Source organism: Coffea arabica, chromosome 8e, assembly GCF_036785885.1.
Source record: "Coffea arabica cultivar ET-39 chromosome 8e, Coffea Arabica ET-39 HiFi, whole genome shotgun sequence".
NCBI lineage: Eukaryota > Viridiplantae > Streptophyta > Magnoliopsida > Gentianales > Rubiaceae > Coffea > Coffea arabica.
Window position 1 is genome coordinate 4,766,913 of NC_092324.1, and position 144,179 is coordinate 4,911,091.

Genomic DNA, 144,179 nt, shown 5'->3' on the forward strand with positions numbered 1-144,179 from the left:
CAGGAACATGGAGGTCTATGTGAACGACATGATCGTCAAAAGCCGAGCAGGACCACAGCTCGTCCCCGACCTGAAGGAGATCTTGAGCATCCTCTGGGAGAGTCGGATGCGGTTGAATCCAAAGAAGTGCACCTTCGGAATTAGGTCGGGCCGGTTCCTCGGTTTCTTGGTCTCCCGAGAAGGGATCCGGGCCAACCCCGAAAAACTCCAGGCCATCATGGACATGGCCCCTCCCCGGAATGTGAAGGAGGTCCAGCGACTCACGGGAAGAATGGCCGCCCTGAATAGGTTCCTCTCACGGTCCGCGGTGAGGGGGCTCCCCTTCTTCCGGATCCTGAAAGCCCCCAAAGACTTCCAGTGGATTGAGGAATGCCAGAAAGCCTTCGCAGACCTGAAGGCCTATCTGGCCGAGTTGCCTACCCTGACCGCCCCGGAACAGGGGGAAACCATGTTCCTATACTTATCTGCTTGCAACGAGACCATTAGCACGGTCTTGGTGCGAGGAGACAGGGGGGCTCAGAGGCCTATATATTACGTCAGCCGTGCTCTACAGGGACCAGAGACGCGGTACATGCCGGCTGAAAAGCTAGTCCTGGCCTTGGTGCATGCTGCTCGAAAGCTCCGACCTTACTTCCAGACCCACAGCATCGTGGTCTTGACCGATCAGCCCCTGCGACAGATCCTCACAAAACCTGAGGTCTCGGGTAGGATGACCAAGTGGGCCGTCGAGCTTGCCGAGCACGACATCGGCTACCAGCCTTGCACCGCAATCAAGGCTCAGGCCCTAGCGGACTTCCTCGCCGAAGGAGCCAGCCTGTCCCCAACTGAGACGAGCTCTCTGCCCGAGGAGGCCGAGCCAGAAGAGCCTTGGGTGCTACTCGTGGACGGGATTTCGAGCAAGGAGGGAAGCGGGGCTGGCCTGCTACTCACCTCGCCCACAGGGGAAGAGCTGACCTACGCATTCAGGTTCGACTTTCCGACATCCAACAACGAGACTGAGTACGAGACCCTACTGACAGGATTGCGGATAGCCCACCAGATGGGTGTGACCGCGATCAGGGTCCGGAGCGACTCCCAGCTCGTAGTCTACCAAGTCCGCGGGGAGTACGAAGCCAAGGAGGACGTCATGAAAAAGTATTTGGCTAAGGTGCAGGAGGCGATAAAGCTTTTCAGCCTCTTTGAGATCGAGCGGGTGCCACGGTCACAGAACAAGCGGGCGGACGCCCTGTCGAAACTGGCGTCTTCCTCGTTTGCCCACCTGAGCAAGGAAGTTTTGGTGGAGGTGGTCAAACAAAAAAGCTTCAACCAGATCCAGGTCTCGGCTATAGACAGCCCAGCAACTTGGATGACTCCTCTAGTGGATCTTCTCAGCTCGGGTGCCCTACCCGAGGACAAAAATGAGGCTCGCAGTCTCCAGCTCCGAACTGCCAAATACGTCTACGCCGGGGGGACCCTCTACAGGAGGTCGTACTTGTCTCCCTGGCTAAAGTGCGTAACTCCCGAGGAGGGCGACTATGTCCTCCGAGAAGTGCACGAAGGCTTGTGCGCGGCACACGTAGGGTCCCGAGCTTTAGCCAAAAAGTGCCTGCTCTTAGGCTACTATTGGCCCTCGGTGTTTCGTGATGCTGTAGCTCTGGTTCAGAAGTGCCGAGCCTGTCAGGTGCACGCCCCGCTGCGCCTCCAACCCACCAGGGAGATGGTCCCTATCCACAGTCCTTGCCCTTTCGTCCAGTGGGGGATAGACCTCCTGGGTCCCTTCCCGCGAGCTCTGGGCAGGTACGAACACCTCGTGGTAGCCATCGACTATTTCACAAAGTGGATGGAAGCCGAACCCCTGGCCACTATCTCCGGTAGAGCAATTCAGAAGTTCTTCTGAAAAAACATAGTCTGCCGCTTTGGCATCCCGCATATCCTAATATCCGACAACGGGCGACAGTTTGCTGAAAATCCCTTCAAAAGTTGGTGCGCCGAGCTCGGAATTAACCAGCACTTCACCTCGGTTGGACACCCCCAGGCCAACGGTCAGGTGGAGAATGTCAACCGAACCATTCTGCAGGGGCTGAAGACTAGACTGGAGCTAGCCCAGTCTAACTGGCTGGATGAACTTCCTAGTGTCCTCTGGGCTTACCGCACTATGTCCACGGCGGCCACCCACGAGACCCCGTTCTCTCTGACTTACGGAGTAGAGGCGGTGGTACCCGCGGAGATTGGTCTCCCCTCGCCTCGGACACAGAATTTCGTTGCGACAACCAACGAGGAAGAGTTGAAGTACAACTTGGACATGCTGGAGGCTAGGCGTGAGGAAGCGGCGGTCCGGATGTCTAAGTACAAAAGCCAGCTCGCCCGCTATCATAACGCCAAAGTGAGGACCATACAGTACCAGCCAGGAGACCTTGTCCTGAGGAAGAATTCGGTCAGCCGGGCACATGGCTCCAACAAGCTCGACCCTAACTGGGAAGGCCCATATCTGGTCCTAGAAGCAAGCCGAACTGGCTACTGCAAGCTCGCGAAAATAGATGGATCAGAGGTACCCCGCACTTGGCACTTCTCCAATCTGCGACTGTTTGTAGCGTAGGTTAGACCAGGGTGTTCAGTTATCTGTTCTTTGGGATCCGAATTTCAGTTTCATCATTCAATAAAAGCTCGACTGCCAAGTTGTGATTTTATTTGTACTTGTTTGCTTTTTAAGTTTGAATCTCACACTAGCACACTCAGCGTTCCCTCACTAAATGTTCTAGTGGGGGGTTAAGGGTTAGTAATGTGTGCGGCAGTGCTCGACCCCAGGAGGTCGGCACGACTGGAAAACTTTGAAGGATCCTGAAAATTCCACGCTCGACCCAGGAGGTCGGCGGGCGCCATGGCGAGATGCGATGCTCGACCCGAGAGGTCGACGCTGATTAAAACTTCCATGTGAATGCTCGACCCCAAGAGGTCGGCAAGGGTTAAAACTGAGGAGTCTGAGAGCACGACGCTCGGCCACGAGAGGTCGGCATGGAGCGGACTATGTTTGGTCTGATGGGATTCAAGGTTCGACGCTCGACCCAGGAGGTCGGCGGGAAAGATCCTTAAGGATTCAGTGTTCAGCCCCAAGAGGTTGGCACGTTGCCCTGGTAGGACGGCGTGGTGCTCGACCCGGGAGGTCGGCACAGGGTTTCGACAGTCTGGTTCCCTCTAATGATTTAGTTGTTAGGTTAACGGGGGTATGCATTTGGTGCTCGACCCAGGAGGTTGGCACTTGGCTTTGGTTGTTGCAGTGGGATGCAGGAAAGAATTGCAAGGAAGTATCCTTCGAATTTCGTACATGCATTCAAAGCCTATCTATTACAAAACTTCCAGCCTATCTATTACAAAGCCTACCGAGCTATACAAGGACCTAACTACGCCTTCTTTTTGCTGGCGATCTGCTTGAAGTGGGAGTTGAAGGTACACCTTAAGCATGTTGAGAGGTAGGAGCTGAAGGTACACCTTAAGCATGTTGAGAGATAGGAGCTGAAGGTGCATCTTAAGCATGTTGGGGGTCGGGTGGAGAAGGCTATTAAAAAGGATTTGGGGAGCCTTTCCGTCTCAGATGGACCTTCAAGAGCATTTTCAACTGGAGCATGGTCACATCCTTATAAGAAGACGGAAAGGCTTTCTGGAGTGGCCGCTGCCCTAGGCCACAGGCTCCTTCCCGGAAGCCCTGCCAGGAGTCTCCTCCTCCAACAGGGGAAGCTCCGCCAGCTCGGCCCCCACGTCGCTCCTCCCCATCAGATCCTTCAGGGCATGCCCCTTGCGGTACCCGTCGAAGAGCCAATCCAGCTTCTCCTCGGCCGCAGGATTATAGTTCTTGAAATCCGCCAAGTTGAAACCGAGTGGGTTGAGGCCCTTCACCTTGTCCAGGGTCCGCGTGGCGCCGATCTGGAAGATGGGCTGGTTGAGGCAGGCCAGGTCCTCGGCGAACTGATCGGATGAGATGAAGTCCCGGACAGCCTTCTTGCGCTCCCGGCTGACGGTGCCGGAGAGCTCAATGGCGTGCTCCTCCCTCAGTATCGCCACGCCCTTCTTCTCCTGGTCTAGCTCGGACCGAGTGGAGGCGAGCTGGACCTGGGAGTCCTCCAGCCCCTTCTCAGCCTTGCCCAGCTTGGCCTTAAGGGAGTCTACCTCCTCAAGGGCCTTGGCCAGTTTCTGCTCGGTCTCCCGATTCTTCTTTTGCATCTTATCCAAGTCGGGAGACAGCTCCGAAAAGCGGGTCACCAGGGCAGTACCGGCGGCGTTGGCCTGGAGAGGTGAGAGTAAGAGTTAGCATATTGCTAGCCACATTCGGAGAAAAGAAACAGGGACCCAAGGGATCTAAAAGGGGGAGAGTTTACTTGGGTTTGGGCGGTGTAATACATGTCCTGGAGCTCAGACGGGCTGGCCAGCTCCATCCACTTCTTGTCGCGTGGAAGGACTGAGCCCGTGACCAGCTCGCGAGTCACCTCGGGGAACTGGGCCCGGTCATTGATGGAGAGCTCCCAGGACGGGCAGAAGCGCCGGGGATCATGCATCGTAGGGGCCTGACTCGGCTTCGTGGGGGCCACGTGGCGGAAGTGCCACAAGCTCGGGGGCGCTATCTTGGGCGTGCTCCTCCGCGGAGCCCACCACCAGGTGGACAGGGCCCCCAGATGTCAGCTGGAGAGGGCGCTGTGCTGGGCCCTGCGCAGGTTTCTTCGCAGGCTGGGAAGGCTCGTCGTCTCGCCCCCTCTTCTGCCCCGTGATCTTCTTTTTGCCGGGGACCTGCTTGGAGGGGGACTGAGTTTGGGAGGCCTCCTTCTGGGGGGCCGAACTGCCCCCAGGAGTCGCGGAGGCCTCAGGGGCCTTCTTTGCCGCCTCAGGCTGTGTGGTGGAGGCGACCTCCTCAGTCGGCGCGCCCAATAGCCTGGAGAGCTTCTTCACTACAGAGAACATCACCGGATTAGTGCTACAAGTCAGAGAAATATAGGAAAAAAGACAGCAGATAACAAAAGAACAGGAGCAGCATTACAGGTATCTCGGTTGGCGGGGGAGAACTCCACCCTTCCGTGGGACCCGGACAGCTTCCCCAACAGCCCGACTGCGGAAATCTGCTCAGTGGAGAACTTGGCTGCGTACAGCTTCGCCGCAGAGTCCAGCAGCTGGCCGAAGGGCTCAGGGTCCAGATCCTCCGGGCAGGGGTCGTCCCCGACCCCCCCAACCTTCCACGCAGTGGGAGGAAATTGCGTGATTTTAACAAAAAAGAAGTCCCCCTTCCAATTCTTCACGGAAGAGGGGACCCCGTAGAGGAGATCCTGGGCGCCCTTCCCACCGCGATTGCTGGCGGAGCGGCGGCAGAAGTAGTACCACCCAGGGAGAGAAGCCTTGAGGGCGTAGGTAGCACGAAAGAGAGAGATAGAATAGGGGATGGAGCAGATCTGGCAGTAGATCAGGAACCCGATGATGATCCTGATCGAGTTATGGTGGACTTGGGTGATCCTGAGCCTCCAGAAGCTCAGGATCTCGGTCAGGGCCGGAGGAATGGGGAGTCGAAACCCCGCGACCAGTTGCACTTTATAGATGGTTACAAAGCCTGAGGGAAGTCGGAAAGTCCGGTCGGTGGGCCCAGCAGCTTGTGGCTCGAAGGCCGGAGGAATGGAGAACGACGCGGCCAGCTCGGCCACCGCCCCGGGCGAGAGGGTGGTCTCCTCCCGGTCGGGGTAACCGTAGTTGAACTCAGGATCATCCCCCTGCTCGGCATCAGGGGTCCCCTCTGAGGAGTTCCTGTTCTCCCCAGCTCCCCCCCGGGCTCCGCCAGGGGAGTCATGTGGGGACTCGGGGGATGGAACAGAAGCGGCTTGCTGCCGGATGTAGGCATCAAGCTCGGCCGCCTCCTCCAGGAGTCGAGCGGAAGGAGAATGAGCAGACGGAGACCTCATGATGTCGATAGGCTCAAGCAAGTCAGGAATGGAAAAATTGGGGTTGGAAGCAGAGGATGAAGAAGGAGGAGGAGGGGGAGATGATGAAGATGAAGATGAAAATGAAGACGAGGACGAAGAGGAGATGAAGATTCTGATGGCTCTACGACGGACCGGAGTCTGGGATGCGGTGGAAGTGACGTCGGAGTGACCCGACATAAAATGCAAAGGATGGCAAAAGGAGGAAAGGAAATGCGAAAGAAGAGAGGAAAGGACTTACTGGTGACTGGAGTGAAGAAAGGGATGGAGAAGTCGCCGGAATCTGGGTGCTGTTGGCCGGAAATGCGTCACTGAGAATTGGAAATGCACGAGGAAAGGAGAAAATGGCAAATAGAGTCAACCGGAATTTGGCAGCCCCTATTTATAGGAAACGAAATGGGGGGAAAACGATTGCTTGAATTTGAACCGTCCCATGTGAACACATTTAATAGAGGTACGGAGACCGCAGGGACGCGACAACTTAAAGGACGCGGACGCCACTTCCCAATGTCAGCACTGCACCGGAGATGACCGCGGCAGAGCGGTGTGATGATGGGCTTCCACGTGACAAGGGGATAGATCAGGTCTGCCTGGGAGCCTGACCTAATCTAGGGGGATAGTGCAGAGGCCCCGTCCTGGGCCTGTACATGTGGCAGCCCAGGGTTGATCCGAGTTGGGCTTGCCCCCCGGGCCCATGGGGAACCAGCCCAGGGCGCACGGCGACTAGGGCTCCGGGAGGCTCCCGAGAGCTACCCCGCAGAGGGCGGGGAGAATCCCCCTCAGCGCGGGATTGGGAGCTATCCAGGGCAAGTTCCGGAACGTACGGAGGTCGGACTCCTAAACAGGTATAAATGGTAACCCATACCAACTGTACAAGGTACGCTCACTATTGGCAGATTACCCTCACAGTACATTACTCTTAAAAACTCCGTCCACCGGCAAGCTAACTTGGCCGTCGGAGTGCCCTCGGGGACAATCTCGGGGCTCCTGCCAGTTCACTCTCCTGTTTATCTTGCAGGCTTGGAACCAACTCTTCCATCAGCACCCCGAGCTCATCAGGTCAGCTCGGTCCGGGGAAGTTCCGTGCTTCGTCAGGCTACGTCATAGCAAGTTAGGATTGTGAAATAATTTTTTTTTCTTTTTTTGGTAATCCATTGTACAAGAGTTGCAAGTTCATCAATTAGCTTTATCCTTTTCTTACTACTAAGTTAGAATTTTTTTTTTTGGGGTTCTTGATCTTTTCTTGTGAAAAACACAATCTCAATCTTCTTAGAATTTTGAATCATTAGTTTCTCATTTGATTAGAGGGAATTGAAAGGAGAGTGCAACTCGGTGTCGACAACGATTATTCATTGTTAAAATTAAGTGTCTGGCACACCAGTATATACTTAACGAATAGTTTAATTTGGGTGGATTAAATATAACTAGAATTTTGCTTGTGCCTTAGCACAGTCTTCAATTAGATATGACACATAGGAGTAAAAAATAATTCTGATTAAAATAGCTACTTTCATACATATATATATATATATATATGTCGTGCCCCATTTTTGTGAAAAAAATAAAATTACGGTTGTAAAAATAAATTTTAATTAATTTTGATTTTACGGGTTTATAAAAATGAATTTTGATTAATTTGATTGAAAAATGAGTTTTTTAATTTTTAGAGAATAAAGAAAGAAATGGGTCTAAATGGGACTTAAAAAATACGACGATTTTGACCCAAAAATAAAAGTCTAAAAAGGGTTTTTAAGAAAAAATAGGAGTCGCCGCTTGATATTGAGTTAAGATGTACCAAGTCACCCAAAAATGTATTTCTAATAAAAAGTAGAGAAAACCCCTTTTAAACGACTCCAAATCTTCGAAAATCAAGAGCAATGGGCTCGGGAGTCACAATTGAAAAAAGGGAAGGCAAGGATGAAATCCAATGCACCCTTTCAACCTAACCAAAGCTAGTTGTGAGATTTAGTCGAAAATTTTCTTAATTTAACCTAAAAACCTATCACATTTGGACGTTACTATATGAATGCAAACCTAGGCCTAATGTATTGGGGCCAGAATATCTCTTCGAAGTTTAATTGGTACAAATCACATTAATTGTGATGCCCAATGAGTGACTTTTTGAAGAAGTCACGAATATACAAAATATGATACTCGAAGGAAAGAAAAGAAAATAATGATATACAAATATATATGACCTAAATGAATGCTTCATAACGGGTGCGGGGAGCTAAGATTCGTGACTAGATTTTCTTTTTTATCAAGGATATACGATGGTGCTAAGGCTAAAAGTCATACTCGTCCATGTCCCATATTTGAAGGGTTAATTCTCCTAATTTTGGTCAAGCAAATGGTCTAACCTATTTCTAATTTTTTTCTAAATGAGATACAAATTTAAATGTTATATTTTATACATAGGGATAAGGAGTATTTATTAGGGGCAATATCATGCAAAAATGATAAGTATCCTAAAAAAGTAGAAAATACGCATGAAATGTAATGATTTGTCACACAAACATGATTTAATGCGTGATTGGTCCTTAAGGGTTTAGCGTTGGACTAACCCATATCTATAAGTTCTCACTAGCGTTGGACTAGTGAAAAATCGAAACAAAGGGTCACAACTAGCGTTGAATTAGTGTGTTGACGTAATCAGGAAAAAGGGCCACAACTAGCGTTGGACTAGAGTGGTGATGTCATGCATTTATTATAATTAGATAAATCATATAAACATAATAAAAGCAAGTAAATACATAAATCACATATAGCACATAGCACATAAGTATGATATCTAGATGCAAAAATCCTAAGAAAGTGAGTAAACACGTAAACACACAAGCAAATAGAGACCTAACTATTACATTTAGGAGCCCTAACTACAATCTAAGAGGGGGAAAGAATAAAATAATAAAATAACTATCTAACTATTACATATTCTATCTAAATACATGTCTTGAACCCCCCCTAACTATTACAATTTGGCATTTAAATGCCTCTCAAATAATAAAAAATTAAATTAAAATAAATATACAAAATTAAAAACAAATAAAGTGAATAAATAAATAAAAAAAACATTCAAAAATCATCCAATTACACACATAGGAGCACATATGAGGATTTAAAATAACACAAGAAGATACCTACCTTGACGTAGTAGCTAAGTGGGGTGTGGATTTGTCCTATTTAACTCCAAAATTAACATAAATCATCAAGGCACCAATTTAATTAAAAACAATAATATGTAAAGAAATGGAAATAATCATGAATTTTATCAATTAGAGTATTTAAATGAAGCATAATTACTAATTAAGGAAGATAATCAACATATATTTAAGAAATTAAAACAAGTAAGGACCAAATTAGAAAATAAGAAAATTATAGAGGTCAATTGTAATTATTATAAAATTTAGGGGTCAAAATGGAATAAAAATAAAGTTCAGGGACCAACATTAGAGCCATGTTCATGGAATAACCAACTTTTGGTTATTCCATTCCCAAGCAAAATAGACCAGATTTTTACACCAAAACCCAACCAAACAAACCTCAGTCCAAATCTTCAACTATTTTTACTAAACTCAACAAGATAAAAATCTACTAAAATTCATTAAAGACTGATTATACTCTAAATCCCAGAAATAATCTGCTAGAAAATGTATTTAAAATGTGAAAAAGAGGATTGGAACTTAATAAGGGTAGAAATGATTCGATTGCAGAAGTTTTCAGGCCAGAGTAGCATTATGTAGAACTTCAGGGGCTAAAGTGAAATTGTTTTTAAAAAACAACGTGCAGCCTTCGACGACTTCTTCTTCACTGCAACCGAAAGCTCATCAAACCCAGGCAACCAACATTAGAGCCATGTTCATGCAGTTTCAGACGATATCTTTTAACCCAATCATTAATCATCAAATATCTCTTTCAAATACAAGGACAAACAGCAAAATATGCACTAAATCTCCAACTGAAGGACTACCATAAGAGGAAGAAAACCGCAAAGGACAAAACGCACCAAGGAAAATTTTAGCATTCTTGACACAGATCCGATGATATGTGGGCAAAAAAGATGGAAAGAGGTTACCTTTTGCACTTTAGAAGGCAGAAAAAAGCATGAAACCCGCACGAGAAGTAAACCCAGATGTGAGCAATTGCAGGGGGGGAACCAATTCCTTTGTTGCAGGAATTCTTCAAGGGCTGATGACGGGCAATTTTTGAGCCGAAATTTGGGTCAACTAGAGATGTTTTTTGGAGACGTTTTCTAACAAAGATTACACTACTACAAGTGTAGATAGTGCAGATGACAAAAAACTACCTAAAAGACTTAGATTCGGGATCGGATTTTGGTAGCAAAATCGACAACTCTCCAACCCTGGCTCAAGTTCCTCACCAGAATTTTCTACCCTCTTTTTCTCTTCTTTTTTCTCAAATTTCTCTCCTTTCTTGCTGTTCTTTTCTTTATCCGCGCCTCTACTCTCTCTGCTCTCTCTTGTTGCATTTTGTGGCCTTTTATAGGCACCAAACACCCCTCTTAACCTAGCAACAGTGGTGTAGATGAAAACTGAGGTTTTTTGTGGGTTTTTTGGAGCTATTGGATGGCTTAAATCTGGAACCTTCTTGTCAATTAGGATTGGGGCTACGTGGCTTGGTACTGAAGAGTTTAAAGGGAAATAAAAATGCCCAAAAATGGGTGGGAAATGGGATGAAAAATGGCAACTGGGGTTTTGTACTGTAGCCTCGTCAATGTACTGCATAGGGTCCTTTATAGCAATCCACAAAGCTGAAATTGCATGAGCACATGGTATTCCTGTCAAATCTCATTTCCTGCATGAGTAAGACCTATCCTCAATGTTGACTGCCCATTTTTCACCATAAGGACAGGCAACTTCAAAACTGACATCGTTTGATTTGTAAGGCACATAGTAAGTTGCCTTGTCAATATTGACACTCATCCTTTTTCTAATTTTTGGACAGAAATCAAATTTACTCCACTTTTTCCTAACTCTATCTCTGTTTTCTTGTATTTTTTTCATGACAAAATGCCTTAATGCCTCCATCATGACAACAATAGACCCTTCCCTGGCATCTAATATTTTGCTGTTAAATGATTCACATATGTTATTCAACAACATATCACATTTAGGGAATGTTCTGAAGTGTGATCTACTCCACTCTGCTGGATTCTTGTCCTCTAACCACTTGATTGCATCAACATCCAATTCTGCTATGGCTTTCATTCTTCTTATGAATTGTGTATGAGTAGTTGTCTTAGCTGCTTTCCATAGAGCTTGCCTCATGGCTATCCCTTTGAATCCAGCAGCTACCATATTGCTATGCATATGCTTCACACAAAATCTATGATCAGCCCCTGGAAAAACTGTTTCACATGCCTGAATTATGCCCTTCTGCTTGTCACTCATGAGGGTCCATTCATAGTTTTTTTCAATTTTTAGATCCTCCTTAAGTAAAGTAAGAAACCAAATCTAGAAATCCTTAGCTTCTCCCTCAGTTGTTGCATAAGCAATTGGATACAAACCATTATTTGGATCAACTCCAATTGCTGTCAGTAATACTCCACCAGCCGCATCTTTGAGAAAAGTCCCATCTAACCCAAACACAAGCCTGCAAGCTTCTAAAAATCCTTTTTTCACCCCAGCAAAGCACATGTACAATCTTTGAAATTTTCCTTATTTGGTGACTGAATCACAGTAGTCTTCTGCCACCTTCATTACTACAGTACTACCTGGGTTACTTCTCAAGATTTCATTGATATACTTCGATAACTTATTGTACTGGTCCATATCACTACCTTGGGCTAACTCCTTGCCAATTTTTTTAGCTCTATAGCCTTGATATCTACTCAAATAACACATGTTCTCTTTTATTACCAGGTTTTTGAAACTAGCATAATCCAGCTTGGGATTCTCCCTAAACGCGTTAACATATTTTCTGCCCACCCACCCAGATTTGACACTCTTGTTATGATATAAAAACCCACACTTGAACTTCTGCTGGAATTCTAACTTCCAATCTATCATCACCTTTCATCTTCTTAGCATATATGCACCAATCACATCCTTTTTTAGGACAAATTGCCCTAAATCTGATGGTGTCACTCTCGATAAATTTAAATGGTCTACCCCGCTTGATATTCCAGATTCTAACTGCCTCTTTAAACTCCTTGAATGTGGTAAATATCTGCCTAAGTTCAAGTTTGGGGTTATCTGCATCCTTGGGATCATACATAGGGGGGCCTTGAATGACCCTCTTTATCATAACCTTGGAGACTATCAATGTCTGAACCTAAATCTGGTGCAACATCTATGTTGGAGTTGTCATCATCAGAATCAGAATTACTCACCGTTTGTCCCCTAGTTTCCTCCACACATTCCTTTTTTTCATTCCTCTTAAGCTGCTCTTTCCTGTGATTTCTACCCCTAACCATTCTAAATTCTGATCAACATTTTCTTCATAGTCATTGTCATCAGAATTTTGCTCATAATCTGAATCTTTTCCTGAGAATTCTCCAGAATCAGAACCCCCTATATATTCACTATCAGATTCATCATCTTTATCTTCTAATACAAAATCTTCATCATCAACATCAGACCCCCACTGTGATGCTAATAACTCACTAAAAGAAACCTCTATGTACAAATCAACTATCCTTCCATAGTCAAATTGATCAACATAATAGGGATGCAATTCTCTATCATGCTTTAACAAATGGAAGCCATGTTCCTCTATCAAAATGTGGTACTTTTTGTCACCTATAGCCCAATCTGACTTTCTAACATTCTATCCATTTCATAAAGGCTTATACCTGTGACTTCTACATGATCAAACACCCTTAATTCACCTCCCTCATAATGAACATCAGGTTCAGTTTCACATTTTCCCCATAAGTGACACTTCATAGTCACTTCCGTGCTATTACTGCCTATATTTAAAAAATAAAAAGAAACAAAACCAACAAACAAACAACACAGGCCATAATTTAGATGACAGAAATAGTAAACCTAGCAAACCGACAATATGAAAAGCATACTTTAGCAAAGATTCAAAGACAAGGACCATCAATTCCAGAAAAATAAGTCCCACTACACTAAATATGGACTAGCATGATAACTGACAATATAGACACGGGACCACATCACAAATGACAAATTTTTGTAGGGCTTTTTGCCAGAATGAGGAATAAAGACTTAATATAGATTTTTTGTCCCCCAAAGTACAAATAGCATTGGCGAGGGAACCCCCGAAAGAGAAGGCAAAATCACATATGATAATTAGGTGCTACCAGTTTGTTCATTTCCTTAGATCTCGCTGCCATTTCTGCTTCGTAAAGCCACCAGGAGCTTCAGCTTGACTGAATTCTACCAGATTTTTCCTTATTTTTTCACGTTTTGATTCTTGATTTTGGCTCTTAGGGTTCGTTGTTCTTTTTGCTGAAGAGACCAAGGTTGAGAGATACGAGAGCAAATGTTTCTTTTTTCTGATTTTCAACCTTTTTGGTGGGCTCCACTACTTGATTAGTGAAATTTAGCTTTTTCATGTCTTTGTTTAATAAGGCAAAAGGCAAGAGAAAGCTGAAAATATTAAAAAACGTGTTTCAGAAATTAAAAAATTGGAAAAGAGGTTTTAGGTGCTGGCACGTGATCTCACATAACTTGGTTTCGGTTGAAATTGAAGAAATTCCGTCAATTGTCCATTTTTAGTGCAAAATTGAATAAATTGGGGACCAAAATTGATTTTCGAAATAGATTGGGGACTAATTACTCGCATACACTATGGATTGGGGATCAAAATTACAATTCTCCCTTCACTTTTAATACTTCACCACTCTTGGATACATTTTTAAAAGAAAAAAAATTTTGGCGACCAACTTTTTTCTTGTGTATGATATCTGCGTAAATTTTATTTTTTTTCTTTGTGGAAGACTAATCTACCGTAGCAAAAGTATGTGTGTATATATATATCTGAAATCTTGGTATACGGTCTATCAAAACTATACCTGACAATTGGGCGGGTTGATATTACGTTCTCATTTAAATGGATTACACCCACCGCCCAACTTTAGATTGAGTTAATTTTGGGTTGGGTTATATTGGGTCATCTCAAACCCATGACCCAAATATGACCTAATATATTAATTAATAGATTTTGACATATAAACTCTTTCAAATACATTTTCACATACAAAAAAAAAAAAATTCACACATATAAATACATTTTCACATAGATAGACATATTTTCACAGACTAAAACACTCACAGACACAAACATACACTCACTTCTTAAGCTCTTTCGAAATACGTTACTTTTACACATACAAACACATTACAATACACACTAATATACTTTCACAAATACACACACATACTAACTATTTAAACTATTTGGATGAACTTACTATTTTTTATATAAGTAAGGACTTTCAAACTGGGTATAGCTTTGGTCCAAACTAAGAGACCAAAGCAACAATTTTGGTCCAAGTTGGATATAACATGAAAATTGACATACCAATATACAATTTTCTAAGTCTTGTTACTTGATTTAGCATTAGCTATTCCGGACACATTTCTAGTCTAATAAAAGTTCCAATCACGATTTAAAGAAAGTTATAAACTAAAATTTTGACCCAAAAAATAAACACAAAAGAAACGAATAGATACATTCACAGAACAAGAAACAAAATATAATATTCGACTAGTTGTATTGTCAAAACTCAAAAAGTTCTCATCCTCTCAGAGCTACTAGGCTCAATGCTTTCAAAGAACTTGCAGACATCTCTTGCACTTGCCTTCAAAGAAATCTGCCAACTTCATGAACCCAATGTTAGAAGAAATGTTGTTATAAACCAGTAAATGGTTCCACAGATTCCTAATGCACAAGGGTTGAGTAAAGAACTAAAATTCTACCGGTGCTTGTGTTGCAGGGTTTTTTAGCTAATCTGGTTTGGCTTCAATATAGTTTAGGATGCACATTAGGATGCCACCATGATAATTAAAGTAGTACGCCTGAAAAAATGTTTAAAAAAAAATCTAATTTCTAATATGATATGATATGATGTCTGCAATTATTACTTAGCAACAATTCACAAATTGCAAATACTACTCTGCTAATGTGTATATATTATAGAAAAGCTCAAGCCACCGAATAGGAAGCCAACTATAGATAAGACTTGGACAAGTCTGTTGAATAAAACTTGGCCGGGGAATGTTTTGCTTGATCTAACATTTGGCTTCATTACATAGTCGCTGGTCTTTTTTTGTTTCTTGATTTTAATTTGTTTTTTGATTTTTTTAACTTAAGTTGGGTAATGGGTGTCCAACACAAATACTCAAACCGTCCAAAATATATGTGAATTTTTATTATTCAATACCCAACTTATCCAACCCAACCTCTCAAATTAGTGGGTGGGTTAGATGGGTTATTGGGTATAATTGTCAGCTCCAATCAAAACACAAGATTTCTTTTTCCACACTAATATAAATGGGCAGTGTTTTGTTTTCTCCGTATGCCGCCGTGCATCTCGTCTATGGAAGACTTGAGAGTCCCTCTTTTCCTGGATGATCTTAAGACGTAAGGGGAAATGTTTTGTCGGTTACATACCATAGCACATCCGTACATAAGCACAAAATGGGAGAGGGATTAAGGCCCAAACTTATTAAGCGTTGATTCTAAACAGCTTTTATACAGGGAAGAAGAACAAGGGATGGGGAGGAAAGCAGCATTAGCTATGGCGTTCAATCTGCTGTGGATTGTCATTATTCTCTTTTGATTTGAGATTTCAACTGCTCGAAAATTGTTGTCAAAACGTCCCGACGAGTGAGTAAATTTCTTTTTGAATCTCCGATGTCTTCCTTTTGTTTTGATCAGAAATGAAAAGATTAAAAAAAAAGTGAATTTTATAACTCGTATTTTCAGTTACGATTATGAAGCAAAGTTTAAAAATGAATTTGAAATCTTTTTTTTTTTAAGCCCAAAAAAACAAAGAATCTTCATTGACGAAAACAGATAGTAGTTTGTAGAAATCGGGCAAGAATCCTTCTGAGAACCACGAAAAGAATCCACCACCATCTAACTACTCAGTAGTCACTACTCATTAAAATTACAAATTCAAATATCTAAAAACCATCAAATTACTGATACCGCATTATGCTTTTTTTTTTCTTTTTTTTTATGAAGAGTTCTTTATTATTGTTTTTCTTCTTGTTGTTTTCATTTTTCAAACTACAGAGTAACGATAGGCGGCTCCCCTGAAGGCCTCATCGTTAGGTCCAAATGCTATTTCTGAATTCCGAATTTCCGATGAAGGCAAATCGTTAGGTCCAAACGATCGCCGGAAGGAGAAAGTAGAACAATCAGAATGGGCTACGTCATAGCAAGTTAGGATTGTGAAATAATTTTTTTTTTTTTTTTGTAATCCATTGTACAAGAGTTGCAAGTTCATCAATTAGCTTTTTCCTTTTCTTATTACTAAGTTAGAATTTATTTCTTTTGGGTTTCTTGATCTTTTCTTGTGAAAAACACAATCTCAATCTTCTTAGAATTTTGAATCATTAGTTTCTCATTTGATTAGAGGGAATTGATAGGAGAGTGCAACTCGGCGTTGACAATGATTATTAATTGTTAAAATTAAGCGTCCGGCACTGCAGTACATACTTAACGAATAGTTTAATTTGGGTGGATTAAATATAACTAGAATTTTGCCTATACCTTAGCACGGTCTTTTTATTTATTTATTGTGAATTTATACAAATATAAATAATTTAAATACAAAAATTAACAATAATCCTACATATTCATCTATATTAACTTTAAAAAATTAATCTATTTTAAACGTTCAATTATTTATTAATTTTTAAAAATTTGTTTACATACTTTCACTATAGTATAACAGTATACATCAAATCATGCACCCCATATCAAAAACTTGGTAGATATTCTTTCCTTTTATAAATATTCTTTTAGATAATTAAAATTTTTATAATGACCGCAAATCTAGAACTATATATTCATATTTAATTAAGCAGAAAAAAATCCAGCAATTCATTTTTCTTTATTAATAAATATTCAGTTTCTAACAATATTGGTAAATCTGTCGGTGTAATAGTTAATTCTCTTTTTTATACTAAGTTAATTCAAAATTTAGGAGAGAAATGATGAACAATTTGAATACTAATTAACGGTATGGTGGTAAAAGGAAGTAATTTGGGATATGTAAAATTTCAATAATTTTGATTAAGGAGGTAATTTGGGATATGTAAGATTCTAATAATTGTGATTTGAAAAAGGTTTTACTATAGTTCTATATGTAATAATTTGATAGAAAAAAATCATTAAGATAAGATTAGTTGTTTTTTCCAAAAGCAATATCATTAAGATAAGATTAGTTATTTTTTAAAGTTATTTTAAAATTAGAGATAATTTTTAAACATATAATATAATCCAAATAGGATTTAAGATGGGTAAAATCCAAGTGACCCATAAGCCATTAATTCTCTTCAATTAGACATGTCACAGAGGAGTAAGAAACACTTCTGATTAAAATAGCAACTTTCATATATATATATATATATATATATATATATATATATATATATATATACACACGCGCGTGCTAATTAAAGTAATTAGGAATACTTCATCCGAAATGACTTATGCCTAACGCAACCATTAACATATCCAAATCTTTTTGATAATTGGCAATTAGAAATTCTTGTTTAGAACTTGTAGTGAAAAGAAACGTACTCAATGGAAATCACATTAAACCACTTGCTCCATAATTTACTTTTTCAACGTTAACTTTCAAGTTCTTATTTCTCTGGTAGAAGCTTTTATCAAAGATGTCATAATGAAGTATTTCAATTTTATCAGCGCCTTCTGCATTTCAGGGTACTACTCTCTGGGTCGAAACGTTGAGCCCATGCCGTGGCTACTGCTCCTATTCCGGGAAGATTTGCATCACTTGAGGGGGTAAGCAACCTGTCTCCATGAATTTGTAGAAGCACATGCGTAACCGCAATCGGGAGCTATTGTCTTGTTAAAAACATCAAACACCATTTCTTCTCCACAAGCACGAAACCTGCAAAAATATTTTCCCTGAACGTCCATCTGAAATGCTGATTACTTATATATTAGAGTTTTCCATCCAAAATCAGTAGTATCTTAGATTTGCAATGCACCGCCAAGGGCCGATCTTTGATACTATAATTGAATATAACTACTGTATATTGACTAAGCCAGGCATCAGCCAAGGAAAGAATCAGAATTATGACCCAAGGTGCAGTCCCACAATACATACGGCACTAAAACTCATCTTTGATTCTTGTCAAGGAATTTTGTGCTCTATATTTACACACCAGCCACAGTCATGGATCAATATTAATTGAGCCCATCTTAGCAATATTAATTGTTTTTGGTTTGCCAATATGGATAACAATGGATAGATTGGCTGAGTTTCAATTTTCGGCCGTTTCAATACACTCAAGCAATTAAATTTTTGATAAACTTGAATTCCTTCCAGGTTACGGATAATCCTGATGCTAAATTAATTTGAAAAAGAAATTCAAATTAATTTTTCTTGCGCTATTAGTGTAAATTTTACAATTCTCTTATGGGTACACATGACGTGCCTACATCATCAATCTAATAGTAGTAAAAACTAATTTTACTATAGAGTACCGACAGAACGCCCTCAGGGGTTAGTGCGACCGGTCCAGTAGCCTCTTCTTCAGGAGCAAGGTCCCGTGTTCGACTCTCTCCCCGTACCGTGCTGGAATCCTTGGGGCGGGCTCTTCCAGCCTGAGGGGATTAGTCTGGTCAATTGACCAGGATACCCCCAGTCGACAAAAAAAAAAAAAAGAGTACCGACAGAACACCGATGAAGGCCAAAACAACGCCGAAAGGAGCAAGTAGAACAATAAAAAAAGAAAGGATCAGTACGTTATAGCAAGTTAGGATTGTGAGAAAAAAAAAAGGTTGGGCTGAATTCACACCCCCACAATCTAAATATAATCTACGTTCCTAATATATTAATGACTTGTACTACGATCATTGATAATTTGTAGTATTAGTATTAAAAGTTATACCAATTGTGGATTTAGTATTGAAAAAAAGTTGAAGAAGAAGAAGAAGAAGAAATTAAGATCGTAAAATAAAATTTAGCTTTTGTAATCCATTGTTCAAGGTTGCAAGTTCATCACTTTATTCCTTACTATCTTACCAGTTAAAATTACTTGGGTTCATGATCATTTCTAGTGTAGTCAATCTCAAATTCTCAATCTTCTCAAAATTAATTTTGACTCTTCATTTCTCGTTTGGTTAGAAGGAATTGAAACAAGAATGCAACACAGTTCGAATAAGATATTAAGATTCTTAAATATTTCTTCGGTTAATATTGACAAAGGCAAAAAAACTAAATAAAGATTGCATGAAGCAATTCGCTTCAAGTTCTTATATATTTTTTCCCCTCAACACTAATTCTTCGGTTTTATACGTTTTCTTTTTTTCCTCTATGCATGAAATCTTTCCAAAATCCCTTTTTTTTAAAAAAAAAAAAATTTTTGGCTACTGTGGTGGAAAACCAAAATGTCTATATTAATCTTACTGTATATGAGGTGAAAGTTTTATTAATCCTGTTTCTTGTATAACAGATTTTTCATACAAATTAAGATTCTTCATAATTATTATTGAAGTAATTTGGCGAAAATGAAAACACATAATATAGCAGTGTTATTTTACTTGTTTCATGGACCCCTTCTGCATTTTAGGATACTTCGTCCTGAGATGCTGTAGAGGCAGACGCGAGTTTTAGGGCACCGGACATCAGCTATGCGCTTGTTAAAAACATCCAACGCCTTTTCGCCTCCACAAGCACGAAACCTGCAGAAATATAGAGTGCTTCGAAAAATATTCTCCTTGAACGTCCAGCTGAAGTTTTGTCCAGGTCCCAAAGTTTTCCATCCAAAATCAGTATCTTTAGATTGGCAATGATGCTCTAAGTTCCCATTACTCATAGAATTGTATAAAACGACTTTATATTGATCGAACCAAGCATAAACGTGGGCTGTCTGAACCAAGTAAAAAATCAAAATAATGGCCAAAGAATTCCTCATCTTTGATTCTTAATTAAGGGATTTTGTGCTCCGTTAGTGCTGTGTATAATATATATAATTATATATATAGACACATCAGACACAGTCATGCATCAATATTAATTGAGCCCATCTTAGCTTATATTAATTGTTTTTTTTTGTTTTGCTAATAAATAACCATTTATTTAAGATTGGGTGAGTTTCAATTTTCGTCCGGTTCCATTCACTGAAGCAATAAATTTTTAAGAAACTTGAATTCTTTCTAAGATGCGATATAATGCTGCTAATAAAATTCCGTTATGTGTTGTTGCGTACTTGATATCAACGGTACCAGTTTTCCAAAATCAATGAAAAAATGGACTGGAATGATGGATACGGAATCAAATTCTACTCCTCAAATTGCTCATACGTTTTTTTTTTATAAAAAAATAAAAAAAAATATTAGGAGAGTTTGTTGATCTATGCATAGATGATCATAAATGGTGATATAAATTACAAAATTTAGTATCAACGACTAACGATGAGAATGAAGCTTCAAACAAACAAATCTCAAGGACTTACATTTAACTATATGACAAATTGAACTAAGTAGTAATTAACCACGTCATTTTTTGTTGCCAAACGGATCAGACTACTTGAGAGGGCTTTTTAATCAGTTCAGGGGAAGTCTAAATGGAGACCAAATAGTTAAAAATTAGCTCAAAGACAAGAAACATGAAAAGAAATAAGAGAATGAAAAAGAGATTTTAAAGTAACTTTTCTTAAGCTGTTAGTGTAAAATTTTTTTTTTTAATTCTCTTACATATGTAACATATTGCGCTACGATTGTTCACACTATCAATGTAATAAAAATTAACCCAGAATAGTTAAATTATCGAACGTCAAAGAGTACAGAATTCCATTTAAAGAGCGAGCTTCTTATGCAGATTGAGATTGAATATTAAAAGATTTCAAAGTTACTTTTGATCTTGGCAAAATCTCATCAAATACACCGCATCATAAATAAAAAGTTTACACGTGCTTTGCTTACTATAAGGAGTTCTTTATTTATTTGTTTTTCCATTTTTTTGAAATTATAGAGTGCCTCATCCTGAGGTCCATATGCTCTCTCTCTCCTCATTGCCAATTTTCGATGAAGACCAAAACACCGACAAGAGGAGAAAGTAGTACAATCAGAAAGGCCTATGTTACAATCAGATGAAATCATGTCCAGTTTTCTTAGCCCCGTTCAGACGTGACTAACTTCAATTCTGATTCTCTCAGATATCTTACTCAATAGAAAAGAATTTTCCCCTGTCTAAGCAAAAAAGGCTATGGCGATTGAAGTTAGTGTATCACAAACTTATTAAGCAATTGAAACAAATACAGCGATTTGAATGAGTTTCAAATTCTTTATGAAATCTCTCAATCCAGATGCAGTCTTAAAATATATAGTTTTTAAAAATAGTAACCCAATATGTGCCGCCACTCCCAATTTCCCACTTATCTAGTTGCATTATTATTTTTTTTGTTATATGCAAATGAGAGTTTATGATTTGTCTTGTGACTGCCGGAGACTGAAGTGTCTAACAGACAAAAGTAGTAAACTCTGAACTTCACTCGTAGCTTCAGCGCCGGCGATGCAATTCGCGTATCGGGCGCATTAATTTAATTCCCGGGAAGTTATGCTTCTGCCTCTAGGAGCAGAGTTAGCAGGAGAACTTACGCCCAGTTGCCCTGGAAGCAGCAGGCGAAGGACTTGAATGCACTCCAATCATTCTATCTCAGCCCCATCCATGCAAGCAAGAAACATTGAAGGAAAATACATAAAAATGATGAACCATGTCCCTGTTAATATATCTAACGAAAAAATCCTGTTAAATTTACTCACCATCATATATGCAGGCATTAAAATCAAAACCTTCTCGAGCCATAGCTGTCAAATACGTACGATGATTGACAGAAAAAGCTGTAACAAGGCATCCCTAATCAATTCTAGAATAGTTAAATCAGCTAATAAACAATTTTTCTTAGCTGCAGGCTTGCAGCATGGATGGCGCCCCGCATAAGATATACAAAAATTCGTAAGTGTTTCGGCTCCATTTATCAACGCCCCCCGCCCAGAAAACGATCCGAGCATGCTACCAAAACTCTCTTTTTCTTGATAAAAGAAGATCATTATATTAATTGGTGAATACTTTCTGGGCACAGCTGTTTGTCTTATGATGCACTATTATTAATCTAGCAGTACTGGAAGTTATAAGAAATGCGACGAAATTTATAATGGCTTGATCACAGCTAAAATGTTGTTGGTTCAATCTGGAGATTTGCATGTCGTTGAAGTTAACGATCGATGAAGTAACTATGATGTTTTTACTTCCTGCCAGGGTAAAATGGAGTAAATTGAGATGATCCTAGTAAGGCAGAATTGGCTCAATGACTGAAGGAAACAATTGTCTGACTAACTTTTATGAAAGATAAGTAATTAAAATTGTCACATAAGTGATTTTCCACCAGCTTGAGGTGTTTCTTGCTACAAGCTCTAAAAATTGAGAGTCGCCTTTTACAAATAGCATTCAAAAAATCTCTTTTCTTCCCCTTCAGTTCGTCGAAAACAAAAAGGAAATTTTTTTTTCGACACGGTGGATCCTGGGATCAATGAAAAACTCGAAGAGAATTGAATCGTTACCAGACCAGATGAGTGCCTTTGCACCTGCTAGTGAATTTTTCTAGAAAATCCTGAAGAAGAATGCAGGTCAAGAAATTTGATCCCTTATCTATTCAAGGAGACATTTAAGCCTCTCCCCTGATGGCCAACTACTCTAGAGGTAGTTGATTAAAAAAAAGGAAATTAGTATTCGGGCAAAGCATATGATACACAGGAAGTTGCTATCATTGTCCCAAGAAGGTTGCTATAGCTAGTTCCGTTCATCCTCGTACTAAGGTAAGCAAGGGACTCAGCAAACAGCACGGCCCGCCATAGAAAGACAAACATCCATAACAAAAATGAGTTAGGTGGAATAGATACATTCTTGCAACTTAAACAAATTCCATCCAGATCCACGAATCCATTTGGATGCTTTGGAGACATTCTTGCAACTTAAACAAGTCCTGTTTCCAGAAGTTGGAATATTGCTTCCATCATAATACATTTACTAAGCATGATAGAACCCCCAGAAGAATCCTTTTAAAAATAGATGGAATACTATAGTAGCTAATCAATAGAATACTATAGAGAATCAAATTAAATCATTTAGTCAGTGAAACTTCTATAAATCGGAGGCTCTAGTGTGCTACTGTCTTACCTATGCAAGTGTCACATCTCGTTATCTTTTTTGGCTATCATGAATAGATACAGCTAATGAAACTCCATTTTAAACTCGATGAGCTTTCGAACTTTATGTATTAAACTAGAACTCGTAAACCAGTTTAAACTACTCAAACACGAGCTTGAACTTAAATTTTGACAAAGAAACTTGTAGTTTGAACTTAAATTTTGACTAAAATCGATTGATTTGCACGCTTAAGATAATATATTGATGTATATGTCCATAAATCATCTCTCATTTTCCTAAACTCCCTAAACAACTTTCTCTTGTCTCTCCTAAACTCAAGACAAGGTTCAAGTCTTCTTCTTCGAAAAAAAGGGTCAAGTCATACAGGCATGGTTCGAAATACAGGGACCAGAACCCTGCCTTCTAACTACAGTACCAGTAAGTGCCTTCTGAAAAGAAACCTGAGAAATCCACAATTTTACGTGTCTTATTGTCACAATGTATTTTTTTTCTCATAATCATTCACAAAATTAACGATCACTAACCCATTTTCATTTTTTATCCACGCCAACCAAATATAGTAAGAAAAAAAAAAAGACTACGTATCATATTCTCATCATTGAATGAATCCCACCTACAAACATTTCAATTAGCGATGGAAGCTAGATTTTTTTTCTCTGGAGGGTCAAAATTTTTCCTAACAAAATTATCATATATATTATGTTCAGAATAACTTTCATCTATAAAGGTATGAAAAAATAATTTTTTGGAGAAAAAATTAATTCAAAGGTGGTTTATATATATATATATATATATATATATATATAGACTCTCATAAATATAAACTAAAATTGTAAAAAATTTGGGGGGCAAAATTTATTTTACACATATATTTACACAAATTAAAATTTTCAAAACTTTGGGGGAGGCCATGACCCCCATCAGCCCCTCTTGGCTCCGTCATTGATTTCAATAGCACCTTAATTCCAAACTTGTTAGATTGCAAAGGAGAAAACAACTGATTACAAAACGAAGTTTACACACATTGATTCCACTGAAATACTTCAAAAAGTTCAACAAGTTCACTTTTAAGAAAGATAAGTCTCACTCAACATTTTTTTTTTAGTATGAATTCCACGAAATTCAACAAAGTCAATTAAGCCACCAATAATGGCTTTCGTAATAAATGTTGATTCGTGAAAAGTGTTCACATTTTTGTACAAAGATAATCAAATCGAATGCATAATGTTCGTAAGTATTTCATTTTGAAATCAAATAAAATATGCGATTATAGTCATTTTTATCCATATATCATTCATTTTATAATATAAATTTCTATTATTATTTTAATATCCATCTTCTATGAAAAACATTGTTCTTGAATGATGTACACGTACACATTTCATTATATTTTGAACTATTGCTAGACAAATCTTAGATTTTAGTTGATACAATTCTTTTTTACCTTTTTTTTAATTCACCCTCTCTTTTAATCATCTCTCATTTTCCTAAACTCCCCCAGACAACTTTCTCTTATCTCTCCTAAACTCAAGACAGGGTTCAAGTCTTCTTCTTCTTCCAAACAAAAAAAGGGTCAAGTCATACAGGCGTGGTTCGAAATACAGGGACCAGAACCACGCCTTCTAACTGCAGTACTAGTAAGCACCTTCTGAAGAGAAGCCTGAGAAATCCACACAGCATAAACCCCAAACCCCCCAACACTACTCCCCCAAACCCATCCCTGCTCATTTGCAGAAAGCTTTCGATGTTGTTGCAGAGACGCCTTCTCTGCACCCAAGTTCCAAAACGTTCAATCCACCCAACCCACCATCAAAACTCTAATCTCAACAACAAGAAATGGGCGATAAAGCAAGTAACAAAATCCAACTTCGCAGAGGCGTTAGAGGAGATCAAAACCCACATCTTTAATTCTGATTTTATTGCTGTTTCTTTGCAAAAGACTGGTGCTTTTTCATCTCCTTGGCAAAAAGTTTTGCCCTTTGATACTGCTGAGGTTGCTTACCTTAAGGCTAAGTATGCAGCCGAGAGGTATCAGGTCCTTCAGTTTGCTGTTTGCCCTTTGTCTGTTAAATCTTCCAAGATTATTGCTCACCCGTAAGACCCTCCTTGTTTTCTTTATAGCATTTGTAGTTTGATTTTTTCTTTTGGGCAGTTTATTGATTCAGTTTGTTTGTCGCATTTGACAAATTTTGGTAGTTCATACTTGAAAGTGGGGGAGCCAATTTTCAAGATTGTTGGTTGAAATTGATATCTTTCACAAACAAGATTGCATTCAAGATGATTTCATAATGGTATATGGAGTAAACCCTTATAAAAAGTTGGTGTAACTTGGATATTTGTGAAGGTTTCTGCCTATAAAGGGAAACATGTGTAGCTTATCTTTAGAACCATCAATAGCTTGGTCTTTTTGGTGTTGTAGAGCTTTGAGGTTATATTAGGTGCTCTAATGTATCTAATGGTATGGTCGATAGGCATGGTAAAAGGAGTTCATCCTGTTATAAAGACTGTTCTTTATATCCCTACGTTGGGTGTAAATGTTATGGTTTCGATGCTTTGGTCTAGCTCTGATTTCTTGAAGTGGAAAAGTCAAGTGATGTTTGATTAGGTTCGATAATCTTTTTGTCTGAAGGGGATCAAGTGAAGAGGTCATGATCATGTATTAACTAATAGGAAATACTCCAGCCATGCCCAAGTAATCCGAGCAAATGACAATATGACAAAGAAAGCCTCACATAATGCCATGTTTCGTGTGGTTCTTGTCATTCTGATTAATTTGTTTATTGGTGCAAAAGAGAAGGATAGATTGTTTGATTTTACTTATTCTTCTTTTATTTTTTGTGGCTCTCTGTGACATTTAGCTTCCTAATAAGTTCTTATTTAGGTTCAAAATTTTGTCAACTGTGTCTTCTTGAGGATAACTCTTCAGTAAATACAAGCTTGAGCTCTGCTTGCATATCTGCATGAGCATGCCTTCAGCCTATTTCTTTGGTTGCTTGCCAGACTTAGTTGTTGCTTACGGCTAGCCAAAAAATGATAATGTTTGGCCATATAGCTCATAAATCTTGAGACAGTAAAATTACAGTGGTTCATCCAATCTTGGTCACTTGGTGTAGGTACAATTTTCATTTGTTCCCCAGGGATGAGTTAAAAATGGGGATGCCTTCTTACAGCTTTTTCTGTCAATCATCGTACTTAACCGCTATGGCTCGAGAAGGTTTTGATTTTAATGCCTGCATATATGATGGTAAGTAAATTTAGCACGAATTTTTTTTAGACAATTTAACAGGGACATGATTTATCATTTTTATGTATTTTCCCTCAATGTTTCTTGCTTGCATGGATGGGGCTGAGGGGATATCTGCTGAGATTCCGCCTCCCCCCCTCCCCGGCGCCAACAAAAAAAAAAAAGAGATAAATACAACTGTTCATTTAATTTATGCATAGCTATCCACTATGCATACTTTTTTACTTTGAATTTCTGAACTTAACCATAATAATCTTCTGTCTATCAGTAAATTAAAACCAAACTCTCCCCGTCTAGATAACGTTTAACAGCCCCCATCCCTCCTCTGCAAAGAAAATAAACCATGGGTGGAATAGAAGTTCCTAATTCTACCTTCCGAGCTTTTGTTAACATTCTTGTTGTACTAGTTGTGTCTATACTGAGGATCATTCTTGATTGCAAAGTTACTCCTTGGTTCTTTATCTTGGAACAGGCATATCATACTTATCGAGAGCTCAAGAATTAGCTGCAAAAGATAGGACTGGAAACCCATTGCCTAGAAGCTATATGAAACCGTCTCAATCTCCTACAGTATATTCTGTTGCTGATTCTATGTTTGTAGACAGGATTAAATCTCGAATTAAAATCTGGAAAAGTACATGTCAAGATTCAGAAAAGAAGACTGAAGGTGAGCAGTATGTCAGTCATTGCATTTGATGTTTTTCAAAACAATATATTTTGAACTACTTATGTACAAATTTATTGTTTCATCTGCTTTTGCAGATGACTTGATTAGTACTTTGAGAAAAATAGTCTCAGGAGGTGAAGTGTTTGGCTCAAGACCAAGCTTGAGCATAGATATCTGCAGTGAACGTCAAGTGCAGCTTATACTGGAGGTGAATAAGCTTGAACAGATTGAGTTTATGTGTTATTAGGTGCCTAGTTATTCAATCTCTGTTGCAATTAGATGAGTTTATAATATTTGTGCTCATGCTTATTCAATATAGCTTGTGGTCTGCAGATGTTACATGAGTTTACTGATCTTGTGCCATTATTGGTTCCAGCAAAGGGAGGTGGTAGCCAGGCTATTCGGGTTGTTTTGACCAGTTCAAACGAGGACAAAAACGTTTTTGAGGTATCCAGGAAGAGTCAATTGTCACTTCAAGAAAATTTAAGCGTTGCTTGAAGCTTAGTATTATAATAGTCAAGAATCCTAGATCTTCAAGGAGATTTTAGTCCCAAATGGTGTGGTGATGTTCCACCAGCTTTACTGAGTTTTGATTTTCAATTTGCAGAAGGAACTACAACTCATGGAAGAGGAACATAATATGCAGGTTCGTGGGTTCAGGGAGGTTGTCGATTTGATTTCCACTTCTCAGAAGCCAGTCGTAGCCCATAATGCTATCAATGGTTTGTGTCTCTATGTGGTAATGTTTCTTTCATTTCAGCTTCCACTGTTATTTGACACCTTCTTTTGCTGATTTCATGCAGAATTTGCATTTATCCATTCAAAGTTCATAGCTCCATTGCCTTCAACAGTAGATGAATTTAGGAGTTCCTTGTGTTCAGTGTTTTCTCATATAGTTGATGTCAACCATCTTATGAGGGAAATTGGTCCTCTGAATAAAGTAAACAACCTACCTGCAGCAATTTTATATTTGAAAAGAAGGTTCACTAGGCCGCTACACATGGAGATTCCTCAACATAGTGAGTATTCTTTTGGTTTTTGTCACTTATCAAATTTAGTCTGACCGGTAGTGGTTCGCAATGCATATTACTTCTCTGATGCTTGGCCTCTAGAATCGGTCAAGGTATCTGAAATTGCTAAAGGAATCTTCATAATGGATTTTTGTGCTTGCACTTGACCTGGCGCTATTATTTTCTGCATGGCTTGCTGTCATCGCATGGTTTCTACAAATCCTGACTTGTCACATTTTGTTCTTTTAGTTGATGGAGATGAAGTCAGGGTTCATGGGCGTGATGTTCTAAGGATAAGTGAGTTATTTGCCAAGCTCTGTTTAATATTGAGAATTGTTCCAGAATCTCCGGAAGCTGATTATTCCACTTCCTCCTCCACCCTTGAATGCTATGCAAATGTCTTCAATCCTTGCTTCATCAGTTCATCAGATCTTTTAGATGATGATGTAAACATTTCAACTGAAAAAACTAGAAGAATTAGTGTTGCAAATTTGGTGTTCTTGTGGGGATTTAGAGGTATGATGTCAGCTCGCAAGCTGAAGAGCCTGCTTAAAGGTTCTCATGAAGTGTTCTCTGGAGAAATTGATGTTCGACTAGCCGATAGGAATTGTGCAATTGTTGTTTTCTGGGCTCCTGGCTTTGCTGAGAGATTTTTGGAGGTAATGAATTCTGGTGGAACAAACTGCGAGCCTATCAAGGACATGATCTCAGAAGGTCTCAGAGCTGCATGCTATAGAACTTATAAAAGAGTCTGTGAACTCAGTATATGGGAACCTTCTTTGGCAGATGCTCTAGAAAAAGCCTTGGAAGAAGCTTCAGATCTTCCAGAAGCTAACTCAGAAGAAGAGCTACCAGCAATCTGCTGGGACAATGATGAGTTGACCAACCTTGATGACCTTTGAGATGGCCCATATTACAAGACTCGTGGCTATCTAATTCTCAACTGTACTGGACCAGCAGGATATTTTCGTAATTTGGCCTGAAACATGAATGTGGATTAAACTTGAAGTTTCTAAATCAGATGATTGCATGAACTTCAAGGTATAATAAGTCTAAGCAGACCCCTAGGACAGCTTTTTCTCGGACTAGCATGGCATTTGCGATTTTGACTAGGGTTGCAAACGAAACGATCTGCTCGCGAGTGGCTTGAGTTTGAGCTCGACTCGAGTTCGATGTTTAACTCGAGCGCAGTTAACATTAAGCTCGAGTCGGGATCAAGCTGATCAAGTCAAACTCGAGTTCAAAAATACTAAATTCGTTTTTTAAAAATAAAATAATTATTTTTTTTAAGTTCGATCTCGAGTTTGATGCAAATTTGAGTCGAGTTTGAATCTTATATTTTGCACTTGTCGAGCTCAAACTCGAATCTGAGCTTCATAAACTTAGGTTGAGTTTCAGCTTGATTATGTCAAAGTTTGACTCGTCTCGTCTTGATTCGTCTGCACCTTAGTTTTGACAAGGCTGACAGGATACTTGGAGCCTTCATCTGTAACTTAGCGGTGAATCCACATCTATAGGCCCCCTAGGCTAGGGTGGTGGGGGTGCAATGCTTGCAAAATGAGCTCAAAGAAAGGACCATGAATGGAATCATTTGATGAGCTGAACAACTGTAGATGGAAGAGGGTTCTCTCTTTTACATTTTTTCTTCTCTTTATGTGGTAAATGTATCTGTCATCCTATGGGGTGTTTTTGCACTTGGTTGCCGACAGAAGGCACCTCGCATTTGCATATTAGTTTTGCATTTTACAGTACGTGAAGCTAGGTGACTAATCTAATTGTTTATGGATTAATCTTTCTTGATTGGTGAAATTGAATACTTGCAACTTTTCTTTGTCTTTTTTATTTTTTCCCAAGTCAAACCAGGCTGTAAGTTTAAGCTCATTTTATCCAAGAAATCTGCAACATATTTCCTTCTCTCTATACAGACACCAGCTGGCACACCCAAGATCCAAAACAGATGAAAAGGACATTCATGTTTGATAAATTTTGTTTAAATCGACCATGATTCAGTGTTTTTTTACGCAATATATTTATTTTTCAATTATATTATGGAGGAGAAGTTTGATAGATTCGTCCAACCATGACGCAATTTTCTTCCACAACCTGATTGGGCTGTGTTTGGACTACATTTTTCTAGATTTTTTGTAGAAAAAATACTGTAGCAATTTGATATATACGAGGTAAAAATGTGATTAAAAAATGTGTTCACTGAAAACGTAATAATTTTTCTTTGGAAAATGGCTGTCCAAACAAGGCCTAAGATGACATAAATTTCTCTCTTTTTTCTTTTCTTTTCTTTTCTTTTGTTGGATGACAAATTTAAGGTTGCACTTATCACTTACTAGTTACCACGAAATGTTGGCTATAAAAATAATGTCATTCCAATTATGGAATATGAAAAAGAGTTTTTTTGGGGGGAGGGGGAAGGGAGGAGAAAGAAAGAAAGGAAAAAAAAAAAAGAAAATAGAGGAGTAACCGACAATAGACGTCATGGTGGGGAGGAAAACAAAAAAGGAAACAAGGGAAATTTTTTGTGTGTGTATTTTTAGGTATTTTAATATATGTATTTCAAAAACTTTGGAGAATTTATTGAGATTTCTGTAGTTATAAGTTTTTCAAAAATTTTTTGGAAGAGATACTCAAATTTGTTTGGATTGTGATTTTCTACAGAAAATTTTTTACGTTTTTCGTAAACATATTTTTCAAATATTTTTTACTTTATATACATTAAATTACTACTATAAGCTTTTCCTCATTGTGAAATGTACTCTTAATAATTTTATTTTTTTGGTGGTAGAAGTACAACAACAAAATGGCCGGTCACATTTACGTCGATTGGGAAAAAAAAAAAATCACTCATTGACGACACCTCACCGACTTTTCCCTTGAGGAACTCCCTGCTTTCTTACCTGAATTGCTTGCGTCACCTTAACAGTCTTTGGCAGTGCTTTACACGTCAGCAACGCAGTAGACATAATCTTCTACGCAACACAAAACAACCCTAACCTCCAATCAACCAATAAAACCACCCACCTCATAGCCTCAGAATGACACATCATTATAAACCCACGTGTCCACAATTAGTCACGAGACACTCTCACAATTGACAGAATCCCATCACACCATAGCAAAACTTCACCGAAAAAGATCACCCACACGGGCCACACCCCGTAATTCAGATCATCTTCCAGGGTTAATAATGTAAATCTACCTCAGTTACATTCTTAGTTGATGCTCCCGCGTTATACACAAGCAAACAGAGAGATGCATCGGATTTGCGTCACTAATCACTCTGAGTAGTTTTAAGTGCTCCGTACTCGCTTCCTCACTCTCTCTCTCTCTACCAATACATATATCTACATTTCCCTTTCTCATTCTGTATAGATTCATTTTCCTGTTTTTTTGTGGTTGATTTTTGCCGGAAATATTTTGAATTCACTTAGGACGATGAATCGGAGTAGCGATCCAAATCCATTTGATGAAGAAGAGCAAGAAGTCAATCCGTTTTCGGTAACCGCCACTGTATTTTTCGGAATTCCAATGTTACCCTTCTTAGATCTGCCTATTTTTAGAGTTTTTCAATTGTTAAGTATTTCAAATCTGGCCGTGAATTGTGGGATTGTTTTTACTAATTTTGGCTTAGATTTGGGAATTGGAAAAATTCAGGATGGGGTTGTTGGTGCGGTAATTTTGGAATTGAAATGAAAAATTGATGGGCATTGTTGTCATGGGATTTTGTTTGTTGCAAGGTAGGTGAGGGGTTATTGTGTTGTATATAGTCTGGAATTGGCAGAATTTTCGCGAAATCTGAACCGGTGTTGAAATTTGATTTATGTGGGATTAGTTTAATGCAATGGGGAATGATATGAAAGTGATTTCCCCCCCCCCCCCCTAAATAATAGGAAGTTGAATTTTGAATGTTCATTTTTGCAATTTATTATTGAGGAATGGTGATGATGGGTAAAAACTGTCCATTCCACGGGGAGGGAGCCAAAAAAAAAAATTAAAGCAATCTAAAATACATAGGAGTTGAAATAAATGATTTTTGGGATTTTTTTTTGGCTTTGGGGGGGAGGGGGCTGTTAACTAATAATTTTATAAGATATAAAATAAGAATTAAATTATGTTAGCAACATAAGGTTTCAATTAAATTTGAAAGTATTATTGTTGCTCTTAATTTTTTTATTTGGTATATAATTAATGAATATGCTAAAGTGGGTTTTTGATCATTTTGTTGTTGGATTTGAATGAATGGTCCTGTAATATGTGTGGAGAAGATTTTTATCCTAGTATCTTTTGTGTGGTGGAAATTTTTTGTATTTTTTCCAAATATATATGTATGTATTACGGTATATTTCTATACTGGTGTGATTTATGTGCCATGGTGACATTGAAGTACATTAGGCATCATACTTGGGAAAAACCACCTCTCTTATGCGTAAAAGTTACTTCTCTCGTGACCTGGTCTTGGCATTATGTGATAGATTCTTCTGACTGCTAACCAGTATATACAGCAAGAAGTGTTTTGATCCTAGTATCTTTTGTGCAGTAGAACATTTTTTTTTTCCAAAATGGATATATTAAGATATGGTTCTATCTTTCTTATGGCATTTTATGATATAGTTGTTTCATTTTAAAAACATTTTGTATTTCCAAAATGGATATACTAAGATTGGTTCATTACAAAGTGCCTGTCCTTGTATATTGGGTGATTAAAGCTCAACAAAGTAATATTCTAGCTCTTCCGATTGGAAATTCAGAAACCTTATTCGAGTAAGAAGTGCTCAATAGGGATGTTGTATGCTTCAGAATTGGTCTAATAAAGGTCTTTTGGCTACTGCCATGCTTCGTGTGGTGTGGGAGTTGGAAGGCAATTGAGTATGCAATTAAATTTCTGTTTGTATGCGTGTGATTTTCACTCTTTTACCCATGTACTCAACTGCAATATGTTGTCTTATCATGCCATTTGGTTTTGTTAATTGCAGAAGGGTAATGCTGCTCCTGGATCAAAGTCGCGTGTTCCTCAATTTGTCAGCAATACTCTGGGTTTTGGCCCAAAACATGACGCGACTGTTGATATACCCTTGGACTCAATGAATGTAATGAAGTGAATATATTTTATACAATTTTATCTTCTTTGTCGCTACCAAAAGTCAAGCATTTGCATCATTTGGTTAAATCCGGCAGGATTCAAAGAAAAAACAGAAGGAGCTTGCTGATTGGGAAGCAGATATTAAAAGGAGGGAAAGGGTGCGTTTCTAGTTTATTTAATCATGGCTGTTCTTGGGAAAATATTTTATCAGTGCTGTTTTTCTTTGCCTTTGTTGTACTTGAAAGCTAAACTCAGTCAAGCTTGAAAAAAATTGAGTCAATTTGAGATGATGTTAACTTGGTTAGTAGAATCATTTTAACTATACTTGGTTACTGCTTGTAAACTTGGCATTCAGCATGTTACTTGTGCATGGTACTCATTAGCTTGTCCTTGTAGGATATCAAACGCAGAGAAGATGCTGTTGCCAGTGGTAAGCTGTCTGACAATGGAGTATGATTTATCTGTGTTTCTGTTTTCCATTTACTAAGATTTTGAATTTGTTCCAATGTTCAAATTCAGCTGGTGTCCCCGCTGATGACAGAAATTGGCCTCCCTTTTTTCCTATTATTCATCATGATATAGCCAATGAAATCCCTGTTCATGCTCAGAGGTTGCAGTATTTAGCTTTTGCTAGTTGGTTAGGTATGTTCTTTTTATTGTTTGATAGTTGTTGCACAATGATTTTTTCTGATCTTTGATTGCATGATTTACACTTCTGGTTGGTTTTAATCCTTGTCTAGCCAAATAGGTGGAACACAAAAGTTCTTAAAGTGAAGGAGCATAAATATTGCAGATTTTCTTTTCTATTATTTGGATAAGACAGAAATCAAACAAGTACAATCATGTTGGTTTAAGAAATGTTGTCAAGAGGGGAAGAAAAACAGGATGAGGTGTAAACAAAAGTTATAAATATTGGTTACATCCCTCGACATTTGTTCACAAGATGCTTGGGGAAAAATAACCACTTGCAAGCTCTATGGCAGATCAACAGGCATAGCTTGATATCTCTATTTGTTTTTTTAGTTTATGCTTTTGGTCTTCACTTTCCACAGGAAGGGGAAAAATTGGCTCCTTTGTTTTTCATAAAGTTTATGAATCCCTTACTTTTTGAATGTTTAGTTATAGTTTCACTTCAGCTCCAACATGTTCTGATTGCAATTGGTCTATTATGACAATAGCATTTCTTTAGCAATTATACAAATATTTCAGTCTCACATATGAATGCTGTAATTAAGGTCAATACTTTACCCTAAACCAAATTTTATTAAGTAGATGAGTTTGAGTATGGATTTTGAAAACATCTTTCTGCATTATCAGTTGTATTTCTTGTTACTTTGTCATATATTCTAAAACCATGCAGGCTTTGGCAAGGATTTGATTAGCCATGTATTTTGTTGTTTACAGGCAGGCACACAATAAAAGCAAGCACACACACCCAATACATCATGCACACATCACACACACACTCAATTATCTTAGTGGTTTCACATGGATAATGATTTTTTTCCTCCTCCTCCTATTTCTTCATTTTTTTTCCTTTGGTATCTCAAAGGATCTACAGGATTATTAAAACTATTTTGATAATCTTGGAACGGGTAGGAGATTGTGCATGTTTGCTTGGCTGACGTGCTTAGAGTTTCAATTATTCTCCTTTTGTATCAAATCAAATTTACATATATGATTTTTAGAGAATTTTGGTTTGGTGCATGTTGTGGATATTTAGGAAAGAAAGGAGAATACTTTTCAGCGTATAACAATTCCTTTCATTGGTTATCAGTTTCTTGTCTCCGGAAAACCAAGTAAAATGTGGCTTCAGTTTTTGTTTTCCCCTGTAAATGTGATGCATCTTGATATTGATCACCTATTGATATCATGTGATGCCCTTTCCCTGTTCAAGTTCATCACTTTCGTGCTAAATGCAATGTAATTGTGTCTCTCCAAATAAAGCAACAAAAATCTCTAAGTTATGCTTTCCTTGGTAAACTTTGCTTAAGTTGTCTTTGTTGTCTAACTGTCAAATTTGGATCCAGGAATCGTTCTTTGCCTCGTGTTTAATGTTATCGCAGTGACTGTTTGTTGGATAAGGGGTGGTGGTATGTTTGCTTCTTCCCATCTCAATACTCTTTTTGTTTTTGATTGTTACTGGTTTCTAATATGGTTTACCATTTCTAGGTGTCAAAATTTTCTTCCTTTCTATAATCTATGCCTTGATTGGTTGTCCCCTATCATATGTTCTTTGGTACAGGCCTCTGTATCGGGCAATGAGGTATTTAGCTTGAACTCAGTGTTTTTTTTATTTGCTTTGTTAATATGACTCTTGCTACGCAATGATGCTTGTGTCTTTCTCCAACTTTCAGGACTGATAGTGCTTTCAAGTTTGGTTGGTTTTTCCTGTGTTACTTGGTATATTCTGCTTTTAAACAGAGTTTTCTGATTTTAGGTTTGTCATCTGTATGTTCTCTTATCTTTTATGTGCTTTGATGTGTATCATGCAGATCCACATTGGCTTTTGCATATTGGCAGCTATTGCTCCTCCAATTGTTTTCCATGGGAGATCACTAACGTGAGTTTGTCTATGTTCTGTTGCTCTTTGATTTCTTGACGTAAATGTGATTTTCCAAATGCCAAAGATTTTTTTTTCCCCTTTAAAATTATGATTCCAGTATCTTCTTTTCTTCTCTTTTCCACTATAATTTCTGTCTTTCAACCTCAGGGGCATCCTTGCAGCAATTGATGTCTTTTCTGACCATGTATTGGTGGGGGTAAGCTATACTGCCATGAGCTTATATACATCCTCTGTGATCACTTCATGTTTGTCCTATAGTTGCATCACTTGTTTTGGTTGTTGTATCAATCATGCAAGTCCTATAATTTCTCAAAAAGCTAGTGCCAGAATACATGTAATGCCACCGAAAATTGGGAAAAGTACTCAGGAGTAATTTTTCATTTTTTTACTGGATATCTACCGTAGACAGTTTTTTGACCTCAAGGTCCAGTTTGTAAAATGCATATTTAATCCATATGAATGATGGAGTTCAGGACTGCGCTCTTTCACTAGGCAAGGACAAGTGAATTGTTAGGTGCCACAAGAAATCTTTAGCGGTTATATCAAAATTGTAGGTTCAATTCTTGGATTGAGTAACTTTGACGGGATTATTATTCTGAAGTTTTGATGATTAGAGTACTTAAAATGATGTGGTTCCCAGTTGCAAAAAAGTCTTTAAGCACAATAAATGGCTCAAGCGCTTTTTTTTCCCAAGGCTTTGCTTGGATTTATGAAGCATAGCTTTTAATAGTTTCACATTTTTTTGCACTTAGCCACAGGTAAATTTGAAACCTTTTAATGGTCAAAGACTTTCTAGTTAGGAATGAAAGCGAATTCCACCGTTAATTGTTTAATATAAAAGCTTAATATTTGTCAAGGTCTCCATGAAATGGTGGATGAGTTGAAGATACAAACTATAATTCTAGATATTATGGAAAAGGCAATTTAGGTGGTATGGTAAGTTATCATGTGTAATAGCTCAAGATGTATGACATGTAATCGATGTTGTTCTATTTTGTGATTGAGTATTTTATGTTTCGAAATGCATTAAGAAGTTTATTTATCTTGTTGCAGATTTTCTACCTGGTCGGCTTTGGCTTGTTTTGCTTAGAATCATTGCTAAGCTTGTGGGTAGTTCAGGTTAGCAAATTTGAGCTTTTAACAAAGTTGGTTCTTTTCCAAGCTTTGCGCTATTCTTTTTTGTGTTTGTTTTGCTTCTTTGCTATCATCGATCAACTTAATGCTTTCTTCATTCTTGTTCATTTATATTATTGATTTTTACATGGACTGGTCTTGATTTGGTTGTCTAATATACTTCGGGAGCTGCATACTCAGCTAAGGATGGTAGAATTGGTTTCGATCTTTTCGAATTTAATTTTTGACTTGGTGTTTGTTCAAGGCTGCCACACTTGGCAGCAGCGTGAGGAGTGCTAATTGGATGGGAAGAGATGGATGCCCGGTGGTTTGCATGTTAAAAATATCAACTCCAGTCTGACAGTTAAATTGTTTATGAAGCATTGCATGACTTGCTTATAACTAGTTATACCACTTATTTATGTTCATCAGCTAGACTTGTTTGAAAGATAACTTGAAGTTAGATAAAGAACTTTTGACAAAACTAGATTGATCTGCCATAGCAAATACACGAACTGCCAACTTCTATGAACTCATGGTATTTGAGAAAGTACTCTAGTGAAAATACACGTCAGCTCATTGTAGTTATTACTCCCTCCGTCCCGTTTTGTTAGTCTTGGTGTTTTTTTCACACAGATTAAGAAAGTGTAATTAATTTGGTTGGAAACATAAATTTAGATTAATAATTTCCTAAAATACCCTTATGCTAATCACGAAGAGTGCCAATTAATATCAGTTACAGCTAATGGTGCCAATAAATATCAGTTACAGCCAATTACCGCCAATAGTGCCAATAAATAACAAAGATAGACTTTTCATTTATCAATGTATTGGAAAAGCTCAATGTATTCAATGTAGTGGGTTAGTATTTAATAACAATGTATTAATAACAAGATATTTAATAAGGGTATTTTAGATAATTTGAAAGATTACTACATTCCTTAATGAGAAAGTGGACTACAATTTGGGACAGACGAAAAAGGAAAACAAGACTAACAAAACGGGACGGAGGGAGTATCTTAATTGCTGTACAAATATATGATATCTGTTAGTTTGAACATTATAGTACTTGTAGAACAAAGTGGTATTGTTATGTACCATGCCAAATTATGTATACTCCTAGAACAAATTTTCGTTCAAATTAACTTTGTCTTCCTCATATTATCTAGTCGTGATAAATAATAATTCTGATCTATAACCTACTGGAGATACTTTAGCAGTTTGCAGTTGAACTGTATCCTATGGTTCAGTGAGTTTGTCTGCTCACCGAATGTGCCATAAATAGTATGTGTTGCTTAACAGCTGTGTCAAATGTCTATGTTAGCCCTTTATTTTTCATGTTCATGCAATGTTTCTGTGGTGTTAAAATTTAGCGGCCTAAAATATATAATAAGGAGCAGTCTCTGTTTCTACGTGTGGTTGTCAGTTAATTTTTTTTTCTTTTTTTCTGCAGAAAGTTTATATGTACTTCCGAGGGCACAAGTGATCTATGACATTGGATTAGTTTCTTGTGTTCGAGGTCCCTTGGTAGATGTTTCATCCGTCAGTTCTTACCAGCACTCATTTAGAGGTGGTTAATTGAGTTGTGAGATGTGATGATCGGTCTGAGCGACGTTCTTTTGCTTTTTTTTTATCTGTTGAGCTCATAGTTGATTTTCTGCCATAGTTGAAGATGATCTTGTAATTTTTCATATTGACAATCCCCTACAGGTGAGTATACGCATTCTATCCTACAGTGATTTAATAGTGACTGCTGTTATGGCTTTGCATTGCAGATGATACTGCGATGTGCAATGCTTCTGAGCCAGTTATTGACACTACACGTGCGCGCGCGCACACACAACGCAGGCTCCCTCTCTTTCTCTATATATATATATATGTATATATATATCACAAATGTGTTGTCGTGATGAGAGAGAGCCCTTGCATACTGCACATATCATTTGGATTGTTACCATGAACACGAAAAATAGGTCTACTTCTTTTCTCTACTTTGGAGTTGTAAGAGGAGGAAGGAGAAAAAGAAAAATTTCGAATGAAGAGCTTTTTCTCCCCAAGCGCCGGGGGGGGGTGTTGAAATGGCGATAGGACGGTAAAGCCATTAACTGGAACCGGTGTGGAATGAATGCCAAGCCATTTCTTTAAAAAAATACCACTGCCAGTATAATGAGACAAAGGTTAATGCTAACATATAATGAACTCCGAGGCACGGGTCCGGCTCTTTTGTCTTGCAATACGAGTTTTAAATCCTTTTGAAATAGGGATTAAGTAGTCCAACAATGAAAGAAAAATCTCATGGAAAGTGTTCCCCTTCCCTTCCTATTGCTAGTATTCCAGAGACCACGCACAACAAAGTAACTCAACATTGATTTGTAGTAATACTCCAACCGCTAGTCCTACTTTTTAGCTTCCAACCGTGAAATAGAAAATCAAGGGAAACCCTCAGAAAAAAATGTTCAATTTTTCATTGGATTAATCCTTTCTATACTATCAGATGGTTATGTAACATTTGAATTTGAAATTCAAGTTTTACATATATCATGAATTTAATAGTAGTGAAATCTATGCTATCAATGTGTATAAAATTTACTCTTTTTTATTCGGGATTTTGTTCTTGCTATACATTTGTGAAAAGAAATTAGAGGGTGCTAATGCGCACTGAACTAGCGTCCAGAGTTCAACAAATACATTTGGTTGCTTGACGGTATCCATTTGGCCTCCAATCCACACTTTCTTCCCCCCTCATCTTCAACATACCATCACCTTGATGCCACGTGGTAGAGGAAATATCCAAATTGAATAAATGACCACCATACTTCTCCATGCCCATATTTATCACAAATACTTCTATCTCCTCATCATCATCTATCAACGCATCAACATTCCACGTCCTGGATCTACGCTATGAGCAAGGGATAAATCAGAAAATGTGTACCCTTCACTTGGAACAGGTACAAAATGCAGTTACATTAACATCCCTAGAACACTTTCAAAACCCATTTATGTCCCCTCCATTTTGACCTCAATATCCCAAGGGGTAGTCACACAAACCCATAAAACACTAGCCACATCAGCAGCCATCCCTCATCAAAACCGAACTCTTTCCTATCCAAACAAAACAAAACGGCCATCTGCGTCCTCCAACCATGGCCTCTTCTTTCATTGTGTGTCTCGAACCTTTTTTTTATCGTTTCTTAACAAAGGGTACCAAACCAACTAAAATGTTCACTTCATATACAACCGCATAATATTAACACCTTGCTCTCTCCCAAAATTCTCTGAGTAAAGAGAGAGAGAGAGAGAGGGGGCCAAGAAGAAGAAGGAAAAGAAAAAAAATGGCTGTTTCAACAGTCTATACAATTCAACCCCTCAACTCTTCATGCTCAATCTCCACACCAACAAAATCCCACTTGGGATTTAGCCAAAAACAGCAAGTCTTATTCTTCAGCAAGAGAATAAACACCAGCAGCAGCAGCAATAGCAGGAGAAGCAGCAGTGAGATAGCGTGCTCAGCTGAGAAAACAGTTGTTATAGGCTTAGCAGCAGACTCAGGATGTGGGAAGAGTACTTTCATGAGAAGATTAACAAGCGTTTTTGGAGGTGCGGCTGAGCCACCAAGGGGCGGCAACCCTGATTCCAACACACTCATCAGTGACACGACCACCGTCATATGCTTAGATGATTACCATTCTCTTGATAGAACTGGAAGGAAAGAAAAGGGTGTCACTGCACTTGACCCCAGAGCCAATAACTTTGATCTTATGTATGAACAAGTTAAGGCCATTAAAGATGGTGTTGCTGTTGATAAGCCTATTTATAACCATGTTACTGGTCTTCTTGACCCTCCTGAGCTCATCAAGCCTCCCAAGATCCTTGTCATTGAAGGATTACATCCAATGTAAGTTTTCATCATATTTTTTTTTTCCTTCTTCTGATTAACAGAATGAGTACTGAATTCTGTCTATAACTTCAGTCACTCGAACTTGGAACTTATAGATAACAAGTTAAGCAACTTATCATTTAAGCTGCACTTCATGCACATTACAAGCAATGTTATCATTTTTTCTTTTTGTTTTCATTTAGCCCATCATTTTTTTCTCTATGGGGCTTGAGTGTACAATTGTACAAAGAAATAGAGCAGCACAATCCACTGTTTTTTTTTTTCAAAAAAAAAAGTGAAAAAAAAGAGAAAACCAAATAGATTTTTTTCTTTTTTCTTTTTTTGGCCGAAAGTTAGTTTTGGTACGTTGGAATAAGATAAAATTGGAAAATTAGTGATCAGTGAGCATGTGATGGTTTAATGCGATAACGCTATCTTCAGCTAAGGATGTTAATTCCATTGTATGGTCGAGGAAGTTAGATAGTTTCATCGTTTTCTTTTCTTGTTGGGCCCATATCCTTTAGTGGGGGCCCGTACAGATTATACAGTCACGTATACTATTTATTTTCTATTGTTTTATAAACATTCTACTTTTTCTTTTTCAAGAATTTAAATATTCTTTAGTATCTTTTTTAAATATTTTTATCCTATTTTATTCTTTTTTAAACTACTATTACATTAGGAATTTGAATTTTTTTAATATATACAGTGATGACGTATACACGATTGAATATACGATACATATGCAAAATTTGAGTTTCAAATTCAAATTCGAATTATATATCGTGCATGGTGAAAGTGTATATACTGTCAATGTATATAAAATTAATCCTTCTAAGTCATAATATCTCAACTTTACAACTAGTGACATTCTCCTACTTGCATCCTAGTAAATTTTCAATTTTCAGAAGATAATTTTATGCAAATAAAATTGGCTGTTTGCAAGTGGCCAGAGAACATAACCCATGATTTTAACAACTTAGTGGTGGCATAGGAATTTTTTTTTTTTTTTTTTTTTGTTCAGACAGCATAAGACAATTGAAATTGACTTGAAGATACTTGGATGAAGGAGATTATTAAACTTTTCAGAAATTTCAATTAATGGTCAAAAAATCCAAAACAGTTGTTTCAGTATCCAGATTCTGACCTTGATGTAAAACATAGGTATGATCAGCGTGTAAGAGACATATTGGATTTCAGTATCTACCTGGATATTAGTAACGAGGTCAAATTTGCATGGAAAATCCAGGTAAATAACTTTTTTTTTCTTCTGATGTTTCAATAATGGTATATATATACTTCCAATTGTCTCCTTTGATCTGATCATATTCTATGACAAATGCAGAGGGACATGGCCGAGAGAGGACACAGCCTTGAAAGTATTAAGGCCAGTATTGAAGCCCGGAAGCCAGATTTTGATGCCTACATTGGTAAGTTTCTTATTTTCTCCTTTATCATCAGCTCATAATACTACCTCATTTGCTAGTATTACTTTTACCTCTTCGGCAACAAAATGCTAGTTCATCCAAGCAATAGATATAAAAAAAAGTCTTCTTGGTTTTGTGATTATGAACTCCCTGAAGTTTGGAAACCTATAATTGAATTCCTAATTTCTCATTAGATTAAATAGTCAAACTATTTATTTGAAGTAATGACGAGATTATCAAATTGCCTCTAAAACAAAGTTAATGTGAAAATAAATCTGGGGTCAAAATAAAAATTATATCTTTTTTCCCTCTTCTTCAAGCTTTCTACAACATAAAGTTTCAAGACTTGGTTTGACAAATGCTTACCTAAACTGTGCCATAGTCAAACAGATGTTATGTTAGAAACTCAAAGGCTATACTTACACAGAATTGAATTATGATATGTGTTATGTTGTGGTGGATCAGACCCACAGAAGCAGTATGCTGATGTTGTCATTGAAGTTTTGCCAACACAACTCATTCCTGATGATAATGAGGGGAAGGTTTTGAGAGTAAAGTTGATACAAAAAGAAGGGGTGAATCATTTCAGCCCAGTTTACCTGTTTGATGAAGGCTCTACAATTTCTTGGATTCCATGTGGGAGGAAGTTAACATGCTCTTACCCTGGCATCAAGTTTGCCTATGGTCCTGATACTTACTTTGGCAATGAGGTACACTAAATCCATTTCCCATAATCAACTTAAACTAGATTCATGAGTTCAATGTTGATTCTTGGATGAAGAAAGTTGCAGGCATATTTAAACAGCAGGTCACATGCTAGATTAGAGTCACATTAGCTATTTAAGGTTAAAGACCCTATTTTTGGTTAAGAACTAGGTTTTCCTGATAATCAGAGTAATTAAAGATGAAAGTTTAGCAATTGGATTATCAAAATGAAAGTTCAGGGTGCAAAGTGACAAACGAGTAATATGGCGATAGTGGAAACTCGAATTAGTGCTTGAGATTAAAAGAAGTTTCTATGCAGCAGATGCTTTCTAGGAGGAGATTAGAAAACGGAATTTTGTGGATAACCATTTCCTTGCTCATCAATCTGCTATTGTTTCTGACAGGTTTCTGTAGCGGAAATGGATGGCCAATTTGACAGACTGGATGAGCTGATTTATGTAGAAAGCCACCTGAGCAACATCTCCAGCAAGTTCTATGGTGAAGTCACTCAACAGATGTTGAAACATGCCGACTTCCCTGGCAGCAGTAACGGAACAGGGCTCTTCCAGACCATAGTGGGGTTGAAGATCAGAGATCTCTACGAGCAAATTGTTGCTTGCAGGGTTGAAGCATTGCAAACAGCAAAGGCCTAAAAACTTCCTAGATGCATGGAAACCCTTGTTCTTCGCAACTTTTTCGCTAATTTTCCCATCAGTTTTCCTCCGCTCCATGTATCAGTCGACATTAAATGATAAACTCTCCAAACGTGTGTGTTTGAAGCACAAATCTGTGAGACTTGTACCATAAAGAAACAAAAGAAGAAATGAAATGGAAAAGATAAAGGCAACTGCAGCCTTTGGCAGATTGCAATTATATTTCGTTAAATGCGAAAACTTCTACTGTAATACAACCCTATTGGTTTAGTGATTAAGTTTACAAAGTTCATCAACAGCATGTAAGTTTTTGTGAAGTCATAAATCAGTTTCTGATGTTCATCAGCGTTTTATTTGGTTAATGATATTTTACACTTTTTAACTCCACTCGGCCGTAAGAGAGGAAGTAAAATGATGACAGCAACCTGTCTACTAAACACTACAAAGGAAAATTTAGAAAGTAATAAGCTCCAAAAGAGACCAACATAAAAGGGACATCTAGCAGATCATGACTAGCGCAAAGAACAAACAGAACTAAAGGGCAATATTCGAACATTGACACAACCAAAGCATGGCTGTCAATTGCCATGTACCTAGGATACTTAGAGCTGAAAGAGCATCTAGAAAGAAAACTTGCCGCTATACAAAGAAGGTGATGCATGATTGGTAGTCAAAACAGTTGCATCTTTTTACTTGATTGTAACAAACTTGTTTGTTCCATGTTTAGCCCAGTGGTTCTTCAAATCGATTGGTTGTGAAAGATCGCGACCCTCGGTTGCAAATCTACAAAGAAGTTTTGTGTATGCTCCATGGCTCATTTTCCTTCCAGGCACACGAGCACCTGGCCTTGAAGGACTCATTGGCAGAGGATACTGACATAAGTTTGTATTGCAGCAGGAAGACTGCCAGCTTCCAGATCCCCATTTGTAGCATGCTCTAGCAACTCCAGTACAAGAGCAAAATGGCTGTGGCACCCGTGAAAAGTCAAACTTGGCTTCATCATATACCAAATCTGGATTCTTCCTTTCAATGTTTACTCCAATCTTAGGCGGTCTCTTAGTCTTCTTAGTAGTTGAAGGCTTCTTTTTTGGCTGTTTGGGCCTTGACTTATTGGAAGGACACGCATCATTGGACGGAGGCCAGTCTTTCTTGATCTTGACAGGCTTTGTTACAAATCTGTTTTTTGTTGGTCCATGTAAAGGTGGAACAGATCGAATAGGCACTGCAGCAATGCCAGCCTTTGAGTCCATTTGAGTAGCTTGAGAAGGATGAAAAGCAAATCCGCTAGAGGAAAAGGAAGCCCCTGGATATGCCCCTGGAAATTGTGGAAATGGTGGCTCTGTGTGATTAACTTCAGATGCCATAGAGCATCTCTTGGAAAAGGCAACCATGTGTGTTTTGGTAGAACCCCACAGCTTTGATGTGCAAACTCTCACAGAATTCTGAGTAGTTATTTTCCCATCTACTGTTGGTACAGAACACTGGCCCCTTTGTGAATGGAAGTTCTATACATCAAAACTGATATGAAGCATCAACATCTAAATCCATTAGCATTGCACAGCAAGATGAAGTACCTTAATATCGGACCAAAAACAACATGTAACAAAGTGAAATGATAAGAGGACATAATATTCAAGTTGGTCCGAAGATAACGAGTAACAAAGCTTCAAATTTGCATCATCTTCCCAAATTTTCGATTCAATAAACAATACCAGATTGCTTCATATTCAGTATTATCATCATGCCAGTAGGTCGGAAATTATAACATCCCTCAGCATCTAAAATCATTGCCACATGATAATTGAGTTGATATGGAGCATTTATATTAGCTACCTATAATTCCAGATCACAAGTGTGCTAAGAAGATCTATAAGACCCAACTATCAACTTAACTAGTAAAAACATGATAGAGTACAATTGGCAACACAATCAGAAAGCATTCAGCAAGAAAGATCAGATTTACAAATAATGTTACTGGAAACCACTTTTTGAAACTACAGATTTCATATGTTGCAGAACTTAATAGATATTGTCAATGCTGAACTTGCATGGGATTCAGATGCTAGAAAATACACCGAGAAATAAAATCAACCTTAACAAACCTCATTACTGAATTAGCTGCAAAAGTTTATCTTTTTCTACTATTTTCTCATATACATCCCTGTTGCATGCATCATTAGTTCTCAGTTTTCTTCCAGAGTTGTACTAGTATATTATTTTTTTTTTTGGGGGTAAACTTAAGCAGTTGAAATTGGGAAATGGGTTACCATCTAAGCTTAATGCAACTTAAATCAGTCTTACTGGTCATCATTCCTAAGTTTCTTTCTTCTTTCTTTTTTTAAAGGTGCCATTTTTTACAAAAAAGACTTAACTAGAGTAAAAAAGGGGAACAAAAAAAAAAAAAGAGTTCAAGTTCATCCATATTGCTTTCTTTTTTCTTCATTTCAATAGTTCAAAGCATCTGCACAGAAGAAACAAGATGATAATTATGAAAAACAACTGCATCAAATCAATGCAGTGTTATTTTGTAAATGCATAACAAATAAAGAAAACTCCAGACTTTCACAAGATAATCCCATAGCTCCTATTAGACTAGTCATAACCATTAAAAGCATTCAGGGTAAAAAAACGCAGTAACCCCAAATTTTATGGATGCAAGAACAAAATTATGAACCATATTCTTGGGTGAAAAGTAGAACTTACACATGCAGAAAACTGAGCAATTTGATTAGCATGTGTGACTGACTCACACCCTTCTTTTGTCAACTATTTTCCACATCAGGGAGGAAGAATGGACGAATTTTTCGGTATATTTCTGAGTAGTTATAATCTCAAAAGGAACTCTTTTTGGTATCAGTCATTTAAGTGTCCCAAATCTCAATGCTGCTGTCCTCAAAGTGGGGTGACATGCACAGTGCTGTTAAAAGGGTAGAGAAAATTGTACAAATGTTTGGTCCCGGAATTTTTTACTCTGTTTTATTCTAGTACTTAATATTTCTAAAAGTTCTATATAGAACCCTGAAGTTTTATTTTTCTGATACCACAAGCAGATAAACACCTGCTTGTCAACAAAACAAATGAAAATATAGAATATTATATTTCTTTACTAAAACAAAGGTGAATTGGCCTTTCATATCATAATATATTCATGTAAGTTGGTTTAACGCTTAAGATTTTTGTTTACTTCTAGTATTATTGTTTTTATTTGGATTTGCAAGTGAATTGTTTTTTTTTTCTTATACGAGTCATTACTTATTAAAGAACCTAACATACTAAAGTTTATATAATAAAATTATAACAATGCTACGTCAATTTAAAATATTCAATTAGATCGATGAAGAATTGAATAAGTATTAAAGATTATAGTATAAGTTCTTTTGTTTAGAGATATACATCTATTTAACATCTAATATCGGTGATCCATGATCATAGAAAAATTTCAATAGACGTATAATTCTTAGAACATTTTGTTTTTTTTTTTACTCTACTAAATTATCAATGTGCCCTCAATGGCTAAAGTAAATTATACATTTAAGGTATTGAAATGGATAGAAATTCTTTTTTTTTTTAATATAAATGAGAGGTTTCGAATTCGAAATCTATCACTTTGTACTTCCTCTTCTGCCGCAGAACCCAACACTCCTGAGTAGAAATTCTATAGTATTATATGCCAACAAGTAATTTAATAACAATTTTCAGTGGCAAAACAATGGACTATAGGCACAAATTCAACCGTTTAGAGAATATTTTTTGTATTCTATATAACAAAAAAAGAGGGTGTTTTAATGGGTTTCGGAGCATTATATGATTCTTTACATTCTCTTATTTTATTTATTGATTGTTTATGTCGCTAATTGTTAAACTTATGATGCAAATATTATTATTACATACCATAAAACAAGAATAACTCCAATCCTTTTGCTCTCCGACCAAAATATTTTCTGGGCTCCCGCACTATCTGATATATCAAGTAGTATGTACTACCAAATTTCCGACTAAAACGCCTCCACTTGTGATTCATGGCAGATGCACCGTGTGATAAATCAAATATGCGCTGCCACATTTGCAGCTAAATCATCCTTAGTTGCAGTTCTTGGCAGATGTCACATGACAAATTATGCTAACTCATCTACTCAATTTAGCTAGTACTGTATTAAGCCAATGCAGCAGAAATGTGCCCTTTAGAACTTATGTTGAAGAAAAAGCAGATAGGATTATGGATTTCCATTAAAACATTGCCAAATTTTTAGCCAGTCTTCAGAATTTTCTAATTGTCTCAAGGTGATAAGCAGATCATGTATAGCAATGCCCTGCTCACATATTCCACTAGCAGCTGGATGTTTTAGCCAACTACTGCTAACAAGCTTTGTCTGACTGCTGGAATGGAGCAAAATAGAGAACCAAATATGCCAGTAAGTCCATATGCAATGGCACAAAATGGAAGAGCCTCAGGTTCCTTTGCTGACAATGCTGCTGTTCCCAAGCCATGCGCACTGTTCATAGTATGATAAAGGAAAAAGAGAAGAAAGAAAGGCTCAATGAGTTCTCAATTACGATTAGTTGATAAAGGAGATTTTGGATGTGGCAACTGGAACTATGCACATAAAAACTGTCACATTGGTGCTCCTGGCAAGTAAGGTGATCTGCTTAAGTTTTGAATCAGGACAAGGGCAAACTGCAAGTACATTTAGCAACCGGAATTGAGACAAAGTTTACATGTCCACGGAACATAACTGACTTCAGATCAGTTTCTAATCAGTATGGCTATTTGCAGTTAGACAGAAATCCAGTTATATACCATCCAAAACTTCATTAACTATTTCTTATTTTAATCATATTAAGCCTTGAAAAGATTGCCTGAGATTCACAAAATCAAATTGTGCTCCAAGAAGTGCTAAGTTTATCAAGAGAAATTCCAGATAAACATATTTTGGGGGAAATTTTGAAGAGAGATTAAAGAGGAGGTTGGAGAGAGATTCTGCAGGAGCTTTGTTCTATAGAACTTGACTGATAATAATGAGGTGAGAAAGTGTTACTAGACACAATATTAAGTGTTTCTTGTATTCCATTTTTTCCTCTCTTGCAGGATCAGGTCCATATTATTATCTGATAATTCCAATAACATTTCTTGTCGAATTGGGTACAAGACAAATTAGTCAGTTACGAGTGCAAGTATGCCTTAGCATGTTACTCATAGAAACTTCATAAGAAAGCACATTTTGCAAGAATGCAAGAAACAACTTTGAGAAATGACGCCAGCATAATATTGGGCTTTTCAGATTGTTCCCTTGAGTTGTCAACCCCCCCCCCTTCCCCCCCCAAAAAAAAATTCACACAACTCTTCAGAAAATATATCAAAAAACCTAAATTGCAACAAAGGCTTAAATCTACAATTTGTTGAGCATACATGCATGATGATATTCCTAGCAGTATCTGAAAGGAATGACACTTTATATATCATGGACACCGTTTTCGTAGCAGTTTTTTACTTTGACCGCTTTTAAGATTTTGAGTTTACCTACTCGGTGACACTTATAGATACCAACTCATCCCACAGCAGAAAGCTTGGTATGCTGCTAATAATTCAACTAGTTGAAGCAACTAAAAACACTAAAGCTTTATGCTATCCTAATAACCATTGTAGGGAAAGCCAGAAAAAGACAATTGATTGGACAAGGATCTATAATGTAGTGAAATTGTTCATACCTAGATGCAGTTGCAATTCCTCGAGCAATAGGATCACGGAAGCGAAGGTTATCAAGCACTGTCTGAACAAAATTCGCTCCAATGAGCCCAGTAACTACAACAGCTGCAGCTGTGAGAGATGAATTGGCACCTGTAACCATCCAGGACAGGTAATTATCACATTTCAGCATTTGGACTCCATGCGTTTCTGCACTCTCACTGCCAATGGAAGACTAAGAGATATAGTCAGAAGTAACTGACCTTCAAAGAAAGATACAATGCTGAGAGCCAATGCCACAGTAATGCATCTGGGAAGTATTGATATAGTTAAACTTGGTTCCAATGCAAGAAGTCGTCCAATCAGAGCCGTTGAGTACAAAGAAAACAAAGTTGAGATAATGACTGAGGTGAAAATCTCAGCTGCATGCCTCTTAACAAGCTGAAAAGTGAAAAGGAGACAATTTAGGAAGAACGTGGCCAAATTAAAGGTCACAATGAGCGTAAACTTTATTTTTACTGTTGGTAAAAAAAGAAACAGCAAACACCAATAAGACTAATTGCAGGGAATTACGAATATGTTCATGGTCTGTCAGTAATCTGCAATCCCTCCATCTTCTGATTTAAGAGTTCCCTTGTTTCTCTGAGGTCTATGGATTCCTTTTCCATTCTTCATGTGCTGAAAATCTAACATCCATTCTCTTAATCTAATGAATCAGTACGCACTCGTCTAATGTTTTGACACGCCTCAGCCAAATTCCTAATGATCTTTTTCTGTGCTTTAGAAGAATAAAGTTATCTGATATATCCTATGAACCAATATAATGAGCATAATTTAAAACTTAAGACAAATAGAATAGAGAGGCACAGCCAACTAAAATGGGTAAATAAATGCAGATGATAATAAAAACTCTTTTCTTAGGGACAAGATAAGTAAATCTATCCATAGATTGGGCTAAAAATGTTCATAAACCTTTCACATGCCTAGTGTAAAGCAACGTCAAGATCTAAGCGACCCAAACTAGAAGAATTACTTGTATTTTAAATCCTGGATCTCTGAATCAGAAAATCCTGTACCTTCCTCTGTTTGAACATTGAGAAGGCAAAGGAAAGGATAACCGATCCTAGAAATCCCATAAGAATATCACCAGCTCCAGGATTAGAGGATGCCTTTGTGAGATAATATCCTGTATAAGATACAAGATAGATAATTTTGTCATGTCCAATCAACATGCTAAAAAACTGCAAATCTCGAACATCATTAATTTGAAAGAGAAACACTAATGAGTGTTCTAAATCCATAAAGTCAATGAATCTACAACATAAATCATAGATGTTGAGAACACAGGAAGGTGGAAGAGGAAGAGCTAGCCACGTGAAGCATGTTTTCCTTCGAACAAGTTTTGCATTTGAGTGATCTTAAGTAGGAACACTTTATTCATAACCTACTATAATAAACTTATTTAATAAATGAGGTCATTGGGACTTTGATGACAATTGGAGACAAACTTGCGTTTTTATATCTTATGCAGTAATAAACTTTACCCATATCAAGGTTTTCTTATAAAGTTTAATATGTATTCAGTTTCCCTCAATTACCTTTCTTTTTTTTTCCCCAATATCTACTTTCCCCCTTGACACCACATGCTCTATATCTATACGTTGTGGTGGAAGAATTTGAAATATTACCAATGAGGTGAATTATCTGATTCTGGATGGCTAATGTACTAGAAGCTACTCAATTTCAAGGATATTTATGATTATCTACTTCTTTTGACTTTGTTGAAAAGCTTACTTTAATGAGACAATTTCTACTCACACTTTGTGTTGATTTTTTTTCTAGGCCGACTGAAGGGGAATAGAATTGAAAATGCCAGTGATTAATGTCTCTCTTTGCTTGTTTGCTCATCAGCATGCTCTTTTTATGAAACCATATCCCTTTTACTAAAGAAGGACCTCCTCATTTTTTCTGACCAATTAAACTCTATTTTTTCCCAGGATATAAGGCTACTTTTTACTTATGTATTGTTCTTGCCAACACATTCATATGACACAACTGCATTTGCCACAGGAGCAGACCTATTTGCCTAATCCCACACTTAACTGTCAAACAAATTTCAATCATAAAATGTACCATACCCCAATTGACAACGATATTTATCTCAGAAGAGAGCCCTTTTAGTGTTTTGTGCAGTATCATCTCCATGCTAGGTGAATTGGTTCACTAATTCACCCCTAAGCGATCATGAGCATAATTAACAGTTTGCAGATGCTAAAATGTAGTTATATAAAAAGATGTGCATAAGTAAGTAGAAGCTTTTGCTTGTCTACTGTAAGACGATCCGCTTTAAGGTCCAAAAGCTTATCTGCACAAAAGGTATGACAAATTGTGATCTCCTATTATTCCTTTATCATTTTGCAACTACTATTTTATTGCAAATCCAGAATTAGATGTGGTTAAGAATTAGCAATGGCAGATTTTAATTGCTATGGGTTATATGTTTTATTTCTAAATGGTCATACATTCTAAAAGACATTCGTTTGGAAAATCCGGATGTCTTTATCCTTTTATTACCATTTAATTTAATATTTAACAAGTTATCTGATCTAGTACCTAGAACTGGATTAAGTCCACTTCGAGTAAAGTATCCAAAAGCAAATGCTGCCAAATCTGCAGAAAGAGCACAGCAAATAACTGGATGGAAAACTTTCTTGAGCCCAGATGGAAGCCTGCAGAACAAGTTGAACAAGCAATTAACTATCCAGATTAAAAAAATGAGTTCAATTGCAAAGCTTATTAATGCAGAAACAAAAGTGTGGCATGAAAAACTGACATTAAAATCCAAAAAAAAAAAAATTACCCAGAACCAACCATATAGCCTAATACAGTTGATGCCAGTAGAAAAGGAAGGCATGTTCTTGCACTTGTGCCAAGCACCGTTGGATACCAAAAAGCTGCAATAAACGATATAACAAAAATCCCACTCCAAGCCCAAATCTCCAGTTGAGAAAAAGGAGAAGGCTTTGACATTGGTTCAGCAGGTATCATTTCTGTATTTACCATTTTTCTTACAGCGATTGCAGTGTAACCTGCAACTGCAAGTGAAGCTAACCATCCACCAACTGCCAATATAAAAGTGATTGAAATTATTCCAAATGATTATGTTTAAGACTGCAAAAAGAAAATGTAGAACCTCTGAACAAGGTGGAGGCAGTTGGAAAACAAGAGATATTTGCACACCTGTTTAGTGCCCTTTTACCTAATGTTTCTTTATTTAAAGTCATGCTTTTACTATATTGCTATAACATAATGCTAAGAGAAATTAAAGCCCAGTTTTGACAACAACTAAACCCAAGATTCCGGATTCAAGGATCATGATATCAAATTAAACAATTTTGATGTGGTCTGAATGGTTCAAAAAGTGTTGCCAGGAAATTGCTTGTCATAGAATGAATTACTTCTTACCTTAGAAGATGTAATTCTTCTTACAAGATTTGTAGAAAGTAGTGGAACAAATTTCTATCATTTAACGACAAGGATAGGCTTTCATTCAGAAACTCTTAGCTTCAAAATCAAGGTCGTTCCATAAATTTCTTCAAGGAAAAGTCTAACAGACAAACCAGATAAAAAGGCATTTTAATTTCAATTTAAAAAAGGCTAATCACAACCAAAGAAGCGGATTCTGCAGCAGAGCCTGCCTTTGTTGAAGTTATTATATATGGTGCCCCAACTTTCACATTCTGACAGACTACATAGTAGTTTGAATGTCATAGGATGCAGCATCAAGCCGTAATAACACCCACCACATTTCTGTATATCAAAGAAGAGGTGTATAATCCAACAAAAGATAATCCAAATTTTGTTGTATGGAGTCATGTTATGAAAAGCAATTTTGCCACCGAAAAGAAAAAAAATCCTTTTACAAATGCTTTGCTCTTTGGCGGGCTAACTTTAAAGAAAACTGCATAGCACTTTGCGTCTGACATTCATTAAATTGAATCAGATCTTAATTGTGGCTCCAGGTGGAACTTCAAAATCACATCTTTTTAGCTATTAATGTGTAGAAAAAGAATAATATGAACATCATGAAGGAAGGTGCAAAAAGAAACTCAGCTTGTTAGAAGACATGTTCAGAAAAGAACCCATGCCAACTGTTTCATTTCTACAGTTGACTCACTGACATTGTACAAAATTACTGCAGCGATGGTATGCATCCAAGAGGGGAAAAAAAAAACACATATAGAAGCTTATTTTAAACTACAGGTTATCATAACAACATAAACCAGACTTGTGTGAAAATCAGTAAAGACGGCCTTAAAAACACTAAAATTGAAAAAAAAATGACTGAAAAAGAGATGATGACAGCAGTATGCAAAGACCCATGTCAGGATCCCAGGCATTGGAGCACTTGCAGCATAACAAGTACGAGAACCATAATTAGCTATGTGTAAAATGTAGCTCTTAACAACTTTCAGAATGCAACACAAGAAATAACATAACACTTAACAGATGAATTAGAACATCCAACTTCTTAACTTTTTCTGTGGAATTTCTGCTTCAATAATAATTATTGCTGAAGTGCTAGAATATTGTACCTATGATTATACAAATCTTAACCCCTGAAGTTGCGGGAATGTCTTTAACGGCAAGAGGCAAAACCACCAAAGAAGGAACATAAAACAAGGGCAGCCACCTCTGAATAAACAAAAGAGCAGGCTCAAAGAAGTTCATCAATCCTGTTGCTGCAGCAGGAACTGTAGAATCAAGAGCCATTAGAATGGTAAATATACAAAACATTCCAAACAAAGGACTTGGAAATTTGATAGCAGCAGCCACAAATGCCTTCTTCAACAACTTGTCCATTGCTAGTATAATCCCAAGTGACACCAACAAATGCAGCAGCCCAATCACCTAAAAAAATTCAAGGAATCCAATTAAACGAAATTGAAGGGCTTAAAACTAAGAGAATACAGAAGTCTCACCTTGTTCTGCAGGCTTGTTGAGGTGACACCACTATTTGAACTCAAGGATTGCACAGTAATTCTCCTAGTGGGGTGCAAGAACTTGGAATGGGGTCCAAGAACTGTAAAGGGTTGTGAAGCTTTACTGAAATTGTTCTCCCTATTATATCTGATTGGAACTCCATTGTTGTCTAATACTGAAAGCTTTGAACGAATTCCTTTGACAAGAAATCTTATGGGCTTAAAATGTTTTGTAGTGAAAGCTTTGGAATAATATTGATTGGGATGGAAAAGGGATAAATTTTGTGGGATTGCTGTAGCCGTAGCCATTGGAATAGTGGAGAGATGTAAAAATGTGTAGTTGGGGAAGTGCAGGCATTTTTTGAAGAATTGTGTGGCCCTGAAAAGGCGTTGTAAGCTAGAGATGAGTCTTTTGCCCCAGTCACATTTCACACACAAACGTCCTAGGACACATGAAGGGGAACAGCTGCCCGGGAATTCTTTAGTTAGTTTTGTTCGTTGGTCTCTTGCTTCTTATCAGCACTTCATTTTTTTTTATTTTTTCAATTTCTTTTGTAGGGGTATCAATGGGTCGGGTTCAAGTTCGGATCGAAATTGAAAATTCCTAATCCAGACCCATTTTTTAGGTAATAGATTCGGACCCGATCCATATATCCGACGGGTATTGACCTTAAAGTTCCAGAACCAGATCCGACGTCGGGTTCGGATCTACTCGGAAATAAAAGCTCCAAATGTAAACATTCCAAAATTAAATTCAAAAACCAATCACAAATCCAATTTCCAAACTTAACAAATCAAATTACAAAACTAAATCACAAATAACTCGTAATAGTCAATTTAAAACTAACCACAAATCAATTTATAAAGTTATTACTATATTGTTAATTTGGTAAAAAAATGTATTTAAAAATATTTATATTTTATAATTATTAATATATTATTCAGGTCCGGATCAAATACGGGTCGAAATCCTAGATTTCGTATCCGACCCTTTTTTTGATAGAGTAAACGGATACGGGTCCATGTCCGGATATTAGAATTATTTTTCAATCCAAACCCAGAAAAATTTATCGAATTTGGTCCAGATTCGGGTCCAAACTCGACCCGTTAACACCCATACTTTTTTGTGCATTTTGCATTGCATTGCGTTCAACCAAGCAAAAGTACAAAAAAAGAATGACCTAAAATTGTTTTCAAAACATGACAGTGAGTACATTTACCCACTACTCTAAGATATTCAGCTTGAGCCGTAGCTATTGATCTGGCAAATTAAAAGTTCCCTTGGTTTTCTTGAAGGAAGATATGGAAGAAGGATTTAGCTTACTCTTTAAAGAAATTTGAAGTTTTATTTATTTGTTTATTTTTTTTCATGTAAAAGTTAAGTTAATTTAGAAAAAAAATATAAATATAGTGGTGCAATAAAATGTTGATTTGTGCATTTACATGGTAAATAAAGTGTAAGTTATATGTATTAACGAATGCGTACATCAAACCTATAAGGTTTTAAGGATTAAAGTATCAAAGTTTGCTACTAATCATTTGACCTAAATTTGAATAGGCGTTAAAATCTTGGAAAAATTATCTTATCAATTCAATATTTTTGACTCCTAAGATGGAATTAGAATAGTATACAAATATTTTTATTTTTTCATTAATGATTTGTATTATTAATGCCAATATATTTTGTTACCTATATGGTATATAATTTTTATATAATTATGTAATAATAAATCATTATGTATTCATTGAGAGTTTAGACTTTATGAATCGAATATGAACTTCATAATGTGAGTCTGAAGTCCGAACCCAAATGTCTAGCGAATTCACTGAAGTCATATATTATTAAGTTGGGACCGATAAAGTAATATGCTAGGTAAACAAATGGAAGTGTTGAGCAAGTTTTCTGAAAACTTAAAAATGACTTGTAAAATTTTTTGTTTAAAGCAAAATAACCTTGCAAGTTGCTCGATTTAAAGTAAGAATTCTTCTTCTTTCAGTCAAAGGCAAGAATTCAATTGCATGGCATAAGTTTTTTGGGTTGGCTCAAAAGATCTAACATAACATGGATCGTGGGCTTTTGAAACTTAGTTGTTTCTCACAATGCTTTGTTTTATTAGCAATAATTGGAAAAGTTGCTACAGCCCATTGTAAGAGCCCATCATATTCATCCCTTTAGGACCCAAAAGCACATTGAGGTCACAGAGCTGCCCAATTTGTCTAGATATTGAATGGTAGATTATTTGGAATAATTTTTTGAAAAAAAAAAATTCTGTAGCATTTTTTTTTATATGATTTATACAAGATGAAAAAAGTAACTAAAAAAATGTGTTGACGTTACAAACAAATAAAATAATCGCCATTGAAATCTTTTTTCACTATCTGACTGTCATTGAAATTTTGTCATAATTACAGATACCTTAATCCCTGAGCTTAAGATTACAGACACCTTCACATATAAGATGAAGTGGGGGAAGACTGTAATCTTCCCCACTATGAGAGAAAAACTATTAACATGAAATGACCGCCAAAATCCAATGAATGGAGCTACAAATTTCTTGAACTAACTATTGACTTTTTTGACATTCCAGGGAGTATGTCCCTGTGAAAAGTCCATTGAAATTTCATTCTTGAAGGTTACAGCCTAGCTATTGACACTTTGGAAAAAGGACTAAACTCTGGAAAGTAACAAGGGTCTTAAGGTCCTCCTAAGAATCTTTCCAGCTGCAGATCTTGGTACTGAAGCTATGAAATTCACCTTTCTGATCTTCTTGTATGGTGTAACCTGCCAAAAATGAAGTCAGATCGATGATCGATAGAAACTCTTTTGCTCTTCTGAAGCATTCTTGAAGAAAATTCATTACCTGCTTTGCAACGAATTCTATCACAGCTGCTTCAGAAAGTGTACTTCCTTCCTTCCTGACTACAAATGCCACTGGAATCTCTCCAGCTTCTTCATCCCTTGCCCTACATGATTGAAACGAAAAAAAAAAAATTTCAAAACAAGGATTTCTTTGGAGAAGCACATATACCAATGAGGAATCAGGACTACTAAGATCAGCAAACTTGAGGCTATTTGTAATTAGAGCTACTGAACTTATTGCCAATTTTCTTGAACATGAACATCATGATAAACACAATTCAACAATTTAAAGAAGATCACTGGTGGGCATGCAATTTGATAGGAGAAGTTCAAGGAATTAGCGGTCAAACAAACTCACCCTGTGACAGCGGCATCAACAATTTCTGGATGAGACATCAACACAGACTCAAGGTCAGCTGGCGCAATCTGCAAAACATGAGAAGCCACACAACCTTACACACAAGCACTGAAGAAAAGGAAAAAGGACAAATTTTGCAACTACATATGGATTTGAAACAATTTCTCAACAGACTCTATAGGCATGGGAGAAAAACTAAAGCCGGTTATAGTGTAAGATATGGTTCAAAATTTACAAATATCGAGCAATACACAGATATCCCTAGCCGAGGAACTTGAAATCTTTCATCAAAACTGAAAAAAGGATGAGAATCAATATACAAGCATACCTGGAAGCCTTTGTATTTGATAACTTCTTTCAATCTATCTACAACATACAAGTATCCATCTTCATCAAAATAAACAATGTCTCCTGTATGCAGCCATCCATCTTTCTCAATTGTAGACTTAGTCGCTCCATCATTGTTCAAGTACCCTACATGTCAAGTGCAATTATTTAATATTGTCAGTCACTAAGGCAGCAAAAAAAGCCATGATATAGGCTGCTTTGAGGTATTTCCATTGACTAGAATAGTAGCAGTAAGTATTAGTCCTTTATCATGACATAACAGCACAATAGACGCTATGCTGTATACAAGCTGTGTGAAACGACAAAAAATAATGGCATAACCAATAAAGCAAGCTAAGAAAGCATGGACATGATGAACTTTAAACAAGTCATTACGTTGGAAAAACAGTAAATGCAATTCTCAACTGAAGTTAAATAACATGGTATTAAAGTCAAGCTCGTAACTGAAGACTCAAATTTCATGACAGACTCCAATTTAACAGTAAATGCAGTTCCAAAAAACAGGAATTTACAATACCAATACAATATAGTACATAGTGAGATGATACAAAATACTGCAGCCAAAGCTACAATCTCGTAAATGTAGATACAAAAAACAATTTCAGAAACTAATTAGTACCTTTCATCGTGCCAGGGGAACGTAGCCAGAGCTCGCCAGTGCTGCCAGGAGGTAAGGAGCAACCAGTAGTCCAATTCACCACCCGAGCTTGTGCATTTGGAGCAAGAAGTCCTACAGAACTGTACTTGTAAAAGTTTTCTGTGTTGTACCCGCGGCTTCCCACTGCAGTTGACTCAGTCATGCCATAGCCCTGAGAAAGACTATTCATATGAACAACATTTCTAAACTTACTTGAAACACAGATTACTAGGATATGTACAGAGCAATAAGGGACAAGCTGAATTTATTAAACTTAAAAATCTGTAATATCCCATAACTGATTGTCTCTTTTTATAAGATAAAGAGAAATTTTAGGAAAATTCAGATTCATTTGCTTTTGTTTTTGAGCCTCACGCCAAACGTTTTTCAAGGTTGCCCAAAAACCACATGATGGTTCTTTTATCGTACACCCCATCTCCTTTTACCCAATGCGTCTGAACAAAAACCAAATTCAAAGGTACGGCCTGTGAGTACTGTTAATGGTAGAATAAGAATCAAACACTAGCAAATACTACCTGAATAAAATCTACATGAGGAAGCGTCTGAACAAAGTCCTCAATGCATTTTGCACTCACAGGGGCAGCTCCACATGAAACCTGTCTTAAGCTCTTCAAACTACCGTCAGAAGCATCCTTTGCTCTACTTGTCAATTTCATCAATACAGGAGGAACCGTTGGAAAATGAGTAACACCATATTTGTCAATCACTCTAACCAATTGATCAGCATCAAAATTTCTCATAACAACAATAGTAGTCCCCAGTGATAACAATCCCATAACAAAAAGTGAAAGTCCATAAATGTGGAACATTGGCGAAGTAGCCAAATATACATTCTCCGAAGGCAAATCGCAGTAAGTGGAGGCCTCAAATCTAACAAAAAGAACAACCATGGCTATAAAATTACCATGAGTTAACATAGTTCCTTTACAAGTACCAGTGGTCCCTGATGAATACAATATTGCTGCAGTATCTTGCTGATTAATTTTAGGCCTTGGAGCCAATTTTGGATCACTGGAAATCAGCTTATAAAAATCAGAATTTCGACAGACCTTTGAATTTGGCATCAAAGATTCAGTATGTGGCACCCCAATTACAGGAAAGCCAAATGCACTCAATTCATCAACTTTCTCAGGCAGGCAAAGGCCAAAAGATGGTTTACAATCAATAACTTGTTTTTTAACCTCTGACAGACTACTCAAAGGATTGATAGCAGTGACAATTGCTCCAAGGGACAAAATCCCAAGAAAAACAATGGGGAAATGAATCGAATTCGGAAGCGAAATCAGGACAACATCCCCTTGAGATACTCCCATTTGGTGTAATCCACTGGCGACGGAGTTCACCAAAGGGAAGATTTTCGAGTACGATAAAGAAAACCCTGATGAAGAATCAATCAGGGCTGTTTGGCCACTGTGTTCATGTGAAAAGATGAAGGAAACAACATCAAGAAAAGGGTCTGAAGGAAGGGTGACGGAAGGGTGTTTGCTATGGTAAATTCCAGTTTCTGGTGAATACCATGAAGGGTACGAGAGTTTTGGGATTGAGGATTTGAATTTTGTGTTGAAGATGGCTTCTTGATCAGTTGAGATATGGGTAGATTTCAAGAATGTAGCCATTGATTTTGCTTGGCGTGAAGAGAAAGAGAGAAAAGTGCCGCAGCAGCAGAAGCAGAAAAGCCAATTGAGTGTTGTGGCATGACTCTGTATTCTATGCATTCCCCCACGAGGAATATATATACGAGGAGGATCAGGCGGCTTTGGAAATGAATTGAAAAGATTTCTTTCTGTTTCGAAGTAGTTCAGTGTTTAATTGGCTTTGACTGCAGGAATCTTCACGCAAAAAAAAGAAGAAATTAACAAAGTAGGTCCAGTGCTGCTTCTACTACTTTCATCGCGTGGGTCGGAAGGGGATATAAAAGGGCTTTTCTTGAACTTTTCACTCCTCCTTTGAATAAAGTTCATCTTTGTATATATCTTGTTTTGCACCCTTCAAATATACTCTAATTTCCATTTTAGTATTTAAATTTTAGTTTAGAATATTTTACTTGATTCTCTAAAATCTTAAAATCATTTCACATTACCCGCATCGTTACTGAAACGCTGTAAAAGTCAACAATTATGAAATGCAATAAAAGCTAATGGAATTGTTGCTAATCGCAATTGTCTTATTTACGAAAACTAGAATATTCTGTTAATAGAGTATGAACTATACTGTGATGAGTTTAGAATTTTACAAAATAAAATAGAATTAATTTTTTTTTACACTGACGGCGTATATACAAAATAAAGTATTATAAACTTTAGTATAGAAACCAAAGTAAAATAAGAGTATAATTCAAGGTTGCAAAATAAAATTGACCCATGTACTATAGAGATGAAAAGAAAATGTATTTAGGTAGATCCCTCATGCCATAGTGTGTATTCTATATGGTTAAGAATGAAGCAAACCACTCAACTAAGAAGGAATGAACACTATGGCTGGTTTCGTGCACCCACCGTTTGGATTGAGGGATTCAGAGAGAAGAGAAAAGAGAGGAATGGGAGGGATTTTGATTTTTCTTGTTTGGATTGATTTTTGAAGAGAAAAAGAAAGGATAGGAAGGGAAATGATTTAATTATTTTATTAAGTTATGATTTTGTTTAAAAGTATACAGAAACTAAGGGAAAGAGAATCAAATCTATTAAAATATTTAAAGTTTTTTTTTTTCAAAAAATCATCTTTTTTTCATCCCTCACAGTTAAATACACTTAATAATTTTCCTTTCTTTTCTTTTCCTTCCTCAATCCAAACAAAATTTGAACATCTTCTCTCTTTTCCTTTCATATTCAATCCAAACGAAATGGATGGAAATTATTTTCTTCTGTTGTTTTTTCTTTTTTCCATTGATGTCCTTTCCTTTATTTTTTCTTCCCTTTTTATTCCTTCAATCCAATCCAAACGATATGCTATCTTGACCACATGATGTATATTATTGGCAAGGAAAAAAAAAAGCCATACACAATAAAAGGTTTTTGACATATATAAATACATGTGACAAGAGGAGTAAAATAAACTCAACAAAATAAATACTCAACAAATTTAACTCAGAATTCTAAAACAATAAACTCAAAGTTCTCAGTTTTGGAAGCTTTCTCTAAATTTCTTGCTTTATTCTTCACTCTTCCAATTTCAAATCGAAGCCCCAGTGACATATTTAACATATTTGTACAAGTAATGAGGACTGGAGTTTTTCTACACAAAGAAAAAAATGTACAAGTACTAAACGGTCAGGGCAGAAAACCTTATATATGACTTGACTTCAAGGAAATTGACCGACTCACTAGTCACTAGTCCAAAATGGGACACAATTGACATGAAGAAACTAGAAATTTATATTGCCAGTAAACTTCGGCAACATGGCTTTCATTGCCCGTAAACTAGTTACGATGTCAATTTAATGCTTGCAATCGAATGTCAATGTATAAAACTTTGACACATAAGCAAAATACATTATATAAATTTGGTTTAATTGTTGCAATTTTGATCTTATAATTAGCTTTCATCTTTATCTTTACACGTAGTAATGAATGGAATTTGCATTTTTCGTGCAATTTTACTTGTTTACTGTTGTTAAAAATATTAAATATGTTCACCTATTCTTCATCAAATACTCCACAAAATATTGCACGTAAACAATTAACCCGAGCTTAGATAATCCATTTTGGTTATGTGTCAAAGTTTTATACGTTTATTCATTTTTTATTGCAAAATTTAAACTGATGTAGCTTGGATAGGATCATAATGAAGTGTTTTGGTAGTCCAGTTTCAAGTTTCTTTATGTCAATTGTGTCAAATATGTGCATTATAGCAAGTCAGGGTTGTCACTTTCCGATGTGGCGGTCAATTTCCCATAAGGAAGTCTAGTCATTTGCCAGGTATCCGTGTTTGGGGGATTTAGTGCTAGTACAAGAATAATTATGATATTGGGGTTGCTATGTAAAATTTGAATAGTGGAAAGTAAAGGGTGAAATTTAGAGATAGCCTCCAAAAATTGAGAATTGTGATATTAGTAGGTTTGTTTAAACAGGAGATTATTTGAAAATATCCTTTAAAAATAATATTATAGTATTTTTTATGATATAATAATGTTAATCATTTATTTGTGAGTTTATTTTACTTCTATTCTCACATATATTTATATGTTTTTGAAATGCTTCCACCTTGTGGCACTAATATCATTTGGTTGGGTAGCTCATTAACTAATTTTTTTCATTATATCACGAATACATTTTTCAATCATTTTTTTATGTCACATATATATCACATCATAAAAAGCGTTAGAACTATGTCCAATCGAAACATATCTGTTTTGATGTTATATCACCACATAACATTAGCCAGTAAGTAGATTGGATCTATTTAAATAATACTTCAATAAAGATGGATTTTGGTTATTGTGATCCCAAATATATCACATGCTTATGGAATGAAATAGGCCTACTTAAAGCATATTTAATATGAATATAATTTCAGTAATTGTGGTTAAATTTTCCCATATATGAATTGAGTAGATTAGGTACGTAATAGCAAGCACATCTCCTATAAAAGAGAATTTCAGAAACCTCCTCTGCCCTATGGGTATGTGTTTTGCAACCACAAACGCCAGCTAAACACCTATTGGATATCCTTTAATACCTGTCATGAAACTTTGTTAACGTAAATTAAATTAAAGCTTGATTTTCTCATTAGTCAACCAAAATCTGGATGCACCTCTGATTGCATTCTGTTTTTTCTCTTTTCATTTCTTTGCTTATCTCCATTTTTTGAAAGTATTATGTGGAAAATTTTCTCAAATTGGAAATCTTTTCTGGCGGTTCTTTTTTTTTTGGAGCAAAATTGATAGCTGAGATAATAATTCTTTTGCAAGTTTGGAAAGAAATTAACTTGTGTAAAGAATAAAAAGCAAGTCATTTCACAAATTTATCCTCTGAAGATCTCCATCCGAAATCTCCAATGTACATTGTCTCAATTAGTCATTGTAATGTTCAAAATTAGTGAATATTTAATGTGGATTAGTGTGATTTGACATAGAGATAATAAACGAAGTTTTAATATCTACACTATATATAACGTGAGAGGTTCCTTATGCTTTTTTTTTAAATTTTTTAAAGTGTAAGTGAGAGGTCTTGAATTTGGGACTTCACACTTACACTCTCTTCTCCCGTACCGTCTCATCCATCCCTCTCATCTAGAGGTTTCTTATGGTGTTATGTCATTTTATGTTTTATCATTTTAGCTTTACCATAAAGGATAAAATGGTTTCATTCTCTAACCAAAAAATTTGTTATTGCTGACACTCTTTAGAATTCCATATATTAGCCACTATATTTTTTTCTCTTTCCTTTTTACCTTTTTTTTTCCAGTTTTTACCTCAACTGCATGCAATTTCTTTCTCTTTTAATACCTCAATTGTGAAGAAAATAAGTTTTACGAATATACTTAATTTTATTAATTGCACACATGTGTTGTGTTGATCACTAATTTAATTAGTTGAATAAGTGTAATTTGTCAGTCTGTTACTATGTTTCGTCATGTGGCTAAGACCACTAAGTCATCTAGATTATAAATTAACTTTTAGATTTCTGTGAATTTGTGCAGAACCACTTGTATTGGATACATGAGATTGAAAGCTATATGAAATACAAAAAAATTGATTGTTGCCTCTCAAAGTCCTTGGACCGTTTCTTTGAGTTTGCTTGACGCCAATTTGCTTTTATTAATTTCCATATTTTGAGATTCTTTTTTTTTTTTTGTGTTATTTGAGTGGATTTCATTCCTACATTGAATCATTTAATCGTTCCTGTCTATTGAAAAATGTTATATATCTTAAAAAGTTAAATGTCTTTCTCTTATTGGAAAAAAAAGGTAATATAATTCTCTGTTTTTATCTTTCACACGTTGATAAACACACACATATATATATATCCATACACCTCAATTGAAATCAGGTGGGGACGAAGTTTTGACTTGTTTTCGATTGATTATTTTAATTAATTATACATCTAATTATAGATAATTAATTTTTGTGATATTCTCATTTATTTTTGTGTTTAGATTATAGATTTTTTTAATAGTCAAAAAAATAAGATTCATATAATCAACCAAATAATAGCTTTTGATTATTCTAATTATTTTTTATAATTGAGTAAAAATAGTTTTGCTTCTACCATTTGCTTAAAACCGGCAATCATGGTTGATTGATAAAAAAAGATAATTTATTTTAAAAAAATTAATAGCAATCTAGAAGTTATCCTGTTAGTATAGCAATTAATGATACCTTACATCATTGAAATGTTAGCAAGTTGGCATTTTTCTTTTCCTAGTAACTCTACAAGTCACTTACAACAAAGTCAAGTAGATACAAGTTCTAAGATTCTGTTTTTGTAATTAGTACATTTTCAACGAAATACCTATAAAGCCAATAAAAACATTCATAGTAAATTTAATATCTCAAATTTCAAAATAGTTCTTTTAAATTGGAAGTTCCACCCAAATCGTTTAATGCTTTGACAAATTATTATCTTGTAAAAGGTTTTCATTATTTATGTGAATCAAAAACAGAAAGGCATTTTGATGACTAGACAATAAAAAGTTTTGGATAGCCATTATTTGGTCAAAAATTATTTGCTTGCATACAAACACAATTTTCAACATACATTTTTATCTTTCCAATTATCTTTTTATTTCACATATATTACATAACAAAAGGTGCTTCAGTAATTATTTTAAATAATCCGCTATCCAAACACATTTGGCCCCCACTGAATTTTTTTTTTGTTGGTTTCACCACTTAAATTAGGCACTACTTGACGCACTGTTTGATAACCCAATTTAATACTTAAATTTAATCTATTCAGATTTTAACATGTTCAAATGAGTTTAATAATAAAAAATTAAACATCTGATTTAATTAAATATCATTGAATTTTCTAGGCAAAACTTACTTTCAAATATAAAAAATAAGTTATTCACTTATCACTTAATATGATATATACTCAAATATATCAATTTAACAATTCAATAATTTGACACATTCAAACATTCAGATTTCTTGTTTCAGATTTCAGATTTCAATTTTATTAAATGCATCCTAAATCTAGAGTGTATATTCATGATTCTATCTTCTTTAGGTCATTATCTTTTGATTCAATCCTCGAGTAAGTTGATTTTCTTTCGGGGAAAGAGTCCCAATGGCCCTCCAACTCTTACTCAAGTAAAGTTTTGGCCCTCCAACAATTAAAGATAAATTTTTGGCCCTCGATCTAACAAAGTAGCATATTAGTGGCCCTTCTGTCAAATCCAGGCGTTAACTATGACAGGAAGCTTTATCTCGCGAGACGCGCCACCAAATATGAAGGGCACTATAGTCTCTTTGCCAAGACAAAATAAAAACAGTTTCACCAACAATTTTTGTCTCCAACAATTTTCACCCCCTTTGCTGTAAAACCCTAGGGCCATCTTAAAAGCTTTTGTTTCCGTGACAGTTGGATAGGTTTATACCCAATCGATCTGCAATGGATTTCGACTATGCTCATTACATGCTCACAGAAGGTAGGAAAGGTAAGGAAAACCCAGCCCTGAGCTCGCCTTCTCGGGAGGCTTATCGGAAGCAGCTTGCGGAGACCTTCAACATGAACAGGACCAGGATCCTTGATTTCAAGAACAAGCCACCTACCCCTGTCGACCCTATCCCTGCTGACTTCTCGACAGCTGCCAACAACTCCAAGCCCACCAAATCCCGTCGTTACATCCCCCAGGTTGGTATTTCACCTGTAACTTTGTGAATTGATTTCAGATTTCAGCTGTTGAGGAGTATTTCTTTTTTAATTCCTCGAATAATTAATTGTTCTCTTCTCCTGCTGTGGTCTATATTCTTTTTTTTTTACAGACTTCATAAAGAACTCTGGATGCGCTTGATATTTTGGATGATTACTACTTGAATCTGCTAGACTGGGGCAGCAGCAATGTTCTTTCAATTGCCCTTGGAAGCACAGTATATTTGTGGGATGCAACTGACGGAGCTACCTCAGAGCTCGTCACGGTTGATGAAGAAAATGGCCCCGTGACGAGTGTTAAGTGGGCTCCCGATGGACGCCACGTCGCTGTTGGTTTGAACAATTCTGATGTAAAACCCTAGTCTCTGTCTTGGCAAAGAGACTATAGTGCCCTTCATATTTGGTGGCGCGTCTCGCGAGATGAAGCTTCCCGTCATAGTTAACTGCTAGATTTGACAGAAGGGCCATTAATATGCTACTTTGTTAGATCGAGGGTCAAAAATTTATCTTTAATTGTTGGAGGGCCAAAACTTTACCTGAGTAAGAGTTGGAGGGCCATTGGGACTCTTTTCCCTTTTCTTTCTCCGTTGAAATAAAGAAAGTAGAAAGCCGTCCTGAACAGTTCTTGACCATGATGAGGTATTGAGGTCCAAGCTTAGAATTGTGATCATTTAGGGAAACGACGTCGTGGTTCCTTATCTGTCGGAGGGGGCGGCTGCGTGTCGGTCACGGATCGTATGGTGTACGGCTGGTTACAATCACGTGCAGCAGTCCAATCTTGCGTATTGTATACTTGTTACATTTCACACGTCCACCGGCTAAATCTTCAATGCTAGGTTTTTCAAAAAAAAAATAAAATTCAATGCTAGAGTGCAATCCATATACATGAAATAAAAACATGAGTTTTTGTACCAACATATAGTAAGGGAAAAGTGCACTTTTCAACCCCATTATTTGGTGAGTTGGATAACTTTGTTCCATATTGTTTTAGAGAAAAAAAAAAAGTTCACATAAAATTATACAGTGTGTTTGAATTTCAATGAGACAACAGCCCATGCACCTATCTTTTGTAGTAATTGGTTTTGGTTTTGGTTTCTTGTCGGGAAAAAAAATCTAATTAATATTTGAAGGCGAATAAAAGTGTTATTTAAATTATAACTAACCATTTAAAGGTATTCTTTTATGAAAATTTAAGTGGTCTTAAGAAATTTGGTATATTTTTCATTGAAAAGAAGCAGTTAGGGCAATTAACAAATTGTACAGCCTCCAAAACTTGTCATTACCTAGCTTAGAAATTTACTTTTATTTCAGAAAAGAATGTATATAATCCTATCAAAGGAATGCAGATATTCCAAAAGTATTGTCCTTCAAGCAAAGCCTTACTCTCATTCTTCCAAAAGAAAAAAGAACACAAAAATAAAAACCTTAATTAGTACCCTCTACATAATAGATAATCCATACTAAAATTTACATATATGTATTACTGATAGACCAATTTCTTTTATTGAAATTAAGAAAATGCCTCAAAAACAGCAAAAATCTACCCCACATAATTTGTCTAGAAAATCAGGCAGGATAGGCAATGGTAGGAAACCTTTCTTTTCTTTTTTTTTCCTTTCTTCGTAAAAATCATATTTGTTCTTGCATGTTTTAGATTGCACTTTGGTATTCTATTTTTTTTTTTTTTTTTTGGTGTCTGCAAAGATTCTTGAAATTGAAATAGAAATATTTAGATGCCTACGTTATAGTGCAATTGTCCAAGAAAGAAAGAATCTAAATTTTAGCCGCTCCCTTCCCACGAAAATATAAACAACAATAATTTTTTCTCCCTAGCTGTGAAAAGGCAATAGCCCCATTGGACTGGTAGATTGAAATTTAATATTAGATGCCTACGTAATAGAGTAGCACAAACTGTGCAAGAAAAAGAATATAAACAATTTTTGCAGTCCCCTTTCCCACGCAAAAAATAAACAACAAGAAGTTGAATATCCTACAACTCAATCGACATCTTGTAGGTTCGTTCCTAGTAAGAGTTTAGGGCAGTTTCTCAGTGTCTGCACAAAATTAGCTCACTATTTTTCTTCAATTTGGCAACTATGAGAATTGTAGAGATCCATTTTCCATTGTCAAAATTTGCAAAGGGTAATAAAATTTTCAGCTGCTAACTTTGTTTTATTCCTAATTCAACCACATTCCAAATCTTTCTTCTTGCAAAATATTGTAGTTATAGCATTGTTGGCCTCAATGAAGTTCAAATTTCTGTCACAATAGGGTTCTGGGACCATGAATAATTGTTATGTGGGAAGTCTTGAGGGCAAATTCCATTAGTTAACAAGGTAGTTACATATTTGGTTACGTAGTATTTATCATGCCTGTGAAGTCTTGGCAAAGATTTTGTTGATAAGGCGAATGCATTAGTACCTTACCAGTGGTTAGGGAAGGATTTTAGAGCTTTTCTTAAAACAATCAAAGATATGAAGATAGTCATCTTATCATTAGAAGCAATTTATGATTTTATATATTAAATTTATCTAATGGGTATTCTTCAGCAGCAATCATTAATTTGAGGTAGTTGACTGAACATAGGGTACAATAAATGCAAAATATGTACATTTAGATGACGTTTTATGTCTACTTTAAGTTGTTTGGACAAAAAAAAAAAAAAAAAAAATTCTTTTACTCGTACCAAGTTTGATCAGAATGATCTGAGAGATAAACCTGATATTTTATTATTATTATTTTTTAATCTTTCCCCCTTGTTCATGCTTCCATTTTGACATTTCCAATTGGAAATCAATTATTTGTTCGAATGGAGTTGCCTCCATTTCAAGAAAACGATCCATTATTCTTTTTGACTGCGACAACATCTCGAAGAAAATTGAAACTGGAAGATTCTTGCAATGTTTTTAGGGTACGTAGAACTGTGGAAAAGACTGCCCAATTAATACAGAAAAGAATTGGAGAATTTTCAATCAGAGTTTAGATATTCTGGCAGTGGTCATTCTTTGCTGTTCCAAAAGAAGTCAGGCCAAGAAAATTGGGATTACATTTTTGACCCCTTGACTTTAGATTAGTCAGTTCTACATTTGCAGGAAAAATATATAATTATATACCCATTTTAGAAGTGGCTACAATGAGAAATTTAGTTGTCTTATTATTTGGAAGTCACCTGGAAATTCAACAGCTGCCTTCAAAGCTTGCCTAGATGGTTTTTTGGACTATCAAGCCTTTTACTGCACAAAATGCTTGCCCAACATGTTATCGACCTTTTCTTTATAATTTGGAGGAAAAACGTGCTAGATACATTGGCGGATATTACAAAATCACTACATCTATTCTTTTAAAAAAAAATTATAATCGTATTTGTATCTTTGTGAAAATTGAATTTCACTAACTAATAGATTTTACAAGGAATGTATGAGCCCGTTTGCAATTTTAAGGAATTTTTGGGAGTTTTTGTTTAAAAAATTATTGTAACACTTTTTTAAGATGTGACTTATGTAAGGTTGAAAAAAAATGGTCAGGAGCTGTATCCAAGAATATTCTACAAAACCCACTAAACTTTTTGTAGATAAGTAGCATCTAGGATAATTTGCACTCCAAATTTACGTTCCTGCGTGTTCCCTGGCCAAAATTACAATTGTTGCTTATGAGAAAATCTCATGCCAACATTAAGTGAAAGATCTAGCATGAATGTTTCAGAAGGAAGAAACTTTATTTTCACAATGTTCAAAAATTATTTTTTTTTCCAACTTGTAGCTGGTTCCTTAAATGCTATACATCATCCAGAGACCAAAATAGACGAAATGGTCCAAAGCAATATACTATATATGGTCCAAAGCAAAACAGAGTATGTGGATGTTTACATCCTTGTCTTTAGCACCCTATGAATTATGATGAATGAAAATTTAGGCATAATATTTGATTTGCCTGACCAATAATACATTGGTTGTTTGGTTAGGCCTCCATGCTTGTCTTAGTATCTAATTTCTTGAAATCGTGCTATCTTTCTTGTGCACATGACTGAATTTTGCGACAGGTACATGAATATTAACATCCTAGCTTGTTCCTATTGAATTTGCTTTTGTTTTGGTAAATTTTTGGGAAAATGTACAATGTTATCTGAGTTGTAAAACATGGATTAGTTAGGCCCCTATACGATTTGTGTTGCAGGCGAGCAGTTGAACATGATATTTTTTTGGGCAAATTACATTTTAGCCTCCTGTGATTTTCGCAAAAACCACATAACCCCCCATGATTCAAAAAGCTATATATAAACTCCCTGTGGTTTGGATTGAAGTGTCAAATAGACGGAAAGCACCCACCGTGACGTTTCGTAGGTAAAATGTCCAAATTACCCTAATATAAATACAAAAAGGAAGCAAATGAAGTCAGATTTTTCCAATTTTCCCTTGCATCTTTGTCGCGAGAAAGAGAGAGAAAAACATCACTGAGAATGAAGGAGAGAAAATTTAATCCAGAAAATTAAAACTATAGATCTACCATTGAAGATCAAAAAGTAGCTGTGAAAGAGTATCACGAAAGCTATTGTTGTGTCCGGTAAGTTTTTCGACATCAGTTTAGCATATGAGATGGAACTTGAGCATTTTGAATAGAAGCTGTCGGGCTTTGGGAATTTAATAAATCAGTGATTAAAATGCTTAAGCATTGATTAATTTAAGATTTTGCTGCTTTGGGACAACCTGTACTAGCAGTAGAAGGTAAAGAAGGAAGAGGATGATGAAAAGGACGGAAAAATGGAGGGTTGGCACCACCTTACCAATCCAACCGATGGTGGGCTGTGGGAAAGCAAGCAGATGCAGGTGGTACACGTAATTCTTCCTGCCCACAAATTCTGGTCTACCGAAACTTAGCAATATGACATCACTACCTTATTATTTGCAATTTGCCCAAATTACAGCCGATCTCAAACTTGCGAAGTACACTACTTGAGAAAGGTTACTTTAAAAAGGAAAAGAAAATGAAAAGAAGCCAGCTTCAATGTTGTTCGAATTATAATCGGAATTGCGTCATTGTCTGGTTAGATCTAAAATCCAGCACAGACGAGAGAGGTGGGTGGTGGCCTAAGCGGCTTTGCCTAACCTATTTGAAATTATGATGGTTACATGGCCGCCGCCCCTGTGGTGCTGAAGCTGACTCATGACGGCCCTGCTGCGGCCCTGCTGATGCAAATTACACGTCTTACTACTGCTAGTGAAAGCTTTTCTGGCCACCACCGCTTTTGATTTTTTCTCAATGTATATGTTCTGGGCTTTCTGGTTTGTTTCTCCGTTAAATGTATTGCCTTCACCAACGTTCAATGGAAAGTCAACTACAAAGCTCTTTCGGTTGATGAAAAGAGATGAGGAGCAGAGATTTAGACTTTATTGGGTGCGATAAAATGGTCAGGGGTCATATGGGAATGTTTCGTACTGTTACCAGTTGTTGAAGCGCGTTTAATCCACGAATCGTCATTGTGAGTGTTTTCCGTCTATTTGACACTTCAACCCAAACCACAGGGGATTTATGTATAGCTTTTTAAATTATGGGGGGTTATGTGGTTTTTGCGAAAATCACATGAGGCTAAAATATAATTTGCCCTATTTTTTTTTCATTCTTCCTAATTAAAAGAGCGAGTTTTTGTGGACTTCTTATATCGCTTGTTTATTTCTTCGACGGTGTACTAGAACAAGATTTTAGCAGGACTAGTTCTTGATTCAAAGGTTGATGGATTGTTTGACAAATTAGTGGTTGAATAAAACCAAGCCTCCAAAATGTTAAAAAGTTGACATAAGAAAGCAGTGCATTTTATTTGCAAAAATGTTTGTTATCTTTACAACGATGCAGATTTGTTGTCAATAACCAAATTTGGTGATAAGAAAATCTCGGCCTAACTATGAAAAATGGCTCAAAACCCAGTATAGTTCGTAGAAATTATCATACAGATTCTCACGTCAATTAAGCTTTTCTAATATTAATATTTGATATAAATCTGAAATTTGTATATACACTGTCAGTATATATAAGATTTACTTATATATTTGTTTATTAAACATCATCGAGAATACATAAACATAAACGTAGGCAACTTCCAAATTCCACCATCAAAACCCAGAACTAGTCCATTTAGGACCACAAATGGTCCAGATTCTTAATAATAGTAATCAATCTTTATCCTCTATTGTACAGCTGAATTTCCTTACCAAATTCAGCAAGTTTTCGCCAACCTTTTAGATTCCTTTTTGTAGGTGTCAAATTGGCTGGAGATTTGGCGGCTGTCAAATGAAGCACCCCAGACGGGTCTAGAACAATTCTGACAAATCTCGCATGAAGTCACACATCTATTAGGTATCGTTTGAATACTATTATTTTGTTGTTTTGTCTTCAGTGTTATTTTGTTTGTAAAAGGTTCATATTATTTACATATTACAGGAATTTGAACACATATAGATGAGTCTTTACGGATTATCTACTAACAGATTTTCACATCGATATAGAATTTAAACACATATGAGCCAGTCTTTACAGATTATATAGTTCTCACATTTTCTGTGATGAAGTGATTCGTTTGTACCAACTGAACATATTTTATTGCTACATATTTTATTCCAATAATAAAAGAAACAAGAAGTTTGTGTTTCAATGCGAAATGTATGCCATAAATAAAGCTCAATCGTTTATATATATATATATCGAAAAATATATATATATATATATATTGTTACATAAATTGTAGTGAACCGGAAAATATATATATATATATATATATATATCGACTATTAATTTAGATACGTACACTAGTTGTACAATAGTCTTGTGTGCATATAATAAAGCAATAGGATATGAACTACTATCAATTTGCAAGTTGTCCTCGAAGCTATTAATTCTAGCACTTCGGTTGATACTTTGTACTATCGTTATTTGACATCTATCTATATTATTTAAATTAGTTGAAAACTAGTTGAAGAATAAGCTAGACAATACGAACACAGATTATTCTTGAATTTTACATTTTGAACAGCAACTTAAGATCTTCATTAGCTCTTTTAATTTTTTTTTTATGAGTTAATAAAAGTTTAGGAGGATAGCAAATTACCCTATTCAAAAGTCATGACAGGTAACAAGTTTGGTCGAGATCATAGAATGAATCTTACAAATTGCCTACCAATAATTAAGAGACGACTTCTGAAGAATTTTTACGAACTTCACAAACCCTTGCCTTTTCAAAAGCATTGAAGTTACTATTTCATCAAATCCCATTCCTCAACATGTTCTCAATACTATGCCTCCATATTTTTCTTGAGCTTCTACACCAGTCTTACTTATTTTATTGTTATTCCGAATTCTTACTCAACTTAGGTCTCTTGCTGTCTTTCCAGTTGCAAGCACACCCGGAGCAAGGGACAAAAATTTTGAACTACAATAATTAGATCGATGGTTATAAATTCACCTAGAAGTGCAAACTCCCACGCATGAAGCCGCCCCTGGTTCTTCCCATATTCCAAATGTCACTTTCCTTTATCCAAAAGGATCGGCAACACGAAAGGCTTCGTATTTGCTAAGCTAGATTTTGAAGAAGTAAATGTAAAGAAAGGACAAAACTTGTTCTGAGTATTTTAGGTCAACTTTTTGAAAGAACTTTATTTTGATGCATGCTTTTCTATGTCACTATAGCTGGGGAAGAAAGAAATGAAAATTATCTTTCAGTTAAATAGAGCTTGTGTGATATCAACATAACTCCTTGATTATTAATCTAAAAAGTGAACAATCAAGTCTTCAATCCTTTCTTATGTTCTTGTCATAAGGAAGCACAAACACTCCCACAAAAATTAAGGTTGTTCTTATCATTTTTATTTGTATTCATCGGGTTCTCCATGCAGTACAAGAAGTGGTTGTTATTTGACAAACATCAAAAACTTAGACTAATCTAGGGCAAATGACATTGTATTGACACAACAACTTTCTTTAAGATATATGTGTACCCTTTACTAGTAAAAAATTGAGTTCATACAAAAAGAAAAAAAAATGGTAAATTTGTCTTTTAAAAGAAATTTCGTAACATTAAAATGCTATCTGTGGCATTAATACCAGCCCTATCTTAGGGAGAAGATGCCAAACTCATGGGAGGCATTAGAAGAAGATATTACCAAAACTTAGGCAATTCATGTACTATCTGACCGTCCAAAACAATTCATCTCAATTGTTAACAATAAATTTTGATTCATTTGTTGGAAATTGACACATTCAAATCCATCTTTCTACGTAACCAAATATATATAAAAAAAAAAGTGTCCTTTCCTTTGTCAAATTATTTAATCATCATTTTGTGACACACTACTTGGACGTTCAAAATAATTATTTCATTGAACCCATCAGATACGACTACCTTAATTTAATATTAGATCGTGAATAAACTAGATATTGCTTCAAGCAAAGATACTTGCTAAATTAATAAAACAAGGAGTACGTAAGATGCCACCCTTCATGCACATGCGTCCAAGTGACAAATGAAAGAGAATTTGGTGTTTAATTTTTTGATGATATCTTTCTGTGGAAGCTATGTTGTTGGATATTATAAACTTCAATGTATAATTTAAGATAGTGGCTGCTATTTTTCGATCAATATTCCTAATAGTAATTTTGTGAGTATGTTTGACTTACAAAAGGCAACAGATCTTCCCAGAAGAGCAAAATGAGGTCTACAATGACACTCATAATAAAAGTCAACTGTAAATGAATGTATATTCTAGGGATGATTCTGAAAATCAATAAAATAACCGGGAAGAAATACTGAGCATCCAAAAAGAACCTGCCATGACAGCCACTGAAAGGAAATTTAAGGTATTAATTTTTTTGTGTGCATATATTGATTATAGACCACGTTTAATCCCATGACGTTATCAGATGAAAATTCTTAATCAATTGGTCTTTCTTGTTTCCTGTTGCAGCTTGACACATTCAAGATTTGAGAAGGATCTTTCAAGAAAAATTAATAAACCAAAATGAAGTCAACCAATAAAAATGCGGCCCAAGCCTGCATTTTTGTTTATGGCTTGATTTTTGTTGATAGTAAACATAGATGACTAATTAGATTTAGAAGCCTTGACAGAGTAATGAATGCCATCATTTCTCTAATGTAAGACGGCAGAAAAATATTACTCAGGTGAGATGTACTGCAGTCAGCTAAATGGTAGAATCAAGACGTTAGTCAATTGCATTTACTTCATTAATCTAATAGCAAATCTTATACTCCAGAATACTTGATAACTCAAATACTAGTAAAATAAAGGGCTAAGGACTGGATATTCCGTTTTTCACAAATGTTAAAAAAGATATTCAAAAAACCAAAAAAGAAAATGAATGGCTTATCTTCTATACTTATCCCTAGATGAACCATGAATCAGATAAAAAATTCAATGGTCTGGTCATCAGTTCATCAGGGCTTTGGAGTTAAGTTCATTGCAGGTTTTGGTTCATCAAGCCATGGAATCTCATGCCCTACAGCAGATTTTGGTATTCATTATTGAGTTACATTATTGCCTTTTAATTAATCTAGATGTTGACCACTATTCTTGTTCCTATTATCAACTTGGCTGCTTGCTTTGGTCTCAATTGGATGCTAAGACCAATTATATCTTCTAATTTTTATTTACCAATAATAGGAGACTGACCAACGCAAGGTGCAGGAATGGGGTGCCTCTGATGTATTCGGAACTTATCAATCAATATATCTACCACATTTTCATATATCTCTATGAGAATGATTTAAATCGCGCTACATTTTCATGCATACAACAATGTCAACAGCTTACAACAAATCCACATGCACAATTACTTGAAAATTCTCATTTAAGCGTAAGTAACGTCTTAATAAAGAAATGTACAAGCAAAACATCAAATCTTGCAACGAAAACTATTTCCTACTGTTGTCAGTTTTCTGTTGACAGACAAATAAACTATCCTCTGTTCGGATCCGACTGAAGGTAGCCTAAAGCAGAAAAGAAAGGACAAAACTAATTAGTAAGGATATGGTGCTTAGTGGAAGTTACACAATTATACTTGGGCAAGACATTTAGCACTCATCAACCCTGCAGACTTGCAACATGACTTGAGCAAAATCTGGTATGAGGCAAACCTTCAGTGGCTGCTACAGCTAAGGTGTGGAGTGATGAGGATGTAATTCGTCTTCTTCAATGTATAATCAATTTTAAACATGAGAAATGGATTGATACTTCTATTGATATGGCTGCTTTTTTATGAGTTTGCTAAATATGAGATTTAAGAAATATATTATAAAACTCAAATAAATGAGGAGGCCGGGCGGTTGAGGATAAAATATATTACTCATTTTGAAAACTTTGAGAAAATTAAGAAGAACCTTCATCTTCTCAAGGCTCATGAATCCGATGTATTTAATTACAAAAGGTATGTGAGGGTAGTGGAACCAGTGTTGGCATGACTGCACTAGTGTTTATAAGAATATACATGGTAAGAACTATAGTTATTGACTTTGTCGTGCAAGAAGATAAGAAAGTTAATATAAAAAAATGTGATTAAAGAGTTGTTTATTAGTAATGATGTTGAAGGTGATCCAAGTATCCGCTTTTAAGCCAGTGCTTCGATATTAATTTGAGAGGTACAATAATGTTTGAAGGTAAAATTGCGGGTGAACATGACTAGCATTCACCTTTCACCTACAATCGTCATTGTGCCTCTCAGATCAACATCAAAGGATTGGCTCAAAAATGAATACTTGGACTCAAATACCGTGACCTTCATAAAACAACTCTTTTATGATATCCTTATTTCTTCTTGTTAGCTTTCTCAACTTCTTTCACCACAAACTAATAACTTTACTATTTTTCACATTTGATAAGGTTGCCCCTTATCTCCTCAATATTTTTATCCTTAACCTCTAGACCTTCTCATATATTTTAGTTTTAGAATATTTATCTTGAAACTTCCAATCAAAAAACACATAAAAAGCAGCCATACTAGAAAATGAATTACATCTTTTATCACTCTATGGAGAAGGTTTACCTTTCCTTGGTTCATCAACACTAACTTTAGTGTTTCTCTTACTTCTTAAATCTTTTTTATCTGTTGGCACGAAAAATTCTCGTGCACACAGCAGAAGCAATTCTAATACACAAAAAATATGTGGGAAGAGGAGGAGAACAAATACTCAATAATTTATTTAACTCAAAACCCAACAATAATATATATCAAGTCGTAGCTTTTTGCTCACGACAACTCACAAATCTCAACTACGAGATTTTCTCTTCAAACCTACTCACAAAACTCAACTCTCAACTCTTCAAGTAATAACCTCGCACCACTGTTTGTATATATAGAAAGACTCTAGACAAACCTAAATCAACTAGTATTTGGACTAGTATTCTTAACGGACTTAAACCACTCGTAGGAAGGAAAGTTGCAAAACCAAATACTAATAGGACTAGACAACCTACACTACAAGGAACCTGCACTTGCCAACCAATTCAGCTTCAGGTCGGGACTCTTGGACAACCGACAAAGAAAGACTTACATAGCATGAGCTATGATCCCGTGCAACCTCCATAATTATAATTTTTACAATCATCCAAACTAAGTAACTAAATGATAGTTAAATTACTAAATTAGCTTGGTTTAATTTCCTACATTGTCTCCCTTAAACCAAGCTCTTAATGTTGTCATCTCCAATGCCATCACGGGTTTGAATCTCCATGAAAGATTCAGTTGCTGTGTAGGTGACATGGAATTTCAACTTGCAATTGATCTCCAATTTCATCTTCACGCGCGGTAGTGGACGAAAATTGTACTTCTCAAACAATTTCTTCTCTTGATCGCTCTTGTGAAATAATTCAAATATATCCACCAATTCTTTATTAGATACTCCACAATTCAATTCATCCATGTCACCAATAAAATCTCCAAAAATTAGAAAATCATAATTTTTACCAATAAGATTTTCAGCATCACCATATTTTTCCTTTAGTTTTTCAACACTAATAACTGCATCAACTCTAGCAGTATCACAACCTTCAATTAATTTGTCCACCTCACACTTTATTTCAACCAAATCCATCACTTGATTTTTCTCTTCAAAAGATTCATCAACCTCAATAAAGTCAACAATTTCTTTATCATCATCATCTTCAATTGCATCATTAATTTGATTAATGATTTCACTTTCTTTCTCAACCACTTGCAAAATTTCTTCTTCAATCACAAATTCTTCATCTTCATGTGTATCCACAATTGCTACAATTTCTTCTTTCTTTGCCTCAACAAAAACTTCTTTTTCTTCTACCTCGTCACAAATTTCTTCTCCACCATGACCATAGGAATTTATTAAAAATTTCCAAGCCTCCTTTGCTGTCTTTACATGTATGAATTTTTTCGCTACATGTAACTAGACTTGGGTATAGAGATAGTAGAGTGCCTTGTGATTCAACTGTTCATTTTCCTTTAATTGTTGAACTGCATCGCTTGATAATTCTGTACCTGCTATAGGTTCTGTGAACCCCTTTTGGATGATACTCCAAACTCTAATATTTTTGAAGAAATCCTTCATCATCAATCTCCAAGTCTCAAAATTATTTTTACCATCAAAGATAAAAACAAGACAATCTGGTAAATAATACGGATCCATATTTAATTTTACGAACAAGCTCCAAGTCCCAATTTCGCAAACAAGCCCCAGGATTAAACCCTAGAGCTCTGATACCACTTGTTGGCACGAAAAATTCTCGTGCACACAGCAGAAGCAATTCTAATACACAAAAAATATGTGGAAAGAGGAGGAGAACAAATACTCAATAATTTATTTAACTCAAAACCCAACAATAATATATATCAAGTCGTAGCTTTTCGCTCACGACAACTCACAAATCTCAACTACGAGATTTTCTCTTCAAACCTACTCACAAAACTCAACTCTCAACTCTTCAAGTAATAACCTCGCACCACTGTTTGTATATATAGAAAGACTCTAGACAAACCTAAATCAACTAGTATTTGGACTAGTATTCTTAACGGACTTAAACCACTCGTAGGAAGGAAAGTTGCAAAACCAAATACTAATAGGACTAGACAACCTACACTACAAGGAACCTGCACTTGCCAACCAATTCAGCTTCAGGTCGGGACTCTTGGACAACCGACAAAGAAAGACTTACATAGCATGAGCTATGATCCCGTGCAACCTCCATAATTATAATTTTTACAATCATCCAAACTAAGTAACTAAATGATAGTTAAATTACTAAATTAGCTTGGTTTAATTTCCTACATTATCATTTTCTTCTATTTTTGTGGACAATTGGAGGTAAATTTTGAGTCTTTTGAAGGCTTGGTAAAAGTGATAAACTTGATTTCGAAATCAGATGTAGAAGGAGAATATGGCGAACCATCTTATTGGCCCTCTTTTCCTCCTCCATCATCCTTCTTTTCTTCAAATTGAGGTAGAAGGATGGTTTCCTTTTGAAAATGAATCATTTTCTTAACTTGATCAGATTTAACATTCACTAGTGGGTGAGAATGCTGAGATATAATGTACCTTGTCATGCTTCCACATGCTTCGCATCTTCTCAAACATCATCCGACAAATCTCCATTGACAGTTTATTTTCTTTAAAAAAAATAGCATATCTGAAGAAGTCTGCCAATTTCCCTATTGCAATCTTCTAGGCAATAAACTTCCTAACAACATGAACATGAAACTATACATATAGATATTAGGAGTTGGATGCGGTAAACTAAACTTGCTAGAAAGATAACATGCATTTGTGACTTACAAGCTCTGTAATGTTGGATTGACATCCTATTGCCCAACATTGCATAATTTTCAATGTGAAAACTCCAAAAATTGTCACATCTTCCTGTTTTAATTTGTGATTTACAAAAAAAAATGTCCAGTGGCAATCCGTATTCTAGAATTCATTCAAAATTCATATGTACGCCTAAAAAAGAAACATATTGCACTGGTCATCTTACATTCTATCACATTAAGGTAAGCTTCAATTTCACTTGTACTACCACAAATTGCATTATACCCACGTGGTATGCTTTTTGTTATTCATGAGATCAACTATATAGACTTCTTTGTCCTTGACATGAGCAATCATCTAAAACCAATAATTACGATAAATTATAGGGGAAATGTGCAATATCCAATTGAACAAGTACCCAATTGCTAATAATTATACAATAAGTACAGAGATATAACTTAAAATAATGGTTGTGCTTCTAATATTATAAATGATAAAGTAATGAGAGTTATAAATTATGTATACCTTTTTTTACATTTTTTACGAGTTCCAACAGGATTTCATAATAAAAAAAAGCTTTATAGTGCAAGGTCTTATCGGTGGATAATCTTAAACGTCATATATATGCAATGAAGTGAATAACAAGTAAGAGTCAGATATAAATTTTGTGAGTCACAAGAAAATAAGTAAAAAATATTAGAATTTACCTAAAACATGGGATTGATGATAGCAAATTACCCACACTCCCTTTGAAGTAAATCAAGATACTGTACCACAGTGTTTAATGTAATGAAACAAATTAACAGATTCAGTAAATACTATTAAAAAAATGAAGGAACTATTACTATTTAAAAGAATAAAAAATTTAACTGTGATATCGAGACATTACTAGTCATTCGTAACTCATTTCAATTATTGTTCAATAATATTAAAAAGCTCTTCTTTATCTACCATCTTCACATAATTGTGAAGGATGAAATAGAAAATAAAAAAATCACATAACAATGACATTTTAATTGATTAAAGCCTATAAGCTTCAACATACTCAATAAAAAAAGATTTCTCTAATAGGAATGTTTACAATTGCCTTCAAATCATTCTCTAATACTCTAGAACCTTCTACTTGACATTATTCAATAAAAAATTTAGTATATATGATAATCGAAGAAGAAACATAAAGAACATATCTTACATCTTTCAGAAATGCTAATAGTTTCTATCTGGTCTCTTTCACCTCCAAGGCACCAAGCACTTTTGAAATTTGTTATAACTTACTTGCAACTTAAGAAGAAAAGAATCACATTATACGCTTTGACAGGAAAAAAAAAGAAAAAATAATAAGATAAAAAAGAACACTTTAACATACACTTACCGCATTACTCGTGCAACGACAAACTTTTTTGGCTATCTAGAATTTGTTCTAAGAACATAGCAACTTCATCCAACTCTTCTTTGTCTTTGACATTTTTATTCTATTTCCCACTCTATCTCCAACCACCGCATCATCAATAGTTTGAAATTTCTTTAATATTCAACCTCGATTTTTAGTGTTGATTGCTATTTCAACAAGTATGAAATTTCCATTGTTTAATAGTTAAATCTCTTATCATCATTTTCACAAAAAAGTTCCTTAAACCCCATAAAGATCTTAGTCAGCAATCTATCAAATAGGAGATGGGTTTTCTTATTTTTCATTTTATTAACGTTGTTAAAGATGGTGGAAAATGATAAATTTGTGGCATGTGTTCAAGAAAAAACCAGTGAACTTTGGAAAATTAATCATTTCCACCATCTTCAATAAGGTTAATAAGATGAAAAATAAGAAAACTCATCTCTCATTTGGTAGATTGATGATCAAGATCTTTATGCGCTTTAAGATTTCTTTTTGTGAGAATGTTCATAAGGGATTTAACTGTTAAAGAATGGAAATTTCATACTTGAAGAAAATGGCAATCAACACTAAAATTCAGGATCGAATAAAAAAGAAGAGCTGGATTATGTGGGGGAAGTTGACTAGACTTGAGCAGTCGTCGAGTTTGGAAGAAAAAGAAGAATTGGATGAGGTGCTATATTTTTAGAACAAATTCCAGATAGCCAAAAGGACTTACTGTTGAGGATGCAAATGAGTAATGAGGTAAATGTATGTTAATGTATTTTTTTCATCTTATTATTTCTTTTTTTTAGCTTGTCAAATAACTAAAGCGTATAATTTGATTCTTTTCTTCTTAGATTGCAAAAAAGCTATAAGAAATTTCAAAAGTGCTTGGTGTCTTGGAGGTGAAAGAGACTAGATAGAAACTATTAGCATTTCTGAAAAATGTAAGATATGTTTATTTTGTTTTCTTCTCCGATTATCATATATACTAATTTTTTTTATTGAACAGTATCAAGTAGAAGGTTCTAGAGTATTAAAGAATGATTTGAAAGTAATTGTAGACATTCATCTCAGAGAAATTCTTTCTAATGAGTATGTTGAAATTTAAAGAATTTAATCAATGAAAATGTCATGGTTATGTGATTTTTAAATTTCCTACTTCATCATCTACAATTATGTAAAGATTGTAGATAAAGAAGAGAATTTTAATATTACGAAAGAATAATTGAAACGACTTACGAATGATTAATAATGTTTCAATAACACACTTAAGTTTTTTATTCTTTTAACTAGTAAAAGTTCCTTCATTTTTTTAAATAGCATTTTACTGAATCTATTAATTTGTTTCATTACATTAAAACTGTGGTATAGTACCTTAATTTACTCCAAAAAGAGTATGAGCAACCTTCTTTCATCAATTCTATGTTCTTGGTAAGTTCTAATATTTTTACTTATTTTCTTATGAATCACAAAATTTATATCTAACTCTTGCTTGTTATTCACTTTATTGCAGGTATATCATGTGTCAGATTATCCATCTACAAAACCTAACACAATAAAATTAATATTTTTCATTAAGCAATCCAATAGGAACTCATGAAAAATGCAGGAAAGATGTACATAATTTATCACTCTCATTACTTTGTCATTTATAACATTAGAAGTGCAGCCATTATTTTTAATTATATTTGTGTATTTATCGGATAACTGTTAGTAATTGGGTACTTGTTCAATTGGATATTGGACATTTTTTTCCTTATAATTTATCACAATCATTGGTTTTCGATGATCACTCATGTAAAAAAAAAAAAGTCTATATAGTTGAATTGTGAATAATGAAAAACACATTACGTGGGTATAATGCAATCTATGATACATACAAGCAAAATTGTAGCTTATCTTAATATGAGAGAATGTAAGATTACCATTGCAGTGTCTTTCTTTGTTTTGGTGTAGAGATAGATTTTGAATAAATTCTTGTAGAATTTGTCACTAGACATTTTTTCTTGTAAATCACAATTCAAGATAAGAAGATGCAACAAGTTGTGGAGTTTTCACATTGAAAATCATGCAATGTTAGGCAATGGAATATTGACCAAACATTACTGATCCGCTAAATGCAAAAATGCATGTTGTCTTCTTAGCAAGTTTAGTTTATTGCATCCAACTCCTAATAGCTGTATATACAGCTTCATGTTCGCGTTATTCGGAAGTTTATTGCCAGTGAGATTGCAATAAGGAAATTGGCAGACCCCTTCAATTATACTATTTTTCTGAAAGAAAAAATAAACGGGCAAAGGAGACTAATGCCAAAGAGATTTGTCGAATGACATTCGAGAAGATGCAAAGCATATAGATACAGGACAAGGTACATTATATCTTAGTATTCGCATCCACTAGTGAATGCTAAATCTGATCCGGTTAAAAACAATGACCTATTTTCAAAAGGAAACCATCCCTCTACTTCACTTTGAAAAAAAGAAGAATGATAGAGGAGGAAAAGATGAGCAATCAGAAGTTTCTTCACATTCTCCTTCTACATCTGATTTCAAAATTAAGTTTATCACTCTTACCAAGCCTATTTCAAATGAGTCAAAATTTACCTCAAAGTGTCCACAAAACAGATAAAGACGATGAAAAAGATTTGGAAAGTAACAAGAACGCTAAAGTTAATGCTGATGAACTGAAGAAAGATAAATCTTCTCTGTAGAGTGATAAAAATTTGTAATTCATCTTCTTCAATGCATGATCAATTTTAAGTATGAGAAAGGGATTAATGTTTCTCTAGTGTGGCTGCTTTTCATGAGTTTGTTGAAGTAAAATTTCGAGATAAATATTCTAAAACTTAAATATATGAGAAGTTCTAGAGGTTGAGGATAAAAATACTTCAATAATATTTTCATCAACAAATTTTTATCCTCCTCAACCTCTAGAACTTCTCATATATTTGAGTTTTAGAATATTTATCTCAAAACTTCCCTTCAACAAATTCATGAAAACTAGTCATACTAGACAAGCATCAATCCCTTTATTATACTTAAATTAATCATGCATTGAAGAAGATGAATTGATTACATCTTTTATCACTCCACAAAGAAACTTTACCTTTCTTTGGTTCATTAGCACTAACTTTTGCCTTTTTCGTACTTCTTAAATCCTTTTCATCATCTTCTTCTATTTTCATGGACATTTTGAGATAAATTTTGAGTCTTTTGAAGTAGGTCTGATAAGCGTGACAAACTTGATTCTAAAATCAGATATGGAAGGAGAATATGAAGAACCTTTTGATTGTTCCTTCTTTCCTCCTCCATCCTCCTCCCTTTTTTCAAATTGAGATAGAGGAATGTTTTCCTTTTGAAAATGGATCATTTTCTTAACCTGATTAAATTGTGGTTCAGCATGAGAGTTTATGTTTCTTTCTTGTCTTCTTAAACTTCAAATTCTTGTTCTAACCCTTCTTGCCAGGTTGTTCCTTTTGTTCCAATGATGATTCTTCTTCTCATCGTTGCACCTTTTCTGATGATTCTTCCTCTTTTAGTGGCGGTAAAGGAGAAGTTGGAATCATTAGAAAAGGGTTAGAACAAGCATGCTTTTGAAAGGTTAATTTTGTAAGGTTAGAACAAGTATTCTTTCTCTTTTAGATGAAGTATAGGCGATGAAGGGTTAGAACAAAATTTGGTCTATACCTTGAAGGGTTAGATGTAGTATAGATGAAGTATGGATGATGAAGCGTTAGAACAAGTATTCTTCCTATTTTACTTGTCTATGCCATGGCCTGAGAAAGACAGCGGCAGATGAAGCATAGACGAGTAAGTTAAAGTCTAGTCTCTAGTAATGTTGGAATTCCAACTTCAATATTCCTCGTGGTGTTTGTGATCATTACCTCATTCACCCTTGAACTGTAGCAAATGAATTCAATGTTTTCAATTCCTAGAGCACTTAATAACAATTTGTTAAATCAGGAAATCCTTCAAGATAGAGAAATCATAGCACAGTTCATCCTCTCATTCTTCTGCGGTGTCATAATCAAAGCAATGATTGTTAGTTCTTTAGGCCTAAAACCATACCACTCTTCCTTAATGATCATTACTGATGGAACAAGATTTCTTTCTCACATTTATACCACTGGAAATTGACACTATATTGTTCAAGATACATTCGCAAACATGTAACAGCCTAAACATGGGAGAGGGATAGATTGGGTAGTACAAGGAGAGAGAATATAAGTGAGAAATCCCAAGTTTGAGACCTCTCACTTACAACGAAAAAAGGAAAAAAAAAAAAAAAAAAGGCCTAAACACAAGAATGTCACTATTATTGCCTGCCATAAAATCACCAATTAGATAAAATCACTATTCTTTTATTTTTCTTGGTACTGTGTGTCCGAGAAAAGTAACATAGGGCACACCAGAGACTAAAATTTACCACAAGGTTTTGTTGCGCAATCACAATCTACTGCAAGGTATCTAGGCATTGTTTATACTGGAATTCTAAATTAGTAAATCCTTTACTAATTGCAAATACCTTGATTATTATTAGCAAGTTCTATCAGTCAAAACCATATTAATGATAAAATTGGCCAACTTAAATTTGATGAAAATTTGGACATACCTTCAAGTTTATAACAATTCCTTGAACTCAGGAAGCAAATGCAGAAATATAATTGCCTGCGTACCTGTAATGCAGAAGTCATTCTTAGCATATTAGGATGCAGCAACACTACAAAGAGATAATTAGACGCATAACCATCTATAATTCTTTGCAAATTTTGCAATGATAGCACTAGTATTACAATACAAAATATGTCTCTGCCTGGCTACTTCCAGAGTTCAATTAATGAAATGTATTGCTGCTAATACATTTAGAACCTTTTAGTACCACTGCAAAATAAGCCACTACAATCAACAATGATAAAAACATTTTTGAAATCAAATTCCAAAAAATAAAAACACAAAAGCCTAAAGTTTTAATTTAGGAAATGACATCAATCTTTCTCTTAGAAGTTCTGGGTCAAAGAAACTTAGACCAATGTGCATCCTTTAGTTGTGCAACTAAAAAGCCACAACCTAGGATGCCCATGAGATATGTTTATGACATTAATTTTGGAGAATGATGGACCAAACTAATGATATGTTTCAAAATGATATGATAAGACTTATTTCAAAAACTGAAAATATTGACGTTTGGTTTCCTTTACCACTTTGAACGGGAAATGCTGATGGCTGTTGAAGCCCTTCTTCGAACACACTCTAGATCACCAGTAGGGGTGGGCACGGGTCGGGTACCCTTCCCTAACATGATTTGGCTGACCCGACCCTAATAAATCGGATCAGCCATTTTGCGACCTTAACCCGTTCTTAATGTTTTTGTCCTAAAAAACGGGGCGAGTCATAGGGTACCCACCCCTAAAAAAAAATATTTTTCAATAAAAAAAAATTATTTTTCATTTAATATCAACATGTTTTTCAATAAAAAAAATATATTTTTTCAATTAATATTAGTAGAGATATTGTAATTAAAGTCCATACATCACCATTCTCACACATTTCATCCAACAATCAAATCGATCTCATAAATTTAGTACATACTAGAATTATAATATCTAATGGACAAAACGAAATTTCATAATAATTTTGAGTACATCACCATTCTTACACATTTCATCCTTCTACAACATAACAAACACAAGGATAATAAGTATTTGGCAACTTTCCCAACTTCCTTAAGGATGTTATGGTACAAGATTACATCCCAAATAAGTCAATTGTGAAATCAAATTCGGAAAAGAATTGAATAAAACTAATTATTTTTGGAAAAAATATAACCAAAATAACCTTAAAAAATCTTTCCCAACTTCTTTACATCTTTGGAATAGACCTTATGGTATTAAAGGTGATGAAAAAGAAAAATAAATTTCTTACACTAAATAAAAGAGACAAATTTAAGAGACATAATTGCAATAAAATAAATCAAATAAATAAATAAATGAAAGACACAAATGTTTTAATTATCTAGCTAACAGAAAATTGAAACTCCAAACACAAATCTTTGATTGAATTGATGCAAAATTTTCAGGAAAGATCGATGGAAGTAGAATAAAAATAAAAATGATGAAAGGGATGAACAATTTTTATAACAGAGTTTCACAAATTTTTTTTCATTTTGTTCATTTGGTTCATGTTTCACTGAGAATATTCGCTTTCTTCAAATAAGATGAGGAGGGGTGGATCATATAGGATTAGAATATGAGGCTGTGAGCCACTTCACTTGCACTTAGAATTAAAAATTACAAAGTTATAAAATGATTCATAATTTTTTAATATTCATAAAATATATCCTACGGGTCGGATACCCGCAGATTTTTATTTTTATTTTTATTTGTATCCGTATCCGTACCCGATTTTTGTGGGTACCCGACCCTCATCTGCCCCGCTAAAAAAAATCGGATCGGATATCCTATTTTTCGGATCGGATCGGATGAGGTTCATCGGGTTTTCGGATAGGACGGTTTTTTGCCCCCCCCTAATCTTTTTTTTTTTTCCAAAACGTTAGCATTTTATATATATCTCCTTAACCTGTACAGTGTTTGGACAACGGTCCAAAGAAAAGGAACAAACTGTCCCAGCAACTTACTGATGCACTAGCATCTAAGATTGGGATTCACCCATTCTTCATCTATCCAGATGTTTAGAGCATGCAAGCTCAACTTAATACATTCTACTTTCCTTGAAATAGCAAAAGAGATAGAGCATTTTTGAAACAGATTACAAATGGACCTTATATCCTCTAATAGAGTAGCCATCAGATGATTGTTGTGACTTGGTTTCTTTATGGCTTCTACCAGCTTTCGGTTGTCTAGTTCCACTTGAATGTTCCTCCATCCTTGATTACCAGCTTTCAGTAGAGCTAATATGACTGCTGCAGCTTGATCTTGTAGTAAATCTCCTGATGTCCTTTCTATTATTGCCCAAACTGCTTGCAATTGTCCCATATAGTCTGTTGCTGAGATTCCAATCCCCACGGTTGGTTGATCTTTACTTTGGTGGGTGTGAATCTTTAGCAGCAGTCCAGTATGGCACTCCATTTGCTCTTGATCTGTCCTTTGCTGTTCCTCAGTTTCCAGAGTGCTCTTCCCAGCATCCTTCCCTTTGTTAGCTTCTTCAAATTTTGTCCATTCCTTTAGAGCCTTCTCTATTATCTTAAAAGGCTCCTTCTCCTTATGGTTAAACTCTCTATTGTTCCTTGCCTTCCAGATCTGCCAGAGTATATTGATGGTGAGGTTGACTTGATCCTGCCCTCCTCTGCTCACTTGAGCTTCATGTATTGCAGACCACCATTTGGTGAAGCAATTTGCCAGGTGTTCTATTCCATCACACTTCACTGGCGCCATTTTTCAGATTTCCTTAACATTATGGCATTGGAGTAGCATATGTTCAATTGTTTCTTCATTTGCCCCACATCCAGCACATATCGGGGTTCCTTGCCTAGTCCTTGAGTAGATGACTTCTCTAACTGGTAGCCCCCCATGCAAGCACTTCCATATGAAAATTTTCATCTTTTGACTTACGTTCTGCTTCCACAGTGAACTCCATATTTGAGAGATGGTTCTATCCAGGCTAGTTCCAGCTTCGTCCCTCCTTCCAGAGCTCTCCATTTCCTTTTTCTTCACCCAAGCCTTGTATCCAGACTGAACTGTATATTGTCCATTTTGATTATGCGCCCAGTAGTAGCTGTCTTCTATTCCTGTCACACTTATTGGTATAGTCAGGATTCTTACAGCATCTTGATGATTGAAAGTTTTGAAGATAAGGACTCTATTCCATCTATTGTTCCTAATCAGTTCAGACACCAGTTTTAGTTGGCACCCCTGGGGCTTAACAGATGTTGGTTTCCCTCCTGGTGTCTCTGGGATCCAATTGTCTTCCCAAATTCTTGTCCCCTTCCCGTTACCTATTCTCCTCCTGATTCCTTCCTGCAATTCATTTCTGACCCCAGATAGGCTCCTCCAGATCCACGATGCGTTCTGAGGCACCTTGCTATTGAACACTAATAGCTTAGGATAGTACTTCTCCTTTAACACTTTACTGACTAGCAAGTTTGGTTGTGTAATTAACTTCCAAACTTGTTTAGCCAGCAGAGCTTTGTTAAACAGTTGCAGATCCTTAAATCCTAATCCCCCCTTGCTTCTTTTCGCTGCCATTTTCTTCCATCCTATCCAGTGTATTTTTTTATTCCCATCATTGTCACCCCACCAGTAATCTGCCATTTTAGAACTCAACGCCCTGCATAGCTTCGTATGTAGTTTGAAGCAAGACATAGTGTAGGTAGGCATGGCCATTGCTACAGCTTTAAGCATTATCTCCTTCCCTCCCTGACTTAGCAGCTTGTTTTTCCATCCCTGCAATTTCTTGTCAACAGAGTTCCTTATGAATCCAAACACCTGCTCCTTGGATCTTGTGATTATCATAGGTAGTCCAAGATATTTACCTTGTCCTACCTGTTTAATTGATCCCATGGCTTGACAGACCTCACTTCTCACAGACTGCATTGTATTTTTGCTAAAGTATACTGATGACTTTTCCTTATTAATGAGCTGCCCCGTAGCCTCTTCATACTGCTTAAGAATCATCATCAGTTTTATAGCTTCCTGTTTGTTAGCTTTACAGAAGACAAGGGAGTCATCAGCAAAGAATAGGTGGGTGATTGCAGGCGCCCCTCTACTAATTTTTACTCCAGTCAGCTCCTTCTCCACCTTAGCTTTCTGCAGTAGATTTGATAGTCCTTCTGAGCATAGTAAAAACAAGTAGGGAGAGAGTGGATCGCCTTGCCTTATGCCTCTAGTGGGGGTAACAAACTCCTTCTGCTCACCATTGATGTTAAATGAATAAGTTACTGAGCTGATGCATGCTGTGATCCATCCTACCCAAGTAGAGCAAAATCCCATTTTCTCCATTATTGCCTTTAGGAATCTCCATTCCACCCTGTCATAGGCTTTCGACATATCCAGTTTCACAGCCATAGAACCTACTCCACCTTTCCTTTTGTTTTTTAGATAATGCATTAACTCATGGGAAAGAATGATATTATCTAAAATTTGCCTACCTGGTACGAATGCAGATTGAGATTTGCTAATGCACCTACTGAGAAAAGGTTTCAGTCTGTTGGCAAGAATTTTAGCTAGAGCTTTGTAGACTACTTGACAAAGACTTATAGGTCTATACTGGTTAATCTCTATGGGACAATCAATTTTTGGGATCAGAGATATAATCGTATGATTTATGGCTTTTAAGATAACACCATGATGGAAGAAACCTTGGATTGCATTTACCAAATCCTTTTTAATAATACTCCAGAATTTTTGAAAGAATAGAGGGGACATGCCATCACTTCCAGGAGCCTTATTAGGATCCATAGAGAAGAAAGCAGACTTGATTTCATTTTCATCCACTTTTTTAGTTAGCTCCTTATTCATTTGTTCAGTTATAGTCACTGGAATCCCATCTAATATCTCTTCTAGTTCCCCAGTTGCTGAACTCTTAAACAGATCCTTATAGTAATTTGCTACTTCTTTCCCCAGTTCATCTGCATTTGCAGTCCATTCTCCATTAGCCATTCTCATATTCTGAATTTTGTTTCTTTTCCTCCTTCCTTTAACAGTAGCATGAAAGAATTGAGTGTTCTTATCGCTCTCCTTCAACCATGTTAGTCTAGATTTCTGATTCCAGTATGCTTCTTCATCCTCATATGCCTTTTTCAACTGCCATTTCATTTCCTGCACTTGTTGCTTTTTGTTTTCAGTTGTTGAGATCTTGATGTCATCAATTTGCTTTTTGCACCATTTGATTTTTTCAAGTGAGTTCCCTTTCTTGCTGCTGCTCCACTTTAATAGTTCCACTCTACAGTTCCTAATCTTCTGTTTAACCTTGAACCATCTTGTTCCCTCACAATGGATGCTCCAAGCCTTTTTAACCACTCCCTCAACATCCTCTTGTTGGATCCATCTTTTATCAAACTGAAATCTTTTTTTCCTATACTTCTTGTCTTTCTGAGTATCAAGCACTAACATACTATGGTCTGAAGCATGGGATTCAATATGTGTACAGTTTGCATCAACATAACATTGAGACCAGTCCACCGTACACAACCCCCTGTCAAGTCTTTCTTTCACTTCTCCAGTCCCATACCAATTGTTGCACCACGTCCATGGCTTCCCTTCATAGCCAATATCTATTAACTATTGTCATTAATGAATTCCCTAAAGTCTTGGAAGCTTTTAGCATCTCTAATCCTTCCCCCCCATTTTTCCTCATTTGAGATTATATCATTAAAATCCCCCATGATAATCCATTTATCCCTGACGGGTATTTTACATACGTACAAGTTAAAAAACCGAATTACACCCGTTCACTGCAAGTATACAGGTCAACTAGTAGTTTAGGGTATATATCGGGTCGATCCCACAGGGAAGAGTGAACAATTATCGGTATTACTAAAGCTTCTCTATTATTTAGACTATCAATGAATTATAACAAATTTAACCTATTGAAATTATATAAAATAACAAATAAAAGCTCCTTAGGTTGTGGTATCCCTAACTACTCATGCAAGTGCTATATTTGGATCATTGAGTACTACATCTAGGCTAATTATGGTGTAATTTCCTTATGCATTTGAATCCTACTTTCGTAGTGAATCAATTATACTTATAACTAATCCATACCTATTCTCATGGTTATGAAATTAGCTACAAGTTCATTTCTTCGGTGAAATTACATGAAATGAATCACTAAAAATCACATAGGTGCACCTCTACTTTCGTGAGTGTACTCCCTATGTTTAGCACTTCTTGAACTAATGTTAAATCTCAATTTTCATTGCAGAAATAACACCTTAGATAATCAGAATTAATGGTACCAGATTAATCATGATTTCAAGAGCTAAAGTGCTAAATAACTTGCTCAAATCATAGCAATCAAATAACCAAATAATAAACACTAACAATTATAGAAAGTTCAACCAAACCCAAGGCATAAACTTTAGAAACACATAATAGACATAAATTCCAGAACTTGCATATTAACTATATTTAAGAATCCAATACAAAAGATAAAGAGTTGGAGAAGAGATAACCCATGTCACTTGAGCTTCAACTTCTCTTTCTTCATCTCCATTTTCATCCAAATCTAGCCATTATACAAGAATGAATGAACTACACTTACTACACTATCCTACACTAAGGAAATGGAAGAACTACATTTCTGCACTCTTCAAGCTTCTCCCGTATAATTTTAGACCTCAAATGTCTCTGCATATAAGCTGATGAAAAGTCCTTCCCTTACCAGTCAAAAATTTCTGCTATGATTCTCCAAATCTGAATTTGTTAAGGGAGTCAAAAATAATGGCTTTTGACTTGGAACCTTGGCTATATCTCTTCCTTATGTCTTCTGAATCATGTGCAGCCTACGTTTTCTCTCCAACTCTAGCTGGAAAGTAGTGTGAAGATGAGAAAAATGGCTGAGCAAATTACAGAAATTCGGCTGCCAGACACGTTTTTACTTTTGACCTCACTTCAACTGCATTTTTCTCCATGATGAAGGCCGAACTGGCTTTTGTGCAAAACACAAAAGTTGCAGCCCTTTGAATTAGAGTTCCAATGCTTCAAGAATCATCTAATTTGGAGATCGGTGGACGGAGATATGGTCAAAATACCATAGACTGGTCAATTCTGGGCTTCAGCTTTCGACCATCCAGATAAGTTTCTGAGTTTCGACCTTTTGACCAAGAAAACGGCTGAATTGGACTTTGATGTCTTCATACCAAATGTAGATATATCTCTTAGCTTCAAAATGGTACCAAGATCACCTTGATCCGATCATTGTAGCTCCTGATATAGTCAAAATACGAAAATATGTCTGAGTTGTCAAAGCTGACTTTTCTTGATTTTTGTCCTCAAATTGCATTTCTTCCTTTTACACTTCATATTTTATTTTCCCCACTTTAATCCATCTTCAATCATCCAAATATCTTCTCAATGCACTTCATTTGATGATTGAATCATTAAACCTACAAAATATGAAGTTTTTCCCATAAAAATCCATAAAATGCAATATTTAGCCACTTTAACATAAAATGTAGATTTTTACCAAAACCTTAGTTATTTTAATTATAAAACTAAATAATCAAACCAAAATTAACTAATAAAACACACTAAAAATACGTAAAATAAACTCTTATCAAATACCCCCACACTTGAACCATTGCTTGTCCTCAAGCAATAAAAAATACAAACCAACAATGATCAAAATTTGAAAATAAACATATGTAGCATTTCAACTTCATTTTCTCAAAACAAAGTAAATAACCATTATGTAATTATTCAATTAAGTTCAAGTACTCATAATATCAAGTAAAGGAGAGCCAGTTATACCGTCATTATAACAAATTCAAATCAATTTTTTCATTCTTACCCAATCTTACAAGTAAGTAACTCATATGGTCAATAAAATGCTTTCTAAACTCATGATCATCTTTTTATTCTACTTAAACAGATATTTATTCATATAACGTAGCTAAATATTACTTAAGTTGTGAAAGTGTCTTTTGACGCGAGAATCGACATTTTTAGATGAAGATCACCGGTTACTCAACACTTCACATACTCAAGTTGCTTTGCATACTCTTAATTCAAGTACCGTTTTACGCGAAAGTCGACATTTGTAGATGAAGGCTCCCGGTTACTAAGTACGAGAATTATTGGAGTAGAATAAATCTTTTTTTCTCTTTTTTTTTCTTTCCACTTTTTTTTCCTTTTTTTTTGTTTTTTACAGCAAAAATAATAATAAATTCCTCAAAAGAATAATCATGAGAAGAGTATTGCACTTATTGACCATATTTATCACTTAACTTATAAAATCAAATAAAGCGAAGAAATTTCATCAAATATGCAAAAGAAAATATAGGCATAATTTTCTCCACTTTAAAAGATATACTTTCCTACAAATGCAAAAATTATAATCACATAATAGTCATTTCCAAGTTAAATGAGAAAAGAAGTTTCCAAATCACATATATTTATCTCAAATGTAGAAGAAATTTGAACTACTAATGGTATGAAACTTGTTACCTCTTGGATAAAATAAAAAAAAATTTAAAAATTGTTGAGGCAAGTTTGCAATTTTGGACAAGATTTTGGAAAAATTTTGAATTTTAACACAAGTCCAATATTTGCAACTAATAAGTCAATCACATACAATATATATAATCTCAATTCTTCCCCCACACTTAACATACACATTGTGCTCAATGTGTAAAAAGGAAAATCAAGAGAAAGAAAGTAAAACTCCCCTATGTAGTGATTGAATATGAAGCTTCAAAATCCAGTGTCCGTGTAACTCCAACGCTTCATAAGTTCCATTGAATAACCATTAGTAAGAATAATCGAAACATAGAAAATAAGAAACAAAAGTGATAACAAAGGCTTAATAAAACAAAACGGCGATCCGTAATTTCAAACCTTTGTTTTGGTGATGTACCTATATAAAATATACAATAAGCAACTCAAGGTACAAGAAAATATATGAGGAAAAGAAGAAAAAGAGAATCAAGGAACTTGCATTTTTTTTTTTTTTTCAAAAAAAAAAAAAGTGCTCAAAAACGTGACTCATCAAAACGCGCCACCAAGCCGCGTTTTGTGAAGTCGCGTTTATTCACATATCTTGCAGGATCGAAAACGCGGCTATGCTTAAAAACGCGACTTCATGTCGCGTTTCTAAAGGCGCGTTTTCAATTTTTGATCAGGCTGGAAAACGCGACTTGGTAGAAAACGCGACTTCCTGTCGCGTTTTGAGGCGCGTTTTCTTCAGTATAGGTGCAGAATTGAAAACGCGATTATGGAAAACGCGATTCTAAGGCGCGTTTTCAGCCCAAATGCGTTTTCTTCTGCGAAATTTTTGCAGAAAGCCAACTTTGAAAAATTACCATTGGTATCCCAACACTCAAAATGCATCATAGATCATTTGTTTGTTAAAATACTCAATACATGCACATGTAAAATGATCAAAATATGCATTTTAACCCCTTCTAACAAATCAAAAACAACAATTACTCAAATTGAGGGGTTGAGTTCCTTGATCAAATTTCGCCTTTTTCACCTCATTTGGTCACTTTTGCTTCCATTTCCAATACCTACAAATGAAAAATAACAAAATAACTGAAACACATACTGTAAACATAAAATCACCCCAAAATAACATAAACTTAAACAAACATTGGGTTGCCTCCCAATAAGCGCTTCTTTAAAGTCAATAGCTTGACTATTTCATCTCATTTTTTCAAGGAGGCTTTGTTAGCGAATAATCCACCATTTTTGGTCGTGGTGGATCATTAAATGGTGACTTTATAGCAAAAGTCACATGATCTAATGATGTGAGAAATGGAAGTGACTTACCTATTTCAAGTGTTTCATAAATATTACCTTGAAAATACACCACTTGAGAACTTACCAACGGGAATGCCATGAGAGTATCTTGGGCAGCAATACCCTTAGAACCTATACTTTCAATGCACTCCTCAAGAGGAGTGAAAAATGAGTCATTAAAACTCACCTCTTGAGACTCAAAGTTAGTTCCAAAGATATTATCTTGTGAAATGGACATTTGCTCATTGAAACACAATTGAGATTCATCATTTTCATCAACATGCAATCCATTTTCACATACAACATTCCTACCATTCATGCTAGGATCATTTTGCAATTTATTAGAAGAAATAACCTCACACAATGCATTCAATTGCTCATTTATTCTGCCAAAGTGAGAAGTTAATTCATCTATTCTTTTCTCAATCCTATCAAAACGGTCGGAAGTCACATTAGCTAATTTTTCTATAGCTAACTCCCAAGATGGTTTTGCTTTATATTGGACATTTTCAGATTGATAATCATAAAAATATGGATAATCACTATATGCACATTGATTTTCCCAACCATAAGAAAGAGAATTGCTCCAATTAGCACTGTATTGATCAAAATAAGGATTGTAATGCTCTAATTCATCATAGCAATCCACATTTTGTGCTTGCATACATGTATTAGTTGCATGATAACCTCCACACAAGTCACAAATCACATGATAAGAATTAAAAGCATTAAAATTCCTCCCTTGCTCAATTTCATGCATAATTGTGTCCATTTGAACTTGTAGCATCATAACATCAAATTTAGCCTTTAAGCACCTTATACCATCTTCAAAAGACATACCTTCAGTAATTTCTTGGTTACCTCTGTTGAAGGAGCTTTGCACTAGGCAACCATCCATTGCCAATCTTTCATTTCTCAAGCTTTGTCCTCCAAATTGACCTACCCTCCTCATTACCTAAAATTGCTTTTAAACAACTTAAGAGCAAAATTAGTAAGAAGACTAGGTGATAAAACACATACACATATAAAATACTAAAATAACAGAAAATAACATTCACAATATAACTAATATTATGTCTAAACTAATAAAGTTGCTCTTCACACCGATATTGCCAAATCTTCCCCGGCAACGGCGCCAAAAACTTGACGGGTATTTTACATACGTACAAGTTAAAAAACCGAATTACACCCGTTCACTGCAAGTATACAGGTCAACTAGTAGTTTAGGGTATATATCGGGTCGATCCCACAGGGAAGAGTGAACAATTATCGGTATTACTAAAGCTTCTCTATTATTTAGACTATCAATGAATTATAACAAATTTAACCTATTGAAATTATATAAAATAACAAATAAAAGCTCCTTAGGTTGTGGTATCCCTAACTACTCATGCAAGTGCTATATTTGGATCATTGAGTACTACATCTAGGCTAATTATGGTGTAATTTCCTTATGCATTTGAATCCTACTTTCGTAGTGAATCAATTATACTTATAACTAATCCATACCTATTCTCATGGTTATGAAATTAGCTACAAGTTCATTTCTTCGGTGAAATTACATGAAATGAATCACTAAAAATCACATAGGTGCACCTCTACTTTCGTGAGTGTACTCCCTATGTTTAGCACTTCTTGAACTAATGTTAAATCTCAATTTTCATTGCAGAAATAACACCTTAGATAATCAGAATTAATGGTACCAGATTAATCATGATTTCAAGAGCTAAAGTGCTAAATAACTTGCTCAAATCATAGCAATCAAATAACCAAATAATAAACACTAACAATTATAGAAAGTTCAACCAAACCCAAGGCATAAACTTTAGAAACACATAATAGACATAAATTCCAGAACTTGCATATTAACTATATTTAAGAATCCAATACAAAAGATAAAGAGTTGGAGAAGAGATAACCCATGTCACTTGAGCTTCAACTTCTCTTTCTTCATCTCCATTTTCATCCTAATCTAGCCATTATACAAGAATGAATGAACTACACTTACTACACTATCCTACACTAAGGAAATGGAAGAACTACATTTCTGCACTCTTCAAGCTTCTCCCGTATAATTTTAGACCTCAAATGTCTCTGCATATAAGCTGATGAAAAGTCCTTCCCTTACCAGTCAAAAATTTCTGCTATGATTCTCCAAATCTGAATTTGTTAAGGGAGTCAAAAATAATGGCTTTTGACTTGGAACCTTGGCTATATCTCTTCCTTATGTCTTCTGAAGCATGTGCAGCCTACGTTTTCTCTCCAACTCTAGCTGGAAAGTAGTGTGAAGATGAGAAAAATGGCTGAGCAAATTACAGAAATTCGGCTGCCAGACACGTTTTTACTTTTGACCTCACTTCAACTGCATTTTTCTCCATGATGAAGGCCGAACTGGCTTTTGTGCAAAACACAAAAGTTGCAGCCCTTTGAATTAGAGTTCCAATGCTTCAAGAATCATCTAATTTGGAGATCGGTGGACGGAGATATGGTCAAAATACCATAGACTGGTCAATTCTGGGCTTCAGCTTTCGACCATCCAGATAAGTTTCTGAGTTTCGACCTTTTGACCAAGAAAACGGCTGAATTGGACTTTGATGTCTTCATACCAAATGTAGATATATCTCTTAGCTTCAAAATGGTACCAAGATCACCTTGATCCGATCATTGTAGCTCCTGATATAGTCAAAATACGAAAATATGTTTGAGTTGTCAAAGCTGACTTTTCTTGATTTTTGTCCTCAAATTGCATTTCTTCCTTTTACACTTCATATTTTATTTTCCCCACTTTAATCCATCTTCAATCATCCAAATATCTTCTCAATGCACTTCATTTGATGATTGAATCATTAAACCTACAAAATATGAAGTTTTTCCCATAAAAATCCATAAAATGCAATATTTAGCCACTTTAACATAAAATGTAGATTTTTACCAAAACCTTAGTTATTTTAATTATAAAACTAAATAATCAAACCAAAATTAACTAATAAAACACACTAAAAATACGTAAAATAAACTCTTATCAAATACCCCCACACTTGAACCATTGCTTGTCCTCAAGCAATAAAAAATACAAACCAACAATGATCAAAATTTGAAAATAAACATATGTAGCATTTCAACTTCATTTTCTCAAAACAAAGTAAATAACCATTATGTAATTATTCAATTAAGTTCAAGTACTCATAATATCAAGTAAAGGAGAGCCAGTTATACCGTCATTATAACAAATTCAAATCAATTTTTTCATTCTTACCCAATCTTACAAGTAAGTAACTCATATGGTCAATAAAATGCTTTCTAAACTCATGATCATCTTTTTATTCTACTTAAACAGATATTTATTCATATAACGTAGCTAAATATTACTTAAGTTGTGAAAGTGTCTTTTGACGCGAGAATCGACATTTTTAGATGAAAATCACCGGTTACTCAACACTTCACATACTCAAGTTGCTTTGCATACTCTTAATTCAAGTACCGTTTTACGCGAAAGTCGACATTTGTAGATGAAGGCTCCCGGTTACTAAGTACGAGAATTATTGGAGTAGAATAAATCTTTTTTTCTCTTTTTTTTTCTTTCCACTTTTTTTTCCTTTTTTTTTGTTTTTTACAGCAAAAATAATAATAAATTCCTCAAAAGAATAATCATGAGAAGAGTATTGCACTTATTGACCATATTTATCACTTAACTTATAAAATCAAATAAAGCGAAGAAATTTCATCAAATATGCAAAAGAAAATATAGGCATAATTTTCTCCACTTTAAAAGATATACTTTCCTACAAATGCAAAAATTATAATCACATAATAGTCATTTCCAAGTTAAATGAGAAAAGAAGTTTCCAAATCACATATATTTATCTCAAATGTAGAAGAAATTTGAACTACTAATGGTATGAAACTTGTTACCTCTTGGATAAAATAAAAAAAAATTTAAAAATTGTTGAGGCAAGTTTGCAATTTTGGACAAGATTTTGGAAAAATTTTGAATTTTAACACAAGTCCAATATTTGCAACTAATAAGTCAATCACATACAATATATATAATCTCAATTCTTCCCCCACACTTAACATACACATTGTGCTCAATGTGTAAAAAGGAAAATCAAGAGAAAGAAAGTAAAACTCCCCTATGTAGTGATTGAATATGAAGCTTCAAAATCCAGTGTCCGTGTAACTCCAACGCTTCATAAGTTCCATTGAATAACCATTAGTAAGAATAATCGAAACATAGAAAATAAGAAACAAAAGTGATAACAAAGGCTTAATAAAACAAAACGGCGATCCGTAATTTCAAACCTTTGTTTTGGTGATGTACCTATATAAAATATACAATAAGCAACTCAAGGTACAAGAAAATATATGAGGAAAAGAAGAAAAAGAGAATCAAGGAACTTGCATTTTTTTTTTTTTTTCAAAAAAAAAAAAAGTGCTCAAAAACGTGACTCATCAAAACGCGCCACCAAGCCGCGTTTTGTGAAGTCGCGTTTATTCACATATCTTGCAGGATCGAAAACGCGGCTATGCTTAAAAACGCGACTTCATGTCGCGTTTCTAAAGGCGCGTTTTCAATTTTTGATCAGGCTGGAAAACGCGACTTGGTAGAAAACGCGACTTCCTGTCGCGTTTTGAGGCGCGTTTTCTTCAGTATAGGTGCAGAATTGAAAACGCGATTATGGAAAACGCGATTCTAAGGCGCGTTTTCAGCCCAAATGCGTTTTCTTCTGCGAAATTTTTGCAGAAAGCCAACTTTGAAAAATTACCATTGGTATCCCAACACTCAAAATGCATCATAGATCATTTGTTTGTTAAAATACTCAATACATGCACATGTAAAATGATCAAAATATGCATTTTAACCCCTTCTAACAAATCAAAAACAACAATTACTCAAATTGAGGGGTTGAGTTCCTTGATCAAATTTCGCCTTTTTCACCTCATTTGGTCACTTTTGCTTCCATTTCCAATACCTACAAATGAAAAATAACAAAATAACTGAAACACATACTGTAAACATAAAATCACCCCAAAATAACATAAACTTAAACAAACATTGGGTTGCCTCCCAATAAGCGCTTCTTTAAAGTCAATAGCTTGACTATTTCATCTCATTTTTTCAAGGAGGCTTTGTTAGCGAATAATCCACCATTTTTGGTCGTGGTGGATCATTAAATGGTGACTTTATAGCAAAAGTCACATGATCTAATGATGTGAGAAATGGAAGTGACTTACCTATTTCAAGTGTTTCATAAATATTACCTTGAAAATACACCACTTGAGAACTTACCAACGGGAATGCCATGAGAGTATCTTGGGCAGCAATACCCTTAGAACCTATACTTTCAATGCACTCCTCAAGAGGGGTGAAAAATGAGTCATTAAAACTCACCTCTTGAGACTCAAAGTTAGTTCCAAAGATATTATCTTGTGAAATGGACATTTGCTCATTGAAACACAATTGAGATTCATCATTTTCATCAACATGCAATCCATTTTCACATACAACATTCCTACCATTCATGCTAGGATCATTTTGCAATTTATTAGAAGAAATAACCTCACACAATGCATTCAATTGCTCATTTATTCTGCCAAAGTGAGAAGTTAATTCATCTATTCTTTTCTCAATCCTATCAAAACGGTCGGAAGTCACATTAGCTAATTTTTCTATAGCTAACTCCCAAGATGGTTTTGCTTTATATTGGACATTTTCAGATTGATAATCATAAAAATATGGATAATCACTATATGCACATTGATTTTCCCAACCATAAGAAAGAGAATTGCTCCAATTAGCACTGTATTGATCAAAATAAGGATTGTAATGCTCTAATTCATCATAGCAATCCACATTTTGTGCTTGCATACATGTATTAGTTGCATGATAACCTCCACACAAGTCACAAATCACATGATAAGAATTAAAAGCATTAAAATTCCTCCCTTGCTCAATTTCATGCATAATTGTGTCCATTTGAACTTGTAGCATCATAACATCAAATTTAGCCTTTAAGCACCTTATACCATCTTCAAAAGACATACCTTCAGTAATTTCTTGGTTACCTCTGTTGAAGGAGCTTTGCACTAGGCAACCATCCATTGCCAATCTTTCATTTCTCAAGCTTTGTCCTCCAAATTGACCTACCCTCCTCATTACCTAAAATTGCTTTTAAACAACTTAAGAGCAAAATTAGTAAGAAGACTAGGTGATAAAACACATACACATATAAAATACTAAAATAACAGAAAATAACATTCACAATATAACTAATATTATGTCTAAACTAATAAAGTTGCTCTTCACACCGATATTGCCAAATCTTCCCCGGCAACGGCGCCAAAAACTTGACGGGTATTTTACATACGTACAAGTTAAAAAACCGAATTACACCCGTTCACTGCAAGTATACAGGTCAACTAGTAGTTTAGGGTATATATCGGGTCGATCCCACAGGGAAGAGTGAACAATTATCGGTATTACTAAAGCTTCTCTATTATTTAGACTATCAATGAATTATAACAAATTTAACCTATTGAAATTATATAAAATAACAAATAAAAGCTCCTTAGGTTGTGGTATCCCTAACTACTCATGCAAGTGCTATATTTGGATCATTGAGTACTACATCTAGGCTAATTATGGTGTAATTTCCTTATGCATTTGAATCCTACTTTCGTAGTGAATCAATTATACTTATAACTAATCCATACCTATTCTCATGGTTATGAAATTAGCTACAAGTTCATTTCTTCGGTGAAATTACATGAAATGAATCACTAAAAATCACATAGGTGCACCTCTACTTTCGTGAGTGTACTCCCTATGTTTAGCACTTCTTGAACTAATGTTAAATCTCAATTTTCATTGCAGAAATAACACCTTAGATAATCAGAATTAATGGTACCAGATTAATCATGATTTCAAGAGCTAAAGTGCTAAATAACTTGCTCAAATCATAGCAATCAAATAACCAAATAATAAACACTAACAATTATAGAAAGTTCAACCAAACCCAAGGCATAAACTTTAGAAACACATAATAGACATAAATTCCAGAACTTGCATATTAACTATATTTAAGAATCCAATACAAAAGATAAAGAGTTGGAGAAGAGATAACCCATGTCACTTGAGCTTCAACTTCTCTTTCTTCATCTCCATTTTCATCCTAATCTAGCCATTATACAAGAATGAATGAACTACACTTACTACACTATCCTACACTAAGGAAATGGAAGAACTACATTTCTGCACTCTTCAAGCTTCTCCCGTATAATTTTAGACCTCAAATGTCTCTGCATATAAGCTGATGAAAAGTCCTTCCCTTACCAGTCAAAAATTTCTGCTATGATTCTCCAAATCTGAATTTGTTAAGGGAGTCAAAAATAATGGCTTTTGACTTGGAACCTTGGCTATATCTCTTCCTTATGTCTTCTGAAGCATGTGCAGCCTACGTTTTCTCTCCAACTCTAGCTGGAAAGTAGTGTGAAGATGAGAAAAATGGCTGAGCAAATTACAGAAATTCGGCTGCCAGACACGTTTTTACTTTTGACCTCACTTCAACTGCATTTTTCTCCATGATGAAGGCCGAACTGGCTTTTGTGCAAAACACAAAAGTTGCAGCCCTTTGAATTAGAGTTCCAATGCTTCAAGAAGCATCTAATTTGGAGATCGGTGGACGGAGATATGGTCAAAATACCATAGACTGGTCAATTCTGGGCTTCAGCTTTCGACCATCCAGATAAGTTTCTGAGTTTCGACCTTTTGACCAAGAAAACGGCTGAATTGGACTTTGATGTCTTCATACCAAATGTAGATATATCTCTTAGCTTCAAAATGGTACCAAGATCACCTTGATCCGATCATTGTAGCTCCTGATATAGTCAAAATACGAAAATATGTCTGAGTTGTCAAAGCTGACTTTTCTTGATTTTTGTCCTCAAATTGCATTTCTTCCTTTTACACTTCATATTTTATTTTCCCCACTTTAATCCATCTTCAATCATCCAAATATCTTCTCAATGCACTTCATTTGATGATTGAATCATTAAACCTACAAAATATGAAGTTTTTCCCATAAAAATCCATAAAATGCAATATTTAGCCACTTTAACATAAAATGTAGATTTTTACCAAAACCTTAGTTATTTTAATTATAAAACTAAATAATCAAACCAAAATTAACTAATAAAACACACTAAAAATACGTAAAATAAACTCTTATCAAATACCCCCAACCTGACTTCCTTCTATTAATCACCTCCCACTGTCCCTTCCTTACTTGACTGTCACAACTGGCATAAACACCTACAAACCACCAGCTTTCCCTTTTCTCCTCATCTTCCACTTTTGCCTCTATAGTAAAGGCCGAAGCTTGTACCTCAGAAATCTTGACCTCATTATTCCACAAAATGGTCATTCCTCCAGATTTGTTCATAGCTTCAACTATAAAGCTGCTTTCAAACCTCAAGATATTTTTTACTTTTTCCATATACTTTTTCCTGTTTTTTGTTTCGCTTAAGAAAATGATACTTGCCCCCCCCTAATCACCAGTAATACAAGTTTGCATACTTTTGCACTTTAAAAACCAGGAATAAACATACTTATATTTGGTCCAAGTAAAGCATAGTTAAGAACAAATTCAACCCAAGGGCTAAAGTTGGCTAGCATTTGAAGTCTTAAACAAAGCCTGCGTTTTGATAATGCGACAAAATATATTTATGAGAAGTATCATCAAATACTTGTTGCTCATTAATGAGTTTCAGGAGCGGATTTCTAAAAGAACTATTCAACAACTTTGGAGTTTCATGTTAAAATCTACTGCTATAACTTAAACCATTTGTTAGAGTGATGGATTGGGAGACTAAAAATACATTAAAGCTAACCATACCCAAAAAAAAAAAAAAAAGAAAAGAAAAACAAGAATATGCAAAAGTGGAGTGAACAGTGATAGAGACCAACCAGGAAGAAGAAGATGTGAAGAAAACACAGGACCAATAGAATCGTTGAACCACCATCACCAGCAAGTGTCGTACACCAGCTCCAAGGGTCACTAGAGAAGGAAAAATGACAAAGATTAAAGTCTGAATGGGGTAACGATAAAACTTGGTCCACCGGAATAGATGACTCGAGGTTGCAATTTACTTAATGCCCCTGAAAGAGTCAGAAAAAATAAAAAACCTTAAATTTCTTCAGAAAATTTAAGTTCAAGCTTTGATTCAAATTTTGGAGTATTTTTCGTGCATATGTAATGAAAAGTTTTAATTGCACATCTCATGACAAGTTTTGTCATTCTACCGTAGAACATTAGTCAATGACTACTAACCACTGCGACAGCTTTTGATTGAGAAAATGTACTATTCCTAAAGTTTAGTCCTAATTAACCCGCAACTTTGCCCGAAGAAAGCCTTTCGCCATCGGCAAGTTTGACACTTTTCAAATCATGATCGCTATTGGCTGGTTTCTATCAACATGAATCTGATTAATTCATTGATCATTCATTCTAAACAACTAAAATGATGTAAACCTTTTGTACTACACTATCACAAACAGAACAGATGATGGTCATCAATAAAGCACAAACAGAAACTTACACATGCAACTGACATAAATTTTGTCTAAGCAGCATCATCAAACAGTTCTTCATCATGAAGTTTCAGAAGGCAACTTCAATGAAGACCATTTTAACTGCTCTGGATTGGCGTGATAATGTATACTACCATAACTTAAAAGAACATTTCTGGGCGATGGATTTAACCAGACCTCAAAGTAGAAGGGAAAAAAGAAAAGATACAAAAGTCGAGAGAAGATCAAGGGAGACTAATCAAGAAGATGAACTGAAGAGAACGAAGGACTGATAGAATTCTTAAACGTTGTCGATTTGTTTAGTTACGAGGGTGTTATAACCAAAGGGTCACCAACGAAGGAACATGTGTAGATGCTGGATGTTGTTGTCAATTTACTTTTATACCCCTAAATGTCCCACAAAAGAACCCGTCCTTTAGAAACTAATTAAACTTTCCTAGATGTCAGTCTACACACAATATATAAAACATTATTTAAATTTAAATTTCACTATTAAACTTTGCATATATAGCCTGTATCTAAACCTGCTATAAATATTAAACTTTGCATATATAACGTGTATCTAAACCTGCTAATGTATATGCTGTTAATGTATAAAAATTAATCTATTGGATTATTTGATAAAATTTTCAAGGATCAAAATATGTCTATTAGGATAAAAAGGCAAATTTAGTCCAAGTTCAAGCCAATAAATAAGGGTGGCAACGAGCCCATGGAGATAGAAATGGGGCGCGGCGGGGGAAATTTTTTCCCCCGCCTTAAAATCAGGCAAGGGCAACAGACACCTGTCCCATCCCCTACCCCGTTCCTCGCATACAAAAAAATTTATATATATATATTTAAATTTATAGATGTATATATAATATATCTATATACACAACATAATAATTTAGTTATAATCCAATTCTTTATATTTAATAATATAATTAAAAACATAATTATGTATTTCTAATGACCAATAAGTAATAATCATTATTTAATAAGGTAACTAAACTAATAGCACTGTATTATCTATTTAGACTAAACGTGATAGAGAAATAGAATATACAATCCTAATTGGTCCTATTACATCTCAGTCAGATGTTTCAATGTCATTTTTATGGTATTAACAGGTTGTTAATATTCTTTAGTTATTAGTATTTGCAACTCGTTGAATGGTTTAAGGTTAAGTACTTGAGCATATATTGATTGAATATTTTGAGATAGAATGAATGATAAAATTGTTTTGTAAATAAGCATATTGTTAAATATGGTAAGCTGATTTCTTCCCTCGTAGGAACCACGAGAGAAACGGGACGAGGGATAGGGTGAAGGACAGGGGGAGTTATTTGACAACGGGACATGCCCGCCCCATTGCCACCATTACCAATAAACTACAAATAGAAACCTCACATGTGCAAATATAACAAAGTTTAATTGAAGATTTGGTCATTGAATCACAGTGTTGTCCAAATTTCAGCAATCAGCTGCACAAAGTTATTAGTAAAGATGGACAAAAATCAAAAAGTAAAGAATTTGATTACTAAATATGCAATTTACTAATGTTTTGTTATGCAGCTCTCAAAATTTTTTGGTAAGCTACATTTTTTTATTAAATAATGTAAACAACTACTATTATAGAGTGGTGATTTGATCAAAATTGTAATAGAAGCACTAATTTCTGTCCTTGGAAAAGTTACACGGTTGACCATGGAAAAAGACATACAAATAAATTCAAGGAAAGTTCACCGTTTTTCTTTTTCCAATTGTTTCACTTGGCTAAAATGTTGATTGCCCACTTCTTTCACTCGTTCAAGTGCTGACCACTGACCAAAACCTCATTCTCAAAAACAAGAACAGGCTTCAAGTTTACTTTGTATTATCAACACAATCTGCCAGAAAATTGTCTCTTCTATGATTCTGGGCTTAAGACAGGTGACATCAGGCAAGTTCACTAGATAATTAAAAAAAAAAATGTTCACCCAAAAAACCTTGTTTATATTGCTATTTCTCTCCAAAAAAATTTTTACGTTTTCCATGAACACATTTCTTAATACTTTTTTATCTCATATATATTAAATTATTACAGTATTTTTTTTTATATAAAAACTCCAGAAAATGGCAATCCAATGCGATAAGTTAGATAAATATGGCATGTTAAAGCATCATGGAAGCCTCTAGTCTTTCATTTTGACAAATTTCAGCAATTTCTGCCTCTTATTATGTGCACTTTAGAGAGAGAGAGAGAGATCACTAAGTACAGAAACAAAATTCCAGTTTCTTGGGATCTGAAGTTTGACCATAGCTTAGAGCGAAACATTTCCATTTATCATTTTTGCACAAGACAATTGGAGGGAAAGAAGAAAGTGTGCCTATACTACCAGACTGATCACAAAATAATAGTTAATAGATGTAACGTTCAACCAAACCATGTTTACCAAAAAGAGACTGATGTATTTCATTTGGAAAAAAAAAAATTTGGTTTAAAACGATTGTGTTGGGAAAGGCGTACCGATACAGGCACACAATATTAGAGTTTGTCCAGAACAAATTTCTCTTTTTTCAAGTACCAGTTAAATAGGAATAAATCAAATCACCAAATAATAATACCAGCAGTGATAATAGAATGCAAGAAAAATAAAAGGCACAAGACACCAAGATTTTTACACGGAAAATCCAAATTGGGAAAAATCACGGAATCTAATCCAGTCAAAATCTCTACTATCACAATAATGGGAATATACATGTCTACCCAAAATATTCGGATGACAATAATATCACCAATATCAACCAAACCAATCTCCTATAAAATCACCCCCAAAAACTACAACTATCAAAAAAGTGGATTTTGAAAAGTGTTACCAAATGAAGAGGAAATCCAAAATCTGAACTGGTAGATGAGTAGAATCTGACGAGAGGATCGCGTGGGTAAAATTTCATCTCAATCGAGTTTCCAATCACCCTCTAATCAAGATCTTGAAGTTTCTCTCTCTCTAGCTCTTCTTCTCTCTTCGTTTTTCTCCCAACCAGCAAAAGATGACGGCTATAGCTTTTTCCTCACACCAGGACCAAAGAAATGAATCCCACATGTGGCTGCTCGCTTTTCTTTTTAAGTCAAATCCTGACTTAAACCTAAAAGTGTTTGGTTTTGTGGTTTGGCCCACAAACCCAACAATCTCCCCCTCCAACTCACTTCGGGGGTTCCACCAATCATACTTCTTGTTTGCAAAATAAGAGTTTCTCCTTAGGCAATGCCTTGGTAAACATGTCAGTACCATTATCATTTGTATGCACCTTTTCAAGTGTCAATAACTTGGAATCCAGTACTTTTCGAATCTAATGATATCTCACATCAATATGTTTGGATCGAGAGTAGAATGTAGAGTTCTTACACAAATGAATAGCACTCTGACTGTCACGGTAAAGACTATACTTCTCTTGTTTCATGCCCAACTCCTGAAGGAATTTCTGCAACCAAAAAGTCTCCTTGCATGCTTCAGTGATTGTGATGTACTCCGCCTCCGTACTAGAAAGGGCGATACACTTCTGTAACTTACTTTGTCATGACACTGCTCCCCCTGCAAAGATCATCAAATATCCAAATGTAGACTTCCTATTGTCAAGATCACCTGCCATATCTGCATCAGTGTACCCATATAGCATAGTTTTACCATTGCCGAAACATAGACACAGTCTAGAAGTTCCCTTGAGATACTTGAGAATTCATTTGACAGCATTTCTATACTCTTTACCAGGATTTGAGAGATACTGACTGACTATTCCAACTGCATGAGCAATATCTGGTGTGGTGTAAATCATAGCATATATCAAGCTACCAACAGTCGAAGCATAAGGAACCTTGTTCATGTCTTTTTTATCTTTCTCACTTGTAGAACAGTGTTTGATATTCAGTTTAAAGTGACCTGCAAGTGTAGTTGAGACTTCTTTAGCCTTACTTATGTTAAACCTGTTGAGTACTTTTTCAATGTATTTTTCTTGAAACAATCAAAACTTCCCATTTTGCCTGTCCGATTTTCATCTCCAGTATCTGTCTAACCGGACCCAAATCTTTCATTGCAAAAGTTTACTTAACTCTTTTTTCAACTTGTCAATTTTTATAGTATCAAGGTCAACAATCAACATATCATCAACATATAGTAAGAGAATAACAAAATCACTATCTGAAAAAATTTTCACATAAACACAGTGATCAGATGTAGTCCTGTAGTACTCATGGTCTGTTATGAAGAAGTCAAACTTCTTATACCATTGTCTCGGTGCTTGTTTCAACCCATAAAATTCTTCTTGAGACAACATACAAGATTTTCCTTACCACTTTCTTTGAACTCCTCCAATTGCTCCATGTAGATCTCCTCTTCCAAGTCGCCATGCAGGAAGGCTGTCTTCACATCAAGTTGTTCGATCTCCAAATTCAAATTAGTTGCAATACCAAGAACAACTCGAATTGATGACACTTTTACCACAGGAAAGAAGATTTCTTCAAAATCTATACCCTTCTTTTGACTAAATTCCTTCATAACCAATCTCGCTTGTACTTTGCTTGTGAACTGTGTTCCTGAGTCTTCAACCTGTAGACCCATTTATTCTTTAGAACTCTCTTGCCCTTAGACAGTTTCACTAGCTCATAAGTGTGATTCTCATGCAGGGACACCATCTCCTTTTATATGGCTCGCAACCAATCTTCTTTATTCTCATGCTCTAGAGTCTCATAGTAGGACTCTGACTCTCCTCCATCTGTTAATAACACATATTCATGAGAATTATATCTGTTAGAAGGTCTCCTCTCTCTGGTAGAACTCCTAAACTCATCTTGTGATGACGGTGGTGGAGTAGGTGGCGCCTCATGTTCAGGTTCATCAGCAGTAGAATTATTACCATCATCAATATCCTCTCTCTTCTCTATCTCAGCTCCCCCTTGATTAAAATCAACATGTATTGAAACTGGATTTGAATATGAATTTGAACCAACAGGAATGTCATCTGAACATTTTGAATTGTCACTTTTATCAATATCTTCAATGGTTTGATTTTCAAAGAAGACAACATCTCTACTCCTGATCACCTTCTTATCAATAGGGTCATACAACCTATAATCAAAATCTTCATGTCCATAACCCAAGAAAATAAACTTCTTTGATTTTACATTAAGTTTTAACCTCTCATCTTTGGGAATACGAACAAATGTCCGACAACCAAGAACTCTCAAGTGCTTAAAAGATACATCTTTTCCCGTCCATACTCTCTCTGGGATGTCACAATCTAGAGGAACTGATGAAAAAAGATTAATCAAATCGACTGCAGTCCTCATTGCCTCACCCCAAAAGAATTTTGGCAATTTAGCATTAGAAAGCATACATCTGACCCGTTCAGTGATGGATCTATTCATCCTCTCTGCTACTCCATTCTCTTGAGGAGTTTTTGACACAATCTTCTCCAATCTGATCCCACGGGGCTTGTAATAGATTTCAAATGGTCCTCTGTACTCACCACTATTATCAGCACGTACACACTTTAACTGCTTATCAATTTTTCTTTTAACTTTGCTATGAAAGTTTTTAAACACATTCAAAACCTGATCTTTGGATTTCAAAGCAAAACACCAAACCTTTCTAACAAAATCATTAATAAAAGTTACAAAATAAATAGTACCACCAAGAGACTTATCTTTCATATAGCAAACATCAGTGTGCACCAATTCTAACGAATTCAATTTTCGAGATGGAGTAAAATTTTGAAATGCAACTCTACGTTGTTTCCCATAAATGCAGTCAACACAGGATTTAAGTGCATTATCTCTAACTTCAAGTAGGAACTGTTTGCGAACAAGTGTCTAAATTTCCTTTTCACCCATGTGTCCAAGTCGCCTATGCCAAAGGTCAATTAAGGAATCACGAACTGCATTCACTTCTCCCTTCCTCAACTTGGTTTGCATCACGTAAAGGGTACCATGCTTCTTTCCTCTGGCAATAACAAGATTTTCTTTGTTGAGTTTCCATTTGCCTTTACCTTGCGAGCTATAGTAACTCTCATTGTTAAGTTTTCCTGTAGAAATAAGGTTAAGTCGAAATCAGGAACATGTCGAACATTTCTCAATATCAGCTGGCACCCGATATCTGTGTCCAAATATATGTCTTCCATGCCAACAACTTTGCATGAGATCTCATTTTCCATCCTAACATATCCAAAATCTCATTCGGCGTAGGTTGAGAAGAAATACCTGTAAGAAGTAACATGGTAGAATGTACTTGAATCAACTACCCAATCACTGTCATAATGAATAATATTCACTTGACCATCATTACAAAACACAAACATGTCATCATGAGCTGTCACAACTGTTGTAGTGTCCTCATCATCTTTTTCCTTTGTCTTACCCTTTTTGTCAGCCTGATCCCGTTTTCAAATTCTGCACTCCTTCATATAATGTCCATTCTTTTTACAATAATAGCATGCAATATTTTTTCGCGACTTAGGCCTGCCTCTGGATTCGTCATTCTGGTTATGGGATCCTCTACTTTTGCTTCTCCCTCTTCTTTCTTTCTTTTCTGTCACCAAGGTCTGGGACTCATAGATAATTTTTTGTTCCTTCCTCCTGAACTCTTCATTCATCACGGCCTCTTTTGCAATAGCCATGGTCAACACACCATTGGGAGCTGAATTACTGACCGAGACCACCATGATTTTCTAACTATCCGGTAGTGAACTGAATAATAATAAAGCATGTACTTCATCATCCAAATTCAAATTTAACGTAGTTGTCTGGTTTATCAATCCCTGAAAATTACTCAAGTGTTCAGTCATATCTTTCTCATCTTTATATTTCATTCGAGTAATTTGCTTCAGATAACTAGCCTTGTACAAACCGATCTTTCGTTCATACATACTTTCAAGTTTTTTCCATAATACATCAGCTCTGGTGTCATTAGCAAAATGTTGAAAAATATTTTGATCAATTCATTTTCTAATATTATCAACAGTTTCCTGTACATAACAGCCCATTTTTCATCACTATATCACTTGGTTTACCTTTATCCCTTAGAACAGGTTTAAACAAATCCCTACAATACAGGTAGTCTTCCATTCTAGACTTTCAAATCGAAAAATTAGTAGCATTCAATTTTATCATGCAACCACTATCCGAATCATCCATTTTTAACTAGTACAACTGAGCAGCCTAACCTGATTGCTCTGATACCACTGGTTGGGAAAGAGATACCGATACAGGCACACAATATCAGAATTTGTCCAGGACAAATTTCTCTTTCCCCAAATACCAATTAAATAGGAATAAATCAAATCACCATGTAATAATACCAGTAGCGACAATAAAATGCAAGAAAAATAAAAGGTATAAGACACCAAGATTTTTACGTGAAAAATCCAAAATTGAAAAAAATCACGGGACCTAATCCAGTCAAAATCTTCACTATCACAATAATGGGAATACACAGGTTTACCCAAAATATTCGAATAACAATAATATCACCAATACCAACCAAGTCAATCTGCTATAAAATCACCCCCAAAAACTACAAGTGTTAAAGAAGTAGGTTTTGAAAGGTGTTACCAAACGAAGATGAAATCCAAAATCTGAACCAATAGATGAGTAGAACCTAACGAGATGATCGCGTGGGTAAAATTTCGTTTCAATTGGGTTTCGAATCACCCTCCAATCAAGACCTTGAAATTTCTCTCTCTAGCTCTTTCTCTCTCTTCGTTTTTTCTCCCAACTAGCTAAAGATGGCAGCTATAGCTTTTTCCTCACACCAGGACCGAAGAAATGAATCCCACATGCGGCTGCTCACTTTTCTTTTTAAGTCAAATCTTGACTTAAACCTAAAAGTGTTTGGTTTTGTGGTTTGGCCAATAAACCCAACAGATTGCTCATTTGCTTGCAATAATTTTCCAGTCAATTTACATAACATTATCGAACTTGAGCCAAAAAAAAAATTAAAGTACCCACTTTCACAATTTTGAGTCCTATGTTTCCACAATATTGAGTCCAATTTTTACAAACTGAAAAGACTTTCTTCAAAAACAACATTGGAAAAGACAACGTTTAAGAGAGGTCGAAAATATTTACCGGGATTTGATGCCAAAACGTAGAAGAGAACCAATATACATACGCGCGCGCACAAAACAAGAATGATGAATATAAGCATATACGAATGTTAAAACGAAAAGAAAATCAAATCGTAGTTTTTTGGAACAAATTTGTAGAATATTTCCTTGATATGGACTTTTTTATCTTACCTACATCATATTATTGCAATATATTTTCTATAAAAACTCCAAAAGTTTGCAATCTAAACGGGCTCTCTAAGTAGACCAAAAAATAAAAAGAGCATTGATGATAAGGAATGAAAGTAGAATAACTATGAGTTCACAAAAACAACTGAAAATCACTAATATGTTTAAGTGATAAATACAAATATAACAATCCATAAAATTAAGGATTTGAGCCGTCATTTACTTTGTGCCTATCATATAAATTCCTATGTCATTTAGAGTAAAATTTTTCAACTGATAACATAAAGCGTTGCCACTAGATTTTTGCCAAAACGGTTGCCACTTTGGAGTAGGGTTGCAAATGAAATGAACCACTCGTGAACCGATCGCGAATTGCTCGAATCAAGTTTAAGCTGACCAATTCGAACTCAAACTTGAATTCAAAAATACTAGACTCAGTACCTCGCAAGCTGGTTCGAACTCGATTATATATTTTTTTATTTTAATAGTAAAATTATATATATATCCCTAATATTTTATAATTTGTTAATAAAAATTATTATTTTATTTATTTTTAAAAATAAAATAATTATTTTTTACCTTTTTAAGCTCGAGCTCGAGCTCAATCTTGACATCCTGAACTTGTCGATCTTGATCTCAAGTTCGAGTTTTATAAAATTATGTTAAAACTCGACTTGATTAGGTTGAAACTCGACTCGACTCGATTTATTTGCACCCCTACCTTGTAGGACCTGAACATCAATGTGTAGTTTGAAATTGTTGCAAGGTTGAGTGTTCCAAACCTAAGCGCACCGGAATTTGTAACGGTGAGTTGCTCAACCATTGGTGGAAGCAAAATAGCCCCACTAGTTTGATGTGTAAATTTACTTTAATGCCCTGGGGAGTTTGAAGAAGTCAAGAAGACGCTCTTGCACTCCATGTTAGAGACGTATTTTTTATACCATAGGTTTGATTAAGAATTCTATATATACTATATATCCTTTTTAAATTTTTTGTACTGTCGAAGAACCAGAAAAGTTCCTCATAGAAAGTGAAGAGTAGTTTTCTCATCTTGACAGAGGAATATTAGAATTCAATCCAGCAACAAATATGTTTTAGAAGGAAAAAATCTTATATGATCTTTGTTTTAGAAGGAAAAAATCTTATATGATCTAAACGACAGAAGCAAACTGAAAAATAGTTATAATTTACGTCGTTGATTATAAGAATTCTCATGTTTATATCTATCGTTTAGAAATACCCTGATTTTGAGCACTTTTTGAAGGTAGACTAGTTTAAAAAATTCATCATTTTTCCACTTACAATCAAGCACCTGGTTGTGTTTACAGTGTTGGAAAACTGAACCATGGATGCTTAGGTTACAAATGCTTGACTCAATAGTTGTGAGTTGTGACTTTGACGGTTCGAACAATGCAATAATTAACTTGCCTTCAACATCCAGCAGCTCATAATCAAAAAAATTATTGCGCATCATAACTTAATTATCTTAATTATGCATTAACTAGACCAGAACATGTCAAAATTCCTCAGCAGATGAGGCTGGGAGCTACAGACTTTGAATCTCAGGGCTGAATTTCTCTTCTGCAATGTAGTAGACAGCTAGCCTTTCAAAGGTCTGAATTTAAATCCAAATCCTTCAAGAATGGCAGATCAAAGTTGCAGCTGCAAGTCAACTTCTGCAGCAAGCCTAGCACAAATTTTTGGTCCCAAAACTTCAAACCACTATTCATAAAGCCACCAGATTTTTATGACTTTCCTACTTTTTGACTGATGCAAGGAGTATTAGTAAACTTAACCAGACTAAAAAGCATATTGCATTGCTGTTACTCTTTTGGTATGGGATTCAACTTTTTATATAGCTCCACAGTTTCAAATAAATTGTGTATTCCACTCTTTAAAATCGAAATTGAGGGAAAACAATAAGAAAAAAGATCAAACAGCATGAAAAACATCACATCAACATCGACAGGCAAAGGAATGAAGAGAGAAAAAAAGGCACGATAAAGATCGCATAGCTTCTCACTCAAATTCTTAGCTCACACCAATCAGAACAATGGACAAAACATCAGAATCCAGTTTACATTGGGTTAGCTCATATTAACCTCTTGAAACTAACTGCTATGGTGGTTAGGCTGTGCAAGCAACTTAAACTAATCATACCAAGAAAGTTGGTCTCAATAGTGATATACATTATGGTACGACTCTGTGTCATATTCATAAACATTACTCGATACCTCAGCTTCGTAGTGATACACATTACTAGGCGGTTCATATTCATGGTGATGAACACTATGAGATGGCTTATCTTCATGATGATGGATGTCGTGGTGTGAAGATGAAGAACTGCTTCCTGATGGACTTGGAATATGAGCTTGGCTTTTGTCAACTCTAACCTCCACTAATTCAACTTCTTCAAAAGAGCGGAATATAGGATGCAAGTAAGCATCCGCCAAGAAAGATTTTAAATTGACATCAGATTCAGAGGGGCGATCTTCTAAATCCTTATCCATCGCTTCCTGGTGATTAAAATAATGCTTTTATTAGTACATTAAGCAACCAACATTTTCAAAACAAGACAATAAATGCACGACAATTTTGCCCCTAAGCAAACTCAAAAAAAGACAACAAACCGCATGCAACAGATTTCTGCTTCCAAGGAGCATAAGTTTTGTGAAGCTAATCAAGCCAGTGATAGATCAGCAGAAAATGAGAGCTATGTCTTGGGACTTAGGGGAACACTAAACAACCATAATCATATTCTGCACATAATTTGGCTTTCAACAATAAACTCAGGATACAATAATTCCATCAGATGCAAAATACCATGAAAGAGTTTGATGACAGAAGGCACATGTTCCAACAAGATCTCAGAAATTAGAGTAAGAATTAGTGTCATTTATGATGATTTGTTCTCACCACAAGCAGGATAATGCACAGAACAGAAAGTTGAAATCAGAACAAAATTATCCACTCTAAAATAAAAAAAAATGTGAAAAAGCCAGTAATAAGAACGAAATGGAGTTTCAATCAGTTGACTACCACATTTCTGCATGCAGCGCCAGAAATGTACATGAAGTTAAGACAATCACAGATACTATAAAGCATAGACCAGGTATATGGCATCAACATGAAAGGTCCTAGTCAAAGTACTATAGAAACCATCAGACATGGAGCTCACCTCCAGTGGATACTTTCTGAATGCAGGTTCAAACCGATTCTTACAGTAATTGTGGAAGGCTAATGTCAATATAGGTAACACAATGATCAAAGGAGTAGAGTTTGCAGCCTTTTTGGTGCTCAGTAGACCCATTAAAAGAAGTTGAGAAATCAATAAGCTCCAAATGATACGACTATGAACGTGTGGCCAAAAGGCACCAGCACTCTCATATTGTTGGTTGTACACGTTGATTACCTGCGTGATGTAGCAGAGAAGAATAAGAATGTAAATTTGCTGCTAAAAATATTCTGATGCCATTTAGCTATAGATTTTAATTCTAGAGGAGTTCTAAATTCAGAATTTCAACTACGACACAAAAAGAGTATGTCATAACTAATAGAGTTTGAAGTAGCAGAGAAGAATAAGAATCTAAATTTGCGCCAAAAATATTCTGATGCCATTTAGCTATACTTTAACTCTAGAGGAGTTCTAATTTCAGAAATTCAACTACAACACGAAAAGAGTATGTTGTAACTAATAGAGTTTGAAAGCATTTTTATGTCAATCACAACCAATGAACTAATGGAGTTTGAAAGCATTTTTATCTCAATCACAACCAATGAGAAAACAACCTAAATTCACATTAGATCTTAAAATCTTCACTTTAAAACCATATTTCGATTAGCAATTTTCTATATTGTTCAGAATATAAAAGATAACACATATTTGAAATTCAGTATGCATTGCCCTTGTTTCATCCATGTCCAGCTTAACGATCAGTTGAAATCTGAACAGGCATAATGTGATTTAAAATTGCCCCCATTCACTTTAAAGTCTAAAACTCTTTTCAGCAACTATTGTTCTTCCTATGTCTCCAGCATAAATTAATTCATCATAGCCAGGCTCAATGAGATTTCATTCCAGAGGAAATGGATGCAAATGAGAAAGCGGAAAATAACCAGACCATATCAATTATGCATGCTAACCTGATGACGGTAGACGAAGTACGCAAAGGCAAAGAATACCAATATAAAAGGAAGAAGTATTGGAGTGACCACAGCATACACCAGTCCGAGCAAGAAGTATAGTTGAAGACTTGGAAGTGTCTCAGGAAAATCTACACTCCCGGGGTCCATTGCCTTCACTCTGTCTCTTTCAGTTTTGACAATGAACATGTTTTTAAGGTGAAAAATGACTAAAGGCTTCAACCTTAAAATCTCACTAGCAATGCCAGCCCAACCATCAACCATTATGTAGGTGATGAAAAAGGTAGCCTTCATCGGTATTGACACACCAATGGTTCTTGGAATCCTGTCAGAAGGCCCGAGCAGTGTCATAATCCAAATTTGAAACAGAAGGAAAAATTTCAGTGAAAATTGACCATATAATTTTAGGAAGACTGGTCCACAAATATGAAATCTGTTGGTAATCTCACAATCGTAATTGTATCACACAACAGCATAAGTTTCCCAATTTTCATCCTAATTTTGCATGCAACATGCTCCTTTCTGAAGTAATCCCCAGCCATAAAAAGTAGAATTAAGACAAGAAGCTGCTGATGCAAACAGATACTATCTACTTCTAGTAAATTCTTCAATCACAATTGCTATGATAGAGATGTGTCAAATCTCACTGACACTCATGCATGATCTTAACTGTTTAAACATTCATCTGGAAAATATGACTCGGGCATTCTATGCATGGACATATTACAACAAGCCATAGTGGCTAATTTGGGTATGCAATAGTTTTGTGAAGTCATAACAGAAGATTATTGACCACTTGAACAGTTATACTATGTTGAGAGTAGAACGATAATCATACTTGAGACGAAGCAACCAGTAAATTTTCTACTCTATAAGTTCATAAAAGATAAAATCACTGAATGTGCTCTATTTACATGAGAACTAAGTTTCTCTTGCTTTGTGACTCACAAAATTGACGATACCAAAACCATATTCAGAGGACATAGCTGATTGTAGCAATAGACGTTAATACTTTTTAAGAAACAAACAGAATAAGATTAACAAATAAGGTGAGTCAAGTAGGCGATAAGCTGGACTGATACCAAGGTTCATAAAAACAAATCAAACATCAGAAATGGATGTCAAAATAAAATTAATATCAAGATGTTAAAGTACCAAATGCAACAAGCCTAAAAGCAAGTGATTCTGTGCATGACACCAATCTAGTTGTGCACATAAGAATAATCGGAGAAGGTATAATAAGCATTAGTTGTGAGATATCATGTTTGCCCATTGGGAAAAAAAATCTATTTGATAATGTAGGAAACTCTAAACTAATTATTCATGATCCTCATACTTGAAAAAGAAATAAAGAATCAGAAAAGAAAGCCACAGGATGGATAGAGGATTACTGCGTAGCTGATTGGTGAAGGAATGCACGAAGTTGCTGAAAAGCTGTTCCTGCAATTATGCTCCCCAAGAACACATTGACCAACATAAAGTAATAATACTTGGCTGCTGCTTTCCTTTCTAATGTTGATTTGGCTACATATCCCTCAACTTTTGACATTATCATCAATATTGTTGGAAGAGCAAACAAAAAGATTTTAAGTGCCAGACCAGGAAGGAAACCCTGAAGGAAAGACTTGATAAATTTCCTGCACAACATTTCCAGAACTTTATTTGTTGAAATAAAGACGCATACACCAAGAGGACTAAAATATCGTTGGGCATTGTCTAAGTGCAAGTGACAGTAAATATGATTTTTTAAGAATAATAAAGAAGTTTTTAGTACCATAGAAAGAAATTGATAATACATGGGAAAAAAAGACAACCAATGAATCAGCACAGAAGGTCAACTTCTTAGCCCAGGCACTCCATCATCCAATGCTCTGTGTGATATTCTTGGATACCGTAAATTACTTTTAGAAATGAAAGCTGCCTCTAAACGGGATTATTGAATGTTTCAAAAAATTTGGAGACAAGTTTTAGAGATAAAAGTGCCCAAGAATCAACAAAATGTGTGAAGGAATACAAAATGATATATCCCTTTATGAAAGATATGTCAACTTCCATCAAGAATGAACTATAAAAGGAACAACTGCAAAGAAATGACAAATCTAAAGGTACATGTAATGTTGTTGATATGCAAGTCATATTGCAATACAAGGGCTTTGGTTCTACAATTTGTGTCATTTTTTAGGTTCTCATTTCTGCCCTCATTAAATTTTCTTTTTTTTTTTTTAACAAAAAAAGATCTGCCAAGGATTAAACCACTAACCCATCATAACATCCAGTAAGTTCCATCCTTTCCATCTTACCAATTCTGTCTTTTTACTTTGCAAATGGATAAGGTATGCTTTCCAACTAGAAATGCAACATATTTAACAGAACAATATAGTTAAAAACCAATTCCAGCAGAAAATATTGTTGGGAAAAAAATAAAAGAGAAGGAAATGGAGCGAGACATATGTAAGATGAGATATCAGGATGTAGATTAAAACTGAAATACATATTATTCATATGAACTAAAATCAATTTACTGTGCAATGAATCACATTTTTATTCGCAATTGATTACATATTGTGAAACCAGCTTTACCAAAAAAGATCATACAAGTTACAAAATGAGAAAATTGAGTAAACTGTGCTTACAGTTCGGTCACCGGCCTAAGGAATGGAGCGACCTTCTCCAAACCCTCCAAGTTCGCCAAGGATTGCACAAATGCTATTGGTATCATGTAAAAGAAGATCAAAGCAAAGACTGCTACTGATATTATGAATCTACGAATAGTTAGAGAAACATAGGGGATTGCAAGATTTTTCCAGTATATATCGCGGGGTTCAGGGGCCCATTTTGTTAGCCACAGTGTCGGGTTCTTGCTTTGTTGTGTCTGTGCACAAACAGCTGCCCCCCATCTCGAATTGAATGATACAAAGGCAGCAGGCATGATAGCTTTTGGATCCTTGAGAACTTTCTGACGCTCCATTGTCAACTAATAAGCGATACCGAGATTAGGGATAGTCGTTTGCAAAAAATGATGTTATAAACAAGTAAGCAACTAACTTCATTTGGAGGTGGCTACTGTAATATAAAGGGAAAAAGACAAATAAAATGTTATAATGATAATTGTTTTTCAAGATTTGGTTGAAGGTAACTACAACTTACTTTTTTATCAAGCTCCTTTATTTGATGCTTATAGAAGTCAATGGAGTCAATTTTTTCTCCCCAAAGTCCAAGGAAACCATTCTGCATAGGAGGAACACAAGAAACTATTAACAAAACATTCCGTATAGCATGTGCCATTGACATCTGACTAGTCTTATTTCAACCCAGTAAAGCATCTACCTTTCTTCTCCGTCTCTTTTCTGGGTTTCTTTCAAATTTCAGCTGGTTATAGTCTAACCAGTTTTGAAGTCTATTTCTCTTTCGGACAAGTCTTGCAAACTTGTTAGCATTATAGACAGCCTGAAGAAAGATAATCAGTATATAACATGGAACAACAAGGCATTGGTACAATGTACAATTCATTCAATACCAAAATAATACTCTTGAACATATGATATGCAAACTTCAAATAGAAGCAGATAGTTGGAGTGCATTTGATGGAATTACCATTTAAAAATAAGGCATCTCTCTGAAAGCGTGAAAGCATTTAAAACACCATATTACCTGATGACACAGATAATGTTCTGGGTGGTTTTTGCTGAAGAAACTCTCGACACTATCCGATGTGGAGCGACCAGAAACATGTGGTATATTCCTAACAAGAACCTGAAATATGTACATCAAAAAGAATGTCATCAAAACAAATGAAATCAAATTTATGCAAACCAAAATACAAGGAGGAAGTTAGACTAGAAAATCTGAGATAATCACTTCTGTCATTTTACTTGAAAAGAGGTGCTCTTCCTAAGTAATACAGAAAATGCTTCCTCTTCCTAAAACCAGTCACCTAGTTAACCAAAATAGACAATGGAGGGGTACGTGACATATTTTCTTGGGCTATTAAAACAGGTATGTCCATTACTACAGGATTCAGTAACAGTATGTATGTTATTTTTCAATGGTTGTACCACATGATATCGGAACAGTTTGAACTAAGAATGATGCTTTTGTCACATGCAATTGAGGGCCCAACAAGTTGCTAAAAATAGTGTACAATTTTGGGTCAATACAGTGGATATCAAAGAAAACCCCATCCAGTCTCCAGAAGGGTGATAATGCACCTACAATTGAATTGTAACAAGCACATTACATCTCTAACAGCATGTGACAGTAATGTGCCAATAGATGTTGCAAACCAATAGTCCAAAATATTTGCATGGTTAAAGGAGCCTTTGGTCATATGCTACAGTCCACTGATTGAAGTACTTGTTCATTTCTAATTGTGCATTAACTTTCTTGTAAACAGCTTCACACATCTAAAGGAAAGTAGATAAGACTTGGAAAAAGAAAAGAAATACAAAGTCAAGATCATGAAATGGCAAAGAAATGAAGTTTAACTCACTGTGAATTGCTCAGCCCTTCTACCTTGTGAAGCCAAAAATCTTAACCTCATTGATGCTACCCAGCTATATTCCTTGTACAACAAGCAACATGTCCAAAATGTGAACAGGTATTGCATCGATATGTGGAAAAAAAACCTGGGATTTGATCACAGAAAAAGAGTTATAACTAACATTATACCAAATAAATTCTTATGTCCATGCACACACAGCTACTATTCACCAACCTAAACCAAAGTCAAAAAACATATATAGAGGTATCACTTAAACATGGGGTAAGGAAGCTTTGCTCTTGCCACTCTTTTCCTATAAAAATCTGTCAACAAAAAGAAGAAAAAAAACTAGAATCGAACATTTCACCTAAGTTCCTTAAATTCTGCACAGATGGGAAACCTCTATAGCATTATATGATACAAGGAAAGAAGCTTATTACTCAGTATGATTTGTTAAATTAATCTAACAACAATTACGTTCCTTTAGTAATTATACATCCATCCAATTTTGACAATTTAAAATGTGAATACAGTTTCTTTTATCAGATTCCTTCAGAAGTAGAAATCCGTGGCAATGGATGTACAACATGCTGCTAGGAGATGGAGTGGTGTCCTGAGGCACCACAATAATTGTCTATTAGCAGTTAATTGGGGTTTATCCCGTAGATTTTTTTTATTAGGCTGGATAGGATCTTCTTAGTTCTTGCTATAAGGAAAGTTGGTGTTTTTTATAATTAAGAGTATAAATGGGTGGTTTGTCAGAAAATGGAAGTTTTGGCAATTATTTCGGAAAAGAAAACAGGATTTTTTCAAAAAAAGGTTGAAAATTCCCATGCAGTGTGGACTATCTAGTTAAATACATGTCTAAACTTCTTACTATGTCTTTGTATGATTTATTATTTTAAAAAAGAAGCATGCCTTAAAAATAACTGAAAAATAATCCTTGATACATTCTTTCTGAATTGGATGGTAGGTTATTCAGATTAATAAAACTGAGCTGCAACTAAGGGATGCCTAACAATGAATTATTGAAGTCTTCTGCCCATAATTTTCTTAATTGTCTAACAAGAGGATATCAGATGTAGCAAAGCTGAAAAAAAACGAAAATACTTACTTAATCGATTTGGAACGAACATTTGATATTGAAAGCTTATCAATGTTGCTAATGACCAAATCTTTGTTGAGGGAATATAATGTCCCATCCGATACATTCACTGGAATGAGAACCACGAGTGCTACAGCAGCCATTGGAACAAAAATCTTTAACCTGTTAAAGACAACAAAGGTTATTATCTTAAACTTCAACAAATGTCAAATTATGCAAAAGAGACATCTGTTAACTCATAATATGAGTTTTAACACGAAAGAAAAAGGAAGGGGAATAAACTCCTTAAGAAGGTGCTTAATTTAGCACGCAAATTTCATTGTCTTCAAAGTAAAAGGACAGAGTCACATCATGCCTAACACAAACTGATGTTACCAATTTTCTTTGTACCAGTCATGATATATTGAGAGAGGAAGGACAAGAAAAAATAGCAGAAACAAAAAGGTAAAAGACTAATGGGGCAAAGAGGAGGAGGGCTAAGAGGTGGATTGAACTCGACTTTGCTTTTGGTTGGCACATAGGAAAAGGAGATATGAAAGTATCTTAAATCTCTCTACCAAGCCCAATGAAAACCGTAAGCGAATTTTTGTAATATGTGAAAGGATATGAATCAGCATTCCAGGAAGTAAATTGCATAAGAGTATATCTGAGCAGCCAGTTAATCAAAGACTGCCTATGGTAGGATGGGTCAAATCAGATACCAATGGGAGCCTTGGAAGCAATATGGTATGAATAGGCACAAGCAGTTTGCCTAGAGATGAATAACATTGTCAAGGGAGATTGGGAATTCGTCAATTGCACAAGCTGAAGCCTTGGCAATCAAGTAAGACTGTCATTTATTTGGGATCAGAAATGTGATAAAGTAGTATTCTTCCATCCAGCTTTTTGTGCTGAGAGAATCTGAGCACCACAAGGCCAAAGCTTTAAATAGAGTCAGCAATCTCTTAAAAAAGACAACAATAAATCAAAAACAGACTTGTGGAAGGAAGGCAATTGAACAGTTGACATGTGGTAGTTTAGCTAAATCCCAGGCAAAATTTGTTTGGAAAAGATAGAATCATTCCAGATGATTATGGTGGGTCAGACTAATATGAAAGTTGCACTCCATAACAGAATATGGTAATACTAAAGGTAATGAACCAAAAGTTTGAAAGTCAGTAACACTACCAGCTTAAGAATAGACCCAGAAATTCCGGAATGACAGAAGATGGTGAAAAACTTAGCTTCAATCTCGTTTTGAAGACAGATTCTTTTTCACTTTATGATTCAAAAGATTTCCATAACTATCAATTATAAAGATATTCAATATGGTAAAGTCAATCTGAAGCTATAAAGCATTAAGTAAATTGAGATTTCTCAAAACATGGCCTTCAGCCATTTCCTTTTCCCAATTATTCTAACTCTAATCTCATGGCTTGTGTCACCTGTACCTCTTATATTACTCAACACGGAAACAGCTCTTATGGAATTGTACTAGATGCATAAGGCAGGGAGATAACCTATTTCCACATGTGCTCATTATCTACTAAAGGATTATCCCTATATAACAACAGAGAAAGGAGCACTGCAGGATCAGTGATCAAACCCATATGATAGAAGAATCCTGCTAAGGCAAGATCATATAAGACCACATACTGACTTTGTAGATCTATTTCATTAACCCAGTTAGCGTGCTAAAACTGCTATTTGTGGTTCCTTAATTCAGACTGCCTTCTTTGTATTTCTATAGGCAACAAAATTCACAACTACAAAGACAATTCTTGCATCAAATTTATCCTAAAATTAAACCCATAATTTTAGCTCATTTCATGAAAAGAATCAAAATCATGGTCTCAGAAGCAAAAACAGTAGAGGCTCACCAAGACAGGACAAGAACTTCTTCAAGACAATGATGGTTAATGTTTTCAGGTCTTTAAAGCTAGCTACCATAGGCAGAGGAGAATGGCTGCACTCTAGGTGACGGTTATATGATCAAACACTTGGAAAGAATTTGTCCAGTTCATCAAAATCCAACTTGGGCAGAATGGAGCCGGCATTGCAAGGTACAATTCTCCAGAGTGATTAATGAATATTTTGACAAAAATTTTTGCCTGGAGAAATGAAACTGTGTTTCAGCGAAATTAACATTGCTGTAGGCAGATATGACATCCTGGACTTGTCCAAATATCTGCCCTCCCCCAATTGATCAAAGTTTATCAACAAGATTATCATAGGCAAAGAATTAAAATACTTTGTGCTAAGGAAACAATTAATCACAACTTATCTGCTAATGATTGATAAAAACCGAAATTGGTTTTACTTGATTACCAACTCCAAAATATCCAGTTGTATGCTTTCTTTGAAAGAAACAAATGGAAAATCCGACGTCGTCCTTTCACTTTCCTCAATTTTAATTGTGAGATCCTCAGAAATCTAAGTGAAGGGGCATGCATAACTCATTCTTCTAATGTCTAACAAAGGGTGTGAGATTTTCAAGGAAAACTGCATAATCTTCATTACAGCAAATTGTAGTCTATGGATTTAAACTATATATCTAGTCCATAGTCCAGGCATTTCTCAACAGCCTTTCCATTATTTGCTTATTAAATGTACTTTTGATGAGACAAGTAGTCATATGCCTAAACTACTGAGTTCCCTGGCATCTTGTATTCCCTGTGGTTGCATGGTATGCTGATTTGAAAACAGAAAGCAAATTATCTTCAATACCTCTACCGATCCATGTAATATTGCTCTATCTGCACTCTACATCTAATGCCCACTTCTGGAGTCTTAGAGACCATTCAAGAACATTAACCTACTTTGATAACCCAGGCCATTTGCAGAACTGCCCACAAATGGGAATCACTCCTTGGAAAACTGTAATTTACTTCGAGAAACCAAGGTGAAGTGAGCAACGACAGCTAGACTGCTAAAAAGAAAAATTGCAAACGCCCAAAGCGCGCGCGAGAGAGAGAGAGAGAGAGAGAGACATCAGATGATACTAAAAAAAATATCCAAGAAAAACAAAACAATACTAAAAAAAATCCAAGAAAAACAAAACAAAGTATAGGACAAAATCGATTCTTTCTCGCCAAAATCTAAGAATCTGGACAAAGACAGAATTTACCAACCCCGAACACTTGATTTTTCTGAGAACTAGTCAGGATTGAAAAGTCAAAATGTTTCTCAAATACTACCATCTCAGTGTTAACTGCCCCTGATAAATACCTTTCACAAGACAGTAACAAGTATCAAAATTTTCTTCTTTTCTTGTATTTTAAACTTGACAAGCCCAAATTTATTCGCCACCAAAGCCAAATAAAAAACTTAAACCAGAAGCCAAGAAAACAGCAATTTTAGTCAGTAACTTAAAACGTGGCCAAATCAATAAATTTGTAGCCCCCTAGCGTTAAATTCTCATAAAAAAGGTACAAACAACGCAATGACTAGACAAAAACGCAAAAACAAGACAATCAAATTTAAGAGTTCAATATTCAACTTTTCCATGCACTAACCAGTTAAACTATTGCAGCATCCAAGAGAAAGACTGAAATTTGTGAACAATAAGAGGCACCCAGAAGGCAAAACCGTCAAATTATCTTAAACTACAGAAAAAGGAGAGTTTTTGAGAGTACCCCAGAAGATAAATCCTCAAGAAAACAGCAGAATCAAGACCAGCATGGTCAATAATCTCAGCCTCACTCATCTTCAGAGCTTGAGGCATCCAGTTAAGGAAAGTGAAGTAAGTCTTGACATTGAGATTCACAAATTTCCCAACAAAACTCCCACCAGCATGCCTTGGACTGCTCCTCTTCCCAGAAATGTACCATTTGGGAAAGTAAACTCTGTCATTGATTGGTTGAAGTCTCAACAAAGCAAAAGCCAACAAGAATGCAAAAGCACCAACGATGTTAAATGCTGCAGACACTGCTATATCCCCTAAAGTTGCCATTGCTCATCACAATTCTCACAAAACTCAACACACAAAAAACACACTAAGGGTGAAAACACACACACACAAGAGAGAGACAGGTGAAGAATAAAAGGTGGAATTTGAAGGAAATCTTCCAATTGAATAGTGATGAAGGAAAGTATATTTTCTTGCAAGCGGGATTTAAATGTTTTTTTTATGGAAAGTGGCCTAATGGGGCTGTGTTGCTGCTGTAATGGGCACCGTTTTCTTCACTTTTTCATGTGGAAAGTTGGGTTTCCTTTTGTAATTGTTTATTTAATTTTTTTTTTCTATACATAGACCTACAGTGAGCTACTAATCCAATGAATGCACTGCTCACTCGGGAAGTCACTTGAAGTGGCGTGTCACATTTTTATGGCAAATAGTGGGAGGTAGGATTTGATCCCCTAACCTCCCACCCACCAACGTTTTGTGGTGGTGGTGGTGGGTTTTGTTTAATATTCAGGGGGTTGGTTTCAGTTCTGGTAATTAACTGAGAAAGAACTAGATGAAATTTGTGGGAGCTTTTTGGCGAATGTTTTGTTCTGCAGTTATTCTTGCTTGGCTTTGGCTTTGGCTTTGGCTTTCTTGTTGGCTTCTTGTTTTTAACTTTTTGTTGGAGTGGCTTCGCTTGTCTTTTTATTCCGTTTCTTCCTTACACATTTCAGTTTTCGGCGGAAAATAGTCTATTATTGGTACTTTCTTTCTTTTTTTTTTTTAACAAACCGGTAACATATTATTGGTACTTCAATCATGCCAAAAAGATCGCCATGACAATTGTTGCCAAAAATAATAATATAGTAAAGAAGCTGAAAAGAAAAAGTAGCAACTTTAACTTTTTTGGGTTTTTTGGCAGCATAATGGGGTTATTTACTTGATTAATATTTCTTTCTACATTTTCTATTCAAGAACTCTTAATACAAATTACAAAGTGCAAACCTTTTTGTTTGTAGCAGAAATACTTAATAGTCATGAGGTTTCTTTTTTTTCTTTTTTTTTTTGGAGAGTACTAATTTCCAAATCTAATTTTGTGTGTAAAATGAGTCACCACAAGAACTTTTCCTAAGAAAATGGTGATCCACAACTCTCCTATACCAAGAAAATAGTTCATTCTTTTGGTAAATTTCTTATTGGAAGAAACTACTCCTATGAGGAGAAATACTGCACTAATTCTTTTCATTAATTTTTATGAATTTTTTGTCAAATTACTCTTATTGTAAAAGGAAAGATTGTGGTAATAATATTTCGTAGTGAAGTAAAATAAATGAAATAATTAATAGAATGAGTACCATGATTTTAACCACTAAGTTTAACTCAGTGGCCACCACCAAAGCTTGTAAAGTTCGGTAAAGTGGAAGGTCAAGGCCATCATCTACCACTATATGTGGCCAGCCACTTTAAAAAAGTGGTTCCAAACGGGTTCAGCCTCCACTAGTTTTTCCTTGGACCTCTTCAAGTCCCTCCCTTTGCTCATAGTATAGAATAAAAATTGTAGGTCTATTATATCGGACAAAGAAAAAAGAGTATCATGATTCTAATTTCAACATACTACAAAATTAGGCACATCCGCCTGAAATACAGGAGTGAAGTGTTTATAAACCATAATTTGGATAACTTTTTAGTTCGTAATCTTAGCTGGTGTGGTAATCTGCAAATTTTCTTTCATAGGTGAACTTTTAGTTTTTTTTTTAATATTAAGAAATTAAATTGACTAGACATAACCATAACTATAAGGCACTAATGCAAAATAGAAATACGAAGAAGTTTGAAAGTGAAAATAATACACTAACACGTAAGAATAGTGTAAATTTTGTAACAGTAACCATCTTAACCTATAAGGCTCCGATTAATTCGAAATTGAGCACTGTTGCACCGCCGAACTCCTTTTGGGAGTGGATCATTTTTTTTTCTGACATTTTCTTACTGAAATAAGAAATTACGTTAATAAACCTAATCCCCACAGTAACTCCAAAAACCGGTAACTTGTGGTGTCCTGTGAGGGACTTATAAACCTAACCCTTAACCCCCCAATACCGATGTGGGATAGAAACCCCACAGGGTGCCCCGCTGCTAAGAGATAAAGACCCCCAAGCCCCTGAGAATGAGTTTCTTTCTGACATTTTCTTACTGAAGTAAGAAATTACGTTAATAAACCTAATCCCCACAGTAACTCCAAAAGCCGGTAACTTGTGGAGTCCTGTGAAGGACTTATAAACCTAACCCTTAACCCCCCAATACCGATGTGGGATAGAAACCCCACAGGGTTTTGGGAGTGGATCATTCTACGTTGTTTTCTTTGTTTACGCTGCTCAAACTCAAAATGCACTTTTTGACCTGGCTCAAACTCAAACTCAAAATGCACTTTAAGGGACATCAAGCTCCTTACTTTTTGACCTGACAATCATTGGTTCCTAAATGCACTTTGGATGCATAGATAAAATGATTAATTTACTCTTCAAAATTACTGAAACACCCCATTCTTATAATATAATGTAAGATTTGACATTGTAAAATTACCTTTTATTTTTTGTTTAAGCAATTCACTCGTAAGAGCAATTAAAAATATTTGCTTGAAGTACTAAAGGATATGAGATCCTTTTAACACTTGCATATGATGTAAGAGAGGACATTAATTTACAACCATCAGTAAAGGAAACGAGATTGTGCTCATTTTGTTATATGAAAGTTTCGTACTGTCTGGTCTGGGAAATGAGAAGTTTCAACACCTGTTTCGGTTTCTGTGGCTCTGTTTTTATCTTTTGTTAGCTTAAAGTGACTCTTTTTAATCTTTTGTTAGTTTAAAGCTATAAAACTTCATTGTTATTCCCCAGTTTGGTTTTCGAAAAGAGCTTCATGATCTTTAAGCATTTTATGATCAATCAAGAATCCAAAGTTGTGACAGGGTGCCTACACGCCCTTTTTGCTAAACGATGCATTTCCAGTATTCTATTCTTGAACAGGAAAAAAAGAAGCTTTTTGGATTGGTCTATCCTAATTCTGCTCTTTCTTTTTTTTTTTAACTCACCCATCCCTCCCCACACTTCTTCAATCCTCAATTGTCAGGTATAGGATTTGAATCCTAGACCTGATAATAGAGGAGATGAAACTCCAAGGCCTTCCCTAACCGCTGTGTTTTGAAACTCGGATCGGATTGATCGGTTCAACCAGTTGAAATGGGAATCGCGTAAACATTTAGTCCGAGTTGTCCTAAAAAACTGTCAAACAAAAACTCGGTCAAACCCCATCAAAAATCGGGTTTGATCAGAACCAAAAGAACCGCTTGAAACCGAGTTTTTTTTTCCTTCTTTTCCATTTTTACCTTTTTTGTTTTCCTTTTTTGATTCTTTCTTTTAACTACTCTGAAATCTTTTCATATATCCTACCATAAATCTCTCTCAAACAACTCCACGGAAGATCTAAGTTCAAAAAGGGATAAACACATCAAAAAAAAGAAAGTAAAAAATTCACCAAGAAACATTTTATCAATTTTATGATTTGATCCCTAGAGTAATAGAAAATATTATTACACCTAGAAACATTTTAGAACTTATAGCTACAACCCTAAATTCTTGTATCACTTTTCAAATAAGCCCTCCAATTTGGTACTAAACTTGTTCAATATGCATTAAATTGTATATTGCATAAATTGCTACTTAATTATATTACCTTATTTTCTTGTAAAGTATCTTAAAAACATCAGACATACATTGAACCTACCTTTCTTAGTATTAATATATTTTTAAAATTTTTACATAATATATTAAAATTTAAAATTAAATATATTTATGACAAAATGATGATGTCATCTGCTTCTTGGATAGTGTCGAACCCATTGATTTCTGACCCATAACCTCGACTGAGTCGATGATTGGTTTGAGTTTCAAAACATTGGCTGACCATTGAAAACTTTGAATTTCCTTTTGCATAAAATTTGCCATTGATCTCTTTCTCAAATTAACGTTAGGAAACGCCCTTCGAATAATTATAAAAGACTAATTTTATCCGAATGCATTTTTAAGTATGGACCAATGGCTGTTGTCTTTCCATTTACTGTTAATACACATTGCATCCTTCTGGTCTTGTTTCATGTTAAGTTACCTGAAAAAATTTCTGTATTTTAGGTGAATTAAAGAAGCAAAAGTTTGTTAGTGAAAAAATGAAACTAGTAATCTCAGAGTTTCTTTTTTCTTTTCTTTGTATTCAAACCTGTGTGATAATCCCTCACAACAATAGAAAACCATTAGATTGCTCTATGCAATTACTTGATATGTACAATCATCATCATTTTCTTCCTGCTATATTTATCAAGATTGAGCTCATCAGTTTTCCTAAATCTTCACTAAGTAACATCATTTATAGCCTGCAGGAGCCTTGGACAACCCAAAATGGTGGGCTGCAAAGAGAAATCTTAATCCATCAAAATTAATCATCTTACTATACATAAAAGGAGAAAACTTCTTTAGGTATAAACAAAATGTGTCACTTTATATTATAGCAAAAATACACTTCAAAATAAGTTTTCAAACTATTCACATGCTTTTCTCTGCCATAATTTTAAGTACAAGAAATTCCACAAAAAAGGAAAAAGGTTTTAATTATAGATTCTTCAAATAAACACATACATGTTTAGCATCATATGTAATAACTTAATGTAAGAAAAAACATAATTATACTTTTTTTTTTTTGAAATAAACACACATTTAAGGTGGCAAAAGCACTAATAAGAGTCAAGAGAGAATAAACACTTTGTTCAAGGCCAAAAAAATTCACTACACTCTTGCGGATTTGGTCGGTGATCAATGGCTTTGTTTATTCAACATTGGGGAGCAATGCATGTGACGCAGCCAAATTACCGGAGGAATAACAGAGAAAATGATTATGCTGTCGGCAATATATACTTGTCTGTTTACTGTTTGTACTTCAATAGAGCATGACAATGAGAAGAAAATGATTGATTTTTTATTTTTAGCCCAAGCTTAAACTTTCAAAATTGTAACGATAGTTGTTATGAAGAAGTCCTGAACATGTTCAGTTTTTTTTGTATGGATAAATTTTATATACATTAATAATGTATACATATTCGCGATTAAGTGATGCATGACACATGAGTACAATTTAAATTTTAAATTTAAATTTAAATAAATTATCATACATTATCAGTGTATAAAAAACTAATCATTTTCTTCTGTATTCTACTCTCTCCTTTTTAGACAGGCCATTTTTCATTAAGTTAAACTATAGAATAACACATGGTAGTATTATGCTTTCTTTCGAGTTTTGAGGAAAATTTCATGGCCCTCCCATTATTGTATCCCTTAATGATGGTAATGGTTTATACCTTAAATGATTCAAATTGTTACAATCTAAGAATTAAAAATATTTGTGTCACTATCGAATTGTGAATTTAACCTTAGGGTATGATATTATAAAAAAAACTATGAAATTCCTCTATTTTTTTTGGTTACTTATGAAAAATGAAAAGGTAGGGAATTATTTCTTTCAATAGGAGATATTGTGTGGATTAATTTTTTTACACTATTACTCTAGGTTCTTTTAAAAAAAAAAAAAAACATGAGTGAATTTTGAGGCATGCCACATATGTTATATGAGAATTTAAAATTCTAAAGAAGATTTCTTATCATGTATTCGCACTTTCTAGTTAAAAAAAAAAAAAAGAAAGTTTACATTGAAAGTGTAGAAAAATTAATTCAAAGAGTGACTAGAATTGTAAAAACATTTACACATATACATCTCTCACTTTTTCCTTTTTTTTTTCTTTAAAATTGATAGTAACCAAAATTGGTAATCATCTTTCACGTTTTGAAGTTGTACCGAGGACATAAATAAAGTTCGCAATCACTATGATGGTCGCACTCATATTCTTGCAAATTATTTGAATGTAATTGAGTAAAAAAAAAAATCATTGCCCTAACTTTTTTTAATTTTTAGGAAAATACTTGCTATAATGAGATGGGCAAGTGTCACTTTAATGGGTATTTCAAAAGGGTTATTTTGTTGCCAATGATTTTAGGCAGAAGTGTTGTAATATTTCAACTAACCGAAATTTCTTCCACATCAACACTACTTTACTTTCTATCAATAAAGTGAAAATGTTAGTTTATTTTTTTTTCAATTAGGGGTCTGAATTATTGTTTTTACATTTATTAATTTTTTTAGTGACATTTGAAGTGGTATAGAAACTCAAACTGACACTTGTGTGTGCCAAAATAAAAATCATGTAGTAGTATCTTCAAAAATCAAAAGGCTTACTACAAAAATTGGGGAAAATGACATTAATTTCCCTTCTAATTGTTGTAAATGTTAGAGACCTTTCCTCTTGATTTTGGAATAACATGGACATGGATCCCCTTCTTTTTCTTAGATAACAATAACAATTTCCCTTCTCTTAATTAAGAGAGAGAAATTAATTACTTTTATTATAAACTTATTTCAAGATCTCAAACTATTCTTGTAATGATATAAGCAATTATTATTCAAAAAGTAAAAAAAAAAAAAAAAAAAGGTGGACCGACCCTCCAGCAATTTTGTCTTTTATTTTAAATCAACCATATGCATTTTCATAAACAAATCCGCAGTATTTTTCCCCCTAACTTTACTACTGAATAAGATGATGTCTTAGTTCTATTATGCACATGTATTTTAATCCAATTTATTTTATAAGTAAATACACGTGCATTATCTATTTATTTTGATAAGTGAGAATAAAAACTTTAAAATAAAAGGACAACTATAGGAGGTCTCCAATTTTCATGGATAAAACTCTCTTATTAGTTCAACTTTTTCTTCCTTTTTCAAGAAAATTAAAAATTTTTGTTTTGATTTTACTTGTCTAATATAAATGCCATGAATAACAAAGGCAAAGGGCAAAAATATAAACCAAAAATTATTATAAATGTTGGTGGATGGAAAACATTAATAAGGGAGATCTATGTTGTTTTGAAATGGAAAAAAACAAAAAAGAAGAAGAAGATCCCTAACTTGAGCAGAAACTAGAGGGATGGTTAGTACAATTTACTCTGATAGTATTTTTACTAAACAGTTTTCAAGTGTCACTAGATTATAGTGGCATTAGATATGCCATTCAACGGTTAAATGCCCCTAAAACCCACATAAATTGATATACAAAACTGCCGAGAAATGATAATTTTCTTGTCGTGAATGTGCCCTTATAATCTTGATCCTATCATCCAATCCTTCCTTTTAGCTCCTTATGAAGCTAATTCTATCCTAGCGTAGAAAGCTAAAACTGGAGGACTTAGAAGTTCACCGACACACACAACACATACATATTGTTAGATTTGAATTTTATCCTTCTAACCGTCACACACACACATATTATTGGGTTTGATTTTTATCCCACCAACCTATCAGGGGATAATGCAGAAGATTCGTGCTCTTCTAAAAGCAATTGAACCTAGTACTAACACGTGATGTGTTCCGGTAGAAGAAGTAGATCTCACACACATATAAAATACATAAATGTACAATGTAGGATACAGTGTAGTAGTTACGTATTTATATGTAAGTAAAGATTTAATGCATCAATGCCACGTGTAATTTATATACAATATCGAAATAAAAATATGACAATTCATTTCATTTTGGAATAAAATATGTACAAATTTGAAATCTACTTCTTTGCAGTTAATCTAGACACATGACTAGGAATTACACGCTAATTTTATATTAATCGGACTTATGATACTGTAATTACATAATTGACTCATGATAAGAGTCTTGTGTTCCCATGTGCCGAGTGGGATAAAATCTAAACCCAATATATATATATATATATATAACACTTTCTTGAAATGAAGACATGTTTAAGGAGACAAATCACAATAGGATAGGAACCAATCTATGACTATTAGGGGTCCATTCCTTGGCAATTCCATCCATTGCCCGATCATTTTCAAGTAGCTATCCATCTGTCTTTCTCAATTATGCCCACATAGAAGTCCATCACATTATCCCTTGCCTCATTGCTAATCTCCCTAAACAACTTTAGAAGTTAAAGACGTTGATAGATGTTGACAAGTTTGTATGTTTCACAATTGTATATTAGATTGTTCATGCACAAAATTTATGTCAATTTGTAAAGTTTCCACGTGATTTCATAACTGGATTCTCTCCCGTGACTGGTGACAATGTGATTCAATCATTAGGGTTTTGCTGTTTTCTTTTTTTCTTATTTTGTTTATATGGCTTTCTTTTTGGGGATTATAATGATGCTTGTCCTTTATTCTCTCTTTCATTTTTCTTCTCTTCTGCTTTCTCCATGTTTGACTACTTTGTATATTGGCAAACTGCTGTTACGGGTCCCAAAGTTTTAAAGGCTCTAATTTGAGCCTACACAATTTATCCACGAGGACTCCAAAATCTTCAACATTTTAATCCTAGACAAATAAAATGAAATAGCAAATTTATGATAAGAAGTAAGGCATAGGTTGTTAGCTTTGTCAAATTAGAGCAGCAAAAATTACTGGGAGCTATTATTCTACAACATGTCATTGAAGACGAAAATTTTCTTTGAGATATCGACTAGTATCTTTTTGACAATTTCTTTATGATTTTTTCCAAAGTTATCTCCACTTTTATTGGAAATTTTGGTTCAATTTGTTAAATAACTAATAATCCATAATTTTACAAAACTTGAAGGATTAATAATTTAAGGCCTTGTTTGGCAGACAAGTTTTTTTGCCAAGCTTGTTTGCTACAAGTTTTTTAAAAACTTTAGTTACAGTAATTTCAAAAAAAATTTTAAAGTTTTTAAACTATACACTTCAAAATATTCACAAAAAAGCACACTTCAAAATTTTTTTAAAAAACTTCTATAGTAAATTACAGTAAAATTTTAGATAAACACCTAAAAAACTCGCTTGACAAACGGGATGTTTAAAGTGAGGCTGAGGTCTTTTTGAAAATTTAGAAACTTTGGAAGCAATTCCCCCTGTCTTTTGTTTGTGGGCCATTTCTTAAAAGCATGAAATAAAATCCTTAATCCATCTTGACCAAGGCTGAATCAAATTGCAGTCACTTTCGGCCTGATTGAACCTTTAACAGCTTACAGCCATGAATGTCATTCCACTCTTAAGGTCTAAAGCTCGATTGGAGCTAAATGTAGCAAAGATTTTCAGTCTTTCTTTTTCATAAAGTCAATAACATATTATATAAAATTTGAGTTATTTTAACTCGATCAATGTCACGAGTCAAGCAAATTCCAAGACCGCAGGTCTTTAACTGGATACATACAAATTATCAATATAGATTCGCACGCACGATCTTTCGTCAAAAAAATTGGTTACAATTGAATCAATATGTGTTGGTCGTCAGTTTCAGCCTATCGACCTATGGCACTCACTAGCTATTGAGGCTTGGGCTGTAACCATTATCTTGGAGTTGTTACTAGGCTAAATAGTTTGGACTCAATAGAAACTTTTCCTGTTAATAGGTCCCTTTGCTAATTAGATTGGGCTTTCAATTGTTTTCCATTGAGAATTAGTTCAAATCGTGTCATCACTTAATGATCATCAACATTGTGCACTTTCTAGGAAAGGTGCATGAAGAACTATAATTACATAAAGTTTTTAAGACTGGATTTTTGGCTTTGAAGCATCAAAGTATCTATGATTTATACATGAAAATTTTGCCTAGCTTGAGTCAAATGATCTGGTAGCTTTCTGATGTGGGCTGCTCCTTCATGCAGGCTTGATTCTTGCTGGAAAAAGTCATTAACTAAAGGCATTCTATTACTATTGCTAACCAGAGCTTGGATTTCAACTTCCATCCGTCTCTTGTTCGTAGGTAATCTGTAAGCAATACTTTGGTAACCTGCCCTGATCTTAGAATGAGGTAACCTTTCATTTCTCCTAAAGTTTCTCACCAAAAACAAAAAAGTGTCGCGCCCCATTTTCTAAAGAAAAATAATCCAAGTGTGGAAAAATGAACTTTAATTAACTAAAAAATGAGTTTTTGATTTTTTTTCATTATATTTAAAAAATGTGTTTTTATTAATAGATGAGTAAAAATGTGTTTTTGATTTTAGAAAATGAATAAAGAAAATGGGCCTAAATGGGACTTAAAAAATGCGATGATTTTGACCCAAAATAATAGTTTAAAAAGGATTTTTTTAGAAAAAAAATAGGAGTCGCTACTTGGTATCGAATTTAAATGTACCAAGTCACCCAAAATATTTTTTAAATAAAATAAATAAACCCTTTTTGGACGACTCCGGGTCTTTTTAAAAAAACAAGAGAAAAGGGTTCGGGAGTCATGATTGAATAAAAGGAAGGTAAGGATAAAATCCAAGACATCCTTTCAACCTAATCAAGGCTAGTTGTGAGATTTAGCCAAAAATTTTCTTAATATAACCTATGGACTTATCATATTGGGATAATTCTACATGGATGCAAAACTTAAACCTAGGAAGATATCGGGGGTCGGACTATCTCTTAGAAGTTTAATTGGGGTCAATCGCATTAGTTGCGACGCCCAAGAATGACTCTTTGAAGAGATCACAAATATGCAAGAATGAAACCCAAAGAAAAGAAAAATTATAATATATAAATATATGTGACCTAAAAGAGAGGGATGTAATATAACGGGTACGAGGAACTAAGATTCGTGACTCGATTTTCCTTCTTATAGAGGGGATACGAGTGTGTTAAGACTAAAAAGTCACACTCGTCCATTTTCTATATTTGAGGGGTACTTTCTTAATCTAATCAAACAAATGATCTAACATATTTCTAATTTTATTACATGGAATGCAGGTTTAAATGTTATGTTTCACACATAGGGATAAAGGATATACATATAGAAGAAATATCATGCAAAATGGTAAGGATCTTAAAAAGTAAAAAAAATATGCGTGAAATATTGTCACACAAACATGATCTAGCGCGTGGACATTCCCAAGGGTCTAGCATTAGACTAACTCATATCTATAAGTTCTCACTAGTATTGGACTAGCGAGAAATTGAAAAAAAAAAGGGGCCAACACTAACGTTGGACTAATGTGGTGACGTCATGTATTTATTATAATATAAGAAATCATATAAATATAATTAAAGCAAGTAAATATGTAAGCACATAGAACACATTGCATGTAAGCATAATATCTAAATGCAAAGATTCTAAGAAAGCGAGTAAACACATAAACACATAAACATGCAAGCACGCAAGCGCGCAAGCAAATAAACACACATAAGGATCTAACTATTATATTTGGCGCCCAAACTACAATCTAAAATGGGGAATTAAAAATAATAATCTAACTATTACATTTATTTAACTGATTATGTTTACCTATCTATTACGTATTCTAGCTAATTACATGTCTTAAACACCTATCTATTATAATTTGACATTTAAATGCCTCTCAAATAATCACCAAAATTAAATATATAAAACTTAAAATAAAACGAGTAAATAAATAAATAAATAAAACACTTAAGATATGCAATTACACATAAAACACATAGGAGCACATAAAAGATATTTAAATAATAAAAGAAGATACCTCCCTTGAAGTAGTAGCTAATTGGGGTTGGATTTACCCTATTTATGCTCCAAAATCAACAAAATAATCAAGGTACCAATTTAATTAACAAATAAAAGAATAACATGTAAAGAGATAGAAATAATCATGAAATCTATCAATTAGAGAATTTAAATGAAGCATAATTAATAATTAAAGGAGATAAACAATCTATATTCCAGAAATTAAAACAAGTAGGAACTTAATTGCAAAAAAGTATAAAATATTAGGTTAAAATAGAATTATTACAAAATTTTGAGGCCAAAATTAAAGAAAAATGAAATTTAGAGACCAAATTGCAATTAAAATAGAGACTTAATTGAAATAAAACTAACATGTTTGGGCTTTAGAATAGTTAATGAAAAGTACAGGGACTAATTTGCAATTTTGTAACCAGATTTCTTGAATAAACGGGCCTCAGGGCCATTTTTGCTTCTTCTTTGGGCCAAAGGCCATCTAGCCCATTGAGACGTGTCTGCCCAACTTTTGACCAAGTATCCAGCTAAAAGTATGGATTTTGGCCTCCAAACCCAAGACAAATCCAATAAACAATACCTAACTCAATTCCAAATAACCCAAGCAAATAACCAAATCCAATTCCCCTTTATTTTACCAAAACCCAACAAACTAATAAGTGAACTAAAAAAATGTTAAAGTTTAATTTCATCCCAAAATCCGGAATTAATTAACTAAAAAGCACACTTAAAACATAGAAAAGAAGATTAAAGCTTAAAAGGGGGTAAAAATAATTTATTTGCAGATGTTTCTGGGTCACAATAGAATTATCTAAAACTTTAGGGGTTAAAGTGAAATTTTCAGAAATTTGCATGCATCTTCTATTCTTCTTCGTTAGCTTATGAAAGCTTCATCCAACCTAGGAACAACTAACGAAAATGGTCACCAAGGATCCGGGTCCGAACTCATGAGATCATGCAGCCTCAAACATCAAAACTAAATCTTGTCACCCAAAATGCAAGTTTCAACATAGAATTGAAATGGCAGGAATCTAACCCATATGCTACAGTAAGAAAAAGGGTGAATTCTTATTTTGTGATGAAAAAAAAAAAGATTTCTACAACGAGGGCGGTTTTTGGATTTGTTTCTACAAAGGGGGGTCTTCGCATTCTCAGAATGCGAGCTCACCGAGCTCGCATTTTGCGAATGCGAGGTCGATTCGAGCTCGCATTCTGAGAATGCGAGCTCTGTGACCTCGCATTCACAAGCTCCCCTACAACCGCCAAGACCCCATTTCGAAAAAAAAAAAGACCCAACAAAGAATAGCTGGTTGAATAGCTGTGGAACAGCAAAACAAAGAATTCGGAAGCGAATTTTGCTTAGCAAAACAAAGAAAACAGACAGACCTGGTTTCTGCACATCGAAGCATCCAAAGACCGGAGCAGACCGGAGCATCGAAAGACTGGTTTCGCGTTTGCCGCTTCCCAAAATTTGACCGCATTGCCGTCCCATTGCAACTGTCAAACAGCATAAAGGTTAGGCTTTTGCACTTGCAATGCCTCACGTATAGCTTTTTAAGTTTAATTAATAGTTGAATACTATCATCCAAGGGCAGGTTCAGATTTGTTGTGCAATTTGGGTGTAAATGTGATGTGGGTTGTGCTTATTTTTGCAATTTTTGTGGTGGATTTGAGGAAATACGTTATCTTTTTCGATGACTGGCAATTTTTCCATTTCCAATTAGTTGCAGTTTATTTGCAGATTTCTGCAATTATTGCAGAAAAAGCAAGATCCGAGCTCGGATACGACTAAAGTCAGAAAGATCCGACCTCGGATCATAAGGATCCGAGGTCGGATTTATAGTTGTTTACTCAGATCCGAGGTCTCGTCTGATCATCCGTTGAGAAGGATCCGAACCCTGTTGGATCCGAGGGCTTCAATAAATTATCCGAGCTCGGATCCGTCCATTTCATAATAATAAATGCGAGCTATTGTTTTATTTTTTGTTAAAATTTTTTGTGGATTTCAGCGTGCGAAAATTCGAGCTCTGTGAGTTCGCATTTGCTGAAGGCGAAGACCCTTTGGATGTAATCCCATGCTCAAAATGCCCCATTTGTAGAATTCTTTTAAAATTCATCAGAATTTTTTTTTAAAATCTATTTATCGACCCTATTACTTTTGGTCGAAACACTATGTACATTGGATATTGTATGTTTTGCAATTGGAGCTTTGGGACTTTATTGACATTATGTAGTTTATAGATTGGAGCTTTTGAATTTCATGGATATTTGGATTGTTTGACAGGGAGTTTGAGGCTATTTATAGGGGAGATTATGTCGAAATTTTTGTAGATCTTTCTTTGTGAGGGTAACTCACTATTAGGTTATTTGAAAAAATAACATTAATTTTGTAAGATTCATAGCTAGAATATCACATCATTGTGAATGTGGATCTTTTTATGAGGTGTGAATGTGGAGCCCAAATATATATAACTTCTAAATACATTTCTTACGCCTGTACTTTGAAAATTATAGGGTCTCTTGACAATATGTAGTGTGGCAAATGTGATTACTACTTAATCGGCTTCCCTTTTCGGATTGGTTGGCAGGGAGTTTTAGTGTAATTTTAGGGGAGACTCTGTCCAAATTTTCTAAAGATTGCGTTCGGAGTTTTAGGCTATTGCTATCGTTATTTATAGCATATTTCATACCTGTTTTAAATTTTTTCATAAACATATGGATCGAAATTAGTCTATATAATAGTTCCAATTTCGACCTATAGTCCATCCTCTCTTTCATTTGTTTGGACGCTTGGACTTCTAATTCTAATATATTGTCCCCAAAATAGGGATTCATTTTACAAACATGTCTGTAGAAAGACCTCTGCGGGTAAACCTATACTGGGGAGGACAAATACATTACGAAGGTGACTTTGTTTGTTATATGCCTCGTACTTCCAACCGGACATTAACTTTGAGGCATAGAATTGGATACGGGGAGTTGGTTGACAGGATTTACCACTATATTGGGGTCGATAAAGGGATGTTCAAGCTGAAATTGTTTCTTCGTCAACCGTTGGAGAGTTCCAAATATACTGTTTCCGCAGTGGTGGATGATGAAACTCTTGATGTAATGTACGATCTTTGGATCGAAAGAGTTTCATACATGGCGGAGATTTATATCGAGAAGGAAGAAATCGTCCAAATGCCTGTAGTTAATAGCGTATTCACTGGAGCAATAGGTACTGTTGGTCCAATGATGTCGCTGGTTCATGCATTCATGGATCCAACAAAGTTGCACTTCGATTCTAGTGTAGTCGTTCCAGAGACTTCATCAGCATGTCATTATATGCATGGTGATCGATCTATGGATTCATTAGAACCAAGGCTCACATCAGGGTCCATGGGTGCCCAGGAATATTTTCATGGCCTGGATTCGATTCCAAGTTTTGGAGATCCAGGTCCATCATGCCATATTTCTCCAATTGGGATCGAGTCTAACCCTGGGCAAGGTTGTCGCAGTTCAGCTGAAAATGATGTATATGCTAGTATACACGATGGGCTCCTTGGCTCTCTTGAAGATGATGTGGAAGAAGATGACCCGGAAGATGACCCGGAAGTTGATGCGGAAGAGGTTGAAGAGTCGGAGTCGCAAGATGTGTCTGGTAGTGATTCGGATGATGAGCATGAAGGTGGGGGTTTAAGAGTAAACCTCGATATGGACCACTTGGACAGACGCAATAGCACAGCTGGCAGCTCTGCATATGTGCCAAGAGGAATGACATTTTTCTCCGATCTTGGGAACATAGATCATGATGATATGGAAGAGGAGGATGGATTGGAGCGTATTGTAACATTCAGTGAGGAGAATAATAATATACGTCTTCATATGAGATTTGAGAGTAAGCAGCAGCTCAGCCGAGCAGTTAGGATGTGGTCCATCAATCACAATAGGGAGTTCAGAGTTATTGAGAGTAAGAGTAACACGTGGTTTGCTAAGTGCAAGTCATCAATTGATCGACATCCTTCCACTTCAACCGCGCCATCGTATCCACCATGCGAATGGTGTGTTAGAGCCGTAAAGAAAAAGACTCATGGAATGTGGCAAATTACAAAGTGGGTGAATGACCATAACTGCTTGGGCGACATGATTAGAAATAACAATACAAGCCTGACGGCTTCCGTTATTTCAAGGTACATCCTCCGTAGCATTGAAGATGACCCTGGATTAAAGGTCAAGAACATACTAAGTTCCGTTAAAGAAAACTTGAAGGTTGATGTGTCTTACAAAAAAGCCTGGTACGCGAGACGTAAAGCAATTGAGCTTGTGTTTGGATCTTGGGAAGCGAATTTTGCCGAACTACCACAGTATCTCGATGCACTGGTGCAATCCAATCCAGGCACCGTGGTGGAGTGGTCGCATCATTCGGATAGTTCGGATCGAGTTAAGACCTTTAAGTATGTATTCTGGGCTTTTGGACCGGCTATTGAAGCATTCCACATGTGCAGGCCGGTTATATGCGTTGATGGCACTCATTTGCGTGGCGAATACAAGGGCAAACTCCTTGTTGCAGTCACGCAAGATGCGAACAACCACATTCTGCCACTTGCTTATGCCATAGTTGATGAGGAGACGATTTCCAGTTGGTCGTGGTTTATGGAACAATTAAGATATAATGTGGCACTTGATCGACATCCTATCTGTGTCATTTCCGATCGCCACAATGGTATCATCTATACTATGACACACTTTGACTATTGGGCGGAACCTTTAGCCTACCATAGATTTTGCCTGCGACATGTTAGGAGCAATTTGATGACACACTTCAAAGGTTTACACCTTCGTAAGTTGTGTTGGGCAATGGGAAGGGCAAGACAATTGCGCAAGTGGCGGATGTTCAGAAGAGAACTACGGAGCATGTTCCCAGATGCTTGGAATTATCTGTCAGCCATTAGTCCAGAAAAGTGGTGTCTAACACACGACGATGGCCGTCGGTGGGGTATTCTAACTACCAACATATCCGAAAGCTATAATAATGTCTTGCGCGGGGCACGGCATTTGCCAATTCGTGCATGCATTGACATGACATTTCATCGGACAGTTGCGTTATTCAAGACGAGAAGGGAAGATGCTTCACATTGTCGCAATCCTTTTCCCCCAAGGATATGGCGGCGTTTTAAATATGCTGAGCGGAAGGCAGGCGCCCACAGAGTCATTGAGTTCGATGGCCCATCGGGCGTATATAAGGTT

The 144,179-nt window shown here is 35.5% G+C and overlaps 9 protein-coding genes and 1 long non-coding RNA gene across 17 annotated transcripts; 4 read left to right on the plus strand and 6 right to left on the minus strand.

The window, feature by feature from the left end:
* Positions 1 to 10,735: 10,735 nt before the first annotated feature.
* Positions 10,736 to 11,338, minus strand: LOC140012620 (uncharacterized). Its single transcript, XM_072060893.1, has one exon. The coding sequence runs from the start codon at positions 11,336 to 11,338 to the stop codon at positions 10,736 to 10,738; it is 603 nt and encodes a 200-aa protein (XP_071916994.1).
* Positions 11,339 to 24,822: 13,484 nt separating this feature from the next.
* LOC113703500 (poly(A)-specific ribonuclease PARN-like) lies at positions 24,823 to 29,304 on the plus strand. 2 transcript variants are annotated; one of them, XM_027224878.2, is made up of 8 exons: positions 24,823 to 25,323; positions 26,409 to 26,539; positions 27,012 to 27,206; positions 27,302 to 27,414; positions 27,540 to 27,653; positions 27,814 to 27,928; positions 28,010 to 28,225; positions 28,466 to 29,304. In XM_027224878.2, exons 1-8 carry the CDS (start codon positions 25,040 to 25,042, stop codon positions 29,116 to 29,118), a joined length of 1,821 nt encoding a protein of 606 aa, XP_027080679.1. In that variant the 5' UTR covers positions 24,823 to 25,039; the 3' UTR covers positions 29,119 to 29,304. The 2 variants fall into 2 exon arrangements, with proteins under 2 accessions (XP_027080679.1, XP_027080678.1); XM_027224877.2 differs by having other exon boundaries at positions 24,835 to 25,389.
* Positions 29,305 to 31,340: 2,036 nt separating this feature from the next.
* On the plus strand, positions 31,341 to 38,733 carry LOC113703501 (secretory carrier-associated membrane protein 4-like). 4 transcript variants are annotated; one of them, XM_072061287.1, is made up of 13 exons: positions 31,341 to 31,529; positions 31,660 to 31,738; positions 33,202 to 33,315; positions 33,404 to 33,466; positions 33,705 to 33,738; positions 33,828 to 33,950; positions 35,339 to 35,401; positions 35,481 to 35,574; positions 35,666 to 35,711; positions 35,804 to 35,871; positions 36,022 to 36,070; positions 36,928 to 36,993; positions 38,441 to 38,733. In XM_072061287.1, exons 2-13 carry the CDS (start codon positions 31,664 to 31,666, stop codon positions 38,471 to 38,473), a joined length of 828 nt encoding a protein of 275 aa, XP_071917388.1. In that variant the 5' UTR covers positions 31,341 to 31,529; positions 31,660 to 31,663; the 3' UTR covers positions 38,474 to 38,733. The 4 variants fall into 4 exon arrangements, with proteins under 4 accessions (XP_071917388.1, XP_071917387.1, XP_071917389.1 ...); XM_072061288.1 differs by having other exon boundaries at positions 31,345 to 31,529; positions 31,660 to 31,726; XM_072061286.1 differs by having other exon boundaries at positions 31,342 to 31,738.
* Positions 38,734 to 40,132: 1,399 nt separating this feature from the next.
* Positions 40,133 to 43,884, plus strand: LOC113703720 (phosphoribulokinase, chloroplastic-like). Its single transcript, XM_027225177.2, has 5 exons — positions 40,133 to 40,885; positions 42,032 to 42,116; positions 42,213 to 42,297; positions 42,760 to 43,004; positions 43,404 to 43,884. The coding sequence occupies exons 1-5, from the start codon at positions 40,323 to 40,325 to the stop codon at positions 43,650 to 43,652; spliced, it is 1,227 nt and encodes a 408-aa protein (XP_027080978.1). The 5' UTR covers positions 40,133 to 40,322; the 3' UTR covers positions 43,653 to 43,884.
* A 457-nt stretch (positions 43,885 to 44,341) lies between these two features.
* On the minus strand, positions 44,342 to 45,043 carry LOC113703721 (protein BASIC PENTACYSTEINE7). Its single transcript, XM_027225178.2, has one exon. The coding sequence runs from the start codon at positions 45,041 to 45,043 to the stop codon at positions 44,342 to 44,344; it is 702 nt and encodes a 233-aa protein (XP_027080979.1).
* Positions 45,044 to 47,782: 2,739 nt separating this feature from the next.
* On the minus strand, positions 47,783 to 54,781 carry LOC113702816 (plastidal glycolate/glycerate translocator 1, chloroplastic). The gene is made up of 8 exons (XM_072061285.1): positions 54,318 to 54,781; positions 53,931 to 54,246; positions 52,196 to 52,457; positions 51,949 to 52,064; positions 50,412 to 50,521; positions 49,599 to 49,776; positions 49,359 to 49,488; positions 47,783 to 48,145 (listed from the first exon to the last, which is right to left on the minus strand). The coding sequence occupies exons 1-8, from the start codon at positions 54,624 to 54,626 to the stop codon at positions 47,995 to 47,997; spliced, it is 1,572 nt and encodes a 523-aa protein (XP_071917386.1). The 5' UTR covers positions 54,627 to 54,781; the 3' UTR covers positions 47,783 to 47,994.
* A 1,881-nt stretch (positions 54,782 to 56,662) lies between these two features.
* Positions 56,663 to 60,367, minus strand: LOC113706650 (4-coumarate--CoA ligase-like 6). Its single transcript, XM_027228578.2, has 6 exons — positions 59,057 to 60,367; positions 58,503 to 58,692; positions 57,864 to 58,009; positions 57,536 to 57,603; positions 57,179 to 57,281; positions 56,663 to 57,099 (listed from the first exon to the last, which is right to left on the minus strand). The coding sequence occupies exons 1-6, from the start codon at positions 60,254 to 60,256 to the stop codon at positions 56,986 to 56,988; spliced, it is 1,821 nt and encodes a 606-aa protein (XP_027084379.2). The 5' UTR covers positions 60,257 to 60,367; the 3' UTR covers positions 56,663 to 56,985.
* A 5,586-nt stretch (positions 60,368 to 65,953) lies between these two features.
* On the plus strand, positions 65,954 to 66,976 carry LOC113719727 (uncharacterized). Its single transcript, XR_011819795.1, has 2 exons — positions 65,954 to 66,337; positions 66,469 to 66,976. It is a non-coding gene; the product is annotated as an uncharacterized lncRNA (long non-coding RNA).
* Positions 66,977 to 88,894: 21,918 nt separating this feature from the next.
* LOC140012621 (uncharacterized) lies at positions 88,895 to 104,358 on the minus strand. The gene is made up of 2 exons (XM_072060894.1): positions 104,160 to 104,358; positions 88,895 to 91,713 (listed from the first exon to the last, which is right to left on the minus strand). Exons 1-2 carry the CDS (start codon positions 104,356 to 104,358, stop codon positions 88,895 to 88,897), a joined length of 3,018 nt encoding a protein of 1,005 aa, XP_071916995.1.
* An 11,376-nt stretch (positions 104,359 to 115,734) lies between these two features.
* On the minus strand, positions 115,735 to 127,817 carry LOC113705052 (CSC1-like protein At1g32090). 4 transcript variants are annotated; one of them, XM_072061890.1, is made up of 12 exons: positions 126,191 to 126,465; positions 125,344 to 125,574; positions 123,494 to 123,646; positions 122,389 to 122,524; positions 121,551 to 121,652; positions 121,227 to 121,346; positions 121,047 to 121,127; positions 120,533 to 120,873; positions 119,291 to 119,536; positions 117,900 to 118,224; positions 116,935 to 117,168; positions 115,735 to 116,272 (listed from the first exon to the last, which is right to left on the minus strand). In XM_072061890.1, exons 3-12 carry the CDS (start codon positions 123,625 to 123,627, stop codon positions 115,931 to 115,933), a joined length of 2,061 nt encoding a protein of 686 aa, XP_071917991.1. In that variant the 5' UTR covers positions 123,628 to 123,646; positions 125,344 to 125,574; positions 126,191 to 126,465; the 3' UTR covers positions 115,735 to 115,930. The 4 variants fall into 4 exon arrangements, with proteins under 4 accessions (XP_071917991.1, XP_027082720.1, XP_071917992.1 ...); XM_027226919.2 differs by lacking the exons at positions 125,344 to 125,574; positions 126,191 to 126,465 and adding an exon at positions 127,099 to 127,817; XM_072061891.1 differs by lacking the exons at positions 125,344 to 125,574; positions 126,191 to 126,465 and adding an exon at positions 126,595 to 126,719.
* Positions 127,818 to 144,179: the final 16,362 nt, after the last annotated feature.

Excerpts from the sequence above, each read along its gene's own strand:
- LOC140012620 (XM_072060893.1), bottom strand. The coding sequence starts at position 11,338 with ATGAGTGACAAGCAGAAGGGCATAATTCAGGCATGTGAAACAGTTTTT.
- LOC113703500 (XM_027224877.2), top strand. The coding sequence starts at position 25,040 with ATGTTGTTGCAGAGACGCCTTCTCTGCACCCAAGTTCCAAAACGTTCA. Across the intron at positions 25,390-26,408 it reads TCCAAGATTATTGCTCACCC|GTACAATTTTCATTTGTTCC; the intron begins GTAAGACCCTCC and ends CACTTGGTGTAG. Across the intron at positions 27,207-27,301 it reads TTCAGAAAAGAAGACTGAAG|ATGACTTGATTAGTACTTTG; the intron begins GTGAGCAGTATG and ends CTGCTTTTGCAG.
- LOC113703501 (XM_072061287.1), top strand. The coding sequence starts at position 31,664 with ATGAATCGGAGTAGCGATCCAAATCCATTTGATGAAGAAGAGCAAGAA. Across the intron at positions 31,739-33,201 it reads CGTTTTCGGTAACCGCCACT|AAGGGTAATGCTGCTCCTGG; the intron begins GTATTTTTCGGA and ends TGTTAATTGCAG. Across the intron at positions 33,316-33,403 it reads TACCCTTGGACTCAATGAAT|GATTCAAAGAAAAAACAGAA; the intron begins GTAATGAAGTGA and ends TAAATCCGGCAG.
- LOC113703720 (XM_027225177.2), top strand. The coding sequence starts at position 40,323 with ATGGCTGTTTCAACAGTCTATACAATTCAACCCCTCAACTCTTCATGC. Across the intron at positions 42,117-42,212 it reads AATTTGCATGGAAAATCCAG|AGGGACATGGCCGAGAGAGG; the intron begins GTAAATAACTTT and ends TGACAAATGCAG. Across the intron at positions 43,005-43,403 it reads ATACTTACTTTGGCAATGAG|GTTTCTGTAGCGGAAATGGA; the intron begins GTACACTAAATC and ends TGTTTCTGACAG.
- LOC113703721 (XM_027225178.2), bottom strand. The coding sequence starts at position 45,043 with ATGGTTGCCTTTTCCAAGAGATGCTCTATGGCATCTGAAGTTAATCAC.
- LOC113702816 (XM_072061285.1), bottom strand. The coding sequence starts at position 54,626 with ATGGCTACGGCTACAGCAATCCCACAAAATTTATCCCTTTTCCATCCC. Across the intron at positions 49,489-49,598 it reads CATTGTATCTTTCTTTGAAG|GTGCCAATTCATCTCTCACA; the intron begins GTCAGTTACTTC and ends GGATGGTTACAG. Across the intron at positions 48,146-49,358 it reads GGAATTGCAACTGCATCTAG|TGCGCATGGCTTGGGAACAG; the intron begins GTATGAACAATT and ends TACTATGAACAG.
- LOC113706650 (XM_027228578.2), bottom strand. The coding sequence starts at position 60,256 with ATGCATAGAATACAGAGTCATGCCACAACACTCAATTGGCTTTTCTGC. Across the intron at positions 57,604-57,863 it reads TCAAATACAAAGGCTTCCAG|ATTGCGCCAGCTGACCTTGA; the intron begins GTATGCTTGTAT and ends CATGTTTTGCAG. Across the intron at positions 57,100-57,178 it reads TAGAATTCGTTGCAAAGCAG|GTTACACCATACAAGAAGAT; the intron begins GTAATGAATTTT and ends CATTTTTGGCAG.
- LOC140012621 (XM_072060894.1), bottom strand. The coding sequence starts at position 104,358 with ATGAACAAATCTGGAGGAATGACCATTTTGTGGAATAATGAGGTCAAG. Across the intron at positions 91,714-104,159 it reads GATTAATAGAAGGAAGTCAG|GGAAGCCATGGACGTGGTGC; the intron begins GTTGGGGGTATT and ends TTGGCTATGAAG.
- LOC113705052 (XM_027226919.2), bottom strand. The coding sequence starts at position 127,415 with ATGGCAACTTTAGGGGATATAGCAGTGTCTGCAGCATTTAACATCGTT. Across the intron at positions 117,169-117,899 it reads ACTTCGTCTACCGTCATCAG|GTAATCAACGTGTACAACCA; the intron begins GTTAGCATGCAT and ends TACATCACGCAG. Across the intron at positions 116,273-116,934 it reads TCAGAAAGTATCCACTGGAG|GAAGCGATGGATAAGGATTT; the intron begins GTGAGCTCCATG and ends TTTAATCACCAG.